This window comes from Prinia subflava, chromosome 1, assembly GCF_021018805.1.
Source record: "Prinia subflava isolate CZ2003 ecotype Zambia chromosome 1, Cam_Psub_1.2, whole genome shotgun sequence".
NCBI lineage: Eukaryota > Metazoa > Chordata > Aves > Passeriformes > Cisticolidae > Prinia > Prinia subflava.
The window spans coordinates 25461457-25605635 of NC_086247.1; the positions used below are offsets into that span (position 1 = coordinate 25461457).

At 38.7% G+C, this 144179-nt stretch overlaps 4 protein-coding genes and 1 long non-coding RNA gene across 6 annotated transcripts; 2 read left to right on the top strand and 3 right to left on the bottom strand.

Annotated features, from left to right (window-relative positions):
- Positions 1-16007: 16007 nt before the first annotated feature.
- On the bottom strand, positions 16008-37912 carry LOC134547464 (uncharacterized). The gene is made up of 3 exons (XR_010079478.1): positions 37319-37912; positions 31825-31945; positions 16008-16229 (listed from the first exon to the last, which is right to left on the bottom strand). It is a non-coding gene; the product is annotated as an uncharacterized LOC134547464 (long non-coding RNA).
- An 11276-nt stretch (positions 37913-49188) lies between these two features.
- On the top strand, positions 49189-66285 carry CALB1 (calbindin 1). Its single transcript, XM_063391464.1, has 11 exons — positions 49189-49387; positions 49665-49741; positions 54102-54176; positions 58762-58845; positions 58934-58990; positions 61944-62021; positions 64299-64354; positions 64451-64490; positions 64578-64631; positions 64762-64833; positions 65244-66285. Exons 1-11 carry the CDS (start codon positions 49306-49308, stop codon positions 65355-65357), a joined length of 789 nt encoding a protein of 262 aa, XP_063247534.1. The 5' UTR covers positions 49189-49305; the 3' UTR covers positions 65358-66285.
- A 4881-nt stretch (positions 66286-71166) lies between these two features.
- DECR1 (2,4-dienoyl-CoA reductase 1) lies at positions 71167-87387 on the bottom strand. The gene is made up of 10 exons (XM_063391477.1): positions 87250-87387; positions 83944-84146; positions 82970-83027; positions 82725-82811; positions 80252-80399; positions 76953-77052; positions 75616-75688; positions 73493-73639; positions 73133-73195; positions 71167-73039 (listed from the first exon to the last, which is right to left on the bottom strand). The coding sequence occupies exons 1-10, from the start codon at positions 87310-87312 to the stop codon at positions 72980-72982; spliced, it is 1002 nt and encodes a 333-aa protein (XP_063247547.1). The 5' UTR covers positions 87313-87387; the 3' UTR covers positions 71167-72979.
- Positions 87388-90343: 2956 nt separating this feature from the next.
- On the top strand, positions 90344-111747 carry NBN (nibrin). Of its 2 annotated transcripts, none has more exons than XM_063391501.1 (16): positions 90344-90520; positions 91738-91871; positions 93469-93614; positions 94900-95059; positions 95478-95581; positions 99761-99878; positions 100163-100353; positions 101752-101852; positions 103343-103478; positions 103922-104185; positions 104462-104930; positions 106878-106949; positions 108128-108283; positions 108730-108843; positions 109828-109877; positions 111547-111747. In XM_063391501.1, the coding sequence occupies exons 1-16, from the start codon at positions 90490-90492 to the stop codon at positions 111575-111577; spliced, it is 2277 nt and encodes a 758-aa protein (XP_063247571.1). In that variant the 5' UTR covers positions 90344-90489; the 3' UTR covers positions 111578-111747. The 2 variants fall into 2 exon arrangements, with proteins under 2 accessions (XP_063247571.1, XP_063247561.1); XM_063391491.1 differs by having other exon boundaries at positions 101752-101851; positions 103333-103478.
- A 9001-nt stretch (positions 111748-120748) lies between these two features.
- Positions 120749-134094, bottom strand: OSGIN2 (oxidative stress induced growth inhibitor family member 2). Its single transcript, XM_063391516.1, has 6 exons — positions 133900-134094; positions 130813-130967; positions 127014-127150; positions 125244-125435; positions 124542-124633; positions 120749-122565 (listed from the first exon to the last, which is right to left on the bottom strand). The coding sequence occupies exons 1-6, from the start codon at positions 133941-133943 to the stop codon at positions 121518-121520; spliced, it is 1668 nt and encodes a 555-aa protein (XP_063247586.1). The 5' UTR covers positions 133944-134094; the 3' UTR covers positions 120749-121517.
- Positions 134095-144179: the final 10085 nt, after the last annotated feature.

Below are 144179 nucleotides of genomic sequence, written 5' to 3' on the forward strand. Positions count from 1 at the left end.
GGCACTCTTATGATATGAAGAAATTCACAGGTGACCGTGGGCAGTTTGGGGAGCCATGGCAGGACCACAGTGCACCATGACTCTGTCACATCTGCTGCTGGATGATGAGCAAATGTGTCCTGTACATCCCAGGAGAGAGGCATGGAGGCCTGGCCACATGCAGGTATATTTCCAAATATATCTCATCAGAGTGTGCTGGGCAACTTAAAAGAGGATTTTTTTTTTTTTTAATGTCCATGTGTGTAGGTGTTTTGTGTCCTGCAGTATGAGAAAAGCTGTGGCACTGTTATCGTAGCATGGATAAAGTCACCGTGAGAACCCTTTGAGGAGAGGTCTGGTGTGAGAGATCAGGTTCACCAAAACTGTCTCTTGGTTTAGTGGCTTAGGGTACTGAATCCTACTGAAAGTCAATGTACTTGATCTCTTAAATTGATTATGTACTACTATCCTGCTCTGCAGAGAACAGATTGCTCCATACAATCCTCTGATGTTAGTTCTGCTTACTAACATTCATTGCAACCTCACACCAAAATTAAAGTGTCTATTTTTATTGTTAAAAGACACTTGAAAATAGTCAGTGCCAGATCAGAGGCAAGGACTTCCTGGACTGTAAATGGACAACAATATCCTACTTTGACTTTGTTTTTTTAATCTTAGCATTTGTAGAGAACAGGTTGCTCTTACATTTGGTGCCTGTCCAGGGGCCAGGCTTTCTATAAATAAAACACACCTAATTCATAACCATGCAGCTAATATGTACTTGTTGTCTGGGGGATTGAATTTATGCACCTAACTCTTTGTAACACTAATTGCTCTGCTGTAGTTTGCAAGGTAAGTCCTCTGTGCATAGGGGAGAAAAGGCTTTCTCACTACCTGCAAATCAGTAGAACACAAGATTAAATTCATGCAGAGAAAAACTCTTTCTTGATCATATAGGGCTAAAAGATAACTTCAAGGCTCAGTCTGAAGAGAGGATAATGTAGAACAATACGTCCCAGAGGAAGAACTGTGAGACATTCTTGGAAATGCTTGGAAACATTTCAGTGCCTGAGAGTCTCACTGTAGGAGAAGAGTATACCTGCATGTCAAGGGTAGACAGCCCATTAGTACCCAACATCTTTGTTTGGTGACCTGGAAAACATGATTAGAGAGAGCCTGTCTCTCCTCAGGCAGTACAGGCCTCTTGGGGAATATCACCCTTAGGGCGCTATGGGGCAGAACAGGAGGGGTGAATATCTTTCTTTAACCTCAGTTTCCTTGGTCAAAGGTTGACTTTTGCAAGACCCCTCAGAAAGAGATAGAAAGTAGCATCTCCCCTTGCATCCTCCCACTTTCCATCTTCCCTTCTCCCTCTATGCATCCCCCTGCAAGGATCAGGAAGACTTCAGCTTGCAGGGATTCTCATGTATTCATTGACTTCTTAAAGAGGAGCGATAAAACAAGTGGCCCATCAGACAGAAAAATCAGAATAATGGAAGTGACAGAAATTAGAACATAACCCACATTTCACTTAGACCCTTTTGGGACCCTTAGTCACCTTTATTTCTTTCATATCACATCAACACACAGAGTTTTCCAGAGAGGGCAAAATTTTAAAAAGACAAATTATTTCTTCCTCCTTTTCTTTTAATTTTGTGCTATGCTACAGTAACTCAGAACTAAAGCCAAAATCCAGATTTTTAGTTTTGATTTTAGCATACAAAAATTATAGATATTCTTGACAAATATAGTTTTATGCAGGAAGTTAGAGAAGATTTTGAGATGTTTCAACATCCACTGCTCCATGTAAGGAGTTACTGCAAGTCAATTAAGAGAATCAGTTAAAAATAGCTTTCCCTTGATAAAGGAGATATTTCTCTCATTAGGACACATTGCTATGTTCTGTAACCTTACAGGGAAACAGCATTATCAGCTAAACTGCCCCGGTTTACTTTCTTTTGTCTAATTCTGTAACACCCACGTGTCTTACAGGGGAACCAGTTATGGTAGGTGTGGTGGAGTGTTTTACCAGTGTTTGTCCTGGGACCTGATGTAGATGAAAATAGAGAAATTTTATCCAAACTCAGGGGAAATGAGAAAATTATCTGTTTAGAAAAAAAAAAAAAAAAAGGCTTATGCAATTTTAGGACAAAAATCAACACAGTTTAATTTTGCAGAAGGAGGAAGAGAGAACAATGAAAGCATCAGATTTGGAGAGAGTTACTTTTATAAACCAATATAATTACATGGAAACTTGGACAGCTTTGGCCCTCGAGAGTGCTCCATGAGCCATATCCCTAGAGAGGCGGCCTGAAGGCTTCTCAGAACAGGAGCCCTGCATTGAGAACATCTCCAAGATGCAGAGATGAAACAGGGATATAGGCACACAGGGCCCCGAGAGCCCTTGCATCATCAGATCCACTTACCTGCTTCTGCAGGCTACCGGGTGTTACCACTCTGTCCATCAATTTATAAATCCATCTTACAGCTAATCAAGCTGCTGGATCCTCCTACTGGCTCTCAGATGTCTGTCCAGGAGTGCTGCACAGAGCAATGGCCAGGTGTGGTACCTGCTGCTCTGCAGAGGCTTTCCCCTGTGCCCTTGTACAACTGCTGAGGGTCTCTTCCATTGGGCTGTGGACGGAGAAGATGCCCCTGACCACAGAGTTATAGCTTGGGCTCAGTTATCAGGTTACCTGAAGCTGTAATGTGTGTTTTGTAATGGTAAAATCTGCTAGTGAACTGATTTATTTTCCAGTACAAATGCAGATAGAGTGGGAGGTTTTCTCTGTGTTCAGATATTTCTTTCTAAAACTGAAATCAAATATTTTTTTCGTAATGTTTCAGTTTAGCAGGTAATGTAGAAGCGCTCTTCATAGTAGCTTTGCTGCTGCTTCTGCAGCAGAGAAAGAAGTTTGAAAGGTGCAAACTGCAGCAGATGCAACACCTGTAGGCTTTCTGATAGAACTTTGAGTCCTGTGAGGGCTTTGTGTATTCTTCTTCCAGTCTTAGAGCAAGAAAGTACATTAAAGTGAGAACACAAGAAGCCCAGAGCTCAGGGCAGCTGCTTTTGGTGCTGTGCTGCAATCACCTGTCCCTGCTCCATCTGCAGTGCCCCAGTGGCAATGCCTTTCTCCACCCAGCTCCATCACAAAAATTTTAGCCATAGGGTTTCAGTGGTTTCTCAGCCAAGCCCATCCTCCCTCTTAACTGGTGCACGGCACACAGAGTGATCACTGCTGGTGGCAGAGAGTGTAGCAAAGGCAGAACCGAGATTTAAGTTTACCATTCACAGAGCATCTCAACCCTGTGCCAAAAAAACTCCAAGACCATTCTGGTAACACTTAACACAAAGTTTATTACTCCTCAGGGACAGAGTTTATTATTCTCCAGACAGAGTTTGCATGTGGAGCAGATGCTCCAAGATGGGCATGCAGAAGGAGCTCTCACAGTCTCTGCTGCAGCTCCTCCCAAAGTGTCCTCTTGTCCAGACTCTCTCCAGACTGTGGGATCTACTCCTGCACTACCCACTTTGGGGTTACCTTTAGGAAAGGCTGTGGGGAAGCATGATCATTAACCTATGAAGGGACTGGACTAGGAGCAGGCATGGAACCCTGAGGTCTGGCAGAACATTGCCATATTCCCAGGAGGTCCTGTCCAAGTATCTGCACACATTCTTGCTCATGGCTGGCAGACAATTTTTAGATGTATCATATAAACAAGATGCCTCTGACCCACACGGGTATTTCTGTCTTGGTCTGTGTGCACAGACACTTTGCTGTAGAGCAAAAGAAAAAGCAGTTGTATTGCTGCCCATCAGATGACCAAGAGCAAGCCACCGCCTTTCCTCTTATTACAGAATATTGCCATGGCTTCATGGAAGAAAACAAATATATATTTCATCTCCTGAACAATATAATGATTTTACATTTCCCCAGTTCCTCCTTATACAGTTCTTGTCAGACACAGGCACACACTTATTTATTTCCCGTCTGTATTTACTAAGTCTTGCAAATAGTCATATAAGATTTTTGACACCTAGAATTATGATTCCAGGGCCAGGACGCTTTTCTCTGCTCCAGCAACACACAGCACCTGTAAAACTGCTTTCATTACCCTACTCTTGGGGATTTCTCTAACATGAATCCATGGTTTGTAAATTATTCTGGATAGTAAAGCACAGTGATCCCCAAAGAACCACTTCTTGCAGCCTCACTCAGAAGGTGTGCCAGAACACTTAATTATCTTTCTCATAGATTCCAGCAGCTTCATATCAGAATTTAAATTTTGGAGAATATCTGCAACTAACTGAATTTTCCTTCCAGCAGCAGCAGATGTCTGTGTGTCAGGTCACACAGTAGTTCACCAAGAAGCTTGTAACAGATTATTTCCAGGGCAATCCTTTTGAGCCAGCAGTTTGCAAACAAATTTTCAGACACAATTAAAATGTTATATTTCCCCACAGGCATGAGGATAATAAACAAAAGAATCCCTGTACCCAACATGTCTCTCCGTCAGAAATTCTTCATTTTCCTTGGAATCTGGTCTGAGATACCTTCTTAAAATTTTATTATAGGCTTTTGCTTTTTGAATGTTTTAAGGAACCATTTAGTTCATGCATTCATTAAGTTAAATGAAATTTAGTCTCTGAAAGGTGAGGATTATGCCTGACAAAAAATCCTTGAGTAAATAAATTCTTGCAAAGAATACAAGTTCAGATGCTGTTTCTGTAAATAAGGGAGCAAGGTCCAATTTTTTGAAGTTATTTGAATTGTGAGTGAGTTCAAGGAAATTAAGACCCCTGATGCTAAAAGCCATTTAAATAGAGGTCTTTTGAAGAAATAGTTACAATGTGTATTGCCTGTTTCCCACAATGTTCTGGTAACTGCAGACTCACTAAAATGCCTTTAAATTTTAAAGACTAAGGTATTAAAATGAATAAAACACTACAGAATCCCAGGTGTCCAGCTAAGATTCCCTGCAGCAGAAAAACACCCAAACAGAGCTGATTTCTTCATATCTTTGATGTGAGAGGAGGCATAATGAGCTCAACAGTATTAGTTTCTAAGGAGACACATGCAGAAATTAGCTCCATTTTGCTTAATAAACTGTTAAACAAAAATGGGTTTGATGTTAGACTTGGTGAAGATGAGATTTTAAATCTTCTTTTTCATCTGCTCTCTGGGATGTTCTTGTTTGAACAAAATAAAACTCATCTCTCTAAATTAATGAGACTTCATTTCAGGATCTTAGTTTGTAAAGTGTGTATTAGATCTAGTCAACATCTGGTAAATTAAAATGGCTATTCAATTAAAATTTTAATTTTTCTAGCAATTTTTCATTTTGGTCTGTGTTATAGTCTGGTGCTGACAAGTAGATAAAGTGACTTGGATAAATTCATGCTATCTTTGTATAAAATGTCATTTTCTGGAGCTTGTTAAAATTTTGTGTGTGAGGATTTCATTACCAACATTTTCTCAGTGAACCTTACCCTTTTTAAACAAATCTTTGTGGGTTTTGGAGTAATTTTGCCATGTAGAATCAAAATCTTTAAAAATCTAGAAAAAGAAAGAAATCAACTGGTGTTTAAGCAGCTTAAAGAGTTCTTTCTCCAAACCTAACAAGTGAGGGAGATACTTCCTCACCTGGACTTGCTTTCAAGTATGGAAAACTGTTTGGAGCCACTTCCACAGTGAAGACAACTTCCTGCACAGCAGATTCCCACTCTTGACTGGCAGCAGGGCCAGTGGGGGTGATGGGTTTCCCTTTGGGACACAGGGTTGCCCATCATTCCTGTTCCCAATGGCAAGGGCACTGTCAATATACCTGCTTTTAGCCCAGTCCTTTAGCCACAGTGAGGGGGTTTAAGAAGAGCTCAGGTGTGTCAGCACCACACTGAAATGGCAGTGTTGGCACACTCTGCCACATCCTTCCAGAAATTTCTGCAGCATTTGGAAGTACCTTGAGTTCAGGTTATTAATGCAACAATTGTAAAGGCTAGCTTTACCTTGGTTATAGTGACTGGATATAGAGTTGAAAAGGTTCATTTCCCTAGTCTGTTCCATTGCTAATTCCTGATTAGTTATCAGGATATGTTGATTATTTTTTAACATATTAAATATTCATTTCTGTGGGAGAATGGGTTTGTTTAGGATATATCCACACTTGCATACCTGTCCATAGATGCATGCTAACTACATGCTTACTACTGAGCTAAGCCCTGAGGAGGTGCAGAGGAACTTGCATCCTGGGTCCAGCAGTAACTTCTGCATGCAGCTGCCCAGAGAAGGCTGCCCTCAATCCCTGGGGATGTCGATCACACCAGCCTGCAGCAGACCTGTGACACTGCAAAGAGATTTCACAGGCACCAAACCACATCTGCCATCACAGCTGGGAACTTGCTGTTAGGGCCTGATGCTTTACTCAACGTTCACCCCTTTCTAAAGCTGGAGGGAATATTAAAAGCAGAGATCTTTAACACATCAGCCAAAGTTTCACATAGCAGATTATACTTAATGCTTGTTCAATTCCTCCTGAAATTTATCATTCGAATTCTAATGCCACTGTCATTCTCATTTTTTTTCAAAAACAAATAAACAAATAAATAAACAACCTTTAGACCCATGGAATAACAAATTATATCTTTTCTTTTAATGACTACATTTTTCCAAGTCAGTGGAAGAAAATTTGCTGTGTTCTAATCTCTCTGGCTCATTAACTCCAGAAATCTGATAACGGTTTTAATGTAAAAGAATTATGTTAGGTTTTAAATGGGGACAAAATAAAACATGCACAGGAATAAATGAACCTGTTACATCCCTCAAACGACTACTTGAGCTGACCTGGAATTTGCAAAGACAAGTGCCTTACAAACAAGTACACAAACTCGTGGTTCAGCTCAGAACGTTGAAAAATAATGAGAAATTCTGTCCCAATAGATAGGCCCCATGTTAGGTGTCTTCTGGTCTTGCACTTTCTCATAGTGTCTCCAAATCCAGAGCGGTGCACAGTAGCTGCAGCAGGTATAGCAGGGCAGAGTCAGACTTAGCAAAGCAAAGAAGCACATCTGTTTCTTGGAGCATCAAATGTAAAAGCAAACAGCATTAAGGCTTTTGTTAAACTAGAACAGTCATAGATGTTATTTCCATTCCACCTTCTAGTTACTGTTAGTCAAGAAATCTCATGTTCTAACGTGTTTTGAGCTCCAGTTTTGGTGTAAATATGCATTAGAAAAACAATCTCTTGGTTGAATGGTTGTAGTCCTTAAATGTGATGGAAGTTGAAAACTGCCAAACTTTTTATCTTTAGAATTAGCTTTGAAGAAACTTCAACCCCAAGGAAAGTGGGTTAAGGAGAGCTAAGGAAGATTACAGGAAGTTTCTCAGAAAAGAAGAACAAAACCAGTCTGGGCATGATATAAGGAGCTTGACAGTTTGGATTGCAGAAGTCAAGAGGCAATGAGCACAAACTCAAACACAAGAGTTTCCTTCTGAGCATCAGAAAACACTTTTTCACTGTGACTGGCACAGTGAGTGGCTTCCCAGAGAGACTGTGGAGGCTTCACCCTTGAAATTATTCTGAGATTTATGTACATGGTCCTGGGCAAGTGACTCCAGGTGGCCCTGCTTGAGCAGGGGGTTGAACCAGATGACCCCCAGGGGTCCCTTCCAACCTCAACCATTCTGTGCTTCTGAGAGATCAGAACAACTAGAAATGAGCTAATGTAATGATTACTAGGTAACACTCCCTAATGGGTATGCATTTGCAATGCACATGAGGAGCTGTTCCCACTGACCTTCAGGGGTAACCTCAGCTGGAGTACAACTATAGGTCAGCAGCAGAGCCTCAAAATTACAAAGTTACAAGTTATGGGGAGAAAGAGAAATTTAAGAGAAACTTAAACAACTGGAAACAGATCTGTTGAATCCTCAGGAAAAACTCTGGGAAGTAATTATTAGATAATTAAGGTTTCTATCCAAAACACAATCCTTCTTCTAAACACAGTGCTTCTTACTAAGCACTGCAGAAGCAAATTTATTTCCACTGTTCAAACTTGGTAAAACTATCAGCTCTGCATGGAGAGTATGGCTGTGAAAATATCTTCAAAACAATTCTGTTATAAGCTGTCATAATGAGCAAGAAAAAGAGACTATGAATGAAAATTTGTATTTGAGAGAAGAGTAATTCTCTAAAAGTCTGAGCAAAGCTCAACCAAATCAGGTAATCTGTTCATCTACTCTCCATCCTTGGCAAGGTATAAGCATACTTCACAGGGCAATGTGTTCCTGCAGGATATATGGGCAGCAGCAGAATATTTTCCACTCCTAGGGAAAGGAAAAAGGCTACTGCATTTACGTGTTTTCTTCAAGACAGTGCTGAGAACTTCAGAAACCGTTTTGCCATAAAATATTACAGAAGAACAAAAGAAGGAAATTGGAGGGGTGGCTTTTTGTTGGCTTTTTTCCCAAGTGGAAGTATATGAAATACTTCATCAGACTGAAGGCACTGTTTGGCAGTGGAAGGAGGAATTATTCTGTAAATCTGGTTTGAAAAAGAATTCACGAGTTGGAGAGGTCTGTGTAGGGGAGGCCAGCTGTGGCAGTGTGTTAATTTAATCGGTTAGGCTTTCTATACTTTTGTACTCGTTGGGTTCCCTGTACCCCACCCCTCGATTGTTCCTTTGTTTAACTCACATGACTCCGGCACCTGTCATGAGGCACACGGTTAGCTGCCTGTCATTTCTCCCGCCTTTGTAAACCCCTCCTATTTTTCCCCTGATTAGTCCAAGCGATGTTCTATTACACCTGTATCCCCTGGCAACCTGCCCTGGTTGGCTGGCAGTGGCTGGCCACCCCCTTTGTCCCCCCTCCGAATCCTTCGGACAAAAACCCCCCACACCCCTCTCCCCCCGAACAGTTTCGGGCTGAGGAGGTGTTTGCAATAAACCCTCTGTTTGTCTGGAATTGTTTCCTCCTTTCATTCCACTGCCTGTCGAATCTCCATCGCTCGCATAAGCCTCTGCCAGGCAAAGAACCCACGGGAGTCAGAACTGCTTGCACTGGTCACAGACTGACCCCCTAACACTCTGTCGCTGTGTCTGGGCCAGCGGTGACAGAGCCTGTTGGCTCTCTGTGAGCACACCGACGGAGCCAGCTGTGGAGCTGGACCTCCAGAGGAACCACGGAACCAGCCGAAATCACGAGCTGGGTCCGTAAGAGCCTAAGGAACAGGGATGAAGACAGCAGCTGTTGGGTTTGCCAGCTGGAGTCTTAGGGAGGTAGGTAGGGTACACATCTGTTTTTCTGAATGCTTATCATCATCACATGCTTTGTCCTGAAAGATTTTCAGCTGCTCCAAAATGTACCAGGCAATGAGAGATCTCTGAGACATCCAAGTCCACAGGTCTGCAGTGAGCTTCTTTGTGCCTCTCCTTCCTTAAAGGAAGCAAGCAGATCTAGATTTAGAGACTGGATGCACCCCTTTCTCCTGGTGCAATTGGATCTTTAGCCTATATCTGAGGAGCCCATCACTGCAATGTAATCTGTTGTGATATGTAAATCCTTATACGATGAAACAGGACCCATTTTAGGAGTATCCTAGTCCACCAGGCTCATTCTCTGCGTTCCTAGGGTGGGAATCCCAGGTTCATCCTCAGATAAAACACCCTACTCTGAAGCAGGACACTGATGTGATGACAAAGCATACGGTAACTGGAAAGGCAACATGATGCCATGACATGTGATGCCTCTATCCTCTATCTGCAAGAACAGGAACACCATCACTTGCAGATGTATCAGATTTTTCATCACTTAGAAGTGCAAGGTCTGAAACATTCTGCTAGTTCTGTGTCCATACAGACCAGCCTTTGCAATAGAGACATGAACATCCCTGGTATGGGCTAAATCAGGTTTGCATTTAGTCTAGCAGCTAAGCAGCGCCTCTCTCTGCAACTTTCAGAAATGTATCACCCACTTTTGGGGAATCTCAATTTAAAAGAAACAAGCATGTGTCCTGTCCATCACACAGCTGCCCAACACAGGCTGAGTTTGAAGGAAGAGCACTTCTGGAGATAACACCTGTGGATGATTCAGAGGTCAGTATGTGCTAGTGACCATTCCCAATTGATAGTATACTCCTTTCATCTTGGTTAGGTGTGCAGATGCTCCTTAAGCAACAGACAATCAAATTCCTCTGACTCCCCATACCAGAGTGAATATCACAGCACCTCAGGAAAACCCCACTGGCAACATAAGTTATATAAAACTTGTAAAAACACTGACCAAGAAACCTGTCCTCCTTTCTTTTACTGGTCAAGGGGTGATGTCTTGCACTCATGAAAAGTGATCCATGGGTAACTAACTACTTCCTCTACCTTCTCTGGATATTGGGCTTATAATCTTTGAACTCCTTAGTGTGGCCATGGGCAGAGAGAGCTCTATGGACAGGAGATGGCAGTCTGTATCCTAAAGAGATTCTTCCCTTTCTCTACTTTGACATTGGTTCAGAAACCAGTGTTTGGTTTGGATTTAACATAGCAGGAAACCACAAACCACAACGACAAGACACAACTCCTTTGGCATCCACTCAATATTTGTAGAAGAGGAAAAGCTAGACCTAAAATCATGTCCAGCATGGTCTCTCTCCAAGCATCCTTGGAGTCTTAGAGGCTTCAGGGGATAGATAGAGCAGAGTTGCTACCTTCAAATCTGGCTCTTTCTAGTTACCTAAAATGGAGGGCTGAACCCACCTGCATAAGACACAACCTGTGCAGGCCACATACACATCCTAGTTGGGAAGTTTAACTGAGGATCTGCCTGGAGTGCTTTCTGTCTTGCTGTGACTCTGGCCAAGGACAGCAATGTATTGTAGCAGTATTCTCACCTGTCCTCAGAAATATCCAACACCCACTTATGAGATGTGCTGTCAAATATAAACCCAAAATTATTAGACGTGACTACTGACACTCTGCATGTGTTTTTGAGGATTTATCCTAGGGTGAAGAAACTTTATTTCTTTAGAAAAAGAAGAAGAATAACAAAAGTTTGGGGTTTTATTTATTTAGTACACAGAAACTATAATTACAAAACTAAGCTTGAAAATTGCCAAAGACTTTCCATAAAGGCAAACAAAATAACAAAGAACAAACATACTTCTGTTTGAGAATGTAAATTTTCTCAAGCATTTGGATAAATAGAAAAAGGCAAGAGGTCCTTTCAGCCAGATTGCTGAAAGGAGCTAACTCATACAAGCAGAGATTTCCTCTTCCTCCTGGATTATTTTTCTGCTAAAAGAAGCATACAGGGAAGGATAGGATGACAAATCCTGCTTTATCACTTTACAAAAAAAAAAAAAAAACCCACTTGCCATGCTCTGGAAAGCAGGATGGGTCAGTGATGAGCAAAGGACAAAGGGAACTTCTGAAAGCCTCGTTTCCCCAGTCAGCATGTAGCAGACCTTCCTGGAGGTTTCTCTTCTCAGTTTACCCTGGCAAAGGAAAGAATTGTTCAGCAGCTTCTGAATGCCCTGGCAAAGTACGCAAGAGTAGTGACCAAAGGTGGAGGGAATTGTGAGATATTTGAGACGGTTCTTTATGAATCTCTATTTTAGTAGCACATGATATCCCAGATTAGATATATCCTAGAGGTAGCCAGGCACTAAATTAGAAAGAGGATCAATTTTGTGCAATACACCTTGTTTGAGTTGTAAGCCAGTAGGCAATCAGTAGCTCCCTGGAAAGATACCTTCTTTCTTACAGAGAATTGGTATGAGATATACTTTTTTAAAAATTGCTTCAGGTTTTCAGAAAATGGCAGTGTTATCAAGCAACATTCTGAAGAATCAAAAATGTCTTTCACATGGGATATAGTTCAAAGGTGGAACTCTGACACAAGGTGTTGGGAAGACCAAAATATCAGTATAACACAACAGATTGCTGGAGAATTTATACACTATAATATAAAATATCATCTTTCCGGCTTTCCACTCCAGAGATCTCTGAACAGTGCTTCCTTTTTATTTCTTTCTTTCCTTTTTTTTTCTTTTTTTTTTTTTTTTTTTTCCCCATAATGGAGAAATTATGATGGGGAAAGAGAGTAAATTAAGGAGCAATATCCAGGAGGATATACAAAAAGAAGCATCGGACAATCATGTCTGTTTTTTACACATAATGTTCAGATTGCATTACTGGGTTGTGCTGAAGACACAGATCTCTGCACAGTCTTTTTATTCATTCTTCAATATACATTTTGTATATTCTTATTGTGACAAATATTATGATTAGATACTTGTGTGAATATAAGATACCACTTATCTTGATTACTTAATAAATGCTCAGCCACCAATGGCTCAGCTCACTTCCAGCCAGAGGAAAGAGCAAGGAGGAGCACATCATAGACATCACTACTTAGGCAATGTTGATAGCCAGAGATGAAGACATTTCCACTATTAAAGGCCTCCATCTACAAAGTATGCCAGTTTGCCCTTCATTTGAGCAGTCTCTTGAGAGAGTCTCATGGCTGCATAAAGTTTAGAATAGGTGGAAGGGCATTTTAAGAACTTGCTATGAGAGTCATGAGATTTCCTAACAAAATTCCAGGATTAAGCTTATCAAAGTTCCACAGCTACCTATTCAGCCTTTGATATGACTTGACCCAAGAAATGAGAAGATTCACTGAACCATTCAAGGCCTTCATTCCCCAACAAACAAACAAAACAACAGCAACAAAAAAAGAGCCCCAAAGAAGGTGAAATTGCATACAGGCCAGTCAGCAGGTTTGGTGTTTGTGTTTGTACTTTCTTAATTGAAGCTAACAGCTCTGCCTGCAAGAAGTCAGCTGACAGAGATCCAGTTCTGCACAATTTACAGTTTGTGGACGTACAGATTAGAGCTGACTGCAGAGTATGCATAAGCATTATTTTTTGTGAAACCATTTGCCTGACAGCTGCCTTCTCAAGAGGAACAAGATACAAGCTCGTTCCGGTTTACAGCTGATGGAGGAAACAAGAAATCCTTTCTGGTGTTTGGGTGGAAGCCAGACATGAATGAATGAAAATGTAGATCTACATTTTTCTTACACTGACAAAGGATGTATGCCTCTTTCTCTGCTTTAGTGCAGGGAACAGCCTGTAGTCAGCTCTTTGAAAATCAAAACAGATTTTTGAAGGAAGCTTACCATTTATTGATTCAAGAAGCACACTAAAATCCTATCAGCTGTACAAGACTTGAGGAATCTTCCCTCAAAAATCTTCTGAAAATTTAAGAAAAGAACTTGGGAAGTATATGAACCCTTCCCCTAATGAATGATTGTTCAAATTACAGTGAAATAAAAGTTAGTGAGCAAATAAATAAAGACATTCCCACCATTTAAGAACTCCCATTTTGCTAATTATGAATGTTTCAACTTCTGAACTAAATTTAGGAGCTCTGCATGAAATCTTGGCTCTATTGAAATTAATGGGAGTTTCTATCATTTTGAGGAGGTTCTAAATTTAGCTAAATGAATTTTCTCCTCACTAGTTCAGTGCCTTCTCATGGTTTTGCTGACTCCAGCCAAATCTACATGTCCTTGCACTAAACACTAACAGCCAGTGGTTTGGGGGGTTTTTCCACATTAAATGCTTGTTTCAGCCAGTATTTAATTATTGTTCTCCAGACTCTACTTTGTTTCCATGTATCTGAGAGAGGCCTTTACAGTTTGACAGCTCTGAATATGTTCCTAAAAAACTGACTGAATATATTCTGTATTGAATACATAAAGGTCTCAGGCATAAAAGAGTTTGGAGCCTCACAAGGCAGTGTGATCTGTAAATTATAAAACTAGTTTTGACGGTCCTATAGTGAGATAATCTGTCTACTGGTACTCTGAATATTCTTTCAAAGTCTCCTAATCAATTTTTATGTATGTTAGATCCTCTATTCTGTGAAATGGGAAATCTTCAGAGAGAGAAGTTTGGTAATTGGCTTATTTTGCATTTCCGTCTGAATTAGGCTTGATGAAAATTGTAAGTTATGTCACAAGCTGATATGTGTAAAAAAATCCTTCTCTGATCCTTAGAATTTCCACTGGTGAAGTTGGGGCTAAAATGGGTAACAGAAAGCAAAGACTTGGGGATGTCCCCAGGTAACCTGCACAAAAATAGACAAGTAGGAGAAAGTGGTAATGACCAAACTGTAATATTTTATTATGCAGAGGTAAAAAAACAGACATGGTGGGGACAACCTCAAGTGAATTGTGTTCATCTTTATAATATATTATTTTTCCTGCAAGAAAAAGCAATAAAAATTGTCAACACATTAACACCAGGACATTGACGAAGCACATGTCCAGAACAACTTGTGAGAAAAGGAAAATGGAAGAGGTATTTCCTCATTTGGTTTTTTTTAAACTGCAGAGAATCATGAAGTTTCTCTGCATACTACAAAGAATAATTGTGCTGAATATCTCAAATCATCTCTAAATGAGATAGTAAAAGAGTTTAAGTCCTTTAGGAGGTAAATCAATTAGAGCCACAAATGCATCTTTAATGCTGCTGGGATCCGATCTGGTACCTTTTTAATTTGGCTTCAGATCTACGATTTCCATTCTTTCCCCTCCTGTCACTGAAACAGCTGTGTGCCTTTGCAACAGTATTCTTTCTCTCCAAAGCACTGCAGATAGAAAAGGTAATATCAACTTCTTTTCTTTGCAGAGGGTAGATTTAAGATGAGGCACTTATGAACCCAGTTTCTAGTGATATTTCTGAATTCGTGTATTAATGGCTGCCCCAGAAAAACATGGAAAACCAGTTAAAATTTAGCAAATCTGTCTTCCTGAGCAGTCAGAAGACACCAATGGACTCCAGCCTCCCAACAGGTCCCTTATTGTCATGCAGTCAGACAGGCTTCAAGGCAGCTCCAAGTGTGGGTGTGTGGCAGGCAGATCACTGCTTGGGTACCGTGGACAGAGACATTTTTTTCTATGGGACTTGTAAGGGCAGGAGCTTTTGAGTTCATTGTCTGTGAGAATGATCTATAGGCTGCTCCTGATGCTTCATGGAGAGACAGACACAACCTCCAGACCTTAGGCTGAATTTCCATACAGGAAAGGCTTATGGATAATGAAAGAGGAACCCATTGTATTTGAACAACTTGATTCAAGAAATACTTGAGTCTCAAATTTCAGGAAGTTGAAGAGATCTTGGAGGACATGATACTCTTCTCTATGCTTTTCCCAGTGTTGATTATCATCAAATAAGGATGATGGGCCACATAGTTCTGCAGTGTGTCTCAAATTCTGGTATTGTCTGCAGATTTCTTGTCCAAATGCAAGGTGGAGGAGCACAGAGCCTGGTGGTGATCAGACCTGGGTTTTGGCAGCTTTATCCTAAGTGGCATTTGGAGAGGAGTCAGTAATAATGTGATCTATACATCTTTTATAAAAGGGCAGCAAAGGTGAGGGTGGTGCCTAGAGTAGCTGCACATGAGAAGTTTGGTAAATACAAAACGCAGAGGTGGAGTTAAGGACATAAAATTAATCTAAGATTGATGCTTATTGACCCAAGCTTTCTGCTGTCCAGGGCTGTCATCTCTGGACTTCCTGCTTATTTCCTTAAGAGATCCAGTTGTCAAAACATACTGGTCTAACCTGAGTGTCCCCCCATCCTCTCTTGAAAGACTTCATAAGAACCAGAGTCTGTCAGCTTGGAGAATGAAATTAATCGTTCCTCCTCCATAACTTGATGCTGTCTAAATGAGTAAGCTGAATAAAGCCCTCCCAGTTTTCTAACTAGTAAATTTACCCAAAAATATTTTATCTGTCTTTGTTGTTAAATTTCATCCTTCTTCTCCCCTACTCACCCATCATACATGGAGCAAATCCTGAGATCCTACCTTATTCCTAAGTATCTTTTATCACATATACATCATAGCAGAGCAAATGTAAGGGCTATAGTGAAGGTAAAAAACATTTAAGTACTTGAAATCTCTTGACAAGAGAAGCTGTTAAAAACCCAAGGAGACATTGATCTTTTTACACATTGAATCTCTTGCAAATTCAGTTTATTGACTTGTCAACTGATGCAGTATGTAATAGGGATTTTCCTGCTACAAGTTTTATTTAGAACTGGCGACTTCCAGCAAAAACAATTTTGGCTTAATTCTTTTCATACAGATGTAACTTCAAAAATCTGTTGAGATTCTCAGTTGAGTGTTCAGTAACAGCTTCATTTCACAGTGGAGTTTGATGGTATCCATATCTCATCCAGATAAGAACCTTTAAAGATATGAGGCGTGAGTTTTCATTCAAACCTTAGGGCTTGGCCTATCATTCATTAAAAAATACTGGATATGATTCAAAAACTCACTGTGGTGAATGTGTTACACCAGGTAATACAGAGCTAGCTGAACTTTTTAGATGAACAGTTTATTCACTCAAATATACAGGGTATTTTTGGCTTAAATTCCTGAAGATTTTTTTTGAAAAATCATATATGTTTTATAAAAACTAAATTTAGAAAAGACATTTAAAGCCTGTTTATCAATGACTCCTCCCAACATGCAGACTCAGTATATCATTCTGAAGCCAACTTAAAGCTCAGCAATTAATTTAAAATTAACAGATTTTTAATTTTATTTCAATTTGTCAAAAAATATAAAAAGGACACTGAATAGCTCATTTAAATTATCCTACTGTTTTGCCATGAAAACAGAAGGGATTATTGTCTCTCATTAATGAAATTTGATTCTTTGTTGTAAACATAAAAAATCCAGCTCTAATGATTTCTTTTTATAAAATTGAAATCAACTTTCTAAGCCTAGTCTAGGAAAGCTGTGAAAAGTTCTAGGGGGAAACAGCTTCATCAGAGCAGATGAAACCTTGGCTGCTGGAGTAATGCTGTAAAATGCCCAAGATCCTGCACACACAGGAGCAGGCAAGGAGACAGGCACTCCCTGCCCCGCAGCAGTGTCACACAGCCACAAACATCCTGAAAGAGAATTTCAAACTTGTGTTTGGCCTTTCCTTCATTTTTTATCCTTTATTTTATATTTTATTACATTTAGTCTGTCGAGGACTTTGGCAGAGACCGTTGTGAACATCACTGAAAAGACTGAGTTGTAAGAGGCTCTGCCCCAAAATGTACTGAAAAATATTTATAATCTTGCAAGGCTGAGGTATAACCAGACCCACATTCTTTCTCATTAAAGCTTTAGGTGTACCTGGTAAACAAGATTTCAGCCTAGCACTGAGTGTTGGTTGTTTATAGCATGTCAGTGTTAAATACAGAACGTCAAACCAAATTTACTGCATACAAACAAGCATCCATGACATGAAGTACAGTTGTTAAAGACTCGTGTCAAGTGGGGATTGAAAAGCTTCAGCTGAATCTTATGCAAAGGTAAGAGATTTATCTGCATATTCTGTTGAATTTCTTTAACAGGATCAAAGTTGAAGGCACACTGGATTTCCACAAATTGCACAGACGTTGGTCAAAGTGTTGTGAATGCTCAATATACCCCTTGATCAGCCCCAGGCTGTGCAGGTTGAAATAAAGCAAAAGACAGAGAGCAAAAACACTGAACAGAAAAATCAGTATTCTTATTGTGCCTGTTTATTGTTTGGAGCAAGAATTTGAAACTTAATCTTATTCCTTTTAGTCATGAATGACTCGCTTTTTGCCAAAGAACAGGAGTTTTGAGCCATTTTAAACAGCTGATGTCTTTATCTCGATCAAGGCATCTTTTTCTCTTAATAAATCAGGAAGCATGAAAAGAGATAAAAATCAAGCTCTCCAGAGGGTGACATTAGGCAAAGAATGACACCCTCACCCCTAATCTGTCATACTTCACAATCATACACAAATATGGGCAATAAGAGTGTTTGTGCACAGTGTGAAAAAAGATGGATTTTAGGATGTTTTAAGGGAAATGCTTTCATTCCTGACTTCTAATAATGTCATGTGTATTGAGATTGCAAATACAAAGCAGCAGATTTGGACCCTGTGAAAATGGGATTAACAGTGAATTGGATTAGTAACTTCCTAGGAAAAGACACATTTTCTCTATGCAATTTAGGGTGGCCCAACACTCAGTGTTACATCACTTAGATGGAGTTTCCTGGCCTGGCAGAGTTATTCAGAACCCACAGCTGACCACCATTGTGGAGATGGCCAAACGTCTGAAGTTATTAACTAAAATTTACACTGAAGGACAAGGTGACCTTCAGCAACCACCCTCTTTCTGCACTGAGGTGGATGCTGGGCACTATTTGTCCTCTTGCAAGAGGCAGGTGAAGCCAAGCACAGCAGCAGCAAGGACCTGAATCATAGAGTCTCAATTGCTGGCAAGAGGCAGACTCCATTTCAGGGTGATGTAGACTATGTAACATCCAGCTTGGTGACAGTCTGGGCTGTCAGACACAACACAGTTCCTTTCTTTTGACCATCCTGATCACTGCTGTGGCTGCCTAGGAAGTCCCAAGACTGCATAGGAAGCTCTGTTGCTCCATGGCCGTGGTAACTTCTCCAATTCATGGTAAACGTTTATATGACACAGCTGTAGAGGGCAGCCTGAATCCAGCTCCCATTTCTCTTCATTGCTTAGAGAAATCAGGTCTGGTAGTGTGGATTATCAGATGTGCTGCCCTTGAATACAAGACACAGCATGAACAAGTAAATCTTCAGTACATCTGAGCAAAACCCTAATTTTCGTTGTCTGAGAAGCCCTGTGCTAACCACAGATCCAATAAATGAGCACTGTTGCTAAGATAGTCTGGTCTCTAGTTCTTTCTGACCTAGGTCTTTCTGTTGAAGCTGTCAACAAGAGAACTAATTATAATGTCAGACATTTTTGTGCTGAGACATACTCTGTCTGCAAGGAAATAAGGAGCATTTAATACTGCTCTGTGGACAACTTCTAGAAGATAGAATGGTCTGATTGTGGCCAACCTGCATCAGACTTTATTTACTTACTTTAAAAGAAAAGCATTTGATGTCCTAATTACAAGACTTAGATTGCATGGCAACCAGGTCCATTTTACACAAGCATGTTTGTTTGGAGCCTTGCAAAACTGCAACGGAGGTTGAAAGGTTTGAAGGTCAAGGTAAAAGCAGAGGTCACAAAGAAATACAAGAGGAATATTGGATAAAATAAACAAAATTTAAAAAATACAATATCAAAACAGATTAATTTAATTTCTCTTCCATTTAATAACCCTTGTTTATTAATTAAAACTGAAAAGGACATTGAAGAAAAATTAAAGGAAAAGGACTTTCCTTCCTGAAAGAAGAGAGAGAAAGAGAGGCAATCCTGATCATCTCCTATTCTCTCAACTTCCAGGAAAATAGTGGATTTACCATAACATATGATATCTGCTCTTGTTTACAAGAAGATTTTATGCTGTGCATATCAACATAATATCAGGGTCAACAAGGGCAGGAGCCAACTTGATCTGCAAACTCTCCTCCTGCTAAACTTGGACTTAAAACAAGCAGGCTTTGTACTCCAAGTTCAAGCACAGAGCTTTTGTGTTCTGTAAGCTTCAGCTCACCTTAAATCTTATCAGTTCAACTGTGCAGCGGTTTTGTGAGATCCCGTATGGACCTGGAAAACTATATATGTAATCTCAGAATTGAGGCTGGAAGGCTTGAAGTAATCTAAATGTGAGTGACAGAGGAAATCCTGTGCTTAAATCATCACCTAAAAGTTGTCACTATATTCAACACAAATATTTTTATCCTTTTTGACAAATAAGTAGGCTAGAAAATAAGATCCATAGATTTAGTATCCAAAAAGGTTTCTTGAAGAAGTTCGTATTATTTTAGCAAAGAATAGGAGCTCAAGATAATTGCCTCCTTTTCATTCCTGCTTTGGGTATAAAAAGACTAAAAATCATACATGGCACTTGGAGGTCAGAATTAAAGATTTTCGTAAAAGAAAAAGAAAAAAAGAAAAAGAAAAAGAAAAAGAAAAAGAAAAAGAAAAAGAAAAAGAAAAAGAAAAAGAAAAAGAAAAAGAAAAAGAAAAAGAAAAAGAAAAAGAAAAAGAAAAAGAAAAAGAAAAAGAAAAAGAAAAAGAAAAAGAAAAAGAAAAAGAAAAAGAAAAAGAAAAAGAAAAAGAACTGGACTAATTTACTAGGAAAAGAAACAATATAGCTTTGGCTGCTGACCAAGATGCCACCTTCTGTTGAACTACCTTTCATATGTAATGCTTCCCTCCTACTCTTTTCATATCCCATGACTCTGATAATGGTGCTAACCTAAACTTTGGATATCATGCTATGCCTGCATTCTCTTTAACTACTCTTTTAATACTGCAGCTGGTTTTTTACCCCTGAAAAGAGACATCAGGGCTGGGAGAGAAAATGCAAACACATCAGTTTCCTGTACGTAAACCTTGAAAACTTTTTTAGCAGTGCAGCATGAAACTTTGTGTTAGAAGGTGAGATGGAAATCAGCCTTAGCTGTGAAGATTAAAAGCAATCAGGAAGTTATCTCTTCCAACAGCTGTTGGACTCCCAAAATCTTACATCAAGAAGGGGCATAAACAACTTGGTACTCAGCTTCCCTATCTCATTGTGCTGATTTACTTTCAGGATGTAACAATTATTTTAGGCTGGGTGAATGTGTGCAGATTGTGGGAGTATTTCACTCACAAATCCCTTAATAAGACATTGCATTCCCCAGTGTACTGCCTTACCCTGCATCCCATCCTGATTGCTCATGCTTCAGCTTGAGAACAAAGCTGGAGCCAAAAAAGGGAGCTTAAATTGTATTTTTCTCATTGACACTGTTTAAAACAGTCATCCCTTTTAACGTGAAATTTCTGCTGAAAAGAGGCTAATGAGCGGGTAAGGAACAGAGATACAGCTACTGGCTCGATGCATAAATTCACATTCTCTGTTCTAGACACATTTCATTTGTTGATTCATTTCCTACTCTATTATTCCAAAGTGGTCTCAATCACCCTATGATTTATTTCTTAATAAGAATTTAAGGAGTTGTATCATTTACACTCTGTGTAAGATCCTAAATAAGATTCTAAACATTCTAAGCAAGGGTCTAGCTGTGTTCCTTAATGCCTTGCCCATGTTGTGCTGCCCAGGATCAAGGTCTGCCTGTGCTAACACCAGCATGGAAAACTCCTGAGGAGGAGGGCAGCCTCCCATGCACTCCTGGGTCCCTGTGAGTTGCACAAATGACACAGCTGATGAGCTAATCACAAGCCACAGTTTGCTGCTGTTTCAGCAAAGCCAGATATCCCTGCACTTTTAACCCCTTTCTGGCCTCCTACTCACCCTCTCTGGTATCAGCCTTTTGTCTTTTTCCTGAAGGAATTCTTCCAACTTTCTCTTATGTCTGGGATCATGGTGCCCATTCCTCATCCACACAACCCTCTGGACAGCTGAGTTTTAATACCCATAAAGAGCTCCACAAAACTGTTCCCAGTGACAAACTCAGCACTTCAACCACTCTTCCCAAAACCAAACCACTACTTCTTCAGAAGGAACACAATTTATTACACCAGGAGAAGAGCACATCTTATTTAAAGTTTTACCCCTCATCTTCTATCAGAGACTGAAAGTTGTATTGCTCTACAGCCAGCTATGTTTACACTAGAGTTATGCCATTTCTTTATCACCAGAGAGGCTGTGACCATGGTGTTAAACAGCCTCCAAGACAAACTGTATATGGGTAATAGTCCCCAGCTTACACTGGGCCTCAGATTTCATGCAAATTGTATAGAAGAGTGGCAGCTAGCCTGGGCTGCAATGGGGACAGTTTTAACAGTCTAGCATACTATATAATAAGATTTTACTGTCCAGTGATGTTTCCTGATACCATTTGACAACACAGGCACTGCAGGGAGCTCTGTTAGCTGCTGGCCAGTGGAGGAACCACTCTTTAGAGGTCCATGGAGAGCATGTGTGGCTCCAGCATGTCTCTGTCCCAGCTGTAAAACTGAGAATTCTTCCTTTCATGGTGAAATTCTTTCTGTTTTCCTATCTCATTCCTTCAAGAGACTTTGTATGGAGAGACAACCTGGATTTAAAGAACTAGACTTTAAAATCATTCAACTGTATACGTCCATTAGAACAAGAGGAATAATTGTCTTGTCCCTTCAACCCTGCTGCTACAGAATCATTCTCCATGGTCTAACAAGGTATTAATGAATGCACGAATGAAGAAAAAAGATGGTACTTGCAAGGAATCTAACTGCACTGTTACTCAGTGAAGGTTTGTTTCCCTGCTAATGTTCCCATAGAACTAGACCAAGTTACATTTCCACAATGAATATGAAAAAGTTGTGCATTTAAGATCACGAGTTCTCTGCCTTTCAAGAAGTTTGATAAAAAGCCCCATGCACTGCTCCCTCCTACAACACACGTGGGGGGTCTCATGCACGTAAAAATCTGTTTCTATTAACCTGACACATATGACAGTTCCTCACACCATCCCACAGCCAGGCAGCAGAAAATTCTGCAGAGCTGAAGATGCAAGACACCTAATCTTCTAATACACTTTTCATAATTTCAAGGAATTTTAACACTCATAGGGAAATAGAGATGATCAGCACCTTGCACTTAACCTCTGAATATTAACATCAGGGTCAGCTCCTGTATGGGCAGACTCACCAGTCCCCATCAACCCTGATGCAGAAAGACCCACCTCTGGGCTAAGAGGTTTGGTTACAGCTCTGGGCTCCACCTGAGACTGTCAGATTTGGGGCCAGCTATGGTCATGGAATTCGTAATGTCACTCTCCATGCACATGGAAAGGAACATATCACAGAAGTTAAATCCAAGCATTATCTTGTGGCAGATTTAAGTACTGCTAACAAGAACTGGGTGTGAACCAGTTATTAAGGGACAAAGGCTCAGTTATATGCATATCTGTATGTTTGAAGGGGCAGAAAAACTTTGGTTGATTCTGTTTATCTGATCTCCACCTGCCCTCCTGGAATTTTTCACATGGTGGTGTTGAAGCAGGAATTTGCTGTCAGTCTTCATTATAAGGCTGAACCAGCTAGTACATGGAAGGCATATGGTTTTCTGTAGGAGTACACTCTCCTGCTCCCTCTCTGCAACCAGCCTGCTAGTGAACTTACTGTTTATTCAGTTACAGGGCTCCTCACAAAAAGCTGGGAGGTGTTTATGGCTCCAAAGGCTCATAAATGAGAACGGTAAAATTATTCCTGCTGACTGTGCAGCAGGGCCCTGAGAATACAGCTAGCTCTAATAATACTGTCCAGACACCTCATGTTTCCAAGTTAAAGACCAAACTACCTAATTGCAGCAATACACATGTCCAAGATAAAGCATAATATCCCTTTAAAAGGAATTTCCAGTAATTTGTGTCCTCAGCAAGAAGTAATTTACTTGCACTCATAATTCTACTGTATTGCTTTTTTGTTAAGTAGATCGCTGCTGTTTTAACAGCTCTTGTTCTGCTTGATTCTCTACTATCATCTCTATCATCTCTATCATCTCTACTATCCCAATTCTACTTTTTGGGAGGGATGTGGATACATTTTGTGCTCTTTAAATGACTAGCTTTTCTGAGATGGGATGCCTAATGAATCAAGAATCAGATATGAATTTTTGAATGTAACTTCCGTGACTGAGGGTTTTGCAGATCCATAGAGTTAACTGTAGTTTTACTTTAAAATTTAAGAGCCCAATTTTCATGTTGAACAGTGTTACAGACTTGGACTCTTCATGTTTCCTTAAAGGAGGACAAATACAGTAGTAGAGCACAAATGAAAACTACTCCCACTGTACACTTGTAGAGACTGAAGACCATTAATTAAAAATCATGCAGAACTGATTAATGTTTCACACCATTGCAGCTGCTGCAATGTGAAAAATATTACCATATTTTTCAAACCTTTCTGGAGCTAAACAAGATCAATTACATTATGAGGCAGCAAAATGTATTTAGAGCTCTGAAGTGCCTTACACTTGTAACACCTCAAGGCTGGTACTAAACAGGGTTCAATAGGCTGCCTAGAAGTCTTTAAATCATAGAATACTTTGAGCTGGACAGGGATTGACAACCTGGCCTTGAATGTTTCTAGTGATTTTGCATCAACCACCTGTCTAGGCAATCTCTTTCAGCGGCTCACCACCCTCATGTAAAAAAATTCTTCTTTTTCCAGTCTAGATAGATCCTCTTTTAGATTAAATCCATTACCCCTTGTCCTATGTCAACAGGTTCTACTAAGTTTGTCCTCATTTTTCTTATAGGCACCCTAAATATCTGACAGCCACAATAAGGTTTGCCTTGAGCCTTCCTTTCTCCAGGCTGACTCTCTTACAGGAAAGGTGCTTCGTCCCTCTGATCATCTTCATGGCCCTCCTCTGGTCCCACTCTATCAGGTCTATGTCTTTCCTGTGCTGAGGACCCCCAAGATGGACACAGTAATCCAAGTGTGCACCAGGGCAGAGTAGTGAATCATCTCCCTTAACCTGCAGCCCATTCTTATTTTGATGCAGCCCAGGACATGACTGGTTTTCTGGGCTGTGAGTGCACATTGCTGACTCATGTCCAGCTTTTCCTCCACCAGTATCCCCAAGCCCTTCCCTACAGATCTTCTTGCAATCCCTTCATTCTCCAACCTGTATTATACCAAAGTTTGCCCTGACCCAGGTGCACCACTTTACTATTGGCCTTGTTAAACCTCATGAGTTTCCCATGAGCCCTCTTCTCATGCTTGTCCAGATCCCTCTGGATGGCATTCCATCTTTCAGGTGTGTTGACCACACCACTCAGCTTGGTGTCATCTGCAAACTTGTTGAGGGTGCACATGATCCCACTGTCTGTCACTGATGGAGATATTAAACCTTACTGTTCCAAATAAAGACCCCTGAGGGATGTCCCTTGTCACCAGTGTCCATCTGGACATTGAGCCATTGACCACTCACTACTGGCTAGTGACCATCTAGCCAGCTCCTAATCCAACAAACAGTCCAATTTAAAAATCCATCTCTCTTCAATTTAAAAGAGAAGGATGTTGTGGAGACCACACCAAACACAAATTACAAAAGTCCAGATAGATGACATCTGTAATTCTTCCCTGGTCCACTGATGTAATCACTCCATTACTGAAGGCCACTAGGTTGCTCAGGCAAGATTTGTCCTTGGTGAAGCCATGCTTTGGACAGCATTTTGTTCATAATCAGTTCTTTGTCATTAAGAACATACTATTGCTATGAGGAAGGTAAAAAAAAAAATTGTTCTGTCCGTCTGATATTTGTCTTCAAACTGTGGTCCTTGAAGAAGTTTCTCATGAAGAGGTATAGCATTTTACCTCTCTTCAGTCTACTAATTAACCAGATGTTTGCTAGTAGCATAGAGTGAGTCTGTTGGGGAGGGAGTAAATACGCTTGCCTATCATTTTCATTAAATCCTTTTGGTTATGTCTATGTCTATGTCTATGTCTATGTCTATGTCTATGTCTATGTCTATGCCTATGTTTATCTATCTATATCTATATCTATATCTATATCTATATCATCTATATCTATATCTATATCTATATCTATATCTATATCTATATCTATATCTATATCTATATCTATATCTATATCATCTATATATCTATATCTATATCTATATCTATATCTATATCTATATCTATATCTATATCTATATCTATATCTATATCATCTATATCTATATCTATACAGTAGTTTGCACCTGGTGTTGGGATCTTCCACCTTGATGTTGCACTACTATTGGCAAGGTCCTGCTGACAGTTCAGTGGCTGGAGAGGATATATGCATGACTACTTCCACTGAAGTAGTGTGACTAATGAACTCTAATGTATATGTACATACATGCATCATGTGGGGCACAGTGGTTTTCCCATCCTTGGAAATGTTCAAGGCCAGGCTGGGTGGGGCATTGAGCAACCTGGTCTAGTGGAAGAGGTCCCTGAGCATGGCAGGGAGGCTGGAACTAGATGATCTTTAAGTCCCTTCCACCCAAGCTTTTTATAGCTTAATGTATGATTTAAAAAGTCAGTCCTGTAACACATGGCATCTGGAATAGAGCTCAGGGCCTTCATATTCAGAATTCAGCAAGTTTATGGAATAGGTCTTCATCCAGAATACAGAGGTTACAAGCATGAAACCTTCTGAAAAGACCCATTTATACAAAACCAAAGGAGGAAATTTGAAAAAAGGCCTTTTTAAGAGTGTTAGAAACTCTGGACTCAGTTTTCCCAAGCAATTGAGGCAAACTCTCCAAATCCTGCATTTCCAGTCATACAACAGCACCTCAAGGCCTTCCCTCAGGATGTTTTTTTCTTGTATCAAATTATCCCATTCATCAACAATGTGCCTCAAAATTAATCCTTTCAGACATTTCTTTAACAACTTCAGGATGTGTAAAAGATTTGGGTTTTTCTCATGTCACAAAAGGATGTTTGGATATGGTAAATTAAGTTCTTCTTCTAATCTTCTGTTGCCCCTCTGAGGGAATTAAAAATACAAGATGCATGCTGCTGGTGCTTGATTGCTGTTGTTGATCATTGTGGTTTTCCTTCTTCACTTCAAGTTACTTGTAAAAGATGAACCAAACCCAGATGTTACAGAATTACTTGCAACTAAAATGGAACATTTGTGAGAGAGTGACTGACACAATGGCTGACATACAGGGTGTGGTATATCCTGAAACCTTCTTACCTGTATTTTGGATGTCATCCTTTAAGGTGATCCCCTAAATCCAGCAAAGAACAACATGGAAATAACACAGAGCTGAAAAGACCTCCTGGACACTGAGTCTTTCCCTTTTTTTTGTTTCAGACAGGGTGCCACATGCACTCTTGGCTGCCCTACTGACACCTGCACCTGCTCTATTGCACCACAGTCAGCTGTCAGGCACCACCTCACAGAGCCACCATTTCTCCCTTGCAATACAGTAAATGCCAAGTTTAAAGTTCAGAGGGGTAGGAAGACATTTCCCAGCAAACCAGAAAATTACAAAGGCATTGTGTTGCTTTTACTACTCAAAGAGTTCACCAGGCTAACAAAGAAACCTAATGCAATAATTTCTCCTCAAAATAAAAGTAGCAAACTGCAGGAAGAAATAAGTGTATTTATGAGACCAGCAACAGCTCAATACCCAGAGCAGAAAAAAACACAAGGGAGACAATAGCACTGTTGAAGAGGAGAATTACATTTCCACCACCTGAATAAGATGGTGAATTCAATAGGTGCCTGCTTGTTGGAGAACTGCAGAGGATGTCTGTTCTGGATCTGCTGGGATCACCTGGGATAACTTTGGCCAGTGAGGATCTAAAAGTTCTTCCACCAGATTTCTGCTAAGTGCCCTACTGCAGGTGTGTAGTCAAAACACATGGGCTTCAAACAGTGCTGCTAGACAATGAAAAATTTACTCTCCATTCAAATTTGTTTGAGGATCTGCTCAGCCAGATGTGTCAAAAGTCTTCTGAGGTTTTTGAGAATTAAGATTATGCGTAGAAAAACACTGGAAATGTTGCCAGACACACAGTCAAAGTGGGGTCTATCACAGAGTTCCCAGCAAGCCAGGGTCTGCTTAGGGCTGAGGACTTCAGGGGCAGCCCACAGGTGTGGCAGGGCAGGGCAGGGCCAGGCAGCCCCCAACCTTCCCAGTGCCCCAGGCAGGGAGCAGGGCAGCTGGGGCAGCCCCAGACATCAGGCACATCCCTGGGCAAGGGCACAGGCTAATACGTCCTCCAGCAATATTTAGGAGGTCACCACAAGAACAAAGGGGTTTGTGGGCTCTGCCTTCACCTTCCCTTTCCCTCCATTCCTTTCTAAACAGCCGGGCCAGTCCCTGACTGCTGCTCTGCAGGCTGGCAAGCCCACACTGAGGAAACACTGCAGGAAACCCTTCAGATGAGAGAAGGTAGGATGGAAAGCTTCACTCAGTGGATGCTACTATCAAGTCCTCCTCTCTCAGCCTCTTCATGCAGCTGAATCACTACGGAGCAGCAGCTCACAGCTGGATTGCAAAAGCTCCCTGAGGACCGGAGACAGGCAAAGAGACCTTCACAGAGCTGCTCTTTGCAGAGCTAAACTGAGGAGAGGGTGGGGTTGATATTTAAAGTGGAGTGATAAGAGATGCTCACTGATGAAGAGGAAGGATGCTAAATGGCTTATTTACAACCTCATTTCCTCTTGACTTGCAGATGCTGTCAATATTTGTGCATGTGTGATACGCTTCTCTATTTCCCTAAAATTATGTCCATTTTCTGCACCCTAATAAACAGATTTCCTACAATTAGAGAGAGCTAGCAGGAAGATGATCTGCCAGCACAGGGCATTGCTCTGTGATTTGGGACTGAAACTTGCTCAGTCACTTGTGAAGAGCAGTCCTAGACATAGGCCTTTTTTGCTGCTATTAGCTACCTGGCAGAGAGTTTACAATTGTCCTGGTCTGTTTGCCCTGACAAAGTTTGGTTCTGGACACCCTTGTGAACTCTGGTAACAGAGTATTCAAAAGAACACCAAAGACACTAATTAATTCTTCTCTGAAATTGCCCCAATCTTCTTCCTCTGCTCTTAGACCAGCAGTAGTAAAACTAAGATTTGTTACAGAGATAATAGGAATTTTAGCAAGCCATCTTACTGAATCCTTTCAGGAAAGACAAAGTGGCAGAGCATGATTGAATGGCCCAATTAACCTCAGCATGATATCTTCAATTGGCAATATAAAAAGCAAATGCTAGAAGCTCCTCATCAAATATCATTCAATCCGCTGCCATGATTACTTACATTTTAGAAATAACCACAGCTGAGATACAGTTTAAATACTAATTCTTAGTATTTAATTTTATTTTTTCTTGTCAAAATAACAGTGGCAGAAAAAATTCAATTTGAAACTAGCCCTCAGTCTAGGAGAAATTCAACTTTTGGATATAAATAGCAGCAACACCTGCCTAACCTAAATGCTCATTTTACTTTAAACTAGTTTAATTTAAGCAATAGAAGTTACACTTACTTTTAATGGGCAGCAGCTGTTCATTAAATTTATAATGACATTTGGGTACCCTGGTGATAGACATTCAGAAATATCATATACATAGAGACAGAAATTCATTAGTAGCACTACCGAGATGGCTTGGAAGTGAAATTAACTTGAAAAGAGACACTTGTTTCACCTCTATCTGCAGTTTGAAAACCTAGACTATTATCTAAGGCATATAAATGAGCCAAAGCTCATCCTATAAAAAATCTGAAGCATTTTCCCTGTGAGAACATGCACATGCTTAGGATTTTTCTAAAAAAAATATCATGGTACTACTACCACTGGAATATAAATTTGTTTTACTTCCATTTACTTCCATTTTACTTGCATTATACAGAGACGTACAAATCTAATGCAGAGGCTGATATATTACCACCAAGACAGTGGTGAGGGCGTTAGAGTTTATGCATGTGATGGTATTTGCTTGCCAGGGAACTGCTCATTTCTAACAGACTCTGGCTCTGTCCTGATGCCAGGTGGATTATTTTTAACAGCTTCAGCAGACAAAACAGTTGACCCATGCATTATGAACTAACACAGAAAGTAATTACAGAACTCTAGTAACTAAACAGCTTTAGTCTTTTATGAATGCTTTCTCTTGGTCTGTTAATTATACATTAAAATCCATCTCTAATCTCTTAGCTTGGGTCTCTTCTTCATGTCAATTCCATTTCTCCTCTCTGAAAGAAGTACTCCTAGTATCTACCTGTACCTTCTTACCTGTAAGATACATGCTTTATAGCCCAGAGAACTCAGCAAGGGATCAGTACTAAAAATGTTATTCCTACTTGCATTAATAAGGCAGCCAAGGTCAAATAAAGCTGCGTGTATGGACTCCATGGCATTTCAAATAATCTGCAGTGAGACCTTTGCAACCTTTTTTACCTCAGTGGGATTGCCAAATGTTATCCTTTGCATTTCATTAAGCAAGTCTGTTGATTACACATAGGAATGGACTAGAACATGACTAGATTAGAGGAAAACTTGTAAAGTGACACACAAAACCAAACAGCACCTTTGTTAGTTTGGTTTGGCAAGAATTGATGATGTAACCTCCATCTGAATCATTTTATTGTGTGGATCAGTAGTAGCAGATTTATAGAGGGAAAGAGTCTGAGAACCCAACATCCACACAGTACCTCTCACAGGGTTTAGTTTTGCCTTTTTCTCCAGAGCAGCTCCAGTGCAGTCCCACGGACTGAAGACCTGTTTGTGGTTGTAATGCATTAGCTACACTACCAGAGAGCATTTTCCCCTTTAGTGTCCTGTAAAAGGAATCCAGTTCCTGTTTCAAAAACTGTTCCATGACAGGAATCAAAGCATGGTAATTATGAGGAGAGACATTTGTTTCAAAACACTCTTCTGATCCAAAACAGTGTATTAAAGTAAATAAAAAGCATATAGAGCAGGGTTTTTATGTGTACAGGAGACAGCACACATTGGAGCTTTTCTGAGGACTGGATTTGAATAGCTCTGACAATTTAGAAGCATTATACCGTCACATAGTTCTCTCTGAGCATAGTTCATTTTTTTTCTGTTAAGTAAGTCCTCCAGTGGCAGAAAGCTCATTAGCAAATTCTCTGCTGAAAGCAATGCTTATGTAAGTTGAAGAAAAGCACGTTATCAGAAGAATGTTTTGATTAATTTGCTGTTCATTAACAATACACCTCTGTGGCTGTAGAGTAAGTTCTATTTTGAAGACAGCTATAACAATTATACACAGCCACTTTTTTATTATTATTATTATTATTTTGAGACTCAGGTGTTCTGAGAATATTTAACCACTTCTAACAAATGTTTGGTATTTGTTTACTTCAGGTCCCCATTTAAACTCTGCAGCACACGGTTGCAGAATGACTGGCAATCTGAGGTCCCAGAGGGCTTCTTCCAAGAAAACTACAATTGCAGAGCCATAAAAAGTCTTCCTGGTGATAAAAGGTGACCAGGTTTGTGTGTCTTGTCAACCATGAATCAGAGGTAGAGAGCACATATCAGCTTTAAACAGAAAACTTACAGTAATTACTTTTTCCAGAAGGTCAACCTGGACGCTTACTATGATGTACCTTAATCTGGATCATGCTTGCTTTAGTTCCAATGTCATTGCAAATCCAAAACTTTGACTCTATTTCCTTAAATGATATGAACCTTTTCATCACCTTTGTCAGAGTACCTAGCTTGTGTGACTGCTAAACAGGAGAAATCTTTTTTTTTTATCATATTGACAATTAGTCTATATTGTGAGGAAAAAAAAAATAATTAGTAGCTTTGCATTTTTTTTCCATGAGAAAAAAAAAGAGTTTAAATGAGGATTTTATTTTTGTACTGCATCTGTGCACTTCTCCATTTTAAGGGGTATTGTGGTGACGAAGACATCATCAGTGTTTTGACAACATCTACTAGCTACAGGTGTTATATCACTCCCAGCAAAAATAGCTGCCCTAGTAACAACACTCTCCCAAGCTGGTACTAGGCTGTTATATTTGGCCAACATAACCTGCTACTAGATAGGCTGTTCATCACTGCAGTGCTACCAAGGGTGGTAATAGAAAGGCCTCTTCCATTCTTCTTTCATTCTAGAAACTTATTGTTTCTAGGGGTAAAACGGAACAGTCCTCACACACTGTGTTTATTTCCAGGTTTTTAAAGAGCTTTATGATACTTAGGATGAGAACCTTTCTGCAATTATAAGTAGGTATATTCTCATTTTTCTCCATTTTGTCATCTGCCTAATTTTTTCAGTAGGTTTGCCCAGAATATTATTTTTCTAGCACTTGGTTTCAGCTAAGCCTGATCTGCTCAAAAACCTGCTTACAAGTTTCACTCAGCTCAGAGCAAAGATTGGCTGGAGTGACTTACCAGTTAATAATTGATTAAAAGAAAATGGCTCTTCCTCCCAGACACCTTCTCACTTTTCCAGCCTGTAACATCAGATGAGTGGAGCTGCAATGGTCTGCTATCACTGCTTCCATTCCTGTTTCTGCTGGAGCAAAGAGGGCAGTGAGTACTGACCAACAAAAAGACATCAGAAACTCAGCATGGTATTAACAGCTCTTGATCATTAAGGAGAACAAAGGACCATATTTCAGGCTAACAGCACAACATCTGCCAAAAATCTACACGGAGCAGTTATAAACACAGATGCGTACTTTGTAAGCATACTTCAACCAAATGAGTGAGCAGGTAGTTTTCCAAATACCTCCCTAGCTTTAATCCCTAGGCAGAATAGAGTGCACCAATCAAGTAGCTCAATAGCATTACCCTATGGAAATGTGTCCCCAGAGTCCAATGTTCCCTCTTCTTTCTCTAGTACCCCCAAAATTACTCCTTTTAAAGCCAGAGATAAAAAGAGCTTCGGGACTTTTGTCCTTACATTTTCACCAAATAAGAGGGAAGAAATTCAAAAGCATGGTGCACAGAGAAAGTCAATAGGAGCATCATGCAGCTCTGTGGAACATTCCTTCCTGCCCGGCTGTTAAAGTTAAATATTTGTTTCATTTCTTTCTCTATAGACAGAAAATATTTGAATGCCTCCAGTTTTGAACTATTGTTATGAATACTAACAAAGGGCTAGAAACACAAGGGATCTTAGACAGCTGTCCTCTATCCCTCTGATATACAGGTGTGGGAGGGAGCCTGCCTGGCTTACACAGGCTGGAAACAGAGCTGCATTTCTAAAGAGATAGGCAAACTGGTAACCCAGGGGAAAGCCACCTAAGTCAGCAAAGCAGAAAAGCCCCAGAGAGGTGTCTTAAAATCATCCCTTTCTGCAAACATTAGCTCAAAATCTCCTCCCATATAGGAAAGCACTGAGGTCCTCAGGGAGAGGGAGATGGCCTGTCAGGAATCGGTGTTTTACCAGGCAATCTTCTCCTGACTGTAGGAGTTACACTGGGGGCTGGTTAGTGCTGAGCTGGTGCCACAATGCTTGTGAATCCTGTTGAAGTTTGTTCTTTTCTGAACTGATCATGACGCAACCCTTTCCTTCAAACCCTTGATGGGGATCTGCTTCCCCTGTTGGTGTCTGCAGCTGTCTGAGATGCAGAGATCTACATTTGGCTTCTGCTTCTGTCCCAACGTAAGCATGAACTCTGAGCATGAGGGCCCTGTCTACACATCTATCCCCATGCTTCTTTGTGGCCTGCAAAAAAGGCATTTTCTTTCTGCCATAAAAGCCATTCACTTTTGCATGCAAGAGGGGAACAAACATTTTCTCTACCTAGCGGTTAAGGAAGTTTATATGAGAAATTATACATCTGAGAGTTACTATGGGGCTTATATCAAGCAATTTTCAATAAAAGATTACCACAGATAACCTGAGGAGTTCATTTTTTAGCTCAGGAACTAAAATGGGTTGCATAAAATGTCACACCTTTAGTATTTTCTGCAAATGAACACATTTTGCCTCAATGGGGCCATGCTAGTGCAGCACTTCACAGTGGCTGCCATAGCTCACCCACCTTCTCTGGTCCCAGCTGAAGCCACAGGAATGGTTCGGGTTTCTCTGCATGAACTGTGTAGCATTGAATTGTGTGTTACTTCTGCAGAAAGGAGGCTGGCTCAGACAAGTTTTGTTTCCCACCTGAGCCAACTCACTACCTCTAAGAAAGTCCTGCCAGCTGACATCCCCTGCCCTTGCAATGGAAAGCAGGTATGCTTCAGCAGAAGTGGGACCTAAATTCAGAGTATTTTTCTTCTGGGCAAATATTATAGGAATAGTCATGAGTCTTTTTGATGCTGCAGCCTACAGTCAGACAAGAAAGTTCATTACCTTAAATACATATAATAATTTCCAGAAGAATGCAGTGCAGTTTTCCAGAGGTCTCAAGAACGATTAGTTTTGGAAACAAACCTTCTGCTTTCAAATAAGGTTTCCTTTAGCCTTCCATATTACAGAGCTAGCTTAGCATGTCATGGAAAAACAAGAGGGACTTCAACAAAAAACCATTGTCAGCCCTTCCAGTTTTCCCACTACATTTCTTTAACCCATTCAGAAGAGACTGACCTTTTTTCTTTTGTATTGGTCTTCTATTCTTACCATATTGCACAACTGAAAATCTGAATCCTTAGCTTCTCAGGTATTCATTTTCACCATACTGCTCTAAGAAAGAAAATTCATGAATGGGAAATTGAAGCACCAGAGAGCCAAAGAGCTCCCAGAGCCATTCAGGGAGTCGTGGGTTCAGGGAGCACTGAGTCCAGACCTCCTAAGTCTAACAGCAGGACCTCAGCTATTCAATCATCCTTCCTCTCAATTGCACCATTTACTTGTCCAGAGATCACTTTCACATGATAAGTCTTTTTAATTTAAAAAATACTTATATTTTTAGTGTATGTTCATAACATGAGAATCAGAATATTTTTTACTGAATTATGTTCATTCTTTATCAGTTATTTATGAATACCAGACCTGTCTCTCCTTGTTCAATAAAACAGGTATGTATTAGTTTAAATTAATGCAAATAAGGACCATTGATTCCTCTGACCCCTTTAATTCATTAGCCAGGCTGATTAGTTTTTTAGATAAAGTTGAAGGGAAAAAATATACCCAAGGTGAATTTTGAAACAACTGTGTCAAACTGAAACTGATCCTAGAGTGATCCTTATCTGCAAACTACAGGATATTTGTTCCACTGAACGTCAGAAGGATAAAATCTGTCTAAAGTCTCATGTTAGCAATGGACAGCCCCTTAAGAGACCTGCATCTGAGAACAGGCTTTATTTTATTGGCCATAAAAGTAAACAGTGTGTCTTATCATGTTCCTACCTAGGCAGCAAAATACTCTGAGATGGCAAATTTCTAAGTTTTCCATACTGTAAGTATACAATTTTTAATGGGTCAGTACTTTGTTGAAAGACAGTCCTCAGCACAGACCTTGTAAAACCCAGCCATTGCACCAGTAAATGTTCTGGCCACGAATTCTGACATTTGCCTTCAGACTTGGGAGCTGGACTAAGGCAGGGACGAAGATTCTTACAAGCCAAGTGGAAATTTCCAAAGTGCTCGGTCTGGCAGGGGCCTCCCAGGCCCCAAGGGCATTCCCCACAGCCCCTAAATGCAGGCTGTATGCTGTGATAGTGGGGCATTTAAAGCATTTCTCCTCAGAATAGGTATGTCTCCTTTCACAGTGTAAAGAACACTTAAGAATGGGGCAGCCACAGAACTGAGCTTTTCAAATAAGCCTGAAAAGCTTGTCAGGGATTGTAATAATACAGGTCAAGCCAGGCAGTGACTTCAGAAAAAGGGAAACTTCCACACAGCAGTCTTTAACCATGAACTTGAGCAAAGTGTTCGTTAGGGTCTGGGAGCTGGGATTACACCCTGCTGCTCTGCTCTTAAGGATTTGAACCCGCGGTGCCTTACACTTTTCAGGGAAGGAAAGCTCTCACTTTTAGGTTATCACATATTCTTGTGGGTAAGGGGAAGGAAAAAAATCCCACTTGCAATTTTTCCTGTTGGAGACTTTTTATATAGGATGATTAAATATTAATTGGCCAGAAGATAAGCATTACTCTCTAGGTGTTCCTTTGGGCAAAGGGATGTCCCTGATTCTATCCTGTCTCCTGGTAATGCCTGCACAGAGACAAGAATGCAGGTGGCTCTCCTCCTTTAGCTCAGGAGAGTGCCTAGCAGCTGGGAAGGTACTCCTTCTCTTTGGACAAAGGAACATGCAGCTACACAATTCAGTGTCAAACAGCTGCAAGGGCAGGATGGAGGGAACCCCAGCCTGAGGTACCCCACCATGTGCTGACTCACGGCCAGAAAGGAGAGGGCAAAACTGCTCTTCATGGTTTTGGAGATGAAGGGAGAGAAAGGAGAGAAGTACAAACCCTGGAGGAAGATAGATACCTCACCAGGATCGACAGGACTTGGAGTCCACTGAAATCCAGAGCAACCGTAGTTTTGTGAATGATTCTCTTCTCCTAAGCTCAACACACCTCTCATCACAGAAAGAGGGATTTGAGAGAAACAGAAATAAAAAAAAGGTGACATCTAGGGCTGCACTAGCAGCTGTTACAAGCCTGGAACAAGCAGCACTAAGGCTTAAGATCTGGTATTCAGCAGAAGACCTGACAACCTCTGAAGAGATTTGAGGCAGAGGACCCCTGTGCCCCAGCTTGATGGTTGCCTTATGGTCATCCACTTTACCCATCAGTAAAAGCACATCTTGCATTCCTTGTTATTCAGTTCTGAATCACCAACGAAAATGGGAAAATATTCCTTGAAAAATGTACCTGTGCTCTTTGTATACTTATTTTCAAATGTGAGTCATAGACTCAAATACCTTTTAGATTTTTAGGTTATGCAGAAGAAACGAAAGACAAGAGATTCCTGTAGATAAAGAGAATTTGTCACATCCATGCCATACCCAGCCATCACCACTGAAGTCCTGGTAACAGGGTTATGAGCAATGGAAAGTTCTGTGTTCTTCATCAGGTGAAGGTCACCAGCAAGAAGTTCACTTATACAATACAAATTTAGTTCAAACCTGTATTAAACAAACTGGAACTTTTTATGTCTACCATGTAAATAATGAATTCTATGTTACGTATCTTAGAAGAGTGATTAATCCTTTCTTGCATTTCATATTACCCAAGTGAACTAGATACGAAATAATGTCTTGGATGGTTTTAAGAGACACCTTTAGAAACACTGGGACAAATCTGCACAACGCTATTTTCAATACAAGTGCATTTCAGGCTTCACTCAAATTCCTCTGGAGAAAACAGGATTCTTTACTTCTGGGTCAGACTCTTGCTCTGCAGGCAACATTTGTACTAATACCTTGTAAAACAAAGTATTTCTAAGCTTTGCCTACATACAGTTGAAGAAAAGTAGGATGTATCAATTTTGGAGGTGTATTTACCACAGGTGCTAAAATCTTGAATACTGACCCTACAGGCCTTGAAGCTGTAAATGTCAAGAAAAAACAATTAACAGCAATTAACATACAAGTGATTCCTACTTACCTATTTTTTCTGAATTCCCTTCCTTTATTAGATTATTATCTCTATTCTGCAGCAGTTGGCTTTCCTTCCCAGAACCACTTTTTTTAAGCACAGATGGGAACAAGAAATTGCCAAATTCATTTACAAGCAGGTTAGTCACTAATCCAATGCCAAATGTGGAGCGCCGTGCAGTAAAAATTTAGGTTTCAATGCATTAACACAAATATATAGCTATAGAGACCTGTGGCACTGCTCATCACTTTAATGAGGAGGAACTTAGGTGGATTTTATGCCCTCTGACCTGGATATTCGCCCTCTTCCTAGTCTCCCCTACATGTCCTGTCCTGGTCATTAGACATGCTTAAGGATTTCTCTAATTACTGAAAGTAATCTGCTCACCTACCAAGCCACCTTGGTCCACATGACTGTTGTCAAACTGATTTTTCTCGATACCAAGTGTCTCCCCAAGCTGGGGATCATCTGGAGGCCATTTAATCTGATGTTAGGGCTGCTTTGTGTGGATGATACAAGGGTGAGCTGGGGGAGTGTTTGGACAAGAGTATTTGGGACTCCTTCCAGTGGTGTGAGATTTCTTGGGCATGGTGACCTGGTACTGCTAACAAGGTGCCTTACTGAGCCAAGACTGCAGGAGCTGGAAAAACAAGGGTATTTCCTGCTAAAGCTTAAAGCCCCTCTCTCCTTACCTTCTCATAGATAAAACCATGAGAAAAAAAATTTAAAAATGAGCAACCAATTTTCTTGTTTTCTAACATCACAGAAACTGACACATTTGAAAGTTTTTGTTGTCCTTTTTTCCTCCCACAAACTAACACAGTAAAAAAAGACTCCAGAATATTCTGAATTATACACAAATTCAGAAATGTTTGCTTAGAAAAGAATTCAGGCCCAAAAGCAGATAGAAAAAAAACCCCCACAAACCAAAAAAGCTAGTAGTGGACACTGAAGCCAAGGTACATCTCCCAGACTAGCACTCTCTGACAGATAACAGCATTTGCATGAGCAGTGATTTAAGTCATAGTTTTCTAAGTGCCACATACTTAAAGGCATTAGAAAGATTTCAACATCATTAAGGAGAGCTGCTAAAACAATTGCACCAAATTCCCTTTGATGGTTCCAAATACTTTTACTTGCCAATGTCAAATACTTACCAGTGATCACTCTATTGCTACTTTGCCTCTGCTTTAAAGAAAGTGACTGTATAAAAACTATATAGGCTACTAAGAGAAGGAAATAGAAATTTTACCTGGTAAGGACAACACCTTCTAACAAAAATAGAAACCTATATTTAGGCTCTGTTACTTCATGCCTGGTTAATCTGGAGAGCATGTCCGGGAGAGCAACTGGTGTTAACCAGTCTGAGAGTGTGATGCCTGCAGCAATACAAACTTGTTAATCTTAAGTTTAAAATAGATCTTCACAAGCAATTCAGGTTAACTATATCTGATCCAACTAGTTTTATCTTAGACTTAGACTTAATTTCATCTCCTCTCTTCTGGTGCTGGAAAATTTTGATATAATGTCTTGATCATTATGTAGCCTGAATAGAATTGTTGATGCAGGAAATTTGTGGACTTTCCAAACTTAAAGCTTGAGCTCAGTGGAGTTAAATGAAACATCAGACACCTAAATATGAAGACCATTCAGGCACAGTTATGCGTGTTTCAGTGGCCATTGCAGTTGTAATCATAAATTAGCTGTGGTCCTGAAAAAAAGAATTCCACTAAGGAAGTTTAGGAAGAAATTCACTTTCTTCCATCTTGACTTACAGATAAACACAACAAAAGGTCCTAAAACTTATGAGAATGATAATCTTTACCATCTTCAGGAAAAAGCCTTCAGGAAATTATGGTGAGTGTCTGCTGCTTCCAATGCTCTAATAGGATCTGTGTACATTTGAGTTTTGGAAAGTCATATAGTGCGTTCACAGGTGCCTAGATACAGACCTTGGAGCCAGACATAAATCTCGAAACTGTATTGCCTTTATCAGGCAATCTGACTAAACAATATGTATTATTATGTTGCGAAACTTTCCTCCTCTTAGGAGAAAGAAAGATCCACTTGAAAAGCTGAGATGCCAAGTGTTAGATTTTTACTTGTTTTTCTAGCATTTTTTAACAACTCTGGCTCAAAGAGCAGAAAATCACATTGGACATTCACCTAGCTCAGTGCAAAGATCCTGCTTTAGCTCAGGCTGCTCCATGGGGGTCACCTCTGGAGGGATTTCCTGGGCCATGTCTTCAGCATGCAAGTTCCAGATACTTTCTGGTTGCCAACAGTTTAGGAGCACTCTGTGGCTGTTTGCTTGTGCTTTACTGTCTTTTAATGATATGGAGAGAGGAGATCATGAACTGCAATTACCGGTGTTCTCCCCATGACGGAGTGACCATGAAGAAAGCTTCCGCCGACTTTGTTGCCTAAAGAATCCAGCCTGCCCACTGTGCCTCCTGTGAAATCAAAGCCTCCTCCCACTTTCTTGAATTGTATCTGCTTTGTACATTAGTTTGAAGAACAAATGACCTTGAAGCTGTATGTGTAGCAAAAGGGAAGAATTTGAGTCCTGTGTAAGAAACTGGAGAAGTATTATGGCTTTTATAGCAACACGCAAAGCATCAAGCCAGACATACACATGTGCATTGTGAGCTAAAAAAAGGCATCCAAGGAAGATGCAGCTTGCAGTACTTAAAAAATGCATCTTCACGTTACTAGAAACATTAATTATAAAGATTAAAGATTAAACTTGCTCTAGGAACTTGTCTTGTCAATGGAAAATGCATGGTGAAAGAGATTGTTCTAAGTCCTTACAAACAGTACTGGAAAGGCTTACTGAAGTTAGCAAGCTTTTCTGAAAGATAAAGGCTCTGTGTGTTTCACAAACTGAAGAGCAGCCATGCGAAACACTCCTAATTCCTCCATTTATTGAACACTAGAGAATATCACAGAGAAGAAGAAAAGTGTCATTCCAAAAGGCATAGAGGATATTCATGAAATAATGAACTTTGGCAAATCAGAATGATGTAAGAATGGCAAATCAGAATAAGCCTGCTCCAAACTATGTGAGGAACCCACAGTGTAAGATTTTGGTCAGTCAAACACATGATCCATTACATAAATGCAGGACTTGAATGGAGCTCACAACAAATATTTACTTTCTGGTGTGTCTGTTTTTTAGTCATGGGAATGACTTCAAGAGAAGCTACTGGAGCTGTCTGCATCAGAACAGTTCATCTTCTTATGTGTGGCTGGAGAGAGTTACCCCCTATACAGGTGGAGGGAGAAGAATAATCCTTTCTTGGGTCCTCCTTCAGGTCTAACTCAGGCTCTTCAGGCTGCAGCAATGCTGGTGTTAAAGATCATAAATTCCACTGTTTCTCCATTGGTTTATTCATTTTTTGTGGCCTTCTGGTATATTTTCCTCTGTCTATTCTGGCCATATTGTTTCAGGCTGTTTTGCACTCATTTTGAGAGTACAGATTTTATCTGTCACTTTTGCCTTTTCCAGGCTTTTCCATGGCACAGAGGCAGGTACTTCCTTACCTTCCTTCAGGCTGCGGAAAGTGCAAAGATGTGATGAGAAACAGAGGGACAGACATTCCAAAACAGTCATTCTGAAACTGAAATAGAGCCAGTGAGACATTGCTGAAAAGCTGGGGAAACCTCTAGCTATTTTTCTCATTCCCAGCAAGTCTGGGACAGGTTCACTGCAGACAAACTGGCATCTGAGAGCCAGCCCAAGCACCCGAATATCTAGGATTCCCATGCTTCATGTGAAGGGCCCTACTACAGCCAATGGTGGGACACAAGGAAAACCTGTGTAAAAATCCTGCTGGTGGGACTGTGGAAGACAAGAGGCTTTCTGGAAGTGTCTCTATGCTTCACACACAAACTGATGTGGGACTAGAAACCTGGAGCTGAGGTCAGTCTTGTGTCACATTTGGTGAGACCAAGACAAAACCACCTGGGCAAGTAAGGTTGTGCTCTGAAAGTACAGAGACCAATTGAAGTATGAATGACACATTTTTCCTGCATGATTGAGTGAAAAATGTCATTGTTTTGTGTAGTTCAGAGCTATTTAAATATAGGATAAACTTTTCTTTATTTACATTTCTTCTACTTGTCAAACTGGCAGCCCTGCTGGTGGCCACAGCTAGTCCTTAGTTGGGAAGAGAAAGCAAGCTCCTCAAAATCTTTCCATGGACGGTACTAAATACTCACATTCACTCATGAGAAATGATGCAGCAGGTTGGTCTGCACAGCCCTCCCACTTCTGCTGGCTGCCACAGAGGCAGCACTGCCCGAGGCACGGTGGGAACAGCCGCGCAATCCAGGTCGATCTCAATCAAAAAGTAACAAAGGACTTAGTGAGTTTGGAAAGAGGACTCTGAGGCTAAAGTTGTAAACTGATAACAGGTTGGACACACTGCACTGTTGTGTTGTGAAAGCCTAATGTTTAGCTTCTGTTTGCTTTAACTTGCTAACATTTTCCATTTTCTGGCTGTTGTAAATGTCATTTCTTTCCACAATCATGAGGTGAGGCCCTGATCTTTGCTCATAAAAGAGGCCAGCTTTTATAGCAAACCTTCTAATCATAATTTTACTGCAAACCTTGGACAATTTTGATAAGTGGTTATGTTATGAATTGTTAGTAGGAAAGCTTCTAATCTTGAACTTGAGTGCAGGCATGTAGAATGGATCAAATTTTGAAGTAAAACAAAATAAATGCTTTTTAATGCATCATTTACAAGGTTCCAAGAAGCCACTATGCTTATCAGATGCTGCAATCATTTCCAGGAGCTACTTATAAGAAGCTGTCAATTCCTTCAGAAGTAATATGCCTAAGAGAATTTAAAAAGAGATTTCTGACTGAATTTCTCTTTTCTAATTTTGAACTCATTGACAAAGTAAATTATTTAAATTTCTAAAGAACTTTTTTTTAATAGATCATGAGGATGTAAAACAGTGTTCTAAAGTCTGCTTGCACAGTGAAATATTCTATATTCCTGATAAAATCACACTCATATTTTAATAAGAAAGATAAGAAAGAAGATAAGATGCTGGAAATATGAAAGGTAGAAAAATGTTAAAAATAGAAGAATGACAAAAGTTATGTGAAAGAAGCCCATATAATTTGGGAGATAAATAGCATATAGAAGAGTCATTCTCCCCTTGATATACAGGATTACCAGGCACTGATCTTCAGTGAGAGCTGTGCATAAGAATGGACTTTACAGCTGAATTACAGCTGTGGTATTTGCATGGGTAAAGTAAACAGAGTTACATGCCTGCTTCTGTAGACTTCTAGCTGCAGTAGTAATTGATCACACTTATTTTTGTTCATACCAAGAGCTCACAGCGGTGTGCAGCAGCATGCATTGACTGAAATTTTTATTACAATGTCACTTACGTCATTTTTGCTGAGCTAGTTTTGAGTTCAACACTGTTGGAAGATGAACCTGTTCACCTTATAATATTGTTTGCTTTATTTATTGTTTTTTCCATATTACCCTTTGAGACTCTCACTGTGTAATTTTATGGCTTTGAAGTTGTGTGGGTTGACCTATAACTGTAATAAAAGAATTTGGAATGAGATAACACAAGTTTTTCCATTACTTACAAAAGGTTGAAGCTACTTATTAAACAACTTCATATTCTGTAACTTTGCTAAAATGAATACTTTTTCAAGCAACTGTTAACGTTGTGGTAGACCCTTGCAGCACACAGATTGTATGGGATAGGCCTGTGCTGTGAACCCAAACAAGAAAAGTCTATGGTTTATGTTTTTAATTCAACCTTTATGAAAAACTCTGCATTTCCTAGTTACAAATTAACAGTATGTGGTCATCCTACATAACTACTCTGGGACACAGGTTGTATTTCTCATGATTCATGCTCTTCTTAAAGAGCATTGAGTTCAGTTCAGATGATGCAAAGAAAACAGACAGGAAGATTTGTCTCTCATTTTGTCCCCAGGGAATTGACCCCCCAAACCATTCCACATGGATCCCATCACATCTGATGTGCCCTTAAGTTCTGTGCCTTTGGCCACACAATCAGCATTCCCTCCCAGCAGAACAGTGCCCCGTGGATGTGCCTGGGCTGCAGGGCAGGTGTGCCCCAGGGTGCTCCCCACAGCCCTGCTCCCCCACTCACCAGGACAACAGGACCTGTGGGCGTACTATTTTTCCTTTCAGCTGTCAGCTCAAGTTTCTTTGAAAAAAAAAAAAAAAAAGCAGCCAGTGCTCAGGAAGTGAGGACTCTGGGAACAGGGACCACTGACACACACCCAGCTCTCCTCCCACTGCAGAGCTAACGCTCGGCCAAAGCATGCACACTGTCCTGTAAACTAGACAGTCTGAATTCTCCAGGATGTAAAGTGAAAGTGTCCTAAATACTCAAAAGAAGTTCTAAAATCCTCCAAAGCATCATGCAAACCTTCTGAATTAGGATCCTAAATTTCCAGCTGTCTTCCAGTAAAATGTCTCACAAGGTGGATCTCTGAAAGCTTTAGTAACTACTGCCATGATCAGCAGCACTAACATCCCAGAGAAGTACTTGCTAGACATTTAAACTCTGCTGGATTTGCTTGGAATTGCATGCAAATACACACTATCCAACCAGTGGAACAAAAAAAAAATCCAAACAAAAAGAAAATAAAAATCCAGTCTGTCATATAGCAACATCAGCCACTAAAAATCCCGCTGAAACTCACTGAAAATCAAGGATGAACACTGATGTTAGTAAACGCTGTATCAGGCTCTCATAGACAGCACTGGGTCCAGAGGCCTGCAGCCCATCCCCAGTCAGCCTGTCCCATGGAGAAAATTCAAGGCAGCAGCTGAAGGTCTCCTTGAGGCAGGGGTAGCTTTGGCTGTAGCACAACACCTCAAGGCCACCAGGGTAAATGTAATATGGGATTGTGGCAGGTGGGCAAGAGGGGCTGCTTTTCCTGGCACAAGTTAGGTCATCCCCAAGCTGCTTTCTACTGGTATGAGTTAGGTCATCCCTAAGGCTCTTGTAAATCTCATAGTTAGCCAGGTACTTAGCAACAAAATACAAGACAATACAAAGTTAGGCATTATCTTGGGAAAGCTGAGACTAAATGCAAGAATGCTGCGTGATTTCCCTTGTTTTCTGCTTGGCTGTAGTTGGTCTAGTACTGAACAGATCATCAAACAGATCCAAATCACATCAGGTGCTATTTCTGGTGGTACTGATACACTGACAAGCCAGTACAACCTTTCACACATAACCATGGTGTTGTGTTCCTTCAAATAAAAAAGCTATTTTCCCATGTCTGGAGCCACAGGCTATCATGCTCCCAGCTCTTGGGAATGGCTGGGTTGGAGCCAGGTCAGTGCCACCTGTCAGATCTGTGCTGGGCATCCATTTAGTTTTTGAAGGAAGGGAGCTACAAAGTAAAGAATGAAATGTTCTGATGTCTCTGAGGATCTTACATGGTGGGAAGACATGGCAAAGCATGGTTGCATAGACTATTGGCCTTCTAATGCTAGCAAAACTATTGTTGAGAATTGCCTTGTCATTATTCTTCTTCTTGAAAAGCTACAGATGAGACTGTAAAGATATAAAGTAGATTAGAAAGGGATGAACTAGGCCTTAGCTTCACCTGTCACAAGGTTAAGGCTTGGATTATGCTGCAATCTGAATTCACAAGTGACTCATCAATTTGCTGTTTCTATTAAATATATATTTTAAGTCCTCAAAATTATTTTGAACAATTCTGTCTTGTGCATAAAAAATACATTTCTGTCTCTATATAATATTGTCTGTAAAAACCAGCAAAGGCTCGTCTACTCCACTATTTACATAATATATTTCTGTGCCAATAGTGGTTTACCATAATGACTGTATAATCCAAGGGCAGCTTAACAGAGAGTGTATTTCAATGCTGCATTTTCTTTTTCATTTCTAGAGAATACAAATACTGATTAAAATGTAAAGAAAGGGCAAGCAATAAACTATTCTGTAGTATTAGCTAAATATTCTGAAAAGACATGTTCCCCCACTCACAGGCACCCATACTTGGTGGTAGTTGTACACATCTCAGGCTGCATTCTAGAGCTGTACACATCTCAGGCTGCTGCAATTCTGCCACAGCCCAAACCAGGTACCAACACTGCTTCAGCTTCTCTGCCTGCTTTATGTGTCAGGTGTAAACTTGGGGATCTCATTTCAGTACCTGGATCAAAGATTTAAAAGAAAAAACCTCTTCCAAGGTTTGGGTTCCAAGGATCACTTTATAAAGCACTAGCCCATATCTACCATCTGGTTTGTACATCGTTGTCACCATTAAAAGTGACAATAGCAGGATATATTACACTATACTATGGTATTGTATGCTAAGCTGTAGTATGCTATACTCTGTATAGGTATAGGTGTTATCCCTTTTTCAGAATTAATATAATCTTCATACTTTTACGAAAGACTTCCAGTTTTGATATTTTTCAGATATGTATTTTAGTGTAAGAGTGCAGAAGAGCAAGAGAGACCTTCTCTGTATCATGAAAAGCTTATAATTAAAATCTCTGGAATCACTTGCTTCAAAATGCTTCTTACTTTTATAGTTCCATATGGAAAAGCTGGCAACTTCAGCCAAAGACCAGGATTTCCTTCCACATCTCTCAGGAATGACTGTATTGCTAATAGTCACTAAGGATCTAATAGGAAAGAAGAAATTCAGAAGGCAAACCCAGCGACAACTCAGGATCAAACAAGAAGGCAGCCTTTCAAAAGAGAGGTGACAAAACAGTCCCTGCATTTGATATAACTTCTGATGATGGACTGAGAATAGCTAAATTTACAACTTCTGTGGTCCTTGTGGAGCTTTTGTGCTGTTCATGTTGGACATGTTCATTTTAAAGTTCTTGTATTTCCAACTCTTTTGATTTCTTCTCAACAAAATCAAGTTTGTGATGCTTCATGAGATGCTTAAATTTTTGTGTTTTCTGACTGAGAATTACTTGTCCTGTTATTTGTTTGGGGGATAGCCTAAGTTATAATTGGCATGTTTGATTTCCACACATCTTGAGGAAACCCTTGGGCTATTATCATTAGGTGTTTACTGAGAGTGAAGAGAGAAGTCTGTTAGTCAGAGTTAAGAAGTCTCAGAAAAGCCACATACAAAAAAAAATATTAATGAAAAGCATTTGAACAACAAATGTTTTCAAAGAAAATCATCATCACTCAGATACTGGGTCAAATTCCTAGCTGGATTCAGTGGAGCTTTTCTGCTTTCTGCCAGATATGGATCTGGTTCATGTAGCTCTTGTAAAAATGAATGATAAGGCTTGGGCTTCTCAGTAAAGTAATTCATTAATCAATGTGTATATCTGCTTATCATATAATACATATAATTTCTGAAAATGAGAAGAATTTTGTCCTTGCATAAAGCCCTCTAGAAAATTTGCATGGACTTCATTGGGTTATGGATCACATCCTGTATATATCTACATTTTTAAATCTTTTCCCTTGCTTCCTCTTTCAATGGAAATTAATAGCTTCTTGAACTGAAATGACCAGTTTCCGATTTAGTTTTGCATAAGCAGAGTCCAGTGGGATTAAATATGAATGCTGGCTTGGTTATTCATTAATCATAAAAATATGGTGTGCAGTTAGTTATGTAAGTGATTATTTTTGCACGGAAATGTCTGCTACTTTTATGCCTGTGCAGAAGGATCATGTCAAGTGCAGCAGAGAACTTAGAAGCCCATTCACCTTGATATACTGTTTTATAAAAAATGCACAAAGATGCATAAATTCTCTGAAGCAAATACTGATTTTGTAGATGTTAACATAATGAGAGGTCAGTGTGTCCAAGCATCTGCATTCAATTGTACAGTGATGGGGAGAAGCAGCAAAAGTTCATGTGAGACTTATTTTAAATCCTCCTGGCCACATATGACCTATGTAAAATATTTTATTCTGAGAACTTTTTAAAATGTAAACATTGCTGCTCCTGTTCGTTTAAAAGTCTGAACAATCAGATGAACAAGGTTGAGCTGGCCCCAAAAAATGCTAAATTCTTTGCTCCCATTCAGCTACAGTCTTTTGGGTCAGGGAAAAGGGATGAGAACAAGATGTGATGTGCCATTGGAAAATGGTAAGCAGCAAGGAGCAAATCAGCATCAGATGCAAGTCAGAGGTCTATTGAAACAGGTTCAGTACTTGGTTTATTTTCCTGCAGGCTTGCTGGAAGCTGAAATTCTGCACTGGACAGGGTAATTCAATACGCTTGGCGTGTAAGAAGTTGCCTCACTGGCACAGACATCTTCTATCTAAAAATGAAGGAAATGCTAGTTCCACCTTTGTCTCCTTCCAGTGTCCTTGCGTCACTGGCACCCCATTGTCTTTTCAAAGTACAAAGAATAATCCCAGGCTTGATTCACTGTGCTTCCATTTGTTGAGGCCAAAGCTCTGCCATGTCCTTTCTCCTAGTAAAAATAAGCCTCATGAAGTCTGTCTTTTCTGGTCATTATTGCTACTTTATGGAAATGTATTCGTTTCAGATTTTTATTTTCAAGAAAAGATGTAGGCAGATTACAAAAGTTTCACAATATGGCTCCCACTGAAGTCTGCTTCTCTGAGAAAGCCATGCCTGAAAAGCAGTTCCTAGATGGGAAATTGGCCCAGTCATGATTTTTTATTTCTTTTTTACACGGTGAAGCACAGAGCCTGATTGTAAGGAAATATTTAAATTTCTTCAGCCCTTTTGAAAGTATAATGGATATTTGTGATGGCAAAACTAGTCTAAACATTTTAAACTAATACAAATATTTTTAACTGAAGAGATTAAGAATCAGTTTCTTGTGTCTTTTCACTTAGCTGCTTCTTTGTTCAGTAGCTCAAAAAAAACCACAGGCCAACCTGGTGCGTCTCTTGAAGAACTCACAGCCAAACAGCAGTGCCAGAAGGAGAGAGGTGGAGAAACAGGAGAATGGAAAGTTGGAAGGAATCAAGTATAAGGGCTCATGATTACTTAATCACTATGTCCACAACTTGTTCCATAATGCATACAAGATTTCAGCCACCCAATCTACTGAAATCCCTCTCATGACATGTCAGCTTTTAACTAAACATCCCCCTCTCATCCTGATGGCTTATCCATTCTCGCTGGCATTTTGCTGTATTCTGCATTATCCCGTTATTTTTTTATGTTCATGCTATTTGTGAGTCTTAACATACTATCATCCTACTGTTAGTCATACCAATCACTTAACACATGGAGATTTCTGGGTTTCCCAGCTGTTTGCATATCTCATCTTTACTGTGCTCCTACTGCATTTGGCAATGTCCTGTCACTCAGTCATCTTGACCATCAAACCATCATAACTCAGTGTGGTATTTGAAGGATACTGCTGGAAGGAGAAATGCAGTTTTAGGCTTCAGGGTGCCCAGGTAGACCTAATGCCTAAAACTAGTTATCCCAAGAGGGACTTAGCATTACCAGCACAGCACCCTGTTTCCCCACTGCAAGAGGACGATTTTTGTAAGCTGCTCTGTCCCCTTCCTCCAACTCACTGCTTATAAGAGAGCAAGTCTCCAAAGCTGGTCTACCAAAAAAAAAAAAGCTCTTGCTCGGTCAGAGCAGACTGTGGTAGTGTCTCTCATGCCTCTGCACTGTTTCTATGCTGCCTCAATACAGATATCTCAATATCCCACTATATCTGAGAAGGAATGTTAGGTGAAGGATTGCCGCTCTTCAGAGATCAGCTCTGTGCAAAGCTGTCGGCAGGTCTGGATTGGGGATGGAACGGTGAAACACGGGTTCCTTGCACCCCTCGTGGTGCCCCAAGTGGGGTTTTCTGGTTGTTTTTTGGTGGGGTTTTTTGTTTGGTTGGTTGGTTTTTGTTTTTCTTGTAACAAGATATCCTGAGGTGCTGCAAGCCACGCTCCAAAATTCAGGACCCTCTTCCCTGTGGAAACCCCACGGCTAAACTGGGAGGATGCGCTCCCTCTCTGTCCCCACGTCTCACGGGCATGCCCTCCACAGCAAGTGATGCGCAGTCACTCCTGAGTGGGTCGTTCAGCGGTGCTCTCCCCGCTCGGCGCCCTCACACCCCTCCCACGTCGAGGGGTGTCGGTTCCCGAGGGCTCCGCGGCCGGGCCGGACCCAGCCCGGGTGCCGCCGCCGGGAGACCCCGGCCCCCCCGCGCAGGGCGGGGAGGGCGCGCCGGGGCCCGCGGAGAGGGAGGGCAGCGCCGGGGGGAGTGGCCGGGCCGGGCCGGCCGCATAAATAGCCCTCGGCGGGGCGGCGGCGGGAGGAGCCGTCGGAGCCGCCGCTGTCGTTCCGCGCCGGCCGCGGTCAGAGCAGTCAGGACCGCGGACAGCGCCCCCCCGCGCCGCCCCGCGCCCACCATGACGGCGGAGACCCACCTGCAGGGCGTGGAGATCTCGGCCGCCCAGTTCTTCGAGATCTGGCACCACTACGACTCCGACGGTGACTCCTTTCCCTCCGGGGCGGCGGGGGCGCGGGGGGCGAGGGGGGCGAGCCCGCGGGAGGCTGGGAGGACAGCATCGCTGCCCGCCCGACACCGGCCCGGTGCCGCCCGGCGCCCGCAGCCCCGGAGCCGTCAGGGGCCCGGGCCGGGGCCGGAGAGGTGCGCGGGGAGCCGCTCGCAGGCGGGAGCAGCCGGGGCGGAGACGCCCCCGCCGGCGCTGGAGAACCGAGAGTTTGGAGGGAGCGGTGACGGCAGCCGTAACTCTTTGTGTTGTAGGCAATGGGTTCATGGACGGGAAGGAGCTACAAAACTTCATCCAGGAGCTGCAGCAGGCACGGAAGAAGGCGGGCTTGGTAGGTTAATGTTTCGCCCCACTTTTCCATCTTCTTCGGGAAAGAAGAGTTTTCTTGAGCAAACTCCAGTGCCCCGGTTCCTTCTGTCCTCTCTCGCCATCACACGGTTCATGCACCGGGCAAAGGAAATTAGCTTGGTTAGAAATGAGCAGGCTGCAAATCAGATAAATCGTCTGCTTTGGAAAGGTGAGACCAGGGTCCACCTCACTGACGAGCGGCTCCCGCTCCCACCTTGCCAGGCTACAAGCTGATACTTCTGACAGTGCTTAAAAAGAAAAGTCAAGAAATGCATGGATGCTGTCTTTCTGTCTTGGACGGGACCTTATTCCATTGCAATTAATCTTATCTGATCTAGATATGTGCTCATTAAAACTGGCGGAGAGAGCGGGGGGGAGAGAGGAAAAAATGAAAAAAAGAGGAAGAGAAAAACCGAACACTTAAGGGTAGTTGGACCCTTCTAATTTCACACCTAATGGGCAGCACGGGCTGAAATGCGTTTCTGCCCCTTGGTGGTCACTAAATAGATCTGCAGATACTCCTAAACACTTACTGCTCTTCACCGGGAATATGAGTACCAAATCCTGGCTCAGAGAGACAGCGAAGTTTTTGACAGTGTTGTCAAAACACTTCTGTGTATGAGTTATCGAAACATTAATTATTCACTTCCTCCAAACTATACCCATGCAGAGGGGGAAAGAAAAGGGAGAAAGAAAGAAATTAAAGATTTCATGTAAAAATAGAACCACCTTTAGCATCAAAGCCTAATATATAACTTAATGGATTTGGTCTTAATGAATCTATGCTAGAGGACTTCAGAAGAAATGGAAAAAAAAATGAAGTGGATGATATGTGCATGGAGGAAATAGATTACTGCATAATAAGAATGCCTCCAAACTGAGAAATAGATTTTCAATAATTAACTTTGCTTTGAAAGTTCTTATATATTTTAGACATAAATGGAGAAAAAAATTAATATGAATCTTAATAGCTTTTGTGGACAATTATATCATATAAATTGTATGAATTGAAACTTTACACATATGAAAATCTGTTGACCAGCAATGCCTTTAATGTTACCACAGTCTAGGTAGCAGTTAATTCTTACTAGAGACATTGGTGTAGGCTCTCATTTTCCTGAGTGCATGTTCAAACTAAAATTAAAAATAAAATAATGCAAAATCGAAGTTAAAAAAACTTCAAAACAAAACAGAAATTTTGGAAAGGAATGTGGGTTTTTAGAAGGAAAAAAATCTAATTTTTTTCACAGAAAAGATAAACAACTTCAATACATTTCAAGTACTGCAACAGAACAAATCTCTCTTCTTTTCCAAAGTGCAGGAAACTTAAGTTTGCTTGGTAGAAAGAAGATATCAAAGCCTCTTTATATTTAGTATGAATGGCATTGTTAAATAGAAATGCTAATATGTAATTGAGTAGTTGAAAAATTAATTAGAAGCTCAAGGAAAAATATATTTATAATTTTATCAGGATCCTTTCTCTCTCGAAGCAAGTGTGCATCTCTTAAAAACATAGCCTAATCAAAGCAACATAGAAACTCTTGAAGAATTATTCTTATCTGCTACAAATGTTATAATGCGTGTGAGTTTTTTTAATAACTCCTGCAGGTATCTGATACTGTATTCGAAAAATGCTCAGACATTTTTTTCCTGTCCCATTTCTCTGACTCAAACATAGCTTTAGAGTGTTCTGCTAAAAAGAGCGATCTACTGTAACAAAACCAAATTCAGCACCTGGTCTGTAGGCTCTGCAGTACAGCTATATGCCATCTTAGGTTTCAAATCTAACCCGATTCTTGCTTTTGAAGGCTCATTTGCTAAACAAGCATCTCATCAGTTCGTTTTTTGTCTCATGGGATACTAATTCAGTATCTTTGAATATCTGTTCTTTTGCCAGAAGGGACATTGAGAAACTAGTGTAGGTTATATGTCATTTCCTTGTCTGTCCTTCTTTTAACACCCCAAAGCTTCTTTGTCATCATTAACTTCTGCATTTCAGGTCACTCTTCTGCTCACTATTTTTGAAATATTCAATTATGCATTCTTCATAGCTGGATTTTACATCAGTCATGACACATGCATTAAAGAATCACATTGATGCTGTCATTAAATAGGATGGTTTAATATTTCCCAATATTCTTCCCAATTACAGAACTGTTCTAATTATGTTCTGATGCTAATCCTTGTATTAATCCACTCAGTAAGCCTTGTACTTTCACAGCTGCTTTTTCTCAGACAGAAAGGTAGCATGCAGTTTGATTCAGGCTAGCTCCCCTGAAAGGGGGAATGTCTACTCAGAAGTTTTCGTGCTTGGGCTTGGTACCACTAGGCCTTTTTGCTTCGTGCGTTATGGTAGGTACTGAATTGATCCTGTATAACTTCAGCCATGTTAAAAGAACTTTTTTATAAAGATAGAAGCAACAAAAGTGTATAAACATAGTTTGTGTTTATAGTGACCCACATTTATGCAATACATTCTCTATTTGGATGTGCCAATTGCCAAAAGAAACTCTGGGGTGTAAGTGGCCAACGCAGAGCTTCATAAAGTGTCAGTGGTGGATCTTGCCTGAGCTATTCCACGTCCTTTTCTCACTTTCCCTGCTTATACAGATAATCACAATATTTCTCCTCAGAAGTATGATTTATGAGTACAATTATGTGAGTGTTTCTGTCATGCCAACTATCCTTACATTTTCAAATCTTATCAAAAAAAGCTATTTTTTTCCACTTGTTGGAAAAGTGTCTTTTCTGAGGTGTCTGACTGAGGTGTGAAGGGCTAGTTTCTCCATTTCAGAAATTGAGCACTGCATCTGTGTCAGGTTTAGGACTAGATTTGGTTGAATTTAGGCAAGTTTTTTTGACCAAAAATATTTATTTGAATAACATAACTCAAATAATTCTTCAAGCAGCTCATGAGCAGGTGAAGTGAACACCAAAAAACTCACCATAATTTCTGAATAATAAACTAGAGGATAAGCTTCCTCTTTCGTTTAACCTGTAATCAACTGTGCCTCTTTCAATGGCTGGACACTATCTGGCACTGTAGAGTTGCTATTAGAAAGATTAGTAAAATATTTAACCAGGACTAATTAAAATCCAAGTGTCTAATTCTCCATTCTATCTGATAAGCAAACTTGTCTCTACTTTGGGATCATTAGATGAAAGGTGACTTTGAAGTCCATTATATTAATAACCCCATCTCTAATTAAAGCCACGGCAAATTACTAACCTGCTATGGATGACTTTGACAGAAATAGGATACTAGGCCGTGACTGCATCAGCTACAGGGAACTGACATTTTAGTTAGCTTTGGCAGGTGAAATTTGGGACAAGCTACAGCGGACTTTGTACAGCTGAGAGTCCCAGTATCTCCAGTGAGAAAATCACTTAGGTCCTATATAATCCGATCTATTATAACAACTAAACCTTTAATTTCCTGATGTAACTTCATCAACAATGGTGGAATTGCCTATTGTTTCAATATAACTGTAAACCAAAGGTTTAATCAGTATTGAAGGTTGACGACATCTCATATCAAAGAGAGGCAGGTCAAGTTGAAGTGTGAAATAAAATATTTAGCTATTACCCCAAGACTGGCACTTTTTGCTGTAGTGTAGAATGAGAATAATCATTAGAGAACAGATGTATAGCACGGACCATAATTTATATGGGCAACAACGATGGCTTTATTCTGTCAGATTTAAGGTACTGCTAAAAGAATTCTCATGCCTAAATCTCCCTTTCTACATTTAAGCAGTGACATTTTGACTCTGTTTCCATGATAACCAAATACTAAACAGTCAAAAATATAATATTATGATGAGATCTTTTAAGATTAAAATAGCATCTATTGTTCAGAAAAAATCCACTCAAAGACGTGGCAAGACTATTTTGGTGTTCAGATGTATTATACTGAAATTTTTTCCTTATTTTGAAAGATTGTGCACTGCCTTCAAGTTACTGATTTAAAAGTGAAAACTGAGAAAATGGAGTAATAATTACTTATGAACTTCAATGTCACCATCTTAAACAAAAGAACTCTTAGGCACATCTTCTAACACATCTGTCTTTATAATTTTTTCATTCTGTAAACTAAAATAACATTCTAAGTATTTAGATGCCAATCATTCTCACCAGCTATAGTTCCCTAGGAAAAAAAAAATATCAGAATGACGTTATTTATTATAAAAAACAATGATCATTTTCATTTAAACTCGGCGAGTGTAGCTGCAATGTATGAGTACAAATGTGGTATATAATTTGCCAAATAATAGGTTATTCAAATATGTTTACATATGTTTGTGGTATTTTAAAATAATAATTCTATCATTGTAACTTTGTAGGATTTAACACCTGAAATGAAAGCTTTTGTGGACCAGTACGGGAAGTCTACTGATGGCAAAATAGGTATAGTTGAGGTAAGACAGTTACTTTGTAACATTATTTGAAGAAAATACATTTAGCACAAAACAATGTGAGCATAATATGCCAATACTTTGGAATTTTAGATACACAGAATATTTCTTGCTCTCCTTTAAGATCTCTATTTTTTCTTTTCACTAACAAAATCTTTTCATTAACACGTAATGTATTCCTTACCACATTCCAGACATTGCACTAAGTCATTTAACTTTTCTCCCTTTATTCAATATAAATAAGCATCAACAGCAATTCAAGTTTTCTACAAAGTAGATGAAAGTTATTTTTTGGAAATTTAAGTTAAAAAGGTGTGAAAAGTAATGTGTTGTAGTGCTAGCTGTGATTTTGAACTCATGCTCTGTCACCATTCCTAATAGTGATAACATCCGAGTGAACTTAATCGGGCAGTCACTGTATGTAGTCTATTCTAAAAAAACCCAAATATGGTATGGTACCCAATCAGCATGTTAATCATGACTAAGGAAGAATGTCTTAGGATTTCCTTTCTTGAACTTTAACAGAAGTGCAGGCAGAAAATTCTCATATTCCTTGCTCCCATTTTCTGAAGAGGCGGAAGATAACCAGCTTCTCCTTGTACACCTGCTCAACAATTGTATAACTTAATAATTGTATTCCTTGCTAGGAAAGGGGGGAACTGTTGTGTTTTCTCTGAATTTTACTCCTCAGCACTGCAAGTCAAAAAGGAGAGTTTGTGGGGTTATAGGGTTACAGTGTGAGGGAGTCACTGCTCTGAGCTTAAATCGACGACTCATTTATATCACTGACTGCAGTGAGACTGCGGTTTTATTATTAAATGATATTATATATTTTTCTGGATAATAAGAAATCTGACCTAGAGAGCTAATTAAGAAACAGCTGGAAACAAGCCAGGCCTGCAAAATTTCTGCACTGACCAGCTTTGGGTCAGTATCTAATTATAAGACAGAGGACTGAAGAGAATCTGTAGAAGTCAATAGAAACTATCAGTGCTGATGCAACAGATCATTTCAAGATACCTTTCCTCCTCTGTCATGTGTCTGAATTTTATATATTTGTTTAAAGGCATATGTAATTAGGACTAAACTACCACAGAAATACAAACAATTGGTTTCACTTGCAGCCACAATGGATTTTTAAAGGTGCATCTTTTAACACTATTTAGCATTAATTAAATATCTTTGCATCTTGAAGGAAGTAGTGTTTATTAGATATAACAAATATTTTTTTGTTTTGGACTAACAAATGCTAATTTATTTGTTATTGAAGAATATAACTTAAATTAGTAATTTTGAATATCTGTATAGCAGGCACTGATGCAAGAAGGATGTGTGAACAGTGCCTTGAAAAAGACTGTGCTTCTTCACTTAGGAAAGATAACTGGAAGTTTTACCTTTCAAATTCTATTTCTGATTCTGATATTGACCTAATGAGTGATGATGAGCAAATCCAATAGGGTCTGATATGGTTCACCACCCCCAAAGAAGTGCCAAGCATGCTCAGCATGCACGGAAGCAACTGAATAGTGATGGTATGGAGTTCAGTGACTGAGGGGACTTTCTCCCTTAATATAGCAGTTTCCAAACCCAATAGCTATATTTTGTTTCCCTTACATCAGCATGAAGCTTGATTTGGAAACTGCTGATGGGACTCACGAAATGTGTGGTGCATGCAGAGCAGTATGATATTAAAGTTGGTATTTGGACTCAATTCTCCTTCCTTATATAAAAAAAAAATTCCAGTAATTCCAGATTGTTCTCATTTACATAGTACATCAAATAATTTTTCTGAAAATTGTGTGAACACTATTTAAGAAAGCTTACATAAAGCCAATCAGACTCCCAGCCCTCAAAATGAACACCCAACATTTGACGAGGAATGCGCCAGCCAGTAATGAGTTTTCAGGAAAAGTCTGTTGACTGAGATAAAGAGGAGGCCTGGGTGGCTTCACAGAGGAAGAAGTGGATTTTCAGCTCAGATTAAGTGTTGATTCTGTCTTTGCAAGCACACTGCATTTAGTTCACTGGCTATTACTTAGTGTCCTCCAGCTAAAGGCAGAGCCTGACCTGCCCACTCTCTTGCCATTGTGTAAGAGACCTTTGGTTCACCTTTTGTACTCATTGAGACCAATACTTTTACTAAAATGTGGCTGCGAAACCCAAGGTTTCAAAACTCAGAACTGCAGCAATTTCATATTCAAATTATTTGAAGATTACTGCTGCCATAAAATCGACTACTTATTAGCCTAAAATATTCTTTGTACTCCCATGCTCTATTATAGGATTTTAAAAAGCAAATTCACTCTATCAGGTGAAAGGAATTTTAAATAGCATTAAATATTAATGGAATTTACTTAGAGAACAATGTCTAAAAAATAGTTCTGATACTGTTTTAGATATTGAGAGTATTTTTTCTGCTAGGTAACCTATAAAGACACACCTCAGCCTGCAGCTGACCAGAGAGGAGTCAAACCAGTCTCAGGCTTTGTAGCTGTCCTCTATTATTTGCAATCCAGAGATAACCAAGCTTCTCCATAAAAGCAGCAAAGCTCAAGGCTCACTAAACTACTGTTGCTGCCAAACACAGACTTGCAGTGGTCTGCACTCTTACTCAAATATGTTCACAAAGTCGTCCCTTAAATAACACCAGGTTTCCATCTTTCTTCTTGCTAGTGGTATAAAACTGGGACTGGGAAGTTGAACCAGTTTCCACACGATCTACTCATCCCATTAATACTGCAGTCTTCCACAAAAAGCAATTTAATGCTTTCCCCTGAGACTTAAAAAGGGTGAGAGGTATAGTTTAAAATTAGGTAATTTTCTTCCAGAGGTAATATATTCTGTGCCTCAAATACAGTTTGGTACTGCTAATAAGCTGTTAATGATCCTTTGGACAGTTACTATTTTATGGTGCCCTTGCAAAATCCACAGGAGTTAGCTATGTCTTTGAACGACATCTTATTTGTATTTTCCACACAGGCAAATCCTTTCCCATTGTTATAATCAGCCACTTCTCCCAAACTATCTTTTTTTTATTTTAAATAGTTCTTCCATTTGACATTTGCTGTTAAATAGGAGGGTACTCTAAAAATCGAAGCTTTTTTGTCATGAGAGAAATAAAGACATCTTTTCGTAAGTCAGGACTAAGTTACACACATTTAGCTGTTGTGTACACATAAATATAAACTTACCCATACGTGTATATGCTATTTATAATGGTGGAGTTTTTGAAAGCTGCTGACAAAAACGCATTTCTTGGGTTGATTGTGATTTCATGTTCAGCCTGGCAAAAGCACTCAGAAGGCTCTGACGGGCCTGACATCCTGTCATCAGCTGCACCAGTTCTGTAAGGAGAGTGCTCTGAAGTGTCTTTTCAGCTGTACCAACACTAAAAGAATTTAACTGATTCCTTGCATATATGATTTTAGAGAAACAAGAGATATGTCTCCATAATGTTGTTGTGTCTGTGGGGTGAGAGCTGAAGTCACTTACGGCTCTGCTGGTTCCCAATAAAAAAGCCTCAGCAATTAGGCAATAGCACTGAAATAGAACAAAATATTCAAGGGTGTGAAATGAAGGCAGAAAACCAAAAATTCGAATCAAAATTTTAAGATGGAACTCCAGAAAGTCTGCAGATGCCATTTTACATAAAAGACTGCAGCTAAGAAATCTGTCTTTCTCCATTTTCTCCATAGTAAGCACAGCTGGTCTATTCTTCAAGTAAAAAGTTTTTTTTAATCAAAACATATTTCATACATTTTGAGGACTGAAAAAAAATGGGCTTTTGTTAAAAACAAGTCATGATTTTACATTAAATTATACAGCATACTTTCCATCTTCTACATTTGTCACTTGCCAAAATTGAGTTATAGTAAATGAACATTTTCAATAATCAGTACAATAATGTCTGATTTTAAAAAAGCCTTTTGTAAGGAAAAGGCATTGGAAGAAACATCCCTAGTTTTGCAGGGCTAAAAGCCCTCTTGATTTCTTTCTGGTATTTATAGCTCTTTTTGAACACATCTCTGTGACTGACAAATGAGAACCGCCATCCCTTATCCTCCCTATTTTCTTTTTTTTTTTTCTCCTGGCTTTTCCTTATATTTAACCATTTACATTACACACATGTTCTTCATGTCAGTGTTTCTTTCTTTCTTGCTCTTCCTTGGTATCTGAGTAGTCTGCGTTTCTCAGTTTCCTAATTCATGGTCCTTCACACTTATCCTCTGTGAATCCTTGTGTTAAGCTGATTCAGTGGATACAGATCCTAATTCTGAATGGGTGAATTTTTTCCCCTTTCCCCAGCTACCCTTTAGGAAAAATGCTACCTCACTCCCTTCTCTCAGACCTCAAGTTCTGTTTGACCTTGATGATTGTGACAAAGCTGCAAGCCAGAAGCCTTTCAGAGGCATCTTCCAAACACTTCAGCTAGCAGGATGAAGCTTCTAAGCAGGTCACAATACTGCAGAAGCAGTGTGAACAGCAGCACAAACAATTTCATACACTTTTAAAAATCTTCATGCTCTATTACAGACTCAGCTGGCCTAATGAGGAGCCAAAATTTAATCTTTCCTAAATTCTGTTACAGCTTGCTCAGGTATTGCCAACGGAAGAGAATTTCATGTTGTTCTTCAGATGCCAGCAGCTAAAGTCAAGTGAAGACTTCATGCAGGTACAGTATGAAAAGTTGCTTGTTGTAAAACCATCGAGGACCTGTTTGCCGTAAACATATCATTAAAGCATTCACATTCTGATTGCAGACATGGAGGAAATATGACAGCGACCACAGTGGCTTCATTGATTCTGAGGAGCTTAAGGTAAACCAGTATCTGTGAGCATGCACAACAGGAGAACAGGTGTTGGATTACAGCCTGTGCTGCGATCTCTTTCTTCAGATACCCACGTGTGAATGTTTTTGCATTTCAAACGTGACAAAATATGCAGTACAATTAGCTGATGTTTTTATCGCCAGTAAATTATTTAAAGTGAAACTCTAATCTGATCAATGTTTTTTTTAAGCCACGTTTTAATTCAGATCAGTGTTGGTATCAAATAACTTAGTGTACCAGGTAGTTTAGAAGTGAGAAAGATTAGGTAGGCAAGATGAGTCTCTGACAGCTATGTTGGTTATTTTTTTGGCCTCTTAGGGAAAAGAGCAGCTTTGTTGTGTTTTTTCTTAAGAGCACCGCTACTATTAATCACTATGCTGCTGGACAGTTGATGCTGTCTCAAGTACCACGTAACCCTACCATTTCCTTACTGTAATACTGTTGGACTAACACAAATGGAATTATGCTGCCTCTGCTTGCTTAACCTAGTAGGATTTTGGTATCAGCTTTAAAAGGCACAAATAAGAGCAGAATCGAGGTTATCCCATTAGCCATCTCAGCCTTGCATAGTTCAGAAGTCTTGAAACAAGAGTGAGTGATTTTATTTCCTTAGTCATACAACCAACATCAATTTGTCGATGCTTTGTTAGTGTCATGGAATCACAGGGTGGTTGTTTGGAACCTCTGGAGGTCATCTGGTCCAATCCCTCTGCTCAAGCAAGACCACCCAGAGCCAGTTGCTCAGGACCTTGTTCAGATGCCCTTTGCATGTCTCCAAGAATGACACTACAGCCTCCATTGGCAACCTGTGCCAATGCTGTGTCACCCTTGCAGTGAAAATGTTATTTCCTGATGCTCAGAGGGAACATTTTGTGTTTCACTTTGTGACCACTGCCTCTGGTCCTGTCAGTAGCCTAGCTCCATCCTCTTTGCACCTTCCCTTGAAGTATTTATATACTTTGATGATGTTTTCCTGAAGCTCCTCTTCTCCAAGCTTCAGCGTCCCAATTCTCTCTGCCTTTCCTCATAGAACTGATGCTCATATACAACGGCTTTCTGAGTAGAAAGGTGCCATTTTCCACAGTTCAACTGCATTTGATTCATTATTGTAGCTTTACATTCAAAGGAATCAAAGCAACTCATAGCAAGAGAAAGATCTAGCAGTGTTTATCCATCTAATTTGGACTATTTTGTCCATATGTAGTATAAAGAAGAGTGATGTAAGTTTTAAATAAAGCACCGGGAGATCAAACTGTTCAACACCTTTACTGTTCTTCTGCTCAGAAAAAGAATTCATGACAGAAAATCTTTTTTTCCTTTTCCCTTTCTCTTTTGAGTTTGATATCTGTGTGACATTTGCTGAGGATCTAAGCTTAGGGTAACTCTAAGGCAGACAAGCCCATTCTTCTGCTGACTGGTTGCACCAGGTCAGTGCATTGAAAGTTGGTAGGATCAGGAAAAGGTAGCACTTGAGAACTCTCCAGCTGTTAGATGATGCCTGCTGACTGCTGTATTTTAAAATAGATTTTAAAAGGCTGGGCTGATTGAGGGCCAGCTGAGAATGAAGACATTTTAACTAAATCTCTAATGGTTCATTTCTCTTGTGGTGTGAGGTTTCGTTTGCCTCAGAGAAAGAGGCCAATTTAACACTGAAAATAAGACATAGATGTCCAGTTTTATTTTTAGATCAGTATTTCTTGGCAAGCCCAAACATTTTTAAGTATTTGCTATGGGAGGAGTACACCCATTTACAACTTGGTAAGTGAAATTTAAGCTGGGAATCAGGAAAATTTTATAACAATAGTAATGGCAGTAGAATATGTTGTCTAAGGGGGAGGCAGACTCTTCATTGCTGCCTGTATTTAGGAAAGGTGTGGCAATAGCTCAGATCAGAGAGTAATTCAGGAAGGTTAGATTGATAGAATCCTTTTTTGAGACATGGACTTAATAGCCTTTTAATTTCCCTTCCACTTCTATTTTCCATTGAAGCACACAAGATTAAACATGATTCTGTAACATCCATTCACATCTCAGTTGTGTTCCTCATTATACAAGCCACCAGGAAGGGCCTTCAGCATGGACTGGGCCAGGCTAAAAGAACTATAGTAGGTTTTAGTCATACAACTATTGACATGGTTGCATTCAGGTTCAGGAATAAAAGTATATTTTCATATAAGCTCTCCCATTTTCTATCTTGAAATGTGCCCAAAACTTGCACAAAAAATAATGACACTCCAACTGATGGCAGGAATTAGGTCCTTCATCAGGTCTTGTTATGCCTCTGCTTTACAATTTGGTCTCTTTCTTTTTTTGATGTCACACATCTAGTACAGATATTTTAAACATGGAATGGGTGGAAACCATCTTATTTTTTAAAGTAAAAGTGGCTGGTGCTTCAAGTCATGTGACATCAAATTCTCATTCAAAAATGCAACAAAATTGGCTGCACACATTTGAAACACAAGGTAGGAAGAAGCAATATTCACTTTTAGCATCAGGTACTGCCATAGGCAAGGACAAAACTTGATTAATCATTGATCCTTCCTGTAAAATTGTTCCGATGTTTCAAGAAGTGATTAAACATACAAGTTTCCAAGGAGACCCAAGGTTAATTAGTTTAGTTTGCTGATAGAGCTGATTAAGAAGCAGTATACTTGAAAGCCAAACTTCTTTTCCAAATTCACAATACAACAAATGGCATACAATGCAGGAAGTTTTATTAGTTACTTTTCCCAAATAAAATGCAACATACTTGAACTTATCAAAAGAAACATATATTCTTAGCTGTTAATAACTATTTTTTTCCTCTTTATTTGGGATTCGGTAGTAAATACTATAGTGGAAGTAAATAGTATTTCCCCTTACTTTAATCTGAAGTTAGTGAGTCAAACATTTTATTCTTTAGATAAAAATTCATCTATTACTGTATTTATTTTAACAGAGCTTCTTGAAAGATTTATTACAGAAAGCAAATAAGCAGATTGAAGACTCAAAGCTAACGGAATACACAGAAATAATGGTAAGTTTATTTACAGGCACAACGGGCTAATCCAAACTCTGTTTAACTTCAGCCACTGGAAGGAGACTTGGAGATCCACCAGGTCTCAGTCAGACTATGCCATAGCAAGAGAAAGACAACTGTGGCACCTAGCCCTGCAAGTATTTCTGCAGCTACAGAGCTTTGATGGGCAGCTTTCAGTACTGCTTAAGAAGAAAAGCCCAGGAATTTTTAACCTTCTTGGTATTTATATAACATCATTCCATGCCATAGTATTTTCCCTGATTTGCTTCCTTGTGCCTCTAATTGCCTCACATTTCATAGCACCAAAATTGTTCTTGTCATAATTATATGATTATGTTTAGGTCAAATTAATTTGGTGTTACTTTCTATGTTTTTCCTTCTCTCACTCCTGTGGTGTCTGTCTCTTGTCTTAAAAGCCATCCCTGCATGGTAGCTTCCTTAGATTTACAAACATCTCACACTTCCCTACTCCCCTTGCTTCAAGAAAGATAAATTGATGTTTTAGATAAACACTGTAGCAAAACTGTTGCTTCCCTGGGCTTAAATCAGCCCATCCTTGAAATAATCTGTCCATCCCATTGCTATGGTACTCCATAGTAAGGACCAGTACTGGCTTTTGCATGGGCTTTTCAAGAAAAAAGAATTCTGGTCTTCAAGAAGTGTGCAACTCTTCATTTTTTGTTTTACCATCTTGTTTTCATTCTAAAATACTTCTAACAATCAAAAATATGCTAGGTAGATGTACTAGCCATCAAACTGGCTTAAGATTGACTGAACAAAACTTGTGTTTGTCCTGGAAAAATCTGCTCAATCATTGTATCAGTATAAATCATCCTAAAGTGTGCTATAAGTTCTTGCCTCTACAGACACACAGATTGACAAAGAATTTTGTTATAAAGGAAGAAAAAAAATAAGCCCAGGTCTCCAATCATCTCCTCAGAAAACAGAAAGATCATAGAAAACGCACTGAGCCGATGCTGGCAGCCAGAGCCAGCCCCTAACAACTCATCAAAATACAGAATAAGTTCACAGCTGCCACTGCTTACCTCCCTCAAATGCAAATCTGTCTTCCTGGGAAATGCAGGCAAGGCAGATGCTTTTATACAAAGGAAGGAAGTGTTAAAAGGAACCACGGTGTTGTGTAGAAATAAACATTTGTAGAATTGGCCACTTTTTTTTCTGGTATCCTTTGTCATCTATTGTGTATTAACAAAGTGAAATTAGGTCTTTTTCATTGCATTACATTACTCCCCTCTTTAAAAGGATATATGTTTATGCATATATGTCAGTACAGGATGTTGCTTTTCCTCTTACCTATAAATTACATCTAAAATTACTGTGATTGCAGATGATGGGATGGAGTGTGGGTGATGGTGCTTTCAATACAATGTTTTGTAGTCTGCTGCTTTTGTGACTCTTTTATATAGCAAGTGCAATATAATTTTTGAAAGTAGAAAAATGGAACTACACAGACATAAACACTGGAAGAGAAAGTCCTATGCAGGAGCAATATCTTTATCTACTTCTAATAGCTGTTATAAGATATTTGTACCTCTCAGGCAGCAGGAGCTCATCCTTTCAAGGCCTCAAAGGAAAACATTTTAATAGTACAGATATTAAAAATTGTTAGAAACAGTAATCACTTATTTTGTGAAATTATATTAACATAGTTACTACTATAATTTAATTATGTGTTTTGGGAGAGATTTATTTTCCCATTTTCATGCCATCAAAAAAATATGATTGTCTGCAACATCTGTTCACTTTTTTTTTTAAATATATCACAGTAACAAAATATTGTCTTTACTTAAATACTTAGACCTATTCAATTGAATGAAATGCCTATTGTTTTCTGTCTAGAGAATTTATGGCCCAACAGTTTTTCATCTTTATGAATAGAGAATGATGATTCTATTACCCAAGCATGAGACATGAAGTCAAAAGTAAAATGTTATCACATCAACATTCCTGTCATTTATAAATGATTACATGCACTTTTCTCATACAGGACATTAATTCATTAATGTAGGCAGGTTAAGACCTACCTTACCACAGATTAATCAGAATTGCTTATCTGGTTTCTTATCAAGATTTTGCAGTAAAATCAATTACTATAAATTACTTAGTACTTAAAATAAACGTATTACACAGCAAACGCGACCTGGGGACATCATTTCAGGACAAAGTTAATTGGATTTAAGTTTTCCAAATAAGAGTTTTCTTTATTGGGTTGAGTAATTTTGAATAGCAATGTAAAATTATATATTCTTTCAGCTCAGGATGTTTGATGCAAACAATGATGGAAAGCTGGAGCTTACTGAACTGGCCAGGTATGTCTTCTGTTTCTTTTCACAACAAATATCATATAGCAAGTGCTGTAATAGGAACAGTTAAATATTTTGACCTTTGTTTTTTTCTCTCCAAAGACTACTGCCTGTACAGGAAAATTTTCTTATTAAATTTCAGGTATGAATATTCACATTCTTCAGGTAACCTATTACCATCACACATAACTGGTGTCATTAATGGGTTTGTTTTCCTTTTGGCATTTAGGGTGTCAAAATGTGTGCAAAAGAATTCAATAATGCCTTTGAGATGTATGATCAAGTAAGTCTTAAAAAAATGTTTTTATTAATGGCGTAGTTTATTGGCACTTATTTTTAAATTTCTGGAAAACTAGCCATAACATCTGGAATTAAAATAAATGTTTAAAATTATCTTTAATGGTATTTTTCAGGATGGCAACGGCTATATAGATGAAAATGAACTTGATGCCCTACTGAAGGATCTCTGTGAAAAGAACAAAAAGGTAATCCTAGAGGGCTTCTTTCCCCTTAGAGATTAGATTTAATTTGGATTTTAAGGACACTTTAATCCACCCTAATAAGATAAATATAGCGCTTCTAAGTCATAATTCCTGAAGTCAAAGTACAACTAAAAATTGTGGTGGAAATAATAGCAGTGTAAATCCTGAGGCAGGGGAGTTGTGATTACACAGTTACACTGTCAGGAGCTTGCTTGCTGCTGAGACCCCAGCCAGCAGCAAGCTAACACATGGCTATCACATGGGTAACAACAAATATATAAAAACAATTTAGTGTGTTGCTGTTAGACAGGCTGAGAATACCTGGGATTTTTTCTCATTTCCTGCATTGGAAGTAAACTTGTTCATGCTGATAACTAAACAGGATTATAAAGCATTATCTGTTCTTTAAATAGGAATTAGACATTACCAACCTTGCAACATACAAGAAAAGCATCATGGCCTTGTCTGATGGAGGAAAGCTTTACCGAGCAGAACTGGCTCTTATTCTCTGTGCTGAGGAAAACTAGAGCTCTTCTATCATGTCCACTTAACTAGTGATGTACTCTACACAATAACAGTGCACTATAAGGGAGTAGGCTGTATTTTTAAACTGCATATAGAAAATTAGCCAGGATGTGTGGCACATTCCTTTCAGTTTGTTTCTATACTGTTTGTAATGTACAGTTTTTGTAACAATAAGATTGATAAAGAGAATGTCAGTGTTTGGGCCAGTCTGTATATTCAAAAAGAAACTAAATATGTCAGAGTTGGTTTTGGTTGGGTTTTTCGGTTTCATAAACACAGCCGGAGAAAAATTAAACCTGCTGACATTGCTGTGGTCATCATATCCTTTGACACTTGCAACATTTCTTGTTAAACTACATAACAAAAAGATCTACACATATCTTTCCCATAACAAATAAATATGAAGGTTTTAAATATAAAACATGAATTCAGATTAAATATGATCTAGGTATGAAATAGGAGAGACATTGGCATGTCTGTTTCCAAAGATTTAATAAGGCACTAAGAAATATTTTCAGTTGTCAAAGCACCCACTTACAGGTCTGTACTCTGCAGTCTTACAATTACTCTTCTCATTACAAATTCATAGCATATAGACAAAGCATTTATCTGGGATAGATCTCCATGCAGTAGTTGATAAAAATATAGTGTTCTCAATCTAGCTGTTTTACTGAATTTAAACATAGGCACTTCAGAAATAAATGCCTTTAATCTGTCTTGAAATCCTGGCTAAATGGCAGGTAGTATAGTTAATACACAGATTAACATATGGTATTATAAGTGTACCTTTCATGACTATTGCTGTGTCAGAGAATATGACAATCCATTTTCTAAACTATTTTCACATTTTGCAGGTTATAATTATTCTAGTAAATTGCTGTTTTTACATCATATTCTGTGTAATCTATAATTAAATTTAATATCCTAAGAGTATTGGTGTCCAGTTTGTGTATCTCCTGGATTCTTGTACCTGTACCATGTAAAGGACAAACTGACTATTTTAAAAAAATGTGCCTCCTTGGATCTTACACTGAATTACTAGTCTATCTCACTGGCATTAAAATTTGACACTAAATGAAAAAAAAATAGTACAGATTTTATAACGATTTAATAATTTAGTTTACATGGTGGGCTCTGCTTTTTATTATATTAGAGATGTATTTTTTAAATGGGAACTATACTATGAAGTAGTCCTATCTTCTTGCATACTTGGGGTTTTTTGGCCTGGCTCCCTTTTTACTTTACATCAATTTTATGCCAGACAACTTCATGAATGTCCAGGCCGCTGCTCCCAGTAAGTACTGGAGAAGGAAGGAAATTGGGCTGTGTCTTAAAGCCAATATACCTATGCTGCCTCCATGTACAACTGTTTTGGAAGCAATTCCACATTAGCAGATTAGGTATATACAACTCCTCACATGCATCTCTGTGTCTTATTTAACAAATGGAAGCAAATGCATTTTATTTGAAATGTGTCTCAAACACTGAGGCTCAATCCTTTAAGACTACAGTCAATGAACTCCCACTGAAATGAATCCTTGAATTCTTCAGGTGAACTCAAGCAACTAAATACCATTTCAGGAATGGCCTAATGGCCTTGGGCTCTCTCCAGGCTGAGCCTTGGAAAGTTAAGGGGTAGGTGGTGCTGGATGGGGTCTTGCTGGGAAAAAACACACACAAAAATCTAAAGTAAGTTTAAGCCAGCACATTCACACTGTTTTACTCCCACTCCATGCACAGTGATTTAACGTCTTACCTGCTTGTCTCCTCTTTTCTCTATGCAATGTGAAATACAATTGTGTACATTAAGTGAAGGAACAGTGAATCTGCCTATCAGTACAATAAATGATTGATATTGTTCATATTGTGCACTTGAAACCCTGGATTTTGCCTTTTTTTAACATTTTTTAAAGTGTAAAGAAAAAAACCCCAGACTTCGTGTGTAAAAATATGTTTGCTACATCATTACAGTGAGAGACAAAGTTTTTAAAGTGCTTTGACAGAAACTAAAATCTGTTTTCCTGAACCTAAGTAAAGGTAACTGTCACAGATCTGTTCTGAAGCCACCCTTGTGCTACTGCTGCTGCCAGCCACCAGCTGGCTCTGCTGCAGGGCACAACAGAAAAAACAGGTCTCAGTCACCCACGGACAGGAGGTTTCCTGCAGTTATTTGTCTTAAATAAAACTTGGATTAAAAGACAGCGGTTTAAAACCCCAGTTCTGGCAAAGGTGCCTAACGTCAGTGCAAGGCAAATTGTGACAAGTATGGGTAAGTCAAAACTACTGTAAAACCTCTAGGTTTTAAACTCTAAATCACTCCTGGGCAGACTGACTTTTAAATAGCAGGGCTGGGGCAGAGCAAGGCATAATAATAAGAGAGGTGATGATAGGGAAGATTTCTTCTTTCTTCTGGTAGACATCTGGTGACCAAAGAAAAGTAAATCATAGCATGTACAAAGATTAATTACACGGTGTATGCCATATTCCAGAGCTACTTGGGATCCCCTTTACTGAAGCTATTAACCATTTTGCTGCCTATAACTACATAATTTATTAAAATAAACATGCAAATAAGCACTCAAGCTAACGAATACCAAACCCCAGTGTCCTACAAATTACAAGTATGCTGTGAAATATTTCAATGTGTACACATTAAAACTTAACATGGCACTAGGTATTCAAATCAAAAAAGGTGATCTAGAAATTTTAAACCACAAACCGGCAAACTGAAAGAATGACAACAATAGTAACTATGAGGCCCTTCATAAATCCTTGACATTATAAATGTAGTGTTTGCTGACTGAAGTAAACCTTCTGTAAGTAAATCCAGCACCAGGTCAGGCAGAGTGAGTGCCTACTTCCACCTGGGCCCACACCACTGCCCATCAGAGCACCTCAGGGCCCACTAACACTGTCCAGCTGACCAGTATGGAGAATATAATGTGAATTTTCACCAACAACTTGATCAGGATTGAACACAGCCCTTGAAACAAGTACTTTGGCTTGCTTTCATTCACTGCTGCACTGTTCTATCATCAGTTGATGCACAGTATCATAGCACTGATCTAATCTTCCCTGTTTTGAACTTAGTTATCCACCTTTGAAAAGATTATCCATGCAAGCTGATGAAATTTCTAAACACCACACTCCATGGGCAAATGTCAAATACAGACCAGGGTGCTGACAGTCATCATACTTTTATGCAAAATGAACCTCATCAATGAATAAAATATCATACACACTGCTGCTAAACCCCCCTTAAACCTCGATTAAGGCTTTGTTTCTTTACATAAGGTTTGCTTTTTCTGGTTTTTACTAAGCCCTCATCATAACCATGGTTATAGCCAGTGGTTATGGAGGGCAGCTGAAATCCACTCCTACTTGCTGTGTAATTGGGAAGATACAGAATTGCATACTTGGACACCTGAATATACATGGCCTGATTTTCTGTAGTGTTGAGCACCCCCAAGTCCCTCTGAAATCAGCTGAAGTTGTTCTACAGCAAATAAAAGCAGGTCAGTGCACTCAAATCCCAAAGACTATTTTACTTTATTGCATATTAAATGATCACATACAAGGCTGTGGGATTACCTTTGTTCAAGTGGCGTTACTTATTTAGCAGTTACAACACAAGATGCTCCACGGAGTTACACAATGGTACAAACTTTCTTGCAATTCAGTCTGTACTTACATGTTATCAGTATGGGAAGAAAAAAAATGAGCAGTTCACATGCCCATGAACTTGGATGGCAGTATGGACAGCTAGGAACTCACTGTTTCCTCAAACAGGATCATCCTCTGTTTGTAAGGCAACTTCTCAACTTGGGAAATACAAGCAATATTCTCAACCACAATTAAAATATTCAAGAGGAGAAAGTTCCCAGAACTAGGAGAACTAAAGACTGGCAGCAGTTCTGGTATGGTGAAGAGGTAATATAAGAGATTTCTCTCATTTGCACTCTTAAATGATTTTCATAACTTCATAAGCCCCTACTATAGCACAATAACACTTTTGCAGCACTGAATTAATCCAACAAATAGTGATAGGTTCAAATGCAGTAAATCACCAGCAGAAATAAAAAGGGTAATTTCAAGATTTAATCAAGCAGACAAGACGTACTTTTCAGTTGAAAACAATGAATCCCCTTTGCAGGTGTCTCCAACTTGAGTCCATGGAAGTGATAACACCTTTCACTGATGGATCATGCAAAAGTAATTTTCAAAGAAGTATTTGGATTTTAGGGAAGTATCCTTGTGATTCATTAAAATTAAACTGCCTCTGCAACCGTACTGAATCCTGCTGCACTCTCCAGTGTACACCATCACCTTTTCTGAATCATTCCTTCACCCTCATGTCCCTCCAACTTCATAAAATGATTAGGCCACAAAGCAATACATTTTTTCATCCTTCCCTTTACATTGTGACTCCCTGGCAATCTCAGATAGGGTGAGGAATGTTAATAATCTCAGGGCAATTACACCAGCCTAAGACAGCATGGACACTATCTCTCCTGTATATGTTTAGCTAGGTTTGGAATAAAGTAGTTGTGACGCATGTGCTTTACGTCAGTCTGTGAGTAATACAAAACTGAGGGGCATGCTTATGGATTGGACACCTCCTGAGTTTTAGGGATATTTTATGCCCTTTTCAGGACAGTCTAATCCTCATCAGCATTTAGAACAGCTTCTTTTGGAGTTTCCAAATCAGACACTGCCTGGGTTAGGTAGTAGCTATAAAGCTTCTTTCTCTTTTCCTAAGTTCAGATATCATGTGTTGCTACTTCAGTAACAATTAATTGTATTTAGGCAAAACATAAACTTGAGATGTTTAGGATTCATGTCTTCATAGTAATGTTCCTTTCCTATCCCTATCAAGTCTAACAACTCTTACTAATGGAAATGTGTCCCAGTCGGACTATTCCATTCTCTTGCAGCAGTGGATGACAAGATCAGAGTTGTTTTTTCACTTAGCTAAGTCTATATACTAGCAAATATTTTGGAACTTAAGTAACATATAACTCTTAAAACATTATATGCCATTTCTAAAACCTGCATCAACATATTGTACGCATCTTGTCACGACAAAATGCTCACCATTTAAAAGCAACTAACTTGTGTAGTTTGAGATGGATCTGGCATAGGCAAGATAAACCCTATTATTACAGATGCTCATTAAAACTTCAAATGTGCTTTCAGGTTCCATTGCTTTAAAAATAGTTTGTCACTTTACAATTAACAATTCATTTAGCTATGAACAGTAAACAGGTAACAGATGATACTTCAGAAGCAGTACCCATTTTTACAAATGACCAACATTCTGTTAGTAAATAAATCCCCAGTATCTCTTTACAAGACAGGCTTTAAGAGGCCTCCCTTCAATATTTTGAGTTATCAGATGAAGAAAAATCTGCTAAGTTACTATCATTTTATACACAGCAAAGAGAGAGCTATATGACAGGAAGAAATGCTTCCAAGCCCCCAAAGCCAAGCATAAACTGGATCCCAATTTCATGTTGAGACTTGGAATACGCCTCCTTTCTTGATCTTTTCCACCTGTGCTCCACACAGGACCTATATTTTGTGAGCTAAAAGGAACTTGCCAGTCTTCTTGCTTCACATGACTGGCTTTGAGGGAATACTGCAAAGTACACCTGTCCTACTGTTCACACGCTACAGAAATTACTTCAGGTCACATGAAGTCTATGGCAATTTCAGAGATTCAGCATGGTTATCTCCAGACTCAGTCCAGTACTTTAATCACATGACACACTTGCCTATACTTAGTCACAAAAACCCACAGATGCAAGAGACTGATAAGAAATTATTTTTATTGACAGCCTGTCACCAGAGGATAACCTACTAGACACTCCAGAGAAATATCTGATGTTACCACATCTCACAAACGTACATTTGATTTTTTTTTCTGAAGCAATTTTTTTCAAATGTCAAAGTCTTATATGCAACTTGTATGTGTCCCACACCAGGAGGCAATATAATTATCAAACATCAAAGGATGACAATCAATAAACAGTATATATGGGCCTAACTTCTCAATTAAATCACTTTTTGGGGAAAAGATATGGCTGTCACGTTAGAATTTGATCTTGACAACACACCTACCAAACCCAAGTTACCATAAAAAAGCTTCACATTATGTTTAAGAACACCTTGAAGGCTGCTATGATAAACACAGTTGATTTTGTTATCAGTGGCTATTCAATCCCACACAGGACCATCACTCACAGGAGGAAGGCACGTGGAAGCCCACACTAATACAGTTCATACTTTCAAGCAGAACACATCTTAGTTTGCTTCATATTTGTAATAAGGAAATCAAGTGACCTCAAATTTAGATGTTGGCATATGTTAAGTATGCCCTGGATTGTGTGGAAAAATACATGACCACCAACAGCACCTGAAGGAGGACATCCTTAAATGGAGTCTTTTGTCCTGACTCTTAAATCACTGTATCAGTCTCAAAGCACATAAAACTATGTACATGATTTTATGTGGGGACAGGCTGCAGCTCTGGTTAAACACCAAAAAAAAAAAAAAAAAAAAAAAAAAAAAAAAAAAAAAAAAAAAAAAAGCCTTGATTTCAGGTTGTAAAGGTCAGAGGCTGATAACTTCTTTGAAGAATTCCAGCCATTGTCTGAGGCATCAGGGATAAAAATCTACCAACTCTCTAAATTTGAATAAAAGAGGGAGAGCAATTTTTTTATCATCTGCTTATCTGGGATGGATAAACTGACTAGATTAAGAGGTAATGCCATCTTAAAATTTCTTTAGTACCACCCTGTGAATACAAATGAAACCTAGAGATTTTTTGTAAATTTCAACACTTTCAGTCCCGATTTATCAACATCCCTTTAATACTCTTAAATAAACCACTTTTTATGCAGAGCTGCCATAGTCACATATATGTAATAACAAATGATTTTTGGTTTCTCATTTTCAAGAACATTAACTTCATCATGACAAAGAGCAAGCTCCTTAGAAAGGCACTACAGGTCTGTAAATGCCATTTTAAAGTTCAGAATAAGATCATTAACAGACTGAAAATGTCACAAAAGATGAGACCAAGATGGTTATACATTTCAAGATTTGCTAAGTAACTACAGGAATTACATCCTTTCTCAGTGTATGTTGGCCTTCTAATAATATGAAACTGTATTTGCAAGTTGAAGTCTTCACACTTCTTATTGAAGTGTGAAGATTAGGACTTCGTATTTTGTTTCTCTTTTCATATTAATGATTACATTCAGTTATGATAGCACTGAAATGCTACTGATATGACAGTATTAAGAGACACTTGCATATATCTGAGAAAAAAAATCCTCAGAAAGATTAAAAAAACAGGCTGATTGTAGACCATGGCATGGCTATGTAAGACAACCTAAAGAACAACAAAATTTTAGTGACCAACTGTTGTTCACTATTGCAACAGAATAGATTTTAGATTAGAAAAATATACAAGCTATATTCCAAATACAACCATTTCAAAATATTTTATTGAAATTAGCATAAAAAAGATTTTGAAGGCTATTTGTCAATTGGTTATTTCTAAATATTCATTAAAAAGTATGATTCATTTCCAAGAATCTCCGCCATAAAGTTATGTACTTTAGGAGCCTTTTGTTTTTCTAATCATTGCTTCCATCATATCCCACTGCTCTTTGGTAACCTAACAAAAGAAAAGAGAATTTTATTGGAATTTCATATAATAATTACACATCAAAGTGTCTAAATATAAAATAGCAAGCAAGGAAATGAATACCCTCTTCAACTCATTGAATTCTCCTGCCATAGAAACATATTCTCCACCATCCATTCTGATAACCTAGAAAAAGCACAAACAGTGTATTTAGTAAAGCGGGATTTCTGTAGTATTTCCTTGTTGTGAATTGTGAAAGTAATTTTCACTGAATTGGGTGAGAAAAGCCCATACTCAATGCAATTCAACCACTTTTAAAAGTGCTAACAACCATGCACTACACTTAAAAGATGGATAATACTTGTAAAGAATTTTAAAGTAAGATGTTTTGTTTCATTTCTGAAACCAGGGCTTTAAAATAATACCAGCAATACTCACACCATCATCAGGTTAATTGTACAAACAAGGTCAACCAAAACTCACTGCTCCATTAACCCAGCTTGCATAGTCACTGCAGAAATAGGCAGCAAGATTTGCAATTTCCTCTACAGTTCCCAGACGACCACAGGGAATCCTCTCAATCATCTTCTTCTCAAATGCGCCTGTTGGGTCAAGGCGGCTAAAAGCACCCTGAGAATTAAAAGAAACATTAAAAAATGTTATAACTACATCAGAAAATAAAATCCAACAGAGATTTGACTCCACACATACAATATTGAAGTTAGTATTTGTGACTAAGCTGTCTACACCCTCACTGTCAGTAGCACAAAAAAGAAGGAAGTAGAAAAGGGAAAGAAATTTATCCCTGGTGCACTGATACGCATCTACAGATGATGTTGGAATTAACACATTTGGGATAGTCACCCACCAGCTATCTGTGAAAAACAAGAGAGTTTAATCATCTTTTTTTTCCTCAAACACCCTAGATAAACATTTGAGGAAATAACCAAGACTCTAAATTGCTGCATGGATAAAGGAGAGGAACTAGGGGAGAAGAGAAACAGGAAAGTGACCAAAAATAAATTATACATGACTAAATGTATAGAGTAAATAAATGGAAAAGAAAAAAACCATCAAGTTCAGTTAAAATTGCAGCAACTGCTAAAGCTAAAGGAAGTCACTGGAAGCTTCAGTACTTGAATAGCTTAAAATGGCACAGGAAATAAAAGGGTTTTTTTCTTCCCTGCTCTTCCACAAGGAAATAACCTCACTCAAATTCAGAAATCAGTAACATTTATGCTGAATTACTGGAGTTACAATTTAAAGCACACTGTAATTCATGCAATCATGGCTATAAGCATGCCATTTAAGTCCTATATTGCCATGTTTTTAATTGCCAGTTTATGAGCCTAACAGTGTTGTGCTTGTATGCCTTGTTCTTTTCCCACCATGACTTAAAACAGTATGTTTTAAAGCCATGGATATTTCCCCTAAGACAGCAAACCTTGACTTTCCAATATGCCGTCTGCCTTTTTATGCTTTCAGGGAAATGCTCTCAAGTTGGAATCACAGACCAAATGGAGCATTTTATTAAGAATACACATTATCTCAAGCAAGTTACACATTATTCAAAGAAGGAACATCAACTGGAGGTAGCACTATAGACATTTAAATCCCTTAACTTGCCAAATGTTTTTCTTCTAATCTTACTTAAAAACACACAAGCTACAAGGCCTGGAGAATTTGGTCTGATCCTCTAATGGTATTTCAACATTCTTATAGTTCTGCTAATTCTGCCACTTATTTTTCTTTCTAGTGAAAAGAGTAAAAACTACATTTTCCAGTGTAGCATCTAAAACTGACAAGAGGGAAAAATAATAGAAAACAAACAAACAAACATAAAAAAGAACCAACTCTGCACCCCTATTCCCAAAACAACAGCAAAAACAACTGTGAAATATTTTACAGGAAGAAGTAATACCATCATTAGTTGTTAGTGCTCATAATCATATTAATCTGATTCAGTGGGAAATGGATCCTCCTCTCTCTTCTTGCAGGACTGCTTTCTTTATTCTTCCTGTTCCAGCTGCTCTGGATTAGTTCCTTCAAACCCTCCAGTCCTCCTTCTCACTCACTTCAAAGCTTCTCATTTCCTTGCCAACTTAGTTTTTCTCTTTCTAGTTTTGAGATTTTCAACAAAACTAGTGAGATTCTGTTCTCATATACCTAAAAGAGATTCTAAGATTTTGGAACTGATCACATGTTTTGTTTAAAAATTAGGGGTTCAAACAGAAACAGGAACAAAAACAGGAACAAAAATGTTGTTTACAAAAAGTGTTGGAATTCCAGCAAGAATTCACTCCACTTGACAAACCTAGTACACAGAAATGAGAATCAGCATTAAGTACTTTGATATATCAACTCTTTGAAACACTAAAAAAAAATTGTATCAAGTGTAGTAGAAGGGCCAGTGGCAGATCTCAGAAGTTCAAGCAATTCTATTTCATAAAAAGACTAAGAGGGAAGTGTGTTCAATATTCCAGCATAGTCTTGACTATCAAGGCTATCATATTAGAATTTACAGCTACAGAAAGGTTAGACTGTTGTAAAGTTAGGTCTGTACTACAAAGCATATTCAAGGCTGTGTTTCACTTTGTGCCATGTACCTTTGTTTTTACTGGACCTGGTTGAATCACATTGAATCTCATGCCATATCTACCCCATTCAGCCGCAAGAGACCTAAAAATTCATTAACAGAGTGCATAAGTATTTTAAACACAATATTGTAATCCTATTCAGAAAAAAATTAATTAAAATTTCATCAAATGTGTAAATCCTAGAACATTCCTGAAACAGACAATTTCTACTTAAAGGGGTTTTTTTGTGCTTAACAAAATAATTTCAGAGAAGCAGAAAAAATCTCATTCACCAACAGAGGAATATTGAATTAATAGAGGAATCATGGGTAAAACAGCATGAAGGAGTAATTCCTTCTCCCTTGCAAATCATGGATTATGTTGGCACCTGAATTCCTTAACAAACAACTGTTAGACCATCATCTTTCTGTAGCAATTTAGACTATCCCACAAGTATACATTTCTAACATTTGCAACACAGCTCTCACATTACATGTTTTGAAATAACACAAAACAGAGGATATGTTCTAAAATGAGACCGCTAGAATAGTTTTGCTTTATGACATTTTCTCTGCATGATGAGTACTTTGGATTTACTATGGTGAATGCATTAGCTGAGTCATAAAGTCTCTGAAAAGTACATTTCCGTTACAGCTCTACAGAAGAGAAATCAAGACCATTACTCAGTCCCTCATTTTTTTCCAGATAAAGAGTTCTAGTTCCTGAAAGGCTGCCAATCTATTCAATTCTTTCTGCTGAAGTGCAGAGGAAGATCTACGTGCTATGAAGGACTAGCCTGAAATCAAAACTGCAAGAAATCCTTTTGTTTGCTGAGCACCATGGATATGTCAACATGATACTGTTCTGAACTAAGCAGAACTGCAGACCTCAATTTTAAACAGTGATATGAAACAAATTTGTTGATGAATCTAAGCAGAGCTGAAGCCACAGTATACTGCACCCAAATAACAGGCATCTATTTTCCTCAGAGAAAAGAATGTGGAAAGTGCCATAGATCTCAAACAGTTCCCCTAACAGCTGTTCTTTAGGTGCTGGTTCACCTATCAGAATGCAACAGAACCTGATTATCAAAACTGTGTGAAACAAACTTTGGAACTTGCAATTGCCAAAATAAGTACTTCTACTTGTCCTTATCTTGGTCTTGTGAAAAAAACAGCAGCAGTTAATACTTCCCTCTGCAAGAAGCTGTCAGCATATTGTTCCCTTGCTAGGATACTGGAGCCTGGATGGAACTCTTGTGGTACAGTGAAATAGGAGGATTACACTAATGAGCTCCATTTTTATAGACCAATTACCCCACCTTAAGGATGTAAAAACCAAAGCACACCTTTTCCTGTATTACTCACTTGCTCATTGCTTCTACACCAGCTTTGGCAGAGGCACTCGGCAACACAAATCCTGAACCACTCTCTGCATAAATTGTTGTAATAGCCAGGAATGCTGCTCCTAGAAGGTGCAAAAACATTTAAAAAACAACCCACACCAGACAAGCCACACAACCCTGAAGATCAAACTCTCAAGTTCAGGTAAAAGCAAGCTAAATGGTACAGAAGTTTTCAACTCAACTGTTAGGGATACCTTTTCATTCTGGGCAGAAGAAGGCATTTTAAAAATATAGTCTTTGAAACTTTCTTTTCAAGCCTTTTTATTTCAGTTCCCTCCTTTGCATGAGTGTTAAGAGTGGTTCCAGGTAAGTGCGAAAAGCTATTGATTAGGCTCTGAAGGTCTAAGCTCTCAGACCTCTACTGAAAATGAACTTAATGCATTAATTAATCTAACTGGAGTGAAGGCCTAAGATCTTACAGTGTTTTTTCAGAAGCTGCCCTAGTCTAGTTGTCACTAACCAGGTATTTTGCCCTAGATTCATCAATTACTGGGTGGGGAAAAAAAACCCAAAAAACCCCAAAAAGCAAAGAAACACTCAAAAACCCCCAACACTGAAAAAAATCAGCATTAACAGTTTGGTTTGGCATAATCTCAAATGAACAGTTGAGGGCATGAGTTACAGTTTATGTAGAAAAAGAAAGGTTTTTAAGAAATTTTCAGAAGCTTTTTCTTCAGCAGAGCAAATTACAGAGTGAACCTGCATAACTTTTTCCTATTATTATGACAACAAACTCCATTATAAAAGAACTACTTTCTTTTATATGCTGTATTTTATAACAGATTCAGCAAAAAACACTCTGGAATCTAATGGAAACTGCAACTGCTTATTTAATCTTTCTTTTATAGAATCCTGCAAATTATGTCTGATCAATGACTGGCATGAGCTTACTGTAGCTGGGAAATGAAGGACAAGGGATGACAGTTCACTGCTCACGTCACAGTAACTAAAATAACTGTTCTACTTACTATATTTTAAAAATAATTTCATTAGAATAGCTACCCAGGGAGTATTTCTAAAACAATATACACTACTGATAGATTGCATGTAAGTAGAGACTCAGGTAAAAAATTACAGTAATAGTGACACAAGAGAAACTAAAGTGAACAATAAACAAGCACTAATTGAAATGCCAACAGATATCCAGAAACCATGGGCCCTGTTTATAAAAAAGGACTCTTCATTGAGAGACTTTGAAAGAAAAAATGTATACAGACAAAAAAACATAGAACAACTCAGAAGTTATCTACAGATTATTGTTAATTACACATTTTGTAGAATTAAACCACTGATTTTTTTTAAAATTCGGATTAATAGAAGCAAGTTAGGTCAACTTAACAGAAACTGACAAATTTACAGCTCTAATATTTAAAGAACACTTCGGCTCATACACAACTTTAATTTCTAAAGGCTATATTCATAAATTGGAAAATAACTTATCAATTAACTCCTCTCACTTTGTAAAAATAAGTAACAGGCTAGCAGATTACAAATTCCTTTTAAATACCAGCACAAACTTGCAGTCTAAAAGCAAAGAACTTTTATTATTTACTACACTAGACTTAATGTAGGTCACACTGCAGACTTAAAGGACATCCCAGTGTTCTAGAAACTGTCAGACTTGTATCCTCACAGATTGATCTAAACATTTGCACTAGGTAGCATCGCTTTAGAAACTAAGGTCTCTGCTCAAACTAAAAAAAAAAAAAACACAAGTAAGTAAAAAGAAAATGAAGGTGAGATGATGAACAGGAACACATGACTTAGCTGTCATGCAAAAACATGTCTTAAAGAAAGCCTAAAACAAAAAATCTTATTTACAGAAGGACTCCCCTAGAAAGAAGACATGCAAGTAATAGCAAAAGAAATTCACATGTTTTGGAAGCTTAGAAGTGAAAGGAAGAGAGACAATATGAAGGTGAATGACATCTGGATTTTACCAAATTTGAGAATGGAAGTAAGGAAAGCAGCTTTTTATTCAACAACAGCAAAAACAAAAGCATGTTTGAACTCATATTTCACATTACTATATGGGCACACTATGTGCACCTGGAAGACCATAAGGCAACCTGTCTTATGCAATGGTCTGCCATAATAATATAATAAGTCACAGCTGGGGATGGGTTTTTCATGTGGGAGTATCAGCACTGGAATGGTGAAAATTAATTTTTCATGTGCTGCTAATATAGAAGGGACATACTTGTATACTAACAACAAGAGTTACAGACCCACTGAAACAACATTAACTTCATATTGTTATAATTAAATAGTATAAGCTCATGGAGTACTTCTTGGAGAGGATTTTGAAGAAAATCAGCTAATTCAGAGGTTAAAGAAATACAGTGTAAATACAAAAACAGTATTTCAACACAGTGGCTGTACCTAGAAAACAGGATTCAGAAGTGAGGACACATGGAAAACCATAATTATATCTCACTGTTTTTAAATGAATTTGACATTATATTATTCTGATTCCATAAAATAAACTCACTGTTTTTCAATTTATAACTAGAATGTAAAATGAAAGCAGTTCTTTGTAAATAATCAATGATATAATATAGAAGGGCATACATCACCTTTCCTTTTAAAACAATAATCTAGTTACATAAATCTTTGGCTAAATAGTATATTAAAAGAACTGTCATTTTTGAGGTGAAGCTGTGATACTGTATTAAACTTCTAGGTAGCCCAGAACTAAGAATTAAACCTGGGAAAATAAAATCTAACACTTATTTCAATTTCAATATTCTTTTTCTAATTACCTTAAAGGTAATATTCTCTAGTACTATTAGTCAAATAGAATAGCTGTTAATTTTCTTTTACAGTAGGAGGACAATTCAAAGGGATAGCCTGACTTCTTGTTCATTTACAGAAATATCCCATGCTCACTTCAATGAAATTAACATACATAGAGAAAATTCAGAATAAATAAAAGCTTTTTTTTAACACAAGCCTTTTTTTTTAATTTTAAAAATGTTTTACAACTAGAACTATGGAATTGGATTTTTATATTCAGCCTCAGTCAGCCTCTGGGTCCAATTTTAAGGCCTGATACTACAATGAAGTAATTGTTTGCCACAGCTACTGTGAGATACTTAAGTACAGCTTTCACTGAAAACATTCCTTTACAGAAGAATGTTAAAAATTCTCCTTCTCTTCTCACATGATTGTAGATCTCTTCTCACATGAACTCTCAAAACTGGCTATAATAATAGTAAGGCAAGTAAAGCAAGTAATACTATGTCACAATACTTAAAATACCTTTTTGTGCTTTAATGAGCTCCTTTCCAATTTCCAGAGTTACAAAAGCAGTACCATTAAGTACAATATCAGTTATTGTTTTCCAGGCATTAGCAGAAAGTCGTTCAGAAGGAGAAATAAAGTTTCCAGCTGCATTGTTTATCACAACCTGAAACACATGAAGGGAAAGAGTTAACTAAAAATAACTCTTCTTGAGACAAAAGTAAAGAATGTAAAAGGAGCTTTTTAGCATTTCCAGGGACAAAAGTAAAAACATCCTCATCAAATGAGGTATGGGGAGCATGGGAACAGGGAGAATAATCCGTAAGAAATTTTAACACCTGCAGCATAGATAAAGTATCAGTAACAGAAAATGAGCTGTATTTCTGAACTACTGTACTGAGGAACTGTAAAATGCAGAGGCTAACTTAAGTCACTGTTTTCCACAGTGTCTCAAGTGCATCCTAAGAGAAAGGTTTGCCCCCACCAAATTCCAGCATCACCTCTATTTAATAAAATGATGCATGGGAATTGAAGCAAAAGGCAACCTCATAACTAAAGTCTGGATGAAGTGACTGTTGCATTACAGGGATTCAAATCACTTGTGATGAGACTATTATGATACAGTGTACTTCAAAAAACTACTACAAAACTTTTGTTGCATAGCTGTATCTCTGTCCCTTCCTATGAACAATCATCAGGCAGGGGATACGTTCACTTCAGGGGAATAAGCATCACATCAGCAGTATTTAAACCAAAAATTGTGTAGCCAGATCCAGTGTATTTAATAATATAATGATGTGCTGAAGCAATAAAATGATGTACTATTAATGGAGTGGCATCTTGATTCATGTAGGTTTGCACATAAGGCAAACTCTTTGTCCTGAAGAACTTCTGGGCTAAATTCTAATGAAGATACTAGAATTTTCAATGACAAAATAGAGCCTAGTACATATTACATAATGTAAAACTAATAATATACAACAGCCATAAATTATACATATGGACAGCAAATTTAATTTAAATTGAAATTTGCCTGAAATTTGAAGGAAAAATAATCCAAACACCTTGAGGTACTGAGCAGGTTACTCAAATCACTGAACAAATACAGGAAAGACACAATAATAAAACTAGTGAACTAAGAACTGTACAGTATGATCTTTGAGGTATGTAGCACTGCCAAAATAACATGACAAAAGAATGATTGCTTTCTAATTCAGAGTAACACTCTTAGGAATGGAATGAACAAAACAAAGCTAGAAGGACTTTCAAGTTACTGCCATTAACTTCTGTCTTTGAGATCTCACCTCACATGCAGTACGGCAGTGAGTGATACCCAGGACTCACAAACTGACATCTCATGTCTGCAACTAAGAGAAAAACTGGACAAAAGAACTGAATATTCAATTTACTCTGCAGTCTATCCTAAACACACAAAATATGTGCAATTAAAGAGAAGGTAAATGCTTGTAAAGAACAAGTCATGGGAAGCATTTATTCAGAAAGTTACTGGCTCTAAAACCATACTATACAGGAAGAAATCTCCTCCCTCTCTGCACACACGTAAAACCTGAAGATCATGATTTTGACTTTGGCCAAAAATCTGCATTAATTAATAGTCAAAATAGTATCCAGAGAATCTTGTCTACAAACCAGGACAGTTAGTTGCCTTATTTCTAGCACTGTTATAGCATACAGCTATACAGCCATTTAGCATACAATTTTAAAATTCACTAGGTTCTCTACCACATCTATAGGTATGTATCACTCCTTGTAAGTGCAAATTGTCTACAAAATACATACTACAGTTCTAAATTTTCAGTAAACAGTTTTAAATCTGACTCTCCTTTACAATGATGCTACAGCATCACATTTTCAGCTAGCAGAATCCAAGCTGTTATCTCACAATCAAATCAGAATTTGGTCATTATCATCCTTCAGACTCCACCACATCACTCTCCTCACAATATTATGTAAAGATTTCTGCAGCTTTGTGCCAAACTATTAAAAAACAGATGCTTTGTTTGACTGAAGACCTTTTTCTTCATTTTATGAGAACTTAATCTTCAAACTGGAACGTTCTTTGTGTATATTAATGAGCTAATCAAGACATTTATGGTTACTTCCATTTCTAATTAATGAGGCATTGTGTTAAAAGGTAAACCACCTTTTCAAGAGGATTTAAGGGCAATATTCCATTTCCTTAATTCAAAGAATCTCTCCAGAATTGTCCCATTATTTGAAACAAGATGTTAGTCCTCAGAGTAAGGGTAAAAATGTTTTGTCTACTTGGCCACTAAAGATTTTAAGAACTACAGGAAGAGAGCAACTGGTCTAACTATGAATGTTAGCTTTACACTGAAGTATTGCTACTGTTCTGTCTGGTGTATTTTTAGTTTCCATTAACTTTCCATCTTAGTAACTTTCTTCATCTACTATGCAAAGTATTTTCAGTAATGAAGAATGAGTTCTCTCCTTTCCCTAGAAGACTTACATCAGGATGTCCTGCCACTTGGATTGTTTCAGCAACAGCATTCTTAACTGAAACCGGATCCCTCACATCACACTGGATGGCATGAACCTGAAGAATAACCAAAAGGCAGCTGTAAGACTTAAAAACTGGATCATTCATAAATTAAACAAGTCCACAGAAACATACAAATGTAAAAAAACCCCACAACCAAACAGTAAAATCTGAAGTATAATACGTAACATTTTCATAATTCTGCAAAAATTTACCTTATTCCCTGTTTTAGAAGAAATTTCATCTGCTGTTCCTTTCAAAACATCCAGCTTCCTAAAAATAAGTATTAACATCCCTTAATCAGTTAAATGCCATTAAAATTCAGATTTTTTTTCTGGGCAAATATGAACTACAACTTAAAAATACAATTTAGAGTTTTCATGAAAATTGAGCTTTAAGATTACAACTATATTTAACCACAAACTTTCTGAAAAAACCCTCCAAGTAATTTATGGTTAGTGTTACTTTGGAGCTACTCAGAAGTGACAATGATAAGAGACTCTAAAGCTAATCATCATGTGATAAGACAGAGAAAAAACACATGATCATAACAAATTTAGTTTTAGCTACTACTCTGCTAGTATTAGTATTAGAGACATACATATTCACATTTAAAACTAAATAATTAAATTACTGTTAGGATGAATGTCATAACATTTTTGTTTATTTTGATTTAAAAAGTAATTGTTTTTCTTGACTACTGAAGTGCTTCTAGACTCTCTACTGCAGTATTGAAGAGAGCTGTAAAAATCATCATTAAAGGAAAATCAGGGTTCTTGTTGCAAGTCAGAAGAGGAATGTATTTAATTCTTTATTCTAATTTAAATCTATATCAAGAACACCTGTAATTACATTTATTATTATATTACTGTTCAATATTGCCCACTGCAAATTTTTGTCTCTTTAAGGTTTAAGCAGAATTTATGCCTACTATTTGAGGCTGCTTATTCTGCTGCTTCATTTCATGAAAATGTGCTTAGTTTATTTCTTCCTACTGATTTTAATACCATTTAACATTTGCAGATATATCTGCAAATTTCCAGAATCCACAATATGACATTACAATTTAAAAACTGCAATGGAATAAATAGAAAATTTTTTTCTGGTTTGTAAAGAAGAAAACAGAAAATAGATCTATTCAGCAGTCAGTACTAAATCAAAGTTCTACAACATCTTCATTAGTATTTACCGGCTTGCTATAACACACGTGGCACCTAAACTGGACAAAGTTGTTGTCATGGCTTTGCCAATCCCAGTACCTCCACCAGTTACAAAGGCCACTTTCCCTTGGAATGTATTTGGTGGCAACATCACTTTTTGAAGAGGTGAGAAGAAAGCAGCTTGTGGTGCACTGCTGTCTTGATGCAGTACATTTGGCCCACGGCTGAAAAACTGAAAGAAAAAAACCCAGAAAAGTTAGTTTTTTCCCCTTTTTGTATGCAGGATTGTTACACAAGATCAGATTTTCCTGTGGCACAATCATAACTCCCTTATTATAGGTAAATAAATATGAATATAAGAATGACTAGATTGCATTATAGCAACACACATGGGCTTTTACTTAAAAGACTAGGAAAGCACCTGAGCTATTTTTATACATTCTACTGTAACTAGAGAACTACTGAAAAATACTTTAGTCATGTTTCTTGCTACTTCATGCATTTTTTGTATCTATCACTTTTACTAAAGCATGTGGCAAACCATTAACAACTAAGTATAGAAGGACGTGGGCTTCAGATTGGTATGGGCACTGTTATTTATGCATTAAAAAATCCATGTGATTTTAGGTTACAGATGTATGTATTTACAAATTTAAAATCTTCAGTAATAGATTCATGATTCTGACCCTTTACTACTGCATCCTACCAAATCTTCTTCTCTACTGGGGAACAGGATAAAATCACACTTCACAAGACCTGCCCTAATGGCCACTGGAGCTGTTAAGGAAACCAGTGCCATCTCTCAGACAAAACTGGGCAGGGTTGGGTTATCAGCATCACACTCTGTCCCAGCAGAAATACCATCTACAGTAAACTAGCCTCAGAAGGATCCCTGCAAAAAGACACATGGTTGGAACACATTTAAAAACAGACATGAAAAAGAAGAAAATTCAGTATTACATCTAGAAAACTATGCTAGTAAGAAAATACCCCTCAAATGTAATGGGAAATTTGTGATGTCACCAAGAAAGTTGCAGCAAAAATAGCCAACAAGATACTTCTAGCATCCTAATATGCTTAACTAACCTGAAGATGCAAATGCTTCCAAGTATGACAAAACCAGATTTACTTTATTTTCGATGTACAAAACAACTAGAAGACTGTAAGTTATACTTATTTTAACTGGTTTTACCTTGTACTTGGGCCTTTGATATGTTCATTTAATACAAAAAAAAATTAATACAATTTTGTCAAAATAGACTGAATGGTTACTCTTCAATGATCCTGTTACTAAAACCATGCAATTGTTCAAGACTGACATGAAGAAGAAAGGTAGTTTTAAAATAGTAAAAACATTATAACTTATTGTTCTGCTTGCTAATTCACATTTTGAACACCAAAAATAAGAGACAATGTATATAAATGGTAGACAACTACTCTGTACTTCCCACAGTTACAATGCATCAGGGGTTCCACAGAGCTTGAAGCTGGCCTGCAGAAGTGTGCACATGAATCTTTCTGTGTGGTAATACATATACATAAGTAACTCAGGTGAAAGTAGACAGAATAATCATGGAATTACACAATTTAATTAGACAATTTAGTGCAACTTAAAGCATGTGCTAATAACACCAGGGTGACAGGCTCAATCCCTGTATGGGACATTCACTTAGGAGCTGGACTCAATCCTTGTGGGTCCCTTCCAGCTCAGAATGTTCTATGAGAAACTAAAATTAAGTTGAATTGAAGAGTTGGAGCCACTACATAGGACAAAATTCAGAAAGCAAAGCTTGAACTAAAGGTAGAACTATCATATTCATAAAACACTGCTGTATTTTAATTCTCCCATTGAAAATAGAATTTTCATGCTTCATGGAGTACGAGAATACTATTAAGCCTCCAGGAAAGGGAAATGTGAAGGTTCTCTTTGGGACTTTCTTAGTCCCAGATGAGTTCCTATTCATCTCTCCAGGAAAAAAGCTCCCTCTGGAGAATTTCAGCTCACAGCAGAGACTGCAAATCAAGCCGGCATTTGGGCTCCCTCTTCCTTCAGGATATGGAGATAACTCCTGTGAGTATTGAGACTCCTGCTCAGGTGCTCTGTTAGTGACAGACACAGCCCAGTCTTCTTGCTCTCCATGACAGGAACACTGCAAGCAGCTTTGCCTCTGCTCGAGGAGGGGAGATTAGGACATGCCATAGCAGATGAAAGCAGAAGGCTGCACCAAGACTACTAAAAGTATGATAATGATAATCAGCCAGTAAAGTTGGTATAATTGAGCAATCTTTTAGTCAGACTGCTATTGTCTCCTTACTGGCTTGCACAAGAGGCTTCTATGACAGCATCCATGCAATTTAATCATTCTATTGCTCAAGGCTGAGGTCTTAAATTAAATCTCAGGTGTAAACAGATCTTTGAAGAAGCCAGTAAACAGCTTTAAAAACCCCAAAACATCAAACAACAAACACACAAATCACTGACAAACCCAAAAACAATCCTCACCCAGGTGGTGGAAGTGAATTGTGAAATTACTGCAGAAAGCCATCTCAGAAACACAAGTAGTCACTGGCAAGAAGCATCATGCTCATGGAAAACTCACTAGAAATAGGCCTCCAGCAACATCCACACAGTCACAGAATGGTTTGGATTGTAAAGGACCTTAAAAATCATCTTGTTTCAACTCCCCTGCCATGGTCAGGGACACCTTCCACTATAACAGGTTGCCCAGAGATCCATCCAGCCCGGCCTCGAACACCTCCACAGACGAGGCATCTACAGCTTTTCTGGGCAACACGTCCACATCTGACGTAAAGCACCCTCTTTCAATCTGAATCCATTCCCCCTGTCCTGTCACTACATGCCCTAGCAAAAAGTTCCCGTCCAGATTTCTTGTAGGCTCCCTTCAGGCACTGGAAGGCTGCCATAAAGTCAACTCGGTCATAAGTCAAGCCCCGCCAGTGCTTGGACAGCAACACTCCAGCATTTACCTAAATGGCCCTGCACAGCTGTGCTATCGGGGCCAAAGGGCGACACCGTTCTAGTGGGAGACACGGCAGCGCCCGGCGCTGGGGCACGACGGGCTATGCCGGGAGCTCAGCCCGCACCTCTGCGGGTCTCCGCGCCGGACAGGCTCGGGAGAGGGGACACCCGAGGGGGGCTCCTTTCCGGCTGTCCTCCCAACCCCGGCAGCCAGAACCGCAGAGCCCCGCCGTGCCCTCCCTCTGACGGGACAACGGCGCCGGCGCAGAGCCGGGGCGGCAGGGCAGGAGGCGGCGGAACTCCTCCGCGGCGCCGGCCGTCCGCCCTCACCCCGGCAGCGCAGGGAGCGCCTTACCCGCCCGGCGCCGGACACGCAGGGGCCGCGCAGCCCGCACCGCCACAGCCGCGCCGCCGCCATCTTCCCCCGCCGCGCTCTGCGCCTGCTCCGCGGGGAGGAGCCTCGGGCGGGCCCCGGTAGCCGCGGGGTCGGGGAACCGGCGCGACCGCCCCTGCCCCAGGGGTTGCAAAACATAGAATATGTTAAAATTTTCTTAAGAAAATACGTTCTTTGATGCTTGATCTTTGATGTTTGATCTTTGTACACTTTCAAGCCTAATCATCAAGAAAGGAGCAAACAAAGGCTGAACGATGTCCAGGTGAAAGACAAATTATTTGTCGGCGGAATTGCCTTGTTAAGGCTTAGGGCATGACAGGTTTCCATGATCTCAGACCTACATGGTGATTAACAAAACGTGGGAAGAAGGATGTACCACTGACAGTGGACACAAAGAATGCAGAATTTACGGGATACAAGGGCATTCGGCAGAATCCCCAAGATAAGAAAAAAATTAATAAAGGCAACTCAGCAACATCGCTCAAGTTAGCTCTGACTGGGTATTGCTGATGAGGGGGATTGCCCACTGACCCAAAAGAAGAGAAAGACTGAGCATATGGACTAAACAGCATGAGAAGCGAGAGAATCACTAACCAATAGAAGATAGATTAATTAATAGGAGATCTAATTAATAGGAGATCTAGGTAACTGGTAGCCAATGAACATGAATGCCCTTGTTTGCTAAAATGTTTAAATACTGAAAAGTTTTGGTAGTCCTTGTGCTGGCTTTGTGGATTTGTCATCCAAGAGCCCTTTCGGCACAGAACTGTAAATCAAATGTGGATTGGCCTCTTGCACACCAGGTGAAAGAATCTATATTGGAACAACACCGAGGCACCTTCTCAGCTGCTGACACCGCCCTGGTGCCTCCAGTTCCAGCTGTGAGAGTTGGAGAATGCTTGGTTCAGTCTATCTGCTTCACTGGGGTGGAATTTTATTATTGTAAGTGATTTACTAAATGCTGTTTAAACAATACTAAATAACTATCTTGTTTGGTGGGGGGTTTGTTGTTTTTGTTTGTTTGCTTTCCTTGTGGTATCTAAACCCAGGAATTGCTGTGCCCTTTACCCATAGTATGGCGGCCAGTTCTTGGCATGTGTTTTGAGGGGAGAGGGATTGTTTGTTAAAGAAATATGAGAAAAGAGGTGGCTGAGAATATTAGCTGTCTGCTGATTAGGAATTCAAATGGAGTAGGTAACACAGGTCCTGATTTGAGGTGAAATTGTGCACTCACAGATCATTCCTGAGCAGCAGAGTGAGGCTCCATTCTGGCTCCACCGCACACATCAACACTGGCTGACTGCTGTGAAACAAGGTTTCACAGAAACATCAGTTCTCATTTCAAATCCAGTGCTGTTAATGAGTCCAGAAACAGCCTAGGCAGTCTGTGAACATCAGACCATATTCAGCTACAGGGGATTATGCTGAGATAACAAGACACTTGATTTATCTGTTTTGAGCATAGAGACTGGCTGATGGAAAAAGTAATGACTGACTGATACCCACCCATTTGCACAGCCTTGGTGATCAGACAAAGAAACCTGCAGAGTCCTATCTACTCATAAGGAAGGATAAAGGGTTATGGGAGTAGCATAGTAGCTGCAAGAACCTACAGATTTAATTAAGCTTCAGGTTTTGAGGGAAGGACACCACACTTGATGAATCTATGCAGTTACAAAACTTGGCATGAAAGACAACAAATCTATCAGTCTGTACTATCAACTTTTGAATTAAGAATTCCAGGCAAACTGATTACACACTGCCGTGGGAGTTCAGAGGAAGCAAAATTTAAATCCTACATCTTAGTCATCATTGCACTGTATAAAAATGGTAAAACAGTCATTTTCTCTAAATATTCAGCATTTAGGAAAAAAAATTGTTAATGCTCTGTTGGTATAGTAGGCTCTAGAGTAGGTAACATCTTTGTAATTCTGCACACTGTATGGCAGGCATTGAAGCAATAATGCCACACTGCTGAGCAGTATTTGCCACATTTATCATTAAATCAGCATATGGAGTATATCTGGTAAGAGCTAGAGAGTAGCTCTAAGACTTACAATCAGTTAATTCAACCACTCTGATTTTCAAGGCATCTGTAATCACCAAACAGAAAAAACAACAAAGAACCCTAAGAAATAAACCAAAAAAAAAAACCCAAAAAACCTTGGAGAAATAATATATATAGTTCAAGAGCAGCTTTTAAATTGCCGAATACTACAGAATTTAGGAAGCATGCTACCAAGAGGAAATAAATTACAAACTACACATTGGAAAATACAAATGTGCCAAACAGCTAACTGTGAAATAATCGTATGTTATGGTGAAAGTGAAAAAGATGGTATGACTAAATGTATTGGTTTTGCATGGCCTCGATTTTGGTAGCCGGGGTGTCACAGAGGTAGCTCCTGTGAGAAGCTGTCCCCGAGGTCCAAGATGCCAGCCCCGATCCACGCTGACACGGGGCGAAGGGGACCAGCCGCGACACAGGTAAAAGCCTCAGCCGCAACAGAGCGGCCTCAGCCTCATTAAATCAGGGTGTGGAATCTCGGCCTCAGCCCGGCCTCAGCCCGGCCCCGTCCCGGCCCCCGCCCAGCCTCGGTCCCGCCCCGGGCACTGCCCCGGCCCCGCCCCGACCTCAGCCAGACCCCGCCCCTTCCCCGTCTCGGCCCCGCCCCTGCCCCGCCTCGGCCCCCCCCGACCCCTGCCAGGCCCCGCCCTTTCCCCGCCCCGGCTCCTGCCCGGTCCCTGCCCGGGCCCTGCCTGGCCCCGCCTCGGCCCCGGCCCTGCGCGGCCCCGGCCCTGCCCGGCCCCCAGCCGGACCCCGCCCCTTCCCCGTCTCGGCCCCGCCCCTGCCTCGGCCCGGCCCCGCCCCTGCCCCGCCTCGGCCCCCCCCGACCCCTGCCAGGCCCCGCCCTTTCCCCGTCTCGGCTCCTGCCTGGCCCCTGCCCGGGCCCTGCCTGGCCCCGCCTCGGCCCCGCCCCGGCCCCGCCCCGGTCCCGCCCCGGCCCCGCCCCGGCCCCGCCCCACCCGCGCACGCGCGCCGCTCCACCGCTACAGAGGTTGCCCGAGGCCGGTAGGCGGCGCCCCCGGTCGCGTCCCTCCCCTCATCCCGGCCCGGCCCGCGGGATCGCGGCGGCGGATTGCGGGATATTCTTTCCCTGGCCCGGCCTCGTCCCGGGGGCTGCCGGGCGGAGCTCCAGGATGTGGAAGCTGGTGCCCGCTTCGGGAAAAGGTGAGGGAGCGCCAGACGCCGCCGCCGCTCTGGCGGGCTGGGCCGGGGCACCGCGGGCCCCTCCCCGCCCCGGCCGGCGCCTGCGCGGGTCCCCGGCGTGCTGGCTGCCACAGGGCCGGGCGTGCGTGTCCCTGCTGCCTCGGGCCGATCGGGGTCTCGGCTCTGGGCTCGTCCACGGCAAAGCCTCCGTATTTCCCTGAAGCACTGCCGATCACAGCGCCTGTTAAATCTTGCAGGACTTCTTTTCCAACTTTTAAATGTTTGATTTATTTGCTGGTGGATACAGCACCTAATGCTGTTGAAATGAACTGATTTCCCTCTTACTGCCTGGAGAGCTCTTGAGTGAATCAAAACACTCTTCATTCTATTCAGAATGATCATTTCTGCACAGTTCATATTTGAAAGGTTTTTGCCAGGATTGATAATAGGAATTTATCTGTAGTTACTCATATTCATCAAGAACCATTTTTGGTTCTGTTGACCGGTGGTAGCACACCTTTGGGAGAATGTCAGGCCATTCGTTGGAAAGCCACCATGGGGTCCAGGTGACAGGTACAAAGCATGAGCTAAAGCATAAGCATTGGTCAGAGGCTGAACTTACTAAGTATCAATTTGATTTACATTAAGATCTCTTTACATTCGTTAGGAGGACATTTCCCTCTGAACCTCTTAATCAGTTTTGTGAATAAACAATATAGCCTCAAAAAATCTTACACCCTTACAAAGGTGTTTTAGAAAACCTATCTTACATAGTGGGGTTTTTTTTCCTAAATGTTACACTTAATCTTCAAGAAAGTACTGGTAAAAATACATTGTCCTTGAGAAAAGTGTGCTGGCACTTTTGAAATGGCTTTGTTTATCGTAAAATGTATCCTTTTATAATAGAGCAAGGGAGCAAGAAAGAAAGAGGTTTTGTCTATAAGCTAAATGAATAATTCTAAACAGCCTAATCAGAATCACAGAATTCAGAGTCACAGAATATTCTGAGTTGGAAGAGACCCACAAGGATCATTGAGCCCGGTTCTTAAGTGAATGGCACACGTGGGGACAAACCCCACAACCTTGGCATTATTAGCACCATGCTCTGACCATAAATGGTGCATGGCAAAGCTGAGATTTAGATGTACTACAAACTTCTCGGTGTCTCTCCTGTGTGCTTCAGGTATTTTAGTGTTTTTTTCTAAATTGGTATTTTTCTGTCTCTTGTTTATTTCCAGGAGAGCCATATCGGCTTTTAAGTGGTGTAGAATATGTTGTTGGACGCAAAAACTGCACCATTTTAATTCAGGATGATCAGTCCATCAGCCGCAGCCATGCAGTTCTGACCGTGAGTCGGCCTGAAACAAGCTCTGTAAGTAGCCACCAGTTTCCTGCATCATCAATGCACTGTGGGCATAATTCGGGCTGCCATGACCATGTGGACTCATTTGGCTCTCACCAGTTTTATGCTTGGAGTAGAGCCATTGATCACTTGCCTCTTTTTTTTTTTTTCTTGAAATTTATTTATTTCCCCCTTAGGTTTGTTTGCTTTCGTTGAGGAATTTAGTGGCTATATTTTAGTAATCTGAGCTTCCTTTTATCCCAGAGTGAAGACTCACTAGGAATTTGTATTAAAATAATCATAGCAGGAAAATTATGCAATTAGGTTTCATTACACAGACAATTTTTAGGTCCTGGGAAGTGTTTCAGTTGTTTTACTGCAGACTTAGTTTCTGTTTCATTTCACGTTATTAATTCTGTATTTGCTTAGGGCACAGAAAAGGAAAACGTACCAAGGAGAATTAGCAATCAGCTATTTACTGTGACTAAGTGTTGTGACATTTATGGATGTTTTGAAGCCGGTCAGCAGAAATTTCATTTATGTAACCTTACATAGTGTTTAAAGTAAATTATGTAAAATATATTAGTCCCTTTAATACTGCAAATATTGAATGAGTCCAGTGGAGGGCTGTGAAGCTAATGAGAGGATTGGAGCACCTCTGTTGTGAGGAAAGGCTGAGGGATCTGGGCCTGCTGATCCTTGAGAAGAGACAACTGAGAAGGGACCTCAGCAGTGTCTGTCAGTAGGCAGGAGGGTGTCAAGAGGATGGAGCCAGGCTCTTCCTGGTGGTGCCAAACAATAGGACAAAAGACAATGACAGAAACTGGAACACAGAAAGTTCCGCCTAAACATGAGTAAGAATTTTACTGTGAGAGTGACTCAGCACTGGAACAGAGTGCCCAGAGAGGTTGTGGAGTCTCTGTCTCTGGAGACAATCCTGAGTAGCGTGCTGTAAGGAAACCTGCTTCAACAGGCAGGGTGGGTTAGATCACCTCCAGTGCTCCTTCCCAGCCTTACCCATTCTGTGAGACTGATTCTGCAGTATAACTGCATGGCAGAATTTCATAAAAACAAGCTGTCAGTGTTCTCATTGGCTTGTGAGCCGTTCTGGAAGTCTGACAATATCTAACCTCTTCTCAAGGGATGCTGGTGTCTCCCATGTCCTTGCAATTTGGGGAGGACTAGCATTCCTCATGGAAGGAAGTGCAAGAAAGTGCCCTCAGGTGACCTTAAGCTTTTATTTACTATTCAGGATAGAACTGAGTGGTAGGTAAAAACATAATAAATCTCAGAGCCTTGCTAAATTGCACTAGCTCAGGATTTGGGCCAAGGAATGATTGGCGTGCACAGTCGCCAGAAAGACAAAGTGTAATTTCCAAAAAGACTAAGTGTAAGAAGCACAAAAGTTCTTCTTTATATATTTTCTCTCATTACTTTACAGTGAAAAACAGAAGATATAAATAATGACATACAGCAAGCCTCATTGTCCAAAGTCTTTATTTAAGGTGGTGTTTTGTGGGCTGCTTCTTATTTATCCATTGCTTTGATCCACAATGACAGTAACTGGTTTCTGATAAAGCTGTCTCATTCTGATAAACTATAATGGCTTATTTATGTTTATTTTCAGAGTCAGTCTCTCTCAGTACCTATATTAACAGTAAGAGATACATCTAAGTATGGTACCTTTGTTAATGGATCAAAACTCAATGGTGCTTCAGTGTCTTTGCAGTCTGGTGACAGAATCAACTTTGGAGTCTTTGAGAGCAAGTTTAGGTAAGTGTTTTGATTATAAAATATCAAGTAGAAAATTAATTCTTGTAAAAGAGTATTTGAACACATCATACTACTTTGCAAGTGATACAGCAATGATGAGTTTTTAGAAAGCAAAGGAAGTGAGTAGTATTTTGCCTGTGTTCCACACCTGCTTCTGAAGTAGTTTTCATTATATTTTCACATAATTTATTTTGACACTAGGAGATTAAAATTGTAGATAAGAAAGCATTGGCATTTCAGAAGATGATAGAAGATGTGCAGTGATTATTTTCAGGCTCTTTTAGGCAAAGAACAAAATCCTACTCCAAATGAGAAGGGAGAAATCTTTAGAGTTTGTCAGAGCCCTTGTGAGCTGTTCATAATGTAATGAGAAAAGAACTGATGTTGCAGGAGGATGTGAACCCAACTTGATAGTTTTTTCAAAATTTACATAGTAGCCAGTGCTATCCATTTATATATAGGAAACACTTTTGGAAATGAAGTAGCAGATAAATAGAAAAAGTCTAATGACTATTAAAATCAACGTTAAAGTAATCAGAAGGTGGCTTTGTGCCTTAAAATTTTATTCAGTTTGATCAATGCTGCTGGTATTATTTATTGTTAGGAAAAACTTGGCATTCTCCTCCAACTGCTACAATAAATTATTTTTTTATATTTTAGGTAAATGTATACCTGATTTACCTGACCTATGATACAGGAATTATACCATGAGACTGGATACATCATGACTGTTGTACTAGAAAGTCTACAAAGTAGAAAAAAGTTTAAATAATCTACAAATGAAATAATGTAATTTGATATAGAAGATCTAAAATAGATATAAAGGCTTATGGTCAAGGGTAATGGAAATGTTAGGAAACTGTTACTTGAAATTGCATTTTATTACAGTTGTATTTTTAAATATTGATCTGTAGGTGACCTCTCCTGTTGAGTATACTTTTCCTTTTGAGGCAGTCACTCAAATTTCTTTTGCTATTCCCAGACCTTGCACTATTCTTGAAGCACTAATTCTATGTGATGTCTGTAAAAGAGCCACAAGTCCATAGAAATATTTCAGACATCAGGTCAAAATGTCAGTAATTTTTCTGAATAAAAATTAGTATTTTGTTTCTTCATGATATTTTAAAGCAGGAAGATTTTACTTTGATCTAGATCAGAGTATGGGCCTTTTATTTTTTTCCCCTCTGGGTTCTTTGAGATACAATTGTGATATTAAGTCAGCTCTGTTCATCATAATGATTGGCTGAATTAAGTTAAGCAATTCTCTTTTACTTGTTCTTTGCAGAGTGGAATATGACCCTTTGGTTGTCTGCTCCTCATGTTTAGATGTAACTCAGAAAAATGCTTTAAATCAAGCCATCCAGCAGCTTGGAGGCCTTGTAGTGAATGAATGGACAAGAGAATGTACCCACCTTGTAATGGTATCAGTAAAAGTTACTGTTAAGGTATGTTGAGCTTTTGGTGTTGATACCACGGCTTTGCAGTTTTCCCACAAATGCTAATTAAATTCTAGACCTGTTCAAGACTTTTCTCCTCTACAAAACTGTACTCAACTCTTCTTTTTCCAAGTTAAGAAGATGTATATGTCAATAGGAGGTTGAAGGGAAAGAAAACAAAAAAAAAGAGCCAGTTTTGAAGACTTAGTGATTTTTATCCATTGCCTTCTGCATTTTCATAATTTTAATCAAGACACCAACTAAAAGCTAGGCTGTTAGAGGCAAAACAATCCTAGAAACACAAATCGGTATTGTTTTATTTGTTTGATATTTTCCACGTCCTAGATCTTAAAAAGCTAATGCCAGTCGAACCATATTCTATTTGAACTTTTTCTATGCAGTAAATCTGTATTTTTTGTTTTTTCAGACTATATGTGCTTTGATATGTGCTCGACCAATTATAAAACCAGAGTTTTTTTCTGAATTAATCAAGGCTATTCAGTCAAGGCAACAGTTGCCAAATCATGAAAGGTAAGTTGCCAAATCATCATTTACTGTGTTGCAGAACGAAATTTATGGGAGTTAGATTATCAGATAACTACACATTTATCTATTATTTTTGACATAATATGCAATTCATGGTAATTTTATTTGTGGAGGAATGCTTAATATGATTAACAGCTCAATATTCCAGCAATTTTATTGATCTCATCCCTAAAGTTATAAAATGAGCTCTAGAATTGACTGTGTGCTTAGAGCTGTTACTATCTCTGAAAAGGAACTTGTTTTGTTGGTATTTTAATGTTCTTCAAACACTTCTGGGAACTGACACATAAAAATAAAGAAATGACACCTTTATAAAAGAAATTGTAACAAGTTTATTTCATTATGTAGATGTATTTTCCCAGTGTGCTTTTAGTTACTGAGTTTACTGTAAACTTTGGTCAGAACAGAGTTAAACTGACCATTGAATTCTCTGAAATAGAAGAAGTTTTTAATTATCTGTTGAAAGATGAAGTGAGACTAATGTGCATTGGCCTTCACTAAATGAGAATAAAATATTCATTGTTTTCATGGTTAAATTAACTTCAAAAGGGAATTCTTAATTTGGAATCAATAAATGCTGCAGAATAACTCCTCTGAATATTTTCTCAGTGTGAGAAACTGTAAAATACTCCCAATATTGTATGTGATAATTTCATCTGAGCCATATTGCTACTCTGTTTTCCTTAAGAAGGGACACCTCTTTGTTTTCCTTGAGAAGGGAGACTTTTTTGTTTTGTTTGGGGGTTGTGGATGTTGGTTTTTCATTGTGTGAACACATGGTTTATACAGGTAAGAAAGTCTCACTATGTATATACATTCATACGTGCATGAATATGCATATATGTTAGGAAATGGCAATTTATTTTCTTTAGTAGGTATGGTAGTAGCCATTGGTGGAATAGTTTGAAGACTGAGGCTGGGTAGGTACTTAACAAACTTTTGGTGCACACATGGAAGCAGAAAAAAAATGAGAGTATTTACAATAAATGTGCTTGATTTGTGGTAAAATAAATTTCACAGAACATGACACTACTTTGTTAGAAAAATACAGATACCAGTCTGGAGCAGTTGCTAGGAAATACTCCTTAGTTTCTAGATGCTGCTTTACATTAGCAGGGTTTATGTAATATGTCAAATCAGTCATCTGTGAATGGCTTAAAAATCATTTGTTCTTCAGTTTCAGAAGAAGAGGAGAATCTGAATGAATTGTAACTTTCCCTTCTACTTAAACTTCTGCATTGCTTTCTGAGGATGTAAGAAAACTAAACAAACACTTTAGTACTCTCTGAAATACTTTCCTGGGATATTTTTTTTCTTTTCTAGTACAGGTCATACAAGCCATCAAAAGCTAGTGATTGGTTGTGCATCTTGAAATTTGTTTGGTCAAATATTACCTGGTAGTAATGCTGCTGTTCCTGTGTGTTACAGGAACAAGTAAACAGGCTCTTTGTCTTGCAATGAGGATGTGTGTCCATTTAATTCAGAAGTGACAGTATAATTGGCTTTTAAGTGCTCCCTAAAAAAGAAGCAGATGGATATGTTTACCTTTCTGAAATATTTTTTGATATAAGGCTGACTTTCAAGATGCTGAGAGAACCTGAACTGGCTAAAAGGTAGTGACACTAGCAGTATGCCCTTTATGTAGCTTTCAAAGAGTGTTCTGCATCAAGCTAAATGAAACAGCTGATGTAATACACAGATCTATGTTTAAAATGATTGCTGTATTTTAAATAGGCCATGGTTTTGAGCTGTAGCTTGTGGGAAGATGCTGAAAACTTACTTAGCAGCTATTTTCATTAAATTTCCAAAAATACTTCTAACTTTGACTGGGAATCTCTATATTGTGCATTGCAGCTAGAGTTGACCTGAGCTGGTATAGCCACAGGACACCAAACAGCTTGGGGTAATACTGGTTTGGGTGTGAAACAGGAAAAATATTGCATGACACTGTTAATTAAATCTTTACCATTATTGTAGAGCTGGTCCCTCCCAAAAAAATCTAGGGAAACATTATCTTAAAAAGAAAAAATAACGAAAGCATCTTTTTTTGTTTACAGTAAGACTTCATGTAATGGCAAACCCGCAGTTCCCATACGAATGTGGGACTTCTTGCTTGAGTTTTTTTATGGGGTTACCCCAGTCCTCTGGTACTCCCTGACAGCCTATGCAAGGAGCAACAATAACCAAAGATTTCACACATGGCTGCGTGAGTGCAGTCCTTTATGAAATAATGGGTTTTATTACTGTAGTCCAGTGTCAGTAGTGCAGGGCTTTAAAAAAGAAGAAAAGTAACAGAAACTCACCAAGAATCAAACTCTATTTATTGAGAGAGTCAAGGTTGTAGAGGATCTTTTCTGGATAATTGTGTTACTATTAAAAGCTTATGAGACCAAATAGGAGGAGCACTTCAGAATCCTGACTACAAATAAGTTTATAAAGAAAATCAAAGAGTTTGAGTTGTTGTTTGTTTTTGTTTTTTTTTTTTGTTTTGTTTTGTTTTTTTTTTGAGACAATCATCACTTAAAGTTGTTTGTTGAAATTAAAAATTAGAGATTTTAAAATATATTTATAAAGAAACTATAATCCAGTTTCAAAGTAGTGAAAACTGTTGGGTTTTGACTTTTACTCATCCTTTTTGTCTTTAAAGATGACTTAGTGCCTTGTATTTATCTTAGGTTAATAACTGTTTCTATGGGAACCACTATCAGAAGTCTTCTGGCATAATAACTAAAGTATGAATTGCCCTATTTTTACTTCAAATTACCAGGCTTTATCATATCTATTAAATTTCAATGCAACAGTATTTTTGTAAACAGATTTGAGCAGGCTGCTGAAATAAACCAAATACTCGCCTTTCAAAATCTGGTGGATTTAGGTTGCTTAATTTTCATTGTGTACATGAAGTTGGAAGAATTGATTGTGAAGAACACATAAGAATGGAGATTATTTACAAGCACCTGTAACTATATAGCACATTTTAGCCTATCATAGTTGAATTGCCTATTTGGATGAAGTAGAAAATGTATGGTCTTTTTTTGTGTTCAGCTTGAAATAGACGTATGTTCAGTGTTTGAGGGATGTTCTTGTGTTTACAGGTGCTTTTTTCTGAAACGTCAGTATTTCAGCATTTCCTATGTTTCTTCCTTAGATTCTGCTAGTCATTGCTGTTAAACCAAATTTGTTGGTGTATTTCAGCATCTTTTCTTTTTCCTGCATAGTAGTATGAAAAAGATAAATAATCAGCAATCAGAGTAAAGATAAGTAGTTCTGTGATCTGCCAAACTATGTGCATAAACAGCTGTTTGGGTACAGATGGGATATGGTTTGGTTAAAATTGACCTGTAGTTTCCCTTCTTTCTGACATGTGCCTTCACCTTCCTCTGTCACAACTGCTGTAGCAGTGAATATGTGGCTCAGAGATCTTGTAAGTATCCTGAAATTATTAGTTAGATGCTTGTCCTAACTCCAGAGGCTTTTCATGCTCTGGGCAGGCCATCATTAACTGGAGCTGAGGTCACAGCTATGACAAAATATAGGGCTTCAGGGTAGAATTTTATTTTTGCCTAATATGTTTCCCAGCTAAACTCCTGCTCACTTTGCCTGTATTGGACAAGATAATAGAGAATCTGAAGGGTGAATCCCTTCAGTTCTCTATCTCACCAGCAAGAAAAGGGTACTTGTCTGCCAGCATATTATAGGCTGTTCTCAAGTGTGATGGTGCACAATTTATTGACACAGTAGAAGAGAATGAGGGGTGACTGTCCCCACATGGAGGGTAGAGGAAGCAAGGTGATTAATTTTGTGTAGAGTTTTAGTATCGCATAGAGTAAGTGCAGAATGAAGTTGCAGTCTTGTTTGTCCGTGTTGTTAGTAAGAATGTGGATATGTGTACAGCAGTTTGGTTCAGTGCATTCCTAAAAGTGTTTTCTTAGTTACTGAAGTAGAAAGTCTTGGTCTAATCTTTGATGTTGAAAAATTAGGGGCTCTGTTTCTTCTTAACAATCTCTTAAATCTCTCTTAATCTCTTGAAAATTATTTATGTAAGTAGTTTTAGCAGAGAAATGCCGGGTTTTAACTTCAGAACTGTACTCTAAACCGGAAAGAACTATGAATCAGTACTGATAAGTGATTCTAAATTTTAGCTTTCATTTTCTGTTCTTGCAGCTTTTATCCTCCAGTTGATGAGCCTTCCATTGACAGCGAAAACCTGGATTTATCTGAGCATCATGAAAGGAAAAAAATATTCAGTGGAAAAACTTTTGTATTTCTAACTGCCAAGCAGGTAATTAGGCTTTACATTGCAAAAATATTGCAGGGGTAGCTAAGTATGGATTTGTTCACCCTGACATCGCTCTCATTCTGGGTTCATCAGGAAAGAAGGATTTCTATATATTTATCCTACAGTAAAGTGGCCTAAGCAAGATAAAATGTAGAGGAAGAACAGAACATATTACATTTGCAGTAGTGCATCAGTGAGAAGCATTATGCTGATAGTTCTGTATTCTGATACCTCTAAACTGACTGCATTCTAAGATTTTTTTATTATTATTTGTATTCTCTTTCTAGCACAAGAAACTGGGTCCAGCAGTTGTTCTTGGAGGAGGGGATGTAAAGCTGATGACAGAAGGAAGAAAAGAAATGTCTTTACTACTTTCTCCTGAAGTTTGTGTAGTTGATGTGGGTTTGACAAACTCTCAGATCTCAGGATCTGTCTCTATGACAAACTGGACTGATTCCATTCTGACTGTCTTGGAAAGGTGCAGCATTGTTCTCTTGTACAGCAGTAGAGTAATTTCAGAACTTCTACAGACACTTGGTCATGGTGCTTACATACATATTTAAGCAGGAGGCTGCTTATAAAGAGGGCATTTTTTCATTGTTGTGATTGTTTAGGAGCGGGGGTGTTTAGCCTGGAGAAAAGGAGACTCAGAGGTGACCTTATCACTCTCTACAGCTTCCTGAAAGGTGGCTGTAGCCAGGTGGGGGGTTGGTCTCTTTCTCCAGGCAACAGCTGACAGAACAAGAGGACACACTCTTAAGCTGCTCCAAGGGAAATATCAAGTAGATTTTAGGAAAAAGGTTTTACAGAAAGGGTGATAAAGACTGGAATGGTCTGTCTGAGGTGGTGGAGTCACTATTCCTGGATTTAAAAAAAGACTGGATGTGGCACTCGGTGCCATGTTTAGTTGAGGTGCTGGGGCATGGGTTGGACTCAGTGATCTTGAAGGTCTCCTCCAACCTAGTGATTCTGTAATTCTGTATTTAGCAGAGTAACTAACTTCTTGAAGCAATAAGGAAAGAACTTGGCAGTTCACTGAGAACTTGATAGAATTTGTTTTCTTCTCTTTTTATTATTTTTTGTAAAACTCAGTTCTGCAAAAATTCATTGTAATGAAGCTGCTTTAAAATTACAGACAGCAAGTAGTTTCTCTTCTACTATTTAAAAGAAGTTAAAATTCATATATTCTAAGAATTCAAAATAGATAATTTATGATACTTCATTGATTATATGTATTTCATCAAAAGGAGATGAGATGGCACCTTCAGGTCATGTGGTTCATTGTAGTATAATTATTTGTATACAGTGTTTTTGAGGAACAGCTTCCATTTAATGAAAATTAGTTTTTGTCTTGGTGTTAGGTTTTGTTTGAGAGGGCAGACTGCATTGTAACATTATAGATGTTAGGATTATCATTATGCCATTTTATTAAAACAATTAAACAAAATCTCAATCCTTGACACATAAACCTAGTTCCCCTAAATTTTCCTGCTAGGCAGAGAAGACTACTCAATCTCTCCTCATGGCTTTGAAGACTGGAAGAGGGAAGGGTGCCTGACTTGTAAGAAACGGTCAGGTGTTTCGAGTCAGGCATTTTTGAATCAGAGGTAGAGCGTAATTGGTTAAGTGCCCAAAATTCAGGAAAGGAGAGATGTATTGGCCAGATTATTGGAGCCAGACAGTGGCTACAGCAGCAGGAAGCATGGGAATTGATATGTGTAGGACATGGCTAGAATGATAATTGTGCTGACTTACGCTGTTGGGAAAAACTATAGTGTAGACTGATGTTTTTGTACTTTGCTATACCTGTGCTCATTTGCCTGTTTGTCTTTGATTCTGTACTGAAAAGCCTTTTTTAAAATTTGTATATTAACAGCAAGAATCTTAGGGCTATTCCAGAGGCAGAAATTGGATTGGCAGTTATCTTCATGTCTACAGAAAAATACTGCAACCCTCAAAAACAGCCTGCTTCCAAAGGTAATTGGAAGAAGGGTAGTAATAAGTTAGCAGCCTCAGAAAGGCAGTATTTCTTTTTGTGTAGAAGCATCAATTATGATGTTTCTAGTTGTTGTGTTTTACAAGACCAATAAAAAAGAGTAACATTCTATGAAAAATGTATATGACTCTGAAGAGTTAATTGATTTTTAATGGTCTTGCAGTAAAGTGCAAGGAAAATATATGACTCTTAGATGTAAATAAAAAAGCACATCTAGAACTAGCCTAAAAGGCAGACACATAGGACAGTGACCTTGAAAGGAAAGTTACTTTAAAAACATCTGAAATTCTTATTTTTAGTGACCACTGAATTAATCTATATGTGGTAGTCTGAATTCCATGCTACTCTGTCTTTTCGTAAAAGACTGGGGTAATAGGGAAGTAAAAGATGAATGTCAGAAATCAAAAGAATAAGAATGGAAATAATTTGCTTTTTTTTCTTTTTTGCCCTTTACACAAAACAGAATTTCCTTTAGGAAAATACAATCATCTCCCACATGGTTCAAAACTAAAAATAATCTTTCCATAAATTAAGACAATAAGAGATGATTGCCACATTTGCTGAAGTAGTAGTTTGGGAATGGACATTCCAAGTCTTGACTTGAAGCTTGTGTTTGCTAATGCGGTAATAATAAAAGTCTTTGAGAGACAGCAAGAGGTTTTGTTTGTCTAATTAGCTTTTCATGCCTCTTCATGTTACTCTATATTTTGTTGCTATGAAATTTTCAAAATTAGCTTTTATAGATTCTGTTTTGTTCTACAAAATGTTGTATCAGGTAGAAAATTCTACTATTATTTAGAAAAAATAAACTCATAAGTTTGTCTTTATATGTAGGAACATTGCTTACTTGAAAATATATTTTGAATAGTGAAAGACTGCAGTACTGGCAGAGAGGCTGATTCTTGTTTCCAGTCTGAATGATTCAACTGGATAAAAGTTAAGTTGTCTGAAATTGTGAAAACAAACTCTATCAGAGTTTAAGGGGAGCAGTGTTTAAAATTGAAAAACTTGTATCCCAGATGTAATAATCATGTTAGAGATCATCATAAAGGAGTAAATATAAGAAATTCTGTGTTCTGACAGTTTTGCATGATCTATATATTGCATGATACATGTTTTATTTTTTGCATAAAATATATACCACATGATTTTAAAATTACATTATGTACATATGATTTCCCATTATGCTTCATTTTTATTATGATTTCCCATTATGCTTCATTTTTATTTAAGCAGAATTCCATTACTTAATCAGTGGAATATTTCACTAAATCTGAATTCCAAAATATGATCCTTCAGAACTATTTTTGTCAGTTTTTTTAATTAATAAATCTGCTTGTTTTAATTAAAACGGCTTTAAGATCATTTTACAAAGATCTCACATGATCAGGTAGAAATGTGTGATAGCACGTGCAATGAAACACAGATTTGATGTTAACCTTCCAATTCTTCTCTCGTGTTGGTCTTGCAGCTGTGGCTGAAAGTTCTCCTGCATCAGGCGTCGTGGGCCGAGCCATTTCCCAGAGTGTGGCTGTGGATGAGACCATCATGCCAACTGCTGCAGAGAGCAGCACCTTCTACATAGCTGATACAGAGGAGCTGACATGGTAAAGTGTTCATGGAAATTTCCAGCTAGCACTTGCAAATAAAGCAGTCTTTTGTGGCAGAGGAACTGTATCATTGGCATGGGGAAAGATACACAGGGTTAGAAATGCCTAATTCACTAAATTGCTGTCACTTGTCTGCAGTGAGATGATTTCTGCTTTTGAGAAATAGATTACAGAAAGCATCCCATAGGATTTAGATGACTTTCAAATGCACATGTAGATACTGCATATCTGTCTTAACTATCTGAACTACTAGAAATTGTCAAGCCATTTCACAATTATAATGTATTGTTCATTGCAGATTTTACAGTTTGTTTTTAGCATATTGTTTATAAATTTATTCAAAGTACAGGCCTAGCTTTTTAGAGAAGTGTATCTCTCATTCAGTGTATCTGTGGTGACCCCCTGTGTGTCATTTAGTATTTCTTTCTTCTCTAATCTAGCATGGAGACAGAGAATACTTCCCAGGTGCATAGACAAAGGAAAATGGCTTTCCAGGATACACCTGCCATAAAAAAAAACAGTGGCACAAGTGACAGTGAAAATGCAGGAACATCACTACCTAGAGGGAGCAGAACGTCTGGGTTCAGTCAAAAAAGCCAGCCTGTCTCACCATCTAAAATTGCAGAAGCTGGCAAACCTCGTGAGACTGCTTCACGTCACCAGTCAAACTCAATTACAAATTACTTCCAGGTTTCTAGAAAAAGGTATGTTGAAATGTTCTTGACATTACTTGCCTTATTGGTATGTTCATGCTGTTTCTGGAAGATTTTAACTCAAGCAATGTACCTTTAATTTGACATGTACTCAAAAAGATTTTTTTTTAGATCAAACTCCTAGAATGGAAGGTTTTTCCTCAGGGGTACTTTAAATTTCACAATGCAGTCCCTAAAAGCCCAGAAGTTGTTATGTTGTGGGTACAGCTAATCATACTCAAACGCGCTTTTTTAATTTCTCTCTTTCGTAATTTATTTCTGGTTAAGGGAAAGATCTGAAGAGGAAGAAACATCTGTACCCAAACTAGCAAAATTGGAGGAAAGGTCATCACCTCTTCCCAAGTGCACTGAATCCACAACTCTGTCAACCTGCAACAGTGAAGCAAAACAGCATCAAAAGAAAAATAACATCCTGGACCCAAACCCAAATTGTGCAGAGGACGTGGGTATAAAGCTTATGAGGGAATCTGTCAAAGTAACAAGTGATAGAACAGACACGAAAACCACCTCTAGTGAAAATCATGCACCAAAAAAGAGAAAGGAATTAGATGATTTATCTGAAGAAAAAGAAGCACTAGAAATTGTGTTTGAAAGCAGAGACATAGACTGGGAAGATCAAGTGGCAGATCATGACCAGGATGTTCAAGGAAATACACGAAAAAAACGATGTTTGGAAGACAAAGGAAGCAGGATTCAAGAAGTGAATGTAAAGCAGAGAGAGGAGAGTAAAGTATTGGTAAGTTTATATTCTTATTAGATGATCTAATCTAATATTAGATATTAGATGTGCCTAATCTTGAAATTTGCAAGAACTTTGTTAGAAGGATGCAGTTAGCTCCTTTAAGGGGGAGGCTGCCTGCATACGTAAAATTTGCTTAAATTTCGTACATCAATTTTAGTTCAGAATGATTCATGTTTTACATGTGAACATTACAATTTTACACCTACCTAAATGTTTTTTCATTCTTCTGGGCCTTTTTTCTTTGTGAATTGAAAGCTCCTTTGTATTCTGAACTTTTCCCCTTTTTTTTTTTACTTTATATACTGTAAGTAGTATAGGAGAATATATTCCCAGTCCACGAAAAAATCTTCTCATATTGCTTGTTGCTGTGTTAATTATAATGTTGTTATTTATTCTAAGATAATATTCAATTATCTTTATGTAATTAATTTTCTAAAGAAATTTCTGCTTGACCTCTTCTGTTGAATACTGCAGTAGTGTCCAACATCTTTTAAGTCAGTCTTCTGATATCATGTGAAAGATTAAAAAAATTCCTGTATGATAAATTTTAAAACAAAAACAAAAAAAGCAACAGGAAAACCAAAATATTGCTTGTGTTTTCATAATTGTTTTTCTGGTTTTGTTTTTGACACTAAGGAAATTTTCTAAGAGATATAAAGAAAACAGTAGACCTTGAGTAAACAGTGGTCACTGTGTTGAAAAAAAAGAAAAATAAGTTTGTAACAGAAAAAAAATTTGAGAAGTCTAGACTATTAACAATACAATAGGAATAAGAGAACAAGTTTATTTTATTTATTTAAAATATATATTTTAATGCTTACTGTCCAGTCCATTTACAGTGTAGGCAGTGCTCAAGTATTTAAAAGTTGGAATGCATGATTAACTAGAATTTGCAAGATTCCTTGGACCACATAAGAATTAGTAGTTGCCTGTGCATCCTTAGGTCAGGCCAGCGTGACACCTTGTGCTGCTGGTGAAGTGTGAACTTCATTATAATGCTTTTATTTGTGTGTGTTATTAACAGGCAAACTTTAAAAGACAAGTCCTATAATTTGGAGAATTTTGTATCTTCCTTTTTATACCATCAGCGATGACCATACTTACAGACTAAAATTGGTGCTTGGAATAGTCTATTGAATTTTTGTTGCTTTTCTAGTCTAGCTCCTTGTCAGGACTCTGAAGGAGAAAAAAAAATCTTATGTGCAATTAAACTGGTACTTCAGCAGATATGCACCTAAAGGTTTTTGCAGAAAATAAGTCTTCTCGTAATTTAATAATGACCTACTTTATTCATGTAAAATATATTTTTACATGAGTGGAGTAGGAAGGAGATTTCATGATAAAGCTCCCCAGGCAAATTTGATAACTGTTTTCTGTAAACATAGATGCATCTTGTGTATCTGGCAAGACAAAGAATGTGAATAATTGACTCAAAACCTACAGGGTGCATAAAGCTGATTTGGTATTTTATCAACCATTGAAAATAATTTATGTAATACAAATCTGTTTTTAAACTACAGGACATAATCAATCTGCAGAATACTTTCTTGTCCTGGTAATGAAATGTCCTTTCTGCACACATGTAGACTTCAAATATGAAATTGAAAATGCTACTTTTTATATTCAAAAGCTTTTACAGTTTATCAGAACCTGTCAGGACTTTGAAGATTGTACAGATGGACAAAACTTCCTGGTGTATAATAAAGAGTAAAAACCCGAGTGAACAAATAATAGTAATTTTTAATAGAGAAGACCTCCAACAATTGTTACACCGTGCATAAAACCATAAAAAATTTGAAGTACAGGGACGTTTCATTTCTGTCTAAAAATTTATATTGATTACAATATGTTTATTCTACCATAAAGAGCAGAAAACAATTTTATGTAATTAAATTCCCATTTAATTTCAGTTTTATATTTTAAATATTTTTAATCAAATAGAAAGAAGAGGAACTTGGATCAATTCTAACTTCAGAAATGAAAAGTAATATCAAGCAAGAGTCACCGGTCTTGGTAAGGAGCCAGCTAATTTTAAGTTTGAACAGCAAACTTTAAGAAGCATTACAAAACACATCAAAATTTTGCTCTTAAGAACATGGTATTTTTGGATCTTATTTCAGGGTAAAGGAGGTTTGGAAGATTGGACTCCTTAATATGTAGATTTAAGTAGTACAGTCCAGCTTGTAGACTGTGAAAAAAAGCACTTGCAGTTCATCTGTGTGCTCCTGTAATGGCATTTGGGTGGATACTTAAGGTGACTGAAACTACATGTAATTGTATTAAGTATAATGTGGTTAATACTTGTACTGATGTTTTTCTTACTACATAAAGACCTGCCAAGGATATAATCTTGTCTGCTCTAAGATCGTAACTAGAGTGGAAGAGATGGAGCACTGGAAAAATAGATGTAAATACAGTGATTACCAGTAGATAGTGTGCTAATTTTTTGTAGGTGACATGAAGGAAGGAGAGGAGAATTGCTAGGAGTGGCAGTGAGGCAGAGGAATAGGAGACTAGGCTGAATGAAACTGAAATAAATTCTGAAAAGAAAGAGAGTGTGGCCAGTCAACAAGGGGCAGAATAATACCTTTTCACCTACATACAGAAAACAGCCCAAGAAGAGGGAATTCTGAGCAGGTATACCAAAGTGCAAAGTTAGCTCAGATTAAAGGACTTCTAGTTATATTTTAGTATAAAACAACTGTACTGCATCTGAGCTGTAGCTGTCCTTGGACGTAGTTTAATGTTATTGTGAACTTGTCCTGTGCCCAGACATCCTTTGGAATCCACATGGATGTACCCCAGGCAGATGCAGACTTGCTGGCATATGAGCATTCTCATGGATGAGAAAAGTTTGATGCATTGATCAAATTCAGCCTACAGCCCTAGAGTTGGGTGGATATCTAGGCTAGAACTGAGCTGAAGATGTTCAGCTTTGTCTGCTGTGGAGTATTTAAGTTCATATTTAAACACAAGAGAAACTAATTTATTCTATTCATGGTATATAAGGAGGCCAAGAAGTTCGTACATCCTCTTAGCTTCTAGCACTGCTGCTGCTTCCCCTCACCGTTTTGTAATCCTAACTTTGGCTTAGCTCTGTTCATGGTAATTTCTCTACAGTTTGTACTGTTAGATATGCTGTATGTCTGTTCACACACTTTAATGCTTCTTCCTTTTTCTTCCCACATAAGAACCACAGCGAAGTGCCAGATGACTCCAGCAATCTTCCTAGCAGGCTTCTGTTGACAGAGTTTAGATCACTGGTTGTCAGCCATCCAAGACAGAACAGTCATCTTCCTGGAAATGCCAGCTATGGGGGAAAGAAAAATTTCAAAATGTTCAAAAAGGTTAGTGTGTTTTTTAAATGCTCACAAGATGGCACTATTTAAAAATACCATAAAGTGTTGCCTTCAGATTGTAGAAACATGTTACTAAAGATTTTTTTATAAATTGATAAGAACTAAAGAAATAAACAACTTAAATGCGATATTATACTGTAAAGACATATTTTGATTGATTTTTATCGATATTTCAAACTTCACGTAATGTACTGTGAAATTTATTTAGCATATTTACTTTTGTTTGTTTCTTTTGGTAAAAGGAGGGAGTTAACAGCTTTCATAAATACTGTTTAAACTTCAGTCACTTTTAAATATGATCTTTGAATGTTATTCAAAGAAAGACTGCCTGACCTTCTTCTGTGATATCTGAATAGACTTTCTGAATTTGTTAAAATAGATCTTTTACTTGCACTATGCTGGCTTTGTAGTTGTAAGAATTTATTTTCCAACAGGTAGCTTACCCTGGGGCAGGACAACTTCCACACATTATTGGAGGATCAGATTTGATTGCTCACTGTGCTAAAAAGAATTCAGAGCTAGAAGACTGGTTAAGGCAAGAAATGGAGGTAAGAAATTATGTTTTAAACGTGATCAAATAAAAACTTGACCCATATAAGTGGTCATACCACCCTGTGATCATTACTGGAATACTTCAGGATTTTATTTTTTAAATAAAACCTCAGCCAGTTAGTTGTCCACACACGCTCATGGGAGCATGTACAGTAGTAAAGTTACTGAATGCCAGAGGTCAGTGGTAACACTCATCTGTTTCTGGTTATTTAAATTCATTTTGCATGCAACACTCATGTAATCAGAAATATTTATAGAAAGCAAAATCAGTAGCTGAAAGGAGAACAATCTTTTGATGAGTAAATAAGCACTTGTGACTTGTAAAAATGTGACAGGGAGCCAGAAAGAATTTCTATTTGGCTGCCTGTTCAAATAATTGTATAGAACAGTTGATATTCTACTCTTGAATGGAACAGAAAATGCATGAGTAAAACTCTGGTGGAGTATACTGAAGAGATGTAATAAGAATAAATTTAACTCTTTTTTTGTGCACGTTTAGATACAAAAGTCCTAAGAAAATACTGACCTTGGCAGTTCTCTAGCACTTTTGTTTTCCAATAGTTTCCTTAAAAATACTTGCTGATGAGTCATATTGTTTTCACAGCCTAATTGAGATCCAGTTGCATCAACACTTATCTCATTTTTTAATCCCTGAATATAGATAATGCTAATTAAAATTCCCTTTATACACAAATAATCAGATTTAAGAAATACATATTTCTATAATGGTGCTTAAAACCCAAAAAACCACATTTGTGACCAAAATTGACACCTTTCACAAACTATTCCATTTCATTAGTTGGTAGCAGTAGCCAAATTTGGGTAGTGAAATAACTTGTCTAATGTGAATATGCACTAAATGGAGTACTTAGAGAAAACTTAGTGTTTTGGGAAAAACTCTGTTAGTGCAGGAATATTGTTTTTCTAGATGGTTCATTGGAATTATCCTTAACAATCAAATATTAAATAAACTTTTTCAGGAGCAGGACCGACATGCAAGAGAAGAATCACTTGCTGATGATCTCTTTAGGTAAGAGTTTTATGCTTGTACTTAGAAAAATGTGTGGTTTTTGCACTACATCTTTTTTTTGACAAATTTTGATTTTGGAAAAGACTACTTTGGCTATTCTTTTCAAAATTTCACATATTCCCATGTATAGAATGTAGTCAAAGTGGTTCAGCAATTTCTCTGAAAAAACCCCGCTATTCAGGCTTCATTTAACATGGAAAATGGGAGGAGGTGAGGTGGAGAACATGGAGAGATGTTCATGACTGTCTGTCAGCGTCTCTGTAGGCAGTCACAGACAGGGCTGAAGCTGCTGTTTGTTGTTCTGATGCGAGGTTTTCATCATGCATCATCTCCTGTCCTATCTGCTTTATCTCCCCACTCCTCCCTTGCCCATAGAATCCATATCCAACCCATAGAATCTTCCAAAGAATTTGCTGTCCAGAAGACATTTAAGCATTAGAATGAACATGTTGCAATGCTATAACAATAAAATCAAATAAGGATTTTGAGAGTTAATATAGGGACCTCATTTTGTTTAGCAAAAACTTCATTACTTTCTGTGTTTTTTATGTGAAGCAGCAAGTGACCAGTGTTTGACTTCCCACCTGTCACGAATTTGACTAACACCAAAAATTGTGCATTTAGGTAGAAAAATGTATATGGTGAAGAAGGATTTTTTTTTCTGAATCACTATCAAACATGATACTACATAGTAATACATGTTAGAGCCATTCAGAAAATCTTACTGCATTAACAACCTGCTCTATTCATTGACCATTAATAATGGAGCATTTCTTTCAAAGGGTAGACATTTCATTTTTGAAGGCTGAACTGTGTAGTAACAACAGTGCTGGAAGTCTGAGTTGTGTAGCAACAACAGGGACTTCTAATACCTTTCTAACTATGTGGTGATGTAATCTGGCTCACAAGTTGTCACATTTTCCTGTTTAAGCAAAAAGTCTTGATGAGCAAAAGCAGAATTAATGGAAGTAACTGCCTGATCATTCACTTGTGCCTGTAAGTTATTCATGCATGAATACAAAACATGTCAGAATTTCAAAGAAATGACAGGATTTGGGGAGATAAAGCACCAATGGAGAAGGCCAAGGTATAGCAAAGTCAAGTAGAGTCAAACTATAAGCATATTGCAGTAAATCACGTAACTATTTAATATATCCAGGAAGTAGCTCTAAATTTCTAACAGTCAATCAGAAGCTGTATAAAGGGCAAAGTAGGACAAGTATCTGCTCTATGTAGGAGTAGGAAGCAGCAGAAAGGTTTTGTCTGAATGAGTTGTGGCCAAATGTACATCAGTGTAAACATACAGGACCCCTTTTCCCTCCCTCCCTCCCTCCTCTTTTGTTTTTTTGCTGTTTTTTTTCCAGTAAAGAGCTTAGTGTTGGGACTTTAGGGCTTGGAGAAGCTTCTTCATGCATCAAATTTTAAGGTTTTAAGTAGTTAAGAAATCTGAAAATTTCGTTAAAGGTTATCTTAAGTTCATACACAGGTTCTACCTTATGCTTCAGTCAAATAATAGTAACTGTAGTTAATTATAGGAGTGTAATCAGGGAAAGGATGAACACTGGCCTTGTTATGAATATAATAATGCAGTTTGCATCTCACTATCTATCTGTGTAAACTTTTAATATCGTTTTACTTTCTTGTTACAAATTTTATTTTTTTCTTGCAGATATGATCCTAATGTGAAAAGAAGAAGATAAATTGTGACCTGGATTTACAGTATTTCTCTGGCAAAACCTGCTTTCTGTTCCTTAGGTTTCCTGGTTACAGTGTGTATGATGATCCTATAGATGACCATTTGAATATCTCTTATTGTAAGACATGTTTTCTAAGTCTTGCTTTTATTAAAGAAAAAGAAAAGTTCCTTTCACTGCTTGTACTTACAGATTGCACTATTGTCAAGACCTTCCCATTATTCACTTCAGAGTAATAATACTCACTAAAATACTGTAGATACTTAGGATTTCATTTTAGGCTATTTCTAGTGGTTGTCCGTGCTGTTTTGGAAAAAAAAAAAGGAAGTTAGCATCCGGCTATCTTTTATTTTTTCAGAAAGGCTTTGTTAATTAGGTGTTTTCAGGGGTGTTACCTTAAGAATTGAAAATCTATTAAGGCTGAGATGCAACTGTATTTGATCATGATATGATATGGTTGATATGATATGATCTTGATATGATTCATAATGAACCACGTCTCTGTGGTTCATTGTATAGAGCATATGCTATTGTTACTGGTACAGAACATCTTGGAACTGAAAAAAACAGCTTCTTTTTCTCTTGCTTAAACATATTTTAATTTACAACCAGTGTGGTTGAATGTTCATTTGTTAATTCCAAGTTAGACAAAGTCAAAGAGCTCTTGCATTCCAATTTGGAATTTTAAATTATATGACCGTTTCTTTTTATCATACCTTCATTTTTGCAATCACTGTGTAAAAATACGGCCTTCAAAATAGTTCAGTTATCAGGGAAAGCTAAGAAACATTTGCTTGTTTGCAGATTAGGAGAGCTCATCTTAATGATCTAAGAACTTGCAATTTGTGAGAGTCCCTTGGAAGTAAGGTGGGAAAAACTTTCCAGATGTCCTGCTCAGCTCTGTGAAGCCATCACATACATAAAGATGGACAGTAGCTATTGCATCCTGTTTCAAGAGGGAGGATCTCCTTCCTCATGTGAGGAAGTAATCTGGTTGATGTAATTGAATTGACCCAAACAAAATTACTCCCTTGCCAAGAGCTCTGAGCATACAAGCAGGATGAGCTGCACCATTTGAAGCTGCTCCGTTGTGCATCAGATCAAAGAACAGCATTGTGAGATCTGTGTATCTCAAGATAGCAGATGTGCTGAGGTCATCTTGCTTACAACATGCAGAAAATATTTGGCCTTCCAAAGCCAGTGTTTTCTTAGGTCTGTCTTGGCATCTTCTTGCTGGTCAGCAGTGTCCAGAGTGATTCACAAAGTGCAGCCCAATACTTCTGAACTCCACGAAAGCTGTGAGAGTGTTTGCATCAGGGCATATTAAATCTAATCCACCAAATGCCTTTAAAAAGACTGTTCTTAAGCAGTTGAAATTATTTTTGGAGGAGATGTACTAACTGTTCTGCCCTCAGCTGAGTTTTTCTGCCATCACTGTGAGAATTTCCAGGTTTTCTGGCTGAAGTCTTGGTGGTCCAACAGAGCTCTTGGAGACTGCTGAGGTTTTTGATTGCTGTTACTAAATTAAAGCAAATAGGTTGGATAGCAGAGTTTCAATGGACAAGATTCTTCAAGATTCTTCAGAAAGGTTGTATTCACAGTTGTAAAAAACAGCTAGAGAATTTCTGAGGTGAAAGGACAAAACACACAGTATATAGGGACCTTCTACAAGAAAGTAAAGGCCAAGTCTTTTGCTGCTCAGACTGCAATCTGCTGGGGGCTGAAGCAACCCGGGCGGTATAGCTGAGAGCACTCTTTTGTTCTTGTTTTATGATTTAGGGCTCCTCAAATCCAGTTTCTCAGGCAGCTGAATTTACCAGCTTTGATACTCTTTTTTTGAAATTTAGTATAGAAGAGTTGTGCGTCCCTTTCAGCTCAGAATATTCTAGAATTCCAGCTTGAGGGGGCCTAGTAGGAGATACAGTTTGCTTTGTAATCCAGTTTCGGCTGCTGTCCAGTTGATGAAAAGCCTGAGCTTTTCACCTGAGCTTCTGCTATTCTAATATGAAGTTAGGCTTGCCCTAAAAAGCTTGGAAATACAAACCCCTTAATCATGCCTTGAATTGTAACACCAAATTCATGTAACAAGTCCTATTCATTATTCTGAAGTCTTCCTTCCATTTTAACTTATTTTTGGTGTGATTTTCATCTCAAGACGCTAGAGGTAAAATGCTTGTTGGCTTACTGGTTTGGCCTTCTGTTACTGAAGTTTCTGAGATAGATGATAAAGGGCATGATTACATGATTCAATAAATTTTAATATCCAGTAAATTACATCAGTATCTGCCTTATCCCTGGAGCTAGTGCATTAACCTGGTATTTTCTTTATGGTGTAGAATATACTGTTGTAGGCTAACCCCATTAGGCAGCTAAGCCCCATGCAGCCACTCACACATTCTGCCCCAGCAGGGTAGGAGAATTATAGAATCAGAAAATACAGAAAGCTCATGGGTCGGGGCATTTTTATAGCTAAAGCAAAAGCTGTGAGCACAAGCAAGGGCAATCAGCATTGCAGCATTTGCATTCTGCAGTTCAGAAATTTTGCTGCGTGCTCTATTTTCACTGTGCAACTTGTGCTCTCTGGTTTCAACCATTCAATTTCTGGGAGAGCTTGTGTGGTGCTGATTTTCTTTAGAAGGTAAAAAAAAGTTCAGTAAATCAGAGAAGATATCTAAGGTTTCTTTCATCTGCCACACTCATGGTCTGCAAGTATACCCACCTTTCTGACAAAATTATGCTCTTCACCTTAAAAGTACATCCTAAGCAGAAACTTCAGATCTTTCTGCATGCATTTTTTGTGTGCAATGGAGTTTGAGGGTTTGTTCGGGATGCATTTTTTGTAACATTACCTTTGTTCACACTGCTTACAAGAAGGAGATGGACACAATATATAAATTAATTATACTTTTTATTAGCAAGGTTCTTTGCATACAAGTCTTGCATTCAGCAGCTTAGCTGATGAAAACAGTTTAAAGCAAATTGAGTTATTCCATGTACTGCTAAAACCATGGATAGTTGCTGTATCCCTGCATGACAATACATTTAATTTTCAGTTTAACTCACACCAATTTCAGCTGACTTCCCATTTTCTACGTCAGTTAGGGAAGCCACAGGTTTGAGGGTTTTTTTGAGAAGACTACCAAGATATTCTCACTGTTGAAGTGTGATTGCTGTTTCTGTCCATTCACACCTATGAGTTGTCCTTTTTCCTCCTACCCTTACTCCCCCATCCTCCCAGAATGGTGCCAGTTGTGCATCAGGGCTGGCCTCTCCTTTGTCAGTGCACCAATTGCTAGATGCAGAAAGTGTGTTTGCAGTCAGCTTGAGTTCATCCAGCCACCTCCCCATCAAGTTCCTCTGGAATGCCAAGTCCCCTTCCTTGCCTTCATTCCTGGTGTGTGATATGCACTAGTCCATGTTAATTCCTAACTGAGACAGTACTGAAGCTTCTACTGTAGACCTACCTCTAACCCACTCACCCATCTTGCTCCAGTCCATGTTATACAAATGATTTTCAGTCTGTATTTTTTCTGTCTTTACTTCTCCCATAAAACTGGAGGGAGTCTTGCATCCTTTTTTCTTGCTCTTTTCCATGTCTTCAATCAATCCTTAGTCACGTTTGGCCACATCTGGTTTGAGTCACAAATTCACAAACTGATTTTTGCTTGATTTTCAAATTCTTATTGTGTTCAGGTTGTTCTGGTATCTCCTTAGAACTCAATCCCAGAGTGCCAAAAAATGACCTCTTCCTTACCATTATTCCTTCCTCTTCCTCTTGCAATCTTTGATCGCCATCACCACATTCCAGTGAGATGGTTACAAAAATGCTACACAATATCAGATATCCCCCACTAGCAATTCTCTCTAGCACTTGCTTTAGCGCTCTGCCCCTACTGCTCTGCTGCAGAATTACTACTGGAATCTCTGTCACCCATTGGTTTAAGCACCAGGTCCATGCAAAACAACACCTTCTCCCTCATTCTGAACACTGCAGCTCTGAATGTTTTTTCCTCTGCAGTTTGATCTTTCATTGGACTAGAGTTCCCTACTTCTCAAAATCAAAATGACTTCTTGATGACACTATTTTAATTTTTTGCCTTCAGTCTATAATCAGTTTTCACACATTAATATAAAACAAGCCTAGCATGCAAACCTCAGGAATATTTATCACCAAATCAAAGGAGAGGCTTTGCTCACAAGTTGCTTACAGAAAGTATTCTGTAGGTGTTTACATTGCTCATCTTAAAAAAAAAAAAAAAGTATGATGCAAGCATACTCCCGCAAAAGATGAAAACAGGCACTGCCACGCCAAATGATATTTACACGGTATCTCCAAGACCAGGTGCACTGGGGATGAACAAACATAAGGCAGATAAATATAGTCCTTTATGTAATTTCAAACTGGAATTCCAGCACACAACCAGCATACAAGGTCTAACAGAGAAATGGGCAAGGTCAGAGTATTTACTCAGTAAATTGGGCCTGGGAGATGCAAGGTAGCAGGATCAGTTCTTGAACAATAGCTCACTGTTTGCAGAGCAGTTGGTCCTAGCATCCAAACTGACGAAAAATATTTGTATATCTAGTTTAAAATGCCAGGATTCTACAGTATTTTGTGAATACATAGCAAACCTAGTTGTTAATTTTCTTTATGTTGGCACTTAAGTCTACAGAGGGTGTCTAAGGCCATAAAGCTGAATTTTTCTTTATTGAAGCATCCACTGTTGGCTGATACTTACACATTGCCAGTGATCTCAGAATAAAGAGATGAAGGAGGAAGGTGCAAATTACTTAGTCTCCAGAACAAGTTGTTTCCTGGTTTTGATGACTACTGATTACACCTAGGTTATAAGAGTTGGTTTATGATGCCCTGAAAGTACAAAATTATCAGTTAGAAAATGACCTAATGCAGACAGGTATAATATGAACTGAAGTCCAAAGTGTGCTTGAGCTGAAATGTTCCAGTGTCTACAAAGACAAAACCATCTTTATAACAGCACTTAGATTCACTGTAGTTACAAAATAACATTAGAAATGCTTTTTCCCCTACCCACAATCCTTGTTCCTTACACCAAATTCATTGACCACACAATTCTGCGTGTAATTCAAGCTTCAAAAATAAATTAAACTGCCAGTGACCAAAAATACACTCTGTTTCAGAAAAAGAGCTGTTTATAATTCCTCACTTCAGGTTTGTACCCCTAATGTCACCAAAGCCTTTCTTTTTCTGTCAAAGATGTGTCAAATTCCTGTCAGTTTCCATCCTTTCTGCTAAGTAAGATCAACCGTTCCAGTTATTTCAAACAAAACAAAGCTTTTCTTTCAGTTTGGGCAAGGGGAAATGGGTGAAATATTTGTACAAAAAGCTCTCGCATCCATTGAATGTTCCTGTCTTGCTCTCTCCCTAAAATAAGAATCCAAAAATTATGACAGAACATTGTTATTGTAAGGTTCTAATGAATTTTCTAAATTAAGATGTAACAGTATAAACCTTTTGGCATTTTTGTATCCCTGACTTACTCAAGATTAAATCATTGCTAGATGGACAGTAATAAAATCAGCTGCCTTTAAGGCATATGTGTGCTACCTCTTCCTGTCTAGAAATGTCTGGGAGCACTGTACAGCCCAGATCCTGCTGTTACATGAAGATACCTGCTTGCTCTTCAGAAGGAGGGATTATGGTAACAGAGTAACAAAGCCCTATCTCTTGGCACACTACGTTGCTGATCCAGTCCTACAGCTCAATCAGCAAAGACAATTTCTCACACACGCTGCATTCCGTGTACTTTGAGTTAAGGGCCAGTTACAAAGAGCTAGGAGGGTGTTGGATGGGCAGCTGCCGTGCAGGGCTCCTGTCACAGACCCAGATCTCGGCCCAGGAGGACAGGGGACACAGGGACACCCCTGTGCAGGGCTCCTGTCACAGACCCAGACCTTGGCCCAGGAGGACAGGGGACACAGGGACACCCCTGTGCAGAGCTCCTGTCACAGACCCAGACCTCGGCCCAGGGGGACAGGGGACACGGACACCCCTGTGCAGGGCTCCTGTCACAGACCCAGACCTCAGCCCAGGATGACAGGGGACACAGGGACACCCCCGTCCCATCAATGCTGCACAGAAACACTTCAGCACCCATGCGCCTGCACCTCACCCTGCACGCGTTCTGCACAGCTTTCCTCCCGTCATCCCTCACTGGTCGTCCGTCACCTGTCAGCAGTGAAGACTCACTGCAAGTCTGCAAATTTTACTCCCTTTCATTCTCTTCTAAAAGCATTTGGCCTAAAAATGGCCTTTTCTGTCAACTGGGTATGCAGGTCAGGCATGTCTCAAAGCTGAGGTTTTAGTTTGATTTTCCTCCAGCTTTGAGTAAATAACTCTGGATTTCTGACTCTAGCCTTCTTTTCAGTTCTTGTGCTTTGAGAGAAAGCAGCTACAGCCACCTCCTCCTACAAAACTAGTATTTTTCATTATGCAAACATCACTCTATGAAATTACTAAAAAGAAGTTGCCTATATCCACGAGGCCAGAAGTAAAATACAAGAATACCCCACCATTTCCCTAAGTGCCTGAGGGCAGTGGATCCGGAGCTGTGGGATACACTTTGACGTCCCTTTCTCAGTGTATAAGCACTGTTTCTGGGAGCCATACTCTTCATGCAGTCACTGGCAAGCCCAGGCTCCTGGTCCAAGACAAAGCACTTTCCTAAGAGAGAAGAGACTGGTGATGTTGTCACTGCTCTCTCTGGATTACTTGCAGGAAGGATTCCTGTGTTTATTCACTTGGCTGAAACTTGAGCTTAACTCCTTTGAGGAAAAAGTTTTCAGAACAATTCAGTCAGAAGAGGCACTGGAAAGAAGCAGATTGTTAGGAAAATCTGGTAGGAGAAATCTTACTCCCAGTTCAGCACCTGGATACTAGTTGAAATAGTGTTAGCAATAATTTAACTAGGAGACACATTCACAGCATTAAGAACCAAATCCAAATGTAAAAGCTGTTTGTCCACTAGCCTATTAGAAAATACATGGTATGGGTTGAGCTTTACAAATTCTGTAAATCCAAATTAACTTTAGCTAAAAATTAAGTTCTTCCTGTTCTGCATTTTTGTGATAAATCTTAAGTATCTTTTTAAATCCACAATGTTTAAAGGTTCTCCTTCACAATCAAAGAAGAACTCAAAGAAACAGTCTCCCTTCTGCAAATTATTACATTACACAGGAAATGTAAATGCTTGGGTTTTTTCTTAATCTGAGAAACGAGGTGTTTCCCCAAAAGACAACTATTCAATGTCAACATCTAATTCATAATAAATGCACTGCTGTAGGTAAAACTATCTTAAGGCAAACTTTTCTATCACCTAGTTCCTCAAAATACTAAACAGGAGAGAAACAGAAATTTCTCTCAAAATCAGAAAGGTGAAAATGAAAAAGTTTAGCTACAACTTTAAATCTAGCAATTCCTAGAAGACACAAGATGATCTTTTAGCAAAGCTTTGGTTGAAAAAAGTATTTTTATACTGGCTTAAAAACATGACCACTGAGATTTCTCTGCCCAACTAGGGCATCTAACATGCAACTTTTTATCTCAAAAATACTGGCAAGATTGATTAACAAAAAAAAAAAAAAAGGCCATTACACCTCAAGGTGTTGTAAGATTGCAGTGAAAGATATTTTTGTAATAATAGGTCAAAGATCTCTGCTACAAAATTGTCACTAAAATACACAGCTGCAGCAGCTGAGGCTAGAAAAGGGGCTGAAAGTTTTTTCCCCTTTTTGCAAAATAACTGCTAAGTAATTTTTTTTGCTGGCATTTGAAACGTCTCTTGTTACAAATGAAAAAGCATTAACATGCCATATGTTGTATTTGGACATTTATATTGATACAAAACTGCAGGAATTTAATCACAGTGGAGATGTATTCCCAATAATTTAACTGCAATAAAGTTCTATAATCAAGTATTTAGCATTTATAACAGTTAAAACTATTAGGTATCACAGGTTTAGAATTGGTTTCTATATACACAGTTTCTGCCAGAGAAGGCAAATTGTAAAATCTCAATTAAAATATGAAGAAAAGAAGCTTCCATTTTAGTGGAATTAAAATTAGCTCAATAACTGTATAAAAAAGTACCTTAACTAGTACTGACAATGCATGACTAAAGCCAACCACGTGGGCAGTGCAGAAATTGATAGAAATGCTCCTTTGTTTGTGTTTATGCTGTTAAGTGGCTCTAGACTGAATTTTTTTATTAGTAGTAGCGTAATTCCATAAATTATTTTGGACTTCCACTGAAAACCATCATTTTAAGTCATTCTTGCATCCTTTACCTTTTCAACTTCTGTGTCCAAAGTTGGAGTAACTCACTCAAATGCATAAAGGCTGGCGGTAGCCACAGAACCCTGTAATTCACTAGGCACAAAAAACAGCATTTATTGAATACAGCTATCTACCACTTATGAAAGTTAAGACAACTGGGAAACCAGCAACCACTAGCAGTTTCACAAAGCCTAACTTCCTTTTAAAAGTCTGTTGAAGTTCTAGTGTGGAGATTTTTAATCACGCAAACAGAATACTTGAAACTAACACGGCATTCTTTAACACAAAAAAAAAAAACCAAACAGAAAAATAACATTTTTTCCATCACATTGGATCTCAATGAAAACATTTTGTAAAAAAACAGTTAAAAGCAATCATTTTTGTCTATGCAGAGTTCTGGGAGTTCACTTTCCTAACTTAACCTACAAGTGTGTTTAGGTAAAACTACTGTAAAACCTAGCAAATGAAATCTAGGTCTTTCATTGTGGGGCAGAAAGATGAAACTTGGATTCAGAGGTAGATACAAGTTAAATCTTTGTCTTTCATTAGAAGCTTTAAGATTTAAAGGAACTATTGCATGTTTGTTTTGAGATTAGTTTATTTTTTAGCTGGCTGTAAGATATAAGCCTTTCTTAAGTTTAAAAACTGCAGTCTAAAATATTTTACTATCATGTCCTGCTCTAGACAAAAAAGAGAACCAATTTTTGTCACAAGGGAGATAAGAATATCTATCACCAACCCCACCTTCATCAGCCAAGTGATCCCATTCAGTCTTCCCGAGCTTGGAAGCAGAAACCCCTTAATTTTCTCACGTTCTTAATTTTTCAGTAGTACACTAGGTATTCATGATATTGACACTGTAATAAGAGCACTTACATCAGCACTTTATTGTTTATGTTAATGCGTATCCTCAGAAATGTACAGATCACTGTAGGGGAACATCTCATGTTAGTCTTTGTGCACTCACCCAACTCTAGGCAGTGTGAAGAAACATTAATGGATTGTGTCAAATCATTAAAGGTTAAATGGGAATGCTTATTCTTTTATTCCAATTGCCAGGATAATTTAAAACTGTTGAGGAATACTTCTTGCTTACAGAAGTCCTTCTTATAGTAGAAATCATTTTCCTAAGTGCTCATTCCAAGTATTACTGTGGCAAATAAATAAAATCCTTGTTTCAAGCAGAAGGCTCCAAATTTGCTTAGGGACAAAGAATCACTTTGTACTAAGCAAGCTTTCTGCTTTTAGAAGTTATTTCAATTTCATGGTAACAGTATTTTTATCACATTTGATACTAAAATGTAAAGCCACTCTGGTAGGCATTGCCTTTCACAGACGAAGTCTGCTCTTGTAGTTGAGCAAGAGATGACAGACAGGCAGGCCAAGATAAGTTAGTCTCATTTTATGTTTATCTGGAAGCAATTCCAGTTGAGATCAGTTGAAATAGCAGATCAATTTTTTTGTATTTTTAAAGAGTGAAGTATCGTAATATCAGCATCCTTTACCAAGAAATACAAGCGCAGGTTACTTGTACACAACAGAAATGTGACTGCTATCAACTTTTGCTGCCAGTGAGTTTCCTGTTAAGACTACATCTGTAATCCCGGATGTTAAGAGTTTCTAATGTCTCATTTATGGTACCCCATCACCTCCTCCATCCCCACTTTCAATCAATTCATGTTTCTTCTTCTGTCTTATTGCCAAGCATCGTGCAATGCCCAGTGCACCTCCTTTTAAAAACCGTACGAAGTTGTCTCCCACCAGAGGCCCTAAAGCAAAGAGGTTGGCTTCTTTAGTGCACTCGTACGTGTATGGATCAATCTCTATAGGATTCCCCTTGCATGTGATGGGCTGATTAGAGTGATGACCTATGCTATGGCCTTGGTCCTTTAAAAAGAAAAGATTTGGATGAGAACCTATCAGAACTAAGGCTACAGAAAACTTCAAAATTTTCTTCAGTCCGGAGGCACTCTGAAGAACACATTTCATTTCAGGCTTGAAGGAAAGTACATTGTGTTCAGGGAAACTAGTGTAAGCAGAATGTTGATTAGAGTCCACGGTATGAGACTGAGTACACATCATATGATAGACCTTATGGTATTCAGGGTAAAGCTTTTTAGGCAGCTGTTTGAAAATCAGGCTTGTATCGGTAACTCTCCTACGAAACACATGGACCACTGGGATGTTATTGTTATAGGCACACAGAACTGCATCAGCTGCTGTTAGTCCAGCACCCACAATCAACACAGGGTCTGCCTTCCCACGTAACTTTCCCTTGCTGATTGCAGCTCCAAAGTCAGACATGGAATGGAGGACAAAAGGAAAGTCTTCTCCTTCAACTTGCAGTCGGCCGGGAGAATCAAAGGTTCCAGTTGCAAGAGCCACATTCTCAGCAAAGAGGCAGAAGGGCACATGAGAACCATCTGTTGCTCTCTGATAACCTCTGACTTCCCAGTTTCTCTTAATAAGCGATTTCTGTCCATCTTCCATTTCCAAATGCTGTGTTGAAATATCCTCATTTTGGTGACTTCTGCCTTCATCATCCTTTTCTCGGTAAAGCCTGGACACTGATGTTATGTAAACATTGTCTCTGAAATTCTTTTGGAGGCCCATGACTTTAACATAGTGTTTATAATAACAAGCTATTTCCTCTGGCATTACTCGATCACTCTTTATATTTCTGAAAGAAAATTGAATTGTTCCAGTTAATAAATAGACCTTATTGATAATTTGAATATCAGATATGACATACCACATGACCGGTCAAATTTATGAAGACTGAATCTTCTCAGTGTGACACTGAGTTCAGCATCTTTAAAGGCATTTGATTTATTTGTTCTCCTGTTTCCTGATAAACAAGACCAGCTACCTTTTTTAATATACTTTTAAGTCTTCATACAATGTAAATTGCTATGGTGATTAACAAATGAGGTGTAACAAAGCTCTGGAGTATCAGAGTATCAGCTCAATAAGGAAGTGTTTTACAAAGTTTAACATCACAACTACCAATGATACAGTATTGGCTAAACTTGTACCTAGTGAGAATACACTTACTTATGATCTAATTAATTAAATGTCATAGTTTAATGTCAAGTGCTAATTTTGAAACTCTAGGTTCAATATGTTACTGGAACCAAGTATTCATTATGCATTACAAGAGACCTCTCCCTTGGGTATGGTGAAGTTCACTAAGTATCAAATGAAGTAGTTCCATGTCACATGGATGAGGAAAGCAATCATGACACAGTGTTAATGTAACTATGTAAACAGGACTGTGAGATTCAAGTGTTCAATAAAAAACCTTTTTGTACTGCAACCCTACTATTCATTTGTGCTTTTCTCATGATTATTGCAGTCTTATTTATAAGAAAAATAGCTGACAGTGTAATTATTTGGAACAGTTGCATGAATTTTGCTGCTTCTTTAGAAGTAAGTTCTAGCGAGAAGGCAAAACAAACTGTAGTGAACATCAGGATTGCCAATAAATTGCACTTAAAATCATATTTACAAGTAATCAGGCTACTCATTTTCTTAGACTAACAAGATAACAGCACATGTTTTTTTAAATGCTCAGGTTACTACTCTGAAAATCCTCATGAGATATTTATTGGAAGAGAATAATGTGACAGTGTGACACCTCTTCCAAGGAAACTGAGGAAACTATTCTATATAACTAGAATTTTACATTATCATCAATCATTTTAAATAAGCTTGTTTAATTGTAGTATAACAGGTCAGCATTTCTGGTTTTAGCATTGTTGAAAACATATAATACATAGCTTGAGATAATAAGCAGCTTATGGGATTTCAGTTAATAAGGAGGCAAGATTGCTGTGCTTATCTAAGAAAAGGATTAAAGAACAAAGCTACGGTTTCCTCACTTCAAGGGTTGTCCTGAAATGACTAATAGTCTGCCCTTAAAGACATATGCTCCAGTAACTCTATTTCTTCTTTTCCCATACATGGTACAAAGCCAGCTTTCTTTAATTTTGCTAAAACAAAGTAAAAAAACCCTAAAATTTTAGAAAAAGCTCATGTAGAGTGTTCCTGGGTTCATCTGCTGACACAGACCTTTATGAACTGAAAGTAAAACCAGTGAGCTTGCACAAGAGTAACTTTTCTTGTCAAGTATTTTCAAGAAACATATTGCTACAAATTAACACTGAAATACTGAATTATTCTCTTAAAATGAAAATTCATAGATTTCAGATGCTGCAGCTTTGCCTGTAAAGGCAAATGCTGAAGTATATAACTTCCTGAATGGCAAGAAAGCTGGTGCGAGCAGCAACTTCAGCTGAATTGGTGTTGAAAGAGGAACTTGCAATACTTCCTCCAGTGGATTTGAAATTCTTTCCCCTGTCTTCCCTCGCCTCTGATCAGAACTGCTTTCAGTAAGTGCCTCTTTCTGAAATACTGCTGGAACACATCGCTGCCTCTATGTTTGCTTTTGGTGCACTCACAAGCAATTATTCTGCCTGACCATGGTCCAGGTTTTTTCCATCAGCGTACACAGAGCAGAAGAATTTCCAGTGCTGTCAGGCAATTTAATAAACTAAACAAGAAGCCCTCCTGTGAACAGCGAAATTTGAGTATTTTCCAGTTATCTGGATTTTTATAGCCATGAGGATTCCCAAACAGATTCTGCAGTATCTTTACCTGCGTTTGCTAGCTGCCCACTCCTTAAAGCTGAGGCCAGGCAATTCCATCCAGTCTCCAAAACTGATGGTTAGCATAGAGCCCTCCATGGACTATGGAGAAAACATGAAGATGTATGATCAGACACATTTCAAATTCATGTAAAAACCTGTGAAGTTCTTCTCATTGTACTCATTTAGAGCAACAAAATACCAGAACACAACATAAACACAGGACATTACACAAAGAACTATTTCTGTGTTACATTTAGATAATAAGCAGCCACATGAGCTAATAAAGAAGAAGGTGAAGAGAGAGCATGTGAAAGGGAAACTAAAAAGCAAGTTATTTAAAATACAAAAGAGGAAAAAAAACATGTGAAAGCAGCATTATATAAAGACATCAAGATTTAAGATTTAGGATTTTTTAAGCAATGCAGACAAGAAAAAAAGTTATAGAAAATACTCTTCATTATAATTCATTAAATGTAAACTAACAAAAAACCTAGTAATATGAGACAGCCCTCATGGTCACAAAAACCCACATAAAGGGCAACTTCTTCCTTCCTTTCTCATATCCCCCACTTACTTGGGCTTTGGTAATGAGCAGTTGAAACTGCAACTGGCACTACCATCTAAAACAGCCCTAGAGTAAGGCAGTAAGAAAAATCCCAAAACACAGAGTTATCAAGTTACCTTAGGAGCGAGATGAAATTTTACTCACATGCCAAGCCCCGCCAGGTGGTCCTTTCCCAAGCACTATGTGGGGAATATAATGATGTTGTTCTAACTTCCAGTGCAGAACAGGTGGGTAGTCATAGCCAAAGTCAGCATCAGGGTGAAGCAACGTGTCAAAAAGCACTGCAACTGGGTTTGAGGAGCGTCCTTCCAGCCCTTCTGACAGGTACTCCAGGTCCTGAAGGATGACAGATTTTGAAAAGTGTTTGTGCAACTTTTAATGTTCATCATGCTATTCTGATGTACAGAAGTTGAATTACAACAGAAAACACAATTAATTCAAGTTGTGTTTTAGATAAAGGTATTTAATGTAGAGATTCAATCAAAACACTTCTCAGAAATAACTGCTATGATGTAACTCTGAATAACACATCTCACTCATTTAAAAATTACACGTTAATAACTAATTCTGGTGCAAGGCAGTATTTGATATTCATTGTAGAACAAGAAATATGTGGAAATATAGTCAGAGATCAGAGCAACTTAGTAACATTTATATTTATAGACAGCAGACTGCTTTTAACAAAGGGCTGCTAATATTTCTAGGAGCTCTATTTTGATAAAGCAAAATTGGAATCTAAAAACATTAAGTTTTAAACATCAGGTACCAAAGGCTCTTTTGACAGGTCTTAGCTAGTTCCAAACTAACTGTATTATATCTTAAAATAATGGAGATAATATAAGCATTATTTTTAAAAAGTAAAACTAGGATTACTTTACACAGCAGTTGAGAAAAATTTATAGAACTTTGTAAAATGTTCACATTTCAGCATCCACTAACCAGTCTTGTTCTAAAAATTTCAATAATTACAAAAATTATGCAATAGCTAATATTTGCAGAAAAAATAGAGACTTGAAGGAAGAACTGGACATGAGACCAATTTTTGCTGACAAAGTCAGTAGCAAGCTTAGCTTCCTAATTAGGCAAAATATCAGGGGGGTTGGGAGAAGATGAAAAACATGAAACATCTGTAGCATGTAAATAGCACAGCACTGAAACAAAAACACCCTCCAAAATCCAAAGTCAAACAAACCCCTACTTATCCCCTACAAACATAAAGCCATGTTTGTATTTCAAAAAAATTAGTCACAAAGGCAATACAGTGATAGCGTTATCAGTAACCCATCAGGAGTACAGTGAGGTGAGTGGAAAACAATGTTAACATGGCAAACCAACACACAAATGGAAAGAAAAATGCTGGAGAAGATTTAACTAATCAGACAGAAAAATTGGATGTATATATGGGTAACAACTACAGCATGAGCAATTGTCCATACAACACAAACACTGAAGGATGCATACTGTTCCAAAAAGAAAAATGGATTGTGTTTATAGAGGATATATATCCCTAATATAACTAAAAATGAAATCTTAGTAAGAATTGTAGTATTTAATAATATTTTAACTTGAACTACATGAACTACATTCTTCAACTATTATGTTAAAAGCATGGGTTCCTTGGTGATAGTGCCCAAACATCCCAGGACACGACAACTGGAATTCCTTCATCAGCCAGTGACCAAGTTATGCTTTAGACACTCCTGGCAAGTAATAAGAATACAACAAGGAGCACTATAAAACCAAAAAACACCACAAACTAAAAGCCTTCAAGAACCACAAACAACAGTACATAGCCCAGGTTTGGATCTAATGGTCGTGAGTTGATTCTACTTAAATTAACAGAACAAAATAACTTATTAATGCACTCATAGTTGCAGTAGGAAAGAGCTAGACAAGATGGCAACCAAAGCTTACTTGATCAACAATGGAAAGATGTCGAGCTTCCTCTAATTTTGTATGTAGGATGGGGTTTGGGTGTATAGCTTCAGGAGACAAATATGGCCTGTATCCAGAGAGCAGGTAAGAAAGGCAAATTCCTGAAGGTCCATTTCCTATTAAAGAAAAAAATTATTGCTTTAGTAATCTACAGTTTGTTAATCACTAAATATACAGCAACAAAATAATACTGAAGTAGTATAACGCCAGACTGTCTTGATCCAAAGCAGCTTATAAACTTTGCAGTAAAATGGAGCTTTTTACAGGACCATCCTCCAAATAAACAGAGCAATTTTTTTTTCAGTTAAAGAGAAACAAACGTGTGAGTTTTACACCAGGAAGCAAAATGCGTATAAAGAAGTTCCCAAATTTAGTATGTCAAATTCACAATTCTTGTGTGAAAATAGCCTGGCAGATTATTGTCTGCCTGTCAGTCACAGTGATAGCTGAACAATTTTGCATTCCCATTGGCACTGTACAACACAGAGCTGAAAGGCAATCTAGATGCTCTTCAGGTCTGTCCATAAAATAAAAGGAAGAAAGAGACAAGCAGACAGCTTAAGACTGAAAGTCAGATGAGAAGTTATAGACACAGCAAAACGGCAACATAAAAGATAAGTGAACACAGACCTCCCGCAGGTAAGTGATAAAGTAAAAGAAACTCATCTAAGACCTCATTCATTGTTCAGGAAGAGTATCAAGTCAAACACTTATATCAGTTTTGTAGCACTTTCAATCTGTATATGTATATTTCAGCAATTTTAATGGACACTTATTTTTAAAATGTTATTAAAGGTATGAGATAGATGGGACCAAAACATTACCATAAGGTAAACATTTCTATTTATTTTATTAAACAAAGTAAGGGACCATATTTATCACATGCAAATACAGAAGTAACATTCATGTTGCAAAGTCAGACATCAAAAGTTACGGAAAACTAAACCAGAAAAGTATGCCCTATGATACAAAATTTAAATATGTGGCTATGTATTGTTATTTCTACAGCTCCTCTTACTCATTAACTGAATGAAAAGCACAGTGTTCTCCTAATGAGCCACTTGTCAGTACTTTGTCTTTGTTTGCACACATGGTATTTAGCACACTCTATGCAAATTCTGGGTTTAAGTTACTAATTTATTCATACTTTAATATAGCAGGCATTGTTGGATGTTTGCTCTTACTTTGAACCGTTTCATCTCTTGATGTCACAGGTTCACAGGTCATTCACTTTTCCCCATCCCCTTTGCACATAATATTTTCATCACGTGCTAACAGTCCCACTTCTCCAATGCCTGTCTCTTCTCCCTTTTCTGATTCCTCACTCCTGAATCCCCCATTACTTTGCTGAGGCCCTCTTCATTCCCAGTCACTTCATACATTGGATCTTTCTCCTCTTTCACCAGCTATACTCACCAGTGGCAGAATATCCCATACTTTATTACAATGCTGTGCACATGGACTGGTCACAGCCATAGGCTACAAGAAAATCACCTAACGAATCTAAAGACAGTGAAAAAGTTCTTCCTTACTGTCACACAGTTCTGCCCTCTCACAGACAGATAAACATACGATAGCTGGATATGCTTCAGTCCAGGAATTTAAAGCTTAAAGAAGATGCAAGTCCCTCCTGTCACCCATTTGCCATGAGACAGATGCGTGAGAGAACTGTAGCAATACAGAGAAACTATCCATAACAAAATCAAATGAAATGATGAAAACACTTTAATCACACCACTAGTTCACAACCATTTCCAGGGCTGAGTAAATTCTTAACTGTTTTTAGAATAACAACTTGAATGCAGTAAAGAATTTTTTATCTTTTTACAATTGCACAGCTAGTTTTATTTTCCTGCTGGGGTATAAACAAAGCTCATCCATAATGGAAAGAGAAATATGTGTGCCACAGCCAAGGATGACTTACTAAAGATCATTCCTACTGGATAAGGCTAAAAGAATTAAATAGGTAACAAATGCTGCCTAAAGACTGGCAAGGGCCAAGGAGATTACTGAGGATGGGATGGATGGGTTATGTCTAGGGCTTAAAGGGATCACCTCACAAGAATACTACTGTTACACAAACTTTAGTTGTACAATCAATATAATCAAAAACCCCATGGCAGTGCTCATTTAAGAAGCAGTTAAAAGTTTGTTTGAGTATCAGCAAAATCTTCTCTTGATCAACAGCAAACTACAGTACAATCACCTTTACATTATGTGTCTAAATTTAAATTTAAATAAGCCTCAAGTAACCTTGTTATTTGGATGAGAAATAACAACATTCTACATAGTAATGATCAAAACTAGTGCAGAAGATGAAAATGTTTAGCACAGAACTTGCTCTAAACTTGAGAGTTTCAGCATGAAATTGTTCAACCCTGATGGAATGTATCTGTTTCTTCCCAACTGCACAGAAGTTATTAAACCAGTAGTGAGCATGTTTATATATGGGGGGCAGGGGAGATGACAACTACTTTCATACTCCTCTACTACATTATCCAATCATTTTAGATCCCTTTGAAGGCTCCTCGGTGATAATAGGCTCTCAGTGGAGAAGATCAGCTTGCAAGGTGTCTCAAATATTTCTGTGAAGAAGCATTTGGATGATGGAGAAGTGGCCAAGGCAGCTGTGTTTGGTGTCAGCACCTAGAAAGGTGTTCTAGACAAAATAAGTATTGAGCACGGGTATTTGCATAACGCATATTTGCAAAACTAAACAGTGGAAATTGAGTCATAAACCACATGACAAACCTATACTAAGGCTGACAAAATGCCAGGACACCGTTCTCTTCAACTGTGGTGCAGAACTCATCAAGTGATTCACGTCTGTCACATACACCTAAGCCTGCTACATGAGCACTATTTGAAACTACCATAAAGAGAGCTTTGAGAACAGGCACTGTACAAACACCAGTCTTTTGAGGTGTGCAGACTTACTGTGAACACAATTATGTTGCAATATCAATCTCCAAAATCTCTGCTTGTTTGCAGGTAGGTACTTGCTTTAGTCTCAACAGCTTTGCACTAGATTATTGAAAACCTTCTTTACTTCAAATCTTTTCCTTATCCCCTCATGAAGTCATGGCAATAATGAGCTAGTGACCAGCTGTTGTTGAAAAACCTTGGCCCAATACACTTTATGCTGGCACTCTCAATTAAGTTGTGTACTTATGGAGCCTCCTTCTTCTATTATCCTGTCATTTTACAAGTACAAACCCTTAAGTGTTCAATCAAGACTACAATTTATTATTTTAAACTAGCTGAATTGAGTTGGATTCATTTTGGAAAAGATGGGAGAATATTTAGCCATTAGCCATGGATGCAAAGAGAAAAAGGCAATTAATGAGAGGTTAGCACCTAACCAACATAGAGCACACACTTTTCATTATGCTTTTCACTCTGCCAAATGACCCTGCGGATTTCTACTGGTGTACCATCGACAACCTCCATGCATACAGAAATAGACCTATCACATTAATCAAACCCTATGTTATCAGCACTAGGATCAATACAGTTCTTCTGTTAATACTCCCATATCGGCTGCCAAATAATGCAGGTCATTTTTTCAAAGAATAATTTGAATTCAAATATACTCCAACAAGTCCTGTAATGTAATATAATGCTACTGTTGTTAATTATAACAACTGCATCACTCAAATAAACATCTTCACTGTAAGAGTCCTAAGCACTAGTTATTTAAAGATAAATTATTTCATGCAGCAGGTCTATAAAGGCAATGGCAATGACAGTGGATCTTTAAAAAAGTGAAAAAACTCACCTATTATTACTACAGGCAGAGTGAGAAGGGAGTCCCCAGGCAGAACAGTTTCTTCAATTAAAGGCATTCTTTTAATCTTCCTCCCAAGGCTGTCACCAAAGTACTGAACAAAGGAATTCAAAAGCTGTCCTTCGGTTTCAGTGTCGCTGTAAGTTCTAATTAAGAAGGACAGATGGGAGAAAACTAAAATGAAACAGTGAACTGTTGTCAGAACAGTCTCTTCGAAAATAGTTGGTTTTGATGTTTTATTTTAAAAGCCACGAAACTGGCAAAATCGAGACCAAAACAGATATGTTTTATCCAGGCTACACAATTCTACTCTTCAGCACAGCTTTTCTAACAGAAGATTTTTTTAAAAGTCCACGTTCTCCTAGCAAGTCTACAGAAGGATAACAAAAAGGCACAGATGTCTCTGAAGAAGTGCAGATTTCTAATCTCAGTTTATACAAAGCTAAAGTATAACCACAAGCATTATTTTGATCCCACACACAGTAGAACTCATTCCTCATTATCCTTATCAAGTGAGGAGATACACACTGCCTAGCCAATTAACAACATTAAGGCCAGACAAAGCCTGCAGGAGCAGCTAAGGTACAACAGCAGCGTTCGTATCCCTTCCTGCTGGCTAAGCAGCACACAGGACTTCACCTCAACAAATTTCCATTCAGAGAGAAGTGAAGCTGGTTAAAGCTGGCAGCGGTGTGAGGATGGATCCTTGTGATCTCTTTCAGCCCTACACATAACCCATCCTACCACTGTTAAAAGTTCTTACAGAAGGAATTGCCATGTAGTCAGGTCAGCTCTTGCACAGCAGACTGCTTTCACCACTAGCTGTTTTCCTAGATTTCTCAGTTCTTTCTCTGAAGAATACACTTAAGTTTCTCTTTTAACTCCTTGCTGTCTAGATGTGCTTCTAGAATACAAAGACTTGTCTTACAATGTTTTCTGTTTAATTATTTAGGAGTCCTTTCTGAAACTTTTCCAGGTCATTGAAGAAGAACACAAACTATCAATCCAGCTAGAAAAACAGAGTCAAAAATAGTTTATTACTGCAGTTATTTTGTCAAGTCTTTTGTAAAGTAAGGACAACCAATTTTTAATTAAAAATACCCCTATCAATAGGTGGATATTTTCTTAGAAAAATTTCTAAAAAATTTAAAATCTTTATAAACATGGTTAATTATCAATAATAAATAAAAGTACCCATCTATTTCCCAAGACTTTGCATATCTTAAAGCTATTCTAGCGTTTCAGCAATTATTTTCTACACAGGATTTTTAAAACTGTAAGATGCTGATCTGATTCCCAGGGCCTTTAAGAAGCCACGTCCACTACCTACTGCCTCAACTCCCACAGCACCCAAGATTCTGCTTCAAAAGCCTTTCCTCAATAGGGAAGTCTGAAGTAAACTGGAGACAGAGCTGTGCAGTAACAACAGCAATAACACACTCTGTCACATACCTCTCTAATGGCATTGTGAAAAAGGGTGCAGATATATTCTGAATTTACATTTATTTTGGAAAGTACCTGATATCACTATTTTCTGCAGTACAACAGGGAAAAAAAGGCAAATTACTTGCTTACTGTTTGATTACAGCAGCACATTAGCTCTTGCAGACACCTAACATCCAAATAGCATGAGTTAGAGGAAGACAAGGAGTCAGAGAGGGGATATCTAATTGTCATACTGATTTTTTCATCTCTTCTTTTAGAAAGGAGCAGGTAGACTATTTTATTTTCCAGCATTTGCTCAAAGTTGACTAAGGCAATACTACCTCATGTTTTGCAAAAGCAGCCTTAAGGGGAGCACGCATGCTTTAATGTGGTTTTTTTATACTAGCTGTGCTTGATGGAACATAAAACCAAAAGAAACATTTCAAAACTTCTTTTAAGAGATATATGCACAATGCTGTAGGCTACAAAAGAATCTTTGTACAATCTTTCAACAATAAAATATTGTTTCTGTGTAGCTTAGTGTATTACAAACTACCAAACTGGTGATTTTGCACAGGAACATCTGCACACAATGTGCAGTTTCTCATTCTTTGCACAGGAACACCTGCACACAAAATGCAGTTGCATACGAAGGACTGCTGTCAGCAGCATGTTCTTTCTTTGCAAAAACATCATACCACAGCCCAGCAAGATCTGAAGTTAGGGGCCAGCACCTTCCTAACCTCTGAACAACACTGAAAGCCCTTAAGTACCAGCAGTTTTTATCTTGATAAAACGCACAGTAGACAGCTTTGCAGTGGGGGGGACTTGGTGCAGTTACCTATGGCTCTAGTCCTGCAGACATGCAAGTGGGCACAAGATGCGTCAGTTCCAACGCTAGTGCCTAATTTATCTTATACTCATCACTCAACCTGGGGAATTACATTCTGTCAATCACACAGATTCTTAACATGTACAAACATATGCATCCATGGTTTTGCTTTTTATTTTTTTTTAACCCATTAAGAGAAAAAACGTGACATACACATAACAGTTTTTCCCCTATTTGAAAAGGCTAATAATAATAATTTGATAACAACACGTATTTTGCTGCAGGTTATTAAAATAAATGCTACTTTTCCGTTTAGAAAGATGCTAGAATAACTGCGTGCTTTCAAGGAGAAAAAAAAAATAAAAAAGGAAAGGAACCGAAAGAAACGGACTGTGGTGGGCGGTTAACAGAAAACTCGTTATATAAAAGGAATCTGAATTTGGTCTCAAGCTGACACTTGGAGAAGGGAATTTAGCGCTGCCAGACTGTTGGATTTCGTTCAGGTAAGCGGGCGGAGCGCTGCCCCTCGGGCCGGCATCCCGGGCGCTGCAGCGATGCGAACCCCGGAGCGACACCGAGCATCAGCGGGCTGCCCCCGGCCCGGCTGCGCCTCGCCGCTGCCCAAGGTCACTGCGCTCCCGCCCGGGCCCCGCCGCCGCCGCCATCCCTTTCCCGGCGGGGCCGTGCGGGACCGGGCAGCGCCGCGCTCGCCGCCGCAGCCCCGCGGAGGCCGCAGCCCCGCCGCTGTCCCCGTCCTGCCCGCACCGCCCCCGCCCGCCGCCCCGCGGCCCGGCTCCCGCGCCGCCCCACCGCCCCCTCACCTGAAGTGACCGGCCAGGGAGCAGCGGCAGCACCACACGGGCATGGGGAGCGCCGGCGGGGCCCAGCGATGAGGCTGCGGGGGGACACCGCACGCCGGCTGCCGCTCCTCCTCCTGCCGCCGCTACAGTGGGGGCCGCGCCGCACGGTCCCTCCTCCTCGCTCACATGCGGCACCGGGTCACACGCGGGAGGAGGAGCCCCCGCCAGCACCGGCAAGGAGGAGGGACGAGCGGGGTGAGCACAGAGGAGGAGCTGAGGGGAGGAGGGCAGCGGAGCGGAGCGGAGAGCGTGTGTCCGTGCTTCCGCGGCCCCGCTCCCGCAGGAGCATGCGGGCGGCGCCGCCTCCCGGGGCGGGCCGGCGGCCGGGCCTGGCGCGGGCCGGGCGGGCCAAGGCGGCGCGCGGCCCCGTGGGGGGCGGCCGTGCCTGAGGGGCCTCGCGGGCGGCGCCCGGCCCGCAGCGCCCTGCCGGGCCCCAGCGGCTTCCCCGTGAGACGCACGAGGGAAAATCGACAGAAATCAAACAATTAAAGTGTTTCCGACGCACCTTTTAACTAACAGCCACCTATTGGGGAACAGCGTTTCGTATGTGATCAGTTAGTTGCTTTGAATTGTGTCTTATCATAATATATTTGCAGGAGTGCTTATGCGGGGAGAAAGCATTCCTTCCCTAGTCACACCTGCCTCAGGGACTTTGGTTGGCAGGACATCAGCAGGTCATGCAGTCCAACCCCTACCCTGAGCCAGCTGCCCAAAACCGAGGCCAGGTGAGCTTTGACTATCTCCAAGGTTGGAGAATTCGTGACCTCCGTGAGCAACCTGCTCAGGTGAGGTGTTTGACCACTCTGACAAAACATGTTTCTTTATGTTCGGGTGGATTTTCTCGTCTTTCAATTTATGCCCACTGACTCCCATCCTTTCCCAGGGAACCACTGAGTTCCCTCCCATCTTGCGATGAAATCTTCTTCATCCCCTCCCACTGGGTATTTATGGAATAAGGATCCCTCCAACCCTTCTCTTCCACAAGCTGAGCAGTTCCAGCTTTCTGAGGCTCTGCTCATAGTAGTCAGTCTGCTGAGACACCCGTGTCTTACACTGCTTTTCTCTCTCAAACTCTATCATGCAGTAAGAGTGAATGCCAATAAATCTAGAACTATTTATTAAACGATTACAGCCTTCTGCACAGAGTTAAACTTGACAATTAAAAATGTCTTCATTGTGAATCTCTTATAAATCCACAACACCAAGATCTTACAAAGCTGTGGGGTTGCTGTGTCTGAAGCAGCTGTTGGTAGCTGGCAGTCCAGTGCACCTCAGGGTTGTTCATTCTACAGACTGCCATGTCTATAGTCAGAAAATAATTACTGTTCAATAGATCTGGTCTGCTTCCAGTACAAAGGATGACTTTATTAGATATGTGCTGTGTGAAAGCTTAAGGCAAAAGAACACAGGAGCTGAGTTTTACCACTGAGGAAATACAGAACATTGATATAAAATCTGTATTTTAGGGCTGAAGCGTATTCAGATAAACACGTTGTTCTTCAAGTGCAGCACCAGGTCTAATATGTCTTTAGACCAAAATTAACAACATAAAGCTGCATTTAGCTTGCTCTGTCCTTAAAAATACTGCCTTTAGTCCAGGAAACCATGTGAATGATTTTTTTGTTGACCAGAGAACTCATATTATTTGAATATTCATACTATTTGAATATTCATACTGTTTTATTAAAGGTGTGTTCTGCTTTTCAATGAGTTGCAGAAAACTCTGGCAGAAATTGAAAAAAAATTAATTTTTTTTTCACCTAATAGTTTGCTCATAGTCAGGACAACCTCCTCCCAGATACAAAACCCCATGTCTTCAGGACCTCACATTTCAAGGAAACTAGCTACAACCAAGCAAAAGTTTTTGGGGTTTCTCAAGTTACTTGGTGGCAGCATCAGATGACATTGACTTCCAAATCAATGTATTAAGGATGTATTTGGCCTTAAGTACTGCCCTTATTTACTCCCATAAACAAATCTGGCTAGAATATAACACAGAACCTCAGCTATACTGGTACTATAGTTTGTGTTCTTATCTTTATGTATAAACACTTGAGAAGGAAAGCAAAAACACCTGTGTCCATGTCTAAGATCAGGACATGTCTTTCCCCAGCATGTTTTCACATTTAAAATTAAAAGATTACACTGAATTTTATGTTTGTGATAATAAGAGGTAGTTTGGAAAAATACTAATGGGCCTTTCCTGGAAATGATGTTCTGCATAGATGTCCTGATTTTCAATGAATTGTTTCTCCCAGAAGTAAATTTTCTGTTCTCTTTAAATTCTACATGTTAACCTGGATTTTTCAAATGTTTTAGTCTTGTGGTTGGGATTTATTTAAATTCCATGTCTCAGAATAAAATGCATTTTCTTTAGATGTACCATTGTATTAGTTTTTTTTCACTAAGGTTGGAACAAATGGGAAGAGACTAAAATACATCAAGCCACAGCAAGCATTTCCTCACATTTTAAAGGGATCTGTTTTTCCTGTTGAGTTCATTTTTGTAATGAGATTCGGGCAGTTATTGGCTGTTAGCTCTATTCCAAATCTTTACATTTTAAATCATGTTAACCAATTAGCTAGTTTACATCTCCTTTCTTTTGCTAACACTCAGTATACTAATTTAGGTCACAAAGTTGCACATTTGTTCAAGAATAATCTTTTTTCCAAATCAATTTAATTTGAAAATATTTTTTCCCCAAGTATTCAGGAAGTCCATTATCTCAACCAATGAAGTTGGAAAATGCACTAAACAGCTTTTTGTTAGGCGCAAGGGTATTTTAAACAAAATTTGTAGGTTCTCCTGATCAACTGACTGGTAAATAAGTATGTTTAGTACTTGATGCTGCAGAATTCTTAAAAATCCTGCCTGAGATGGGAGCATCAGAAGAGGAGACTGTTGCCTCAAATCATGATAGACAGCATGGAATAAAAGGATTTCATCCTCTCCTGTGGAAGTGACATGGTCAGTGAATAGCTGAGGAATGACTCCAACGGTGTGCTGAGCACAGCCTGCGTGTTGTAACACAGCATGGGAAACAAGGAAAGTGACTACAACATGCTGGTAGCATTCCCAAGCCCCCACCCACTGCAACATGACATTAAAGTACAAACTAAGAAAATAGACCTTCACAGCTTCAAATGTCACTACAGGATTATTATCAACTCTGAATGAATAATGCAGTGTCTCAGTTCTGGAGCTTATCCAGGACAGATGTCTCATCAAGAGCAAACTTGCTCCCCGTGACATCAAATGACTCCAAAAGGTGTGTGAACTGCAAGGCACAGCGAGTGACAGTGTAGTGAAATGTTTTCTGAGGTGAGCAAATAGAAAGTTTGCCATGAGCCTGTGGCACTCAGCCCGAAGCACGAGGTGCTGAAAGAAGGCCAGGAGAGATTAGGAAGGTTTGAGTTTATTTGCTCTCAATTCTGTTAAGCAAGATGGCAACTAGGCAGCCTAGCTGCAAAACAACTTTCTGCCTGGCCAAGTTAAAAAAAAAAAAAAAAAAAAAAAAAAAAAAAAGGTAAAAATGGGGCAATCTCATTCAACATGAAGAAGTAGAAGTTCCATTGCAGTTGTAACAGATCCTGCCAGAAAGTCAAGATGCTTGTCAAGAGGGACCAAGAAAAGATACTCATAAAACAATCTTAAAGGAACACATCTGTAAGGCTCCTGGGATATTTTCACCATCTGAATAAAATTATTTTCAGTGGTCCTTTTCAGATGTTACTAAGTGTTAATGAAATAATACTTGCTTGGGAATAAAGAATCAACAATGTCTGTGTCAAAGAATTATCTTACTAGTATAGAAGTTTTGACAGGATGGTTTTATGTGCCTTTTGCACCTCAGGGTGCATTTTGCCTGAACATCCCAGAAGGTGTCTATGTAGTATTCTGTGATTAAAGAAGAGACAAAGGTTTAAATTGGTCTTGAAGCTAAAATACCACATAACCACTTGCTCACTGCCCCGTGGAATGGGGCAAAGAATCAGCAAAAAGGTGAAACTCACAGGTTGAGATAAGTACACTTTCATAGGACAGAAAAGGAAAGGAAAATAACAACCATAAAAAATATACAAAAGTTCACCGCCTGCTCTCCAGTGCCAAGCCAGTTCCCAAGCAGTGGTCTAATGTTTTATTTTGTAAATAATCCCATCTAAGATCACTGATGATATTGATGCTAGCAACTAATAATTCTACTTTATATCATGTGTAACTATCAAGAAATGCATTCATTTCTAGGGAAGCAATTTGCAATCTTTAATTAGGAAAGGCTTCCTATTACCTCAGAGTTTTTGTATTTATAAAAAGTACTTTTTTAGAAGAATAAAGTTTTCCCCTCCCAATCTTTGCCAGATATTTCTTTGTGCTTGTTATTTTGCCAAAGTACAGCTCCTAGATGTAAATTATTATGTAGGCTACATCTATCTCTATCTCCCAAAAACCTGCAAAATGTGAGTCAATCATATTTCTGATTATACAAAAACCTCATCAAAAGTAACTCCTTAACTGTAAATTAATTTCAAATCCATATTTTGTAACTCTAATCTATAATTTCTTAAAGAAATGAGCCTATCTCTATTGTGTTCCTTGCTTTCTTTTAAATGCAGAGCTGTGTTCCTAGCAGCATTTTTTATAAATGTGAGAATGCACAGCTTGTTCCTGACTGTATCCAGTGGATGCGTTGTGTTGCCTTCTCAGCCGGTGGGGCACACTGTGTAGAGCACTGAGATGTCATAGGAGATGTTGGAAAAAAGGGTAATACAGTTCCAAAAGTGTAAATATTGCAACTGGATTCGTGTTAATGTCATGTTTCTCAGTTCTTCTGTTTTGAGCCACAGATTGTTCCCAGCCACTGCCTAAGCTGCCTTTTGTAAAAGTCAGGTTGCATCTCTTAGGGATAGTGCCAAATCCATGGGGAAGCTTTGTGTACTAGCATGGATGTTTGAAAAGCGTGAGGAGAAGATTGTGTGCCACGCAAACTGGTCAAGGCTGGCATGTACAAAGGCCCAAGGAATTTCAAGAATATTATAAAGAATGATAACGATAGTCTTCAAAACAAGGACAAACCCCCACGGGTTGAAAGAGTAGAAATTATTCAGGTACTATTGGCTGAAATTTATTGCACTCCAGCCTACTGAAGGGTTTTTGTTGTGGCTTCTGCATTCCTCCCTCCTTTAATCTATTCAAAATCCAGCTATCATAAGTAACCTATTTCTTTTTCTACTTCACACATTTCTTTGAACCACACTTGAGTTGTATTTTCCAAGTCAGGAGTGAAGGAGAATATGGGACAGAGGGTATCAAGTAGTGAGGGACAGAACATTCAAAAATAGCTCTTAAAGCTATTTAAAATAAAAAGGAAAATAAAGGCTTTCATTTACGGAACTGGACAATGAAATTACTTACCATGTTTTAGAATAACAGCTTTTTTCTTCTTTCCTGCTTTTCCTATTATCTGCCATGTCTATTTTTAACATTTTATTTGTGATTGTGTTCTTAATAGAGCAATGTATGTTTGGGTGGGCACTGCTGTCCTGGAGCCTTGTTTCTGATTAGGCCTTTCAACTTGTGCAGTAAACCAAAACAGCAAGTGAGAATGAAAAAAACCCCACAAAATAGGAGACGATGAAAATATTTTGGTGAAAGTGACAGTTACTACTGATTTGGAATTTCCCTAAACTTTGTGTAGCAGTCAATCTCAATTTTTGTATAGTTAAGACCATCAGTACTTTTATGATTCTGCTGCAAGATAATCAAAATGCTAGTCTCTGTTTTCTTCTAATACTCTCATTTCCTAAAGTTGACCTATAATAATTAGAAGTGACAAATGTTGGATTTTGTTTTCCTCTGTTGCCAGTGACTTGCAGCTTTGTCACAGAATGGGAGATGCAGTTGCTGAAAATTCAGAGAAGTCACTTCTCACAGCATCCAACACCCACCATATGCTTATTTCAGTCTTTCTGCTTTTCCTACCATCTGGCACCAAAGGAAACAAAAGAACAGCCATACAAAAAATTTTCTCTAAGTGCTTGCTTTCTCTGTTCTAGGAGCCCAGTAGCCACTGACAGCTTGGTTCTAAGCTTGGTTATAGCTGCACCTACGTAGCAACAACACTTCAACCACACTTTGCAGTTCATATGAACGTGCCTCATTATTTTAAGTCACACTGTTTTAATTGTCATATCAACTGCTTCCTGTCTGTGAAAGGTGTAAGACTGCACAGACCTTGGAACTTAAAACGGTGAAATAAGGTGTGCCTAGTCTGTAACAAGGTAAGTAGGTGAAAAGCAGAGACTGCAGGTTGCAGGAGAGGGAATCAAAAGAGTGTTCTTATCATGCATGTGCCTCTCTGTGTGCTTTAACTACACATAGGTGTCCTAAAAGAATAACAAAATCCAGCCCAAAAAGCAAACCAGTCCATTAACAAGCACAGCAGAAAGCTCTAGAAACAACAACAGGATTTTCTGCTCTGTACCAAATATATTATCAAGCCTCTTGTAAGCCTGCCTAACCGTATTTTTTCTCATTCTTTTGTAACCCAGTCTTTTGTTTTGCATTCTGTCTTGTTTTTGCAGACCATAAGACTGGTGTGCGGCTTGGATTTGGTTTTACATGAGCTTGAGGGTAGAATGGCATTTTGTCTTGGGTGATGAGTTGGAAAAATTTTGGAAGCATTTGCCACTAATAACTGTACTCATAGATTGGTTGTTTTTCCAAAGAAAGTATGTATTGTACTAGATGTGCATTTTTAAGGACCAATTTGGGGCACATAAATAAGAACTTACTATATGTTTTCCTGTCTGAGAATAAATGGATTATTCCACTCTTTTTTTCTTTTTTTTTTGTGTGTGTCTCTCTCTCTGATTTCCTTGTACATGGGCTAAAGGATAATTTGCCTGAATGTGTGATTATTTCTCTGTTATTGCTGTAGTTTGCATAAGATGTGATTGATTCCAATGTGGTTGTTCCTCTTTATGTTAGAGAAAGTGCAGAATAAATTACAACTTCAAGGACACATTTTGAGAGCAAACACAGACCTCTTGGTGTGCTATGCTAAGAGGCATAATCTTTTCCTGTGGTTTTGCTCCTTAGGAAATATTAAATTTGAAACCAAATATTGTCAATTTCCCTTCTTAGATTTACATGGTAAAATTTACCATCACAATTTCTAAAAGAGAAGTCATATGAATGAACATATGTATATGTTTGTGTGTGTAAGTAATGAGTACACCTGATATGGTGTAATATCGATATGTTTTTGAAATAATTTAATTTTATAAAATTTTATCTTAAAATTGTATTTTAAAATCTTCACGTTTTAAAACAACTGTTAAAAACCAAGCAAATTACCTGACCCAATATTGTTATGTTTTTTTATACCAAAGGGCATTTAATATCAAAGGTGAGGAGCAGCAAATGCTTTTGAACTAGAGAACGCATATGATGAAGACAAAAACATAGAATATACTGAGTTGGAAGGAACCATCAGGATCATTGAGCCATATTCCTCAAAACAATAAAATAGTAGGAAATATATGCTAAGCCCACCTGTTTCTGAAACAGATGATTGATGATGTCACAGACAACCTGTAATAGCTGTGACGAATTCCAAAAAGAAACCTTAAAAGAAACTGCTCTTTAGATGCTTCAAGGTCAGTATTGTATAAGGACATAAATTCATCGAAGGGTATTTCTGTCTGACAAAATTAGCAGCTTCACCACTGCAAATCTCTTTTTTCCAGCAAGCCATAAAACAAACATTTGGCCACCTCCAACACATTTCACAGCTGAAGCATGTGTACTTTTTATGGAGTTTGGGAGTCTTCAACTGTGGAAGAGCAAATCACTGTGGAAGAAGTGAAAGAGGTATAAGCAACCCCACCCTGAACAGGCTGTCTGATTTTTCCATTAAATCTGCATGAGTAACGCAGTGATGGTGAAATTAGATATGAAAATCCAAACCGTCCAAATGACCCGTGACACATTACCTGAACTCAACAGTAAGACTTGCTTCACCTCAGCTATGTCTGAAGGAACACAATAGCAATTATTTTGAGGAGAAAAATAGGGAAATAAAATCTAATGGATATTTAATAGTAATGCTTTAAAATATTTATAACAATTTTTCTATTTTTCTAGTTCTTATAGGATGATCCTCTCTTTATCTTTTTTTTTTTTTTTGCCACTCCAATACTGAATTCTACTAATCTGAGGAAAAAGTAATGTTTTTTTCTTTATTTCTACAGCATGCAGTGCTGTTATACTGTGGTCTGGATTGTAGTCATTGGGAATACTGCAATATAAAGGCATAGTTATAATTAAATTCTAAATAAATAAACAATGTTCAGTAACAGGTAAAAACAGCTGATATTATCCCCCTCTGAAGTTTTTATCTCAGTAGTGAAATATACTGTCCTGGTGACCAGATGTACTGATTTGCATCTTCAAGGAGTATTTTTGATGAATGCCTGATGGAAATAAAGTTGTCTATCTCCAAGCTGGGATTGCACAAAAATCTATGGAGACAGGTTGCTGTGAACAATTGGAACAGAAGCAGACAAGACCCTTAATTTTGCATGTTCTTAAGTGGCTTAGTGTTTCTGGTACCTTTGTTTTGGTCTCAGCCTCAGTAATGCGCAGAGGTCTCTGCATTTGCTTAAAAAGCCTCATGCTATATTCCTGAAACAACAGATGGAAGTCTCACTGATAATAGCTTTATTCAACCTTACTGAAAATGTTAAGTCTAGCAACAATAAAGGCTTAACTGTTCTACATGCCAGCCAACTGGCCCTTGCATATTACAGAAAACAACTGCAAGCATTTAGCAGTTTCAGTACACATTCAGCTGAACTACTTGGGAATGTGGGATCTGAATACTTAGCCCTGATGTACTCATACTGCCAAGTGATCTGTATTGGGGGCCTCATCTTTTGAGAGCTATGTGTTACATACATTCCATTTTTGCTGTCACATATTCAGATGAAAGTGAAGATATTGTTTTAAATTTTCTGAAACTCCAGGGACTCTAGGACAGAATTTAGCCTTGCTCATTTTACACTGATCTGGCAGAGTAAGAAAGGTATGAGACTCTAGTAACCCACCTGGAACTGGAATCAGGAATTATTTCTAGCTGCTGTCTGCAGAGCCCAGTTAGGTGCAGTCTGCATCAACTGGAACCAGTCAGGTCTGCTTGCCACAGCTGTATCAGAGGGTTTTGGGAAAAGCATCGTCTTTCCTGTTTGGTGTTGACCTATGCAGCTCTTCTGGGCTGCAAAGGCATTGATACATGAGCAAAGGATTTTTAGCAAGTTGTGATGTAAATAGTGTAGAGTCTGTTTATTTGCACTTGTCCTTTTGGGTCCTTGATGTGCTCAGGCTTGTAAATTCTACATTTTAAAACTGGTGTAAAATAAATTAGAGGCAAGGGAAGGAGAAAAGCAATGCTTTATATGTTTTGAATTTAATTTTTTTTATTTTTTTTCCCTGAGTATGGGTCACTAGTTACAATTAAAATTATTCTTCTTAGTAATTTTTAGTATGAAACGCAGATGTTTTTTCTGGTTGCCTTTAGTTTCTTGATTGCATGATTATGATATGATTATGATATGATTTTGCTTTTTCTGAAAAAAATTTTTTTTATTTATTATATTTTAGGCACTAATTTTTTAAAAAGTTTTCAATTATGTTCGTTATTTTAAAAAAATCCTCTTAGCTTCAGGTGTTCATGACTTTGGGTTAAACACTTGAAGATACTTATGATACTGTTTTTATTTTAAATGTCACATATACTTTCCTTCTTCTCTTGCTTTAAAACCATATCAATTTCTCCAAACCCTTTCTCCAACACTTCATGCCTCAGACCACCAGCATATGAACATCAGCGTTCAGGTTGCTTGTATTAAACTCTTATTTTTCCTACAGGCCTTTTCTTTGTTTCTTTTATTTGCTTTTAGTTGTTTTGATTTATCTAACATACTGTTTAGAAATGCTTCAACTGAGAACAACAAAAATCCATCACTATAAGAAATTACCCTAGCAGAATATATATAACTATATATCATTTCAACTATAATCAAAACCTACAGGACTCTTTTAATTTATCCTTAGACTCTTTCTGGGCAGTGTAAAATCAATCCTTGGAGATCCGCCAGCCAAAATTTTACCGTATTTTTGGTGTGGTGTTACTTATGGCAGCAATGGGCTACTGTTAATGAAATAATGAAAGAAAGGCTTCA

What these genes read in the sequence shown, in the direction of transcription:
- CALB1 (XM_063391464.1), top strand. Translation starts at nt 49,306, where the DNA reads ATGACGGCGGAGACCCACCTGCAGGGCGTGGAGATCTCGGCCGCCCAG. An exon ending in TTGATTCTGAGGAGCTTAAG is followed by an intron (nt 58,991 to 61,943) that starts GTAAACCAGTAT and finishes TTATTTTAACAG; the next exon opens with AGCTTCTTGAAAGATTTATT. An exon ending in GAGCTTACTGAACTGGCCAG is followed by an intron (nt 64,355 to 64,450) that starts GTATGTCTTCTG and finishes TTCTCTCCAAAG; the next exon opens with ACTACTGCCTGTACAGGAAA.
- DECR1 (XM_063391477.1), bottom strand. Translation starts at nt 87,312, where the DNA reads ATGGCGGCGGCGCGGCTGTGGCGGTGCGGGCTGCGCGGCCCCTGCGTG. An exon ending in ACGTGTGTTATAGCAAGCCG is followed by an intron (nt 83,028 to 83,943) that starts GTAAATACTAAT and finishes ACTTATTTTTAG; the next exon opens with GAAGCTGGATGTTTTGAAAG. An exon ending in CAGGTCCAGTAAAAACAAAG is followed by an intron (nt 73,640 to 75,615) that starts GTACATGGCACA and finishes TTTAATTCTCAG; the next exon opens with GGTGCTTTTAGCCGCCTTGA.
- NBN (XM_063391491.1), top strand. Translation starts at nt 90,490, where the DNA reads ATGTGGAAGCTGGTGCCCGCTTCGGGAAAAG. An exon ending in GGTGCCCGCTTCGGGAAAAG is followed by an intron (nt 90,521 to 91,737) that starts GTGAGGGAGCGC and finishes GTTTATTTCCAG; the next exon opens with GAGAGCCATATCGGCTTTTA. An exon ending in TATTTCTAACTGCCAAGCAG is followed by an intron (nt 99,879 to 100,162) that starts GTAATTAGGCTT and finishes TTCTCTTTCTAG; the next exon opens with CACAAGAAACTGGGTCCAGC.
- OSGIN2 (XM_063391516.1), bottom strand. Translation starts at nt 133,943, where the DNA reads ATGCCCGTGTGGTGCTGCCGCTGCTCCCTGGCCGGTCACTTCAG. An exon ending in TCCCTGGCCGGTCACTTCAG is followed by an intron (nt 130,968 to 133,899) that starts GTGAGGGGGCGG and finishes CTTCTTAATTAG; the next exon opens with AACTTACAGCGACACTGAAA. An exon ending in ATCTTTCCATTGTTGATCAA is followed by an intron (nt 125,436 to 127,013) that starts GTAAGCTTTGGT and finishes GTCATCCTTCAG; the next exon opens with GACCTGGAGTACCTGTCAGA.